We start from the raw sequence: 144179 nt of genomic DNA, 5'->3' as shown, positions 1-144179 counted from the left end.
TTAGGTACTGCAACTCCCTTTCCCTTTCCTCGAACATCCATCTGTGACAAGAATATCATTAACAATTATAAAATTACTCTAAAACACTCAAGAAAATAACATAATAATGTAACAGTTTGCTTCTATCTAATTTGTATAATTACAGTGAGGTTCACTTGCTCGGTAGAAGTGTTGCGACCTACATCCCTGTCTGTGCTATGTGATGGATCCATGTCGCCCTGTGACAAAGAAAAAATATTAAACGTTAGCGAAATGAAACCAATAGACTTAGAAAAAAAACTTCATAATAAAATGGTATATTGGAGTCATTAATTGGAGGTTAGTTAATTTAAATGGTATTTAGTACGTACCACCCCCATGATAGTAACTTTGTTTGTATCTATACGATTAAAATTGTAATCGATTAGCAACTCTTCCCCTGCACTTATTGATTTTATCGCACATACGAATACATGATTTCCCTCGCACGCCTCAAATATGCAATTGGGTTGTTTATTAGTTGACCTAGGTCACATACTATTTATAAAACCTGTAATATTCCCTGTTGCTTTTGACCTTCCATCAATGTATACAGCCACTCATTTACTTTGATCATTATCTTTCTATTGTATATAATTTGCTGACAGTGCATACCTACACATACTTTTTTTATATCAAACAATCTGCATCCAATTATTGTAATTGTAACAAGGTCCGACAAACTCCATGAATTCAACAACTTTGTTGTAATAGACCTTTTATCCGTCCATGGAAAATAGGCCCAAACCATGTAACGACGAAGGTGCTATGTGATATATCCTATTGTTAACACAAAAATCGGTGTTTATAGGAGGAAGTTCCTTGGGTACCCATTGTTTCTGTAGATGTTTGTACCTCAAGGGCACCTCAATGTTGCCTTTGGTCTCATCATCATAAGAACATGACCCCCCTTGAGCAAGGAAAAATTCCATGTGTTTATTGAATTTTATTCTAATATTTTGACCTCTAGTTGATCTCCTTATTGTAGACCTACTACATGTCTCACTTTTGTTTTCTATTCCTGCATTTTCCTCACTCAAGGAAGACACATCTAACAAATACCTATTTGGTGGTACCTGCACTCCATCAAATGAGAGAGTTAGTTGGTAATGAGAGTGATATTTTGCAAATGAGGGTAATGTTGATGAAGAAGTCGACCCTAAAGTTGATGTTGAGATTAAAATTTGAATAAGTCCAACTGGGGCCTCAAGTGTTGATAACTGTATTAGATTTGCTGCTAATGTCGAGGTTTGAAAAACTGAGTAAGTTTGTTTTCCAAGTAATTTTTTAAAAATAATCTGTTTCTATAGGGTGTATTGACTTATACCCGTCGATCCATGAGACTGTGCAAGATCCTCATCAAAGGGGTTGAAGTTCCTGCACATGTAATTCAATTATCTTATGTTAGCTAAAGATTACATAGTACACAATATGAACACCATGAACTTTGTAGACAAAAAGAGTATTAAATAAAAAAAATGTGTTATCATAATCATTGTAAATTTTTTAATTCCTTACCTTTACTTTATGTAGACTATGCAGGATCCTCAACTAAAGGGTTGACGATGTCTGTAGTCAATGACCCATTCCCACCAAGGGTGACAACATCACACAAAATGTATACATGAAATCAACACTATCAATTGAGCATCATAAGCATTACATTTGTAAGTTGATAAACAATAAATACATATGTATCATAAGCATCATAAGCATCACATATGTATCACCATATATGTAATTGAACATCATAAGCATCACATATGTGTCATCATAAACATGTAATCCATCACATATGTATCATAAATCACCATCCATCACATAGGTAATAAACAATCCACATTCTATAAATAAACATAAAGTTCAAAAAATGTCACATGTATCATCATAAACATGTAATCCATCACATATGTATTTTAAATCAACATCCATCACATAGCTAATAAACAATCCAAATTCCATAAATAAACATAGTTTAAAAAATGTCACATAAATAGTCACTCTCCCTATCTCTATCTCCTCGGGGTGGCATAGTTCTACTATTAGGACCTGCTGGAGGCGGAACATGAATTAAAAACATGAAAAGGTGCATCATGAATTAATTATGTAATGACATTAGAATTCAAAACATATTGAATTAATTATGTAGCCATATAAGTCAAATAGATTTCTATCAAGAAATCAATATTAAATAGATAATATACTAATCGCATACCTCATACATTTCATTCATGTCATTGATCTTCTTCTTCATCCAACTCATTATCATGACCATCATCATCATCATCATCATCACCACCACCACCACCATCATCGTCTTCGTCATCGTCATCACCACCATCACCATCATCATCACCATCACCATCACCATTAGCACCACCATCAGCATCAGCATCAGCATCAGCACCAGCACCACCAGCACCAGCACCACCACCACCATCATCATCATCATCATCATCACCTTTGTCTTCTTCATCATCATCGAGTAACTGTTGATCGTGATCATCATCTACATCATCTTCTACTTCTTCGGTATCTTCTTCTTCCATTACATTATACTTTATCGGCCTTCCTATTGGATCATATCTAACAACAAATGACCAACCCGATTTATGTGGAAGCTCTGAGTAAAATACCTGCTCACATTGGCTTGGAAGAACATAGGGCTCATCCCCAACTGGTTCAAATGACCTTGTATTAACCATTGTAAAACCATTATCATATTCAATAACAATTCCATCAAGATCATTTTTATTCAATCGTAGCGTGTACCATTTGATGACGAACAAAACTGATTTGAAGAAATTAAAGTCACACTCAAGTATATCATCCAAAATGCCATAGTATCAATTTTGAGATTCTTGAGGATGTATGTCGTTTCTCGATGAAACATTTGTCACCTCAAAGACTGCAGTTATCCTAGAATCACAAGTTTTCTTCATGTCATCCAACTTTTTGATGCGAAATTTATGACCATTGCAGCACATAATGTTGTGGTGTTTGACCTGCAATATGTCAAACATGTAAAAATTATTGCATCGTGAGTTGATAAACATATGAGTGATTAATAAATTTATAAGTACCTGTTTATCTCTTAAACCATATGCGAAATCAATTTTCCTTTGCGTAAATTGGAATCTCCATTACAATGAGCTTCTTTATCCAATGAAGCCTCACCTTCCCAAGTTAATGTGCAACCAAAATGTTGACAACGTTCAATCCATACCGCCATCCAATCAAGATTGTTTGCAATATACAAATGTAGTGCATCCCACTCTCGACCAATTGTACAATAAATAAATAGACGTCTTACAACCGATTTATTTTGGAGATTAAGAATTAATTAACTACAATAACATCTTATAATTACCTCTCACTTTCCTCAATCTACCTTTCCTCGTCAAGTACTCCCCTTCAAATTTGTTAATGGGGTTGGGATCCCAAATGCGATCCACGTGGATCTTTGCTGCAAACTTAGGAAGATATTCAGAAATGTACACCATAGTCTGGTATACCATATATCCCTCCAACATAGAATCCTCATGATGTGCTCTTTGTCGAAACAAAGCCTTCAAAACTTTCAAGTGCCTCTCAACCATCCACATTGACCTAGTGTGTATAGGTCCACACAATTCAATCTCCTCAACCTTGTGTATGAGGTAGTGTTATTGTGCATTGAAAAAAGCTGAAGGTAGACACTTTTGCATTTCACACATTAGATGAGGAATTTTTCTCTTCCAATATTTTATATCTTCTTTATGGATTTCTTTATATGACAACCACCTACAAGATATTCAAGACACAAAAATATATATTACATAACAAGTAAAACAAATCACAAATATAATATCTATACAACGAACTGAACAAATATCACTACTTACCTCATGTATTTTACAAGATCATAGATGAGTTGCTTAACATTATTGTCGAAGTAGTCTGGGAGAGATAGAGGTAGAACGTACTACAACAATTATAAAATTATCTTTTCATTTTTTTCTAACATAATACAATGAAAAGTACATGCACAATATATATAGTAAATACACACGAAGATGAATTACCTTAATGAAGGTATGACAATCATGCGTTTTCATCCCTTGCCCAAATTCACTTTTCTTTGATATATGATTGTTTATGTTCGCAGCAAATCCTGTTGGAAATCAAATTTTTTGTATGACTTATTTTATAGCATTTCTTTGCTGGTCCGTTAATAAGCAAGGAAGGTCACTTATATTAATCTGGTCTCCATGGCTATTTGATTGAATGACATTTTTCATTGCATGATTGGATTCCTGAATGTCACTACAAATTTTGATAATTTTTTCTTTGTCACGCCTTCCATCCAATATTTTCCATAATGTCTTTGTTATATACTTTCCAATATGCATAGTATCAAACAAATGCACAATTTATAACTGCTCGTAGTAGGGCAACCTACTAAATTGTCGAGGACAACTTTTTAGTCCCTTAGGAAGGTGGTCATTAATGCCTTGCCGACCTTCATGATCATCAATCACATCATCAGTAAACAAAACACAATAGAAAAGATATTTTATGACATAAACCATTAGATGAAATGACATTACCTTGACGATTAATTCTATTATATTCCAACTTCCACAGGTGAGGTGTCATTCTTCATGGCTTTGATGTATTCTCTTCTTTCCCATTGAAAATATGTTTTTCAGTATTTCGATACTTATGATTTTTGTGGAGAAAGTGCCTATACTCATCAAACACCCTCTTTCCTAAACTTTTTGAATGACGAGATTTCATCTTTGGACCACAAACTGGACATGCAAATTTTCCCTTTGTTTGAAGACCTACAAGATAATGTATAATTGGATTAAATATGTTAATTTTTTTAATTATAATTATCATGCACAACTTGAACACTATAATATACCACAAAAATGTGTTAGCCCTGGGGCATCGTGTATTGTCCATACAAGCATCACATGAAATTGAAATTGTCTTTGTCCTATTGGTCTAGAGACGTCATACATAGTGACACCATTCCATAACTCCAACAACTCGTCGATAAGAGGTTCAATATATACATTTATATATTTAACTTGGTACTTACCTAATCGAATGAACAAAAACATTACATAATTATTATGACCATTTTACTGCAATATTTATAATTAAATGTAGACGACTATTAAATGATAAAATACCTAGAACAATCATTGCCAACATTATTTGCTCCCTCTTTATTGACATCCATGGAGGAATGTTAATGTTGATAACACAAATAGGCCACACTGAGTAAACATATCTCATCTCTCCAAATGGATTGACACCATCTACTGCCAATGAAAGCCTAAGATTACGAGGTTCTTCTTTAAAGTGTGGCCACTTTTCCTCTATGTCCATAAATGCTGAACCATCCGCAGGCATTCAAATAATGTCATCTCGACTTCTATTGTGTGCATGGTAATCCATATATTGTGCCAAGCTAGTGCACTTGAATAATCGTTGCATACGTGGAATAATGAGAATATAACGAAGAACCTTGCGAGGCACCTTTTTTGTTATTTGATCTATTCGATATCTACTAATATGACATTTAGGGCATTTAGTTCAAAATTCATGTTGTTTGTGATATATAATATGATCATTGGGACAAGCATCTATTGCTTGATACTCCATTCCAATATCTTTCATAATGGCAGATAATTCTCAGTATGAGCGAGGTAGAATATTTGATGGTGGTAACAAAAACTCACCTATCAATCTACAACAAAAAAATATAATTTGTTAATATAAAGAATATTAATGGTACATGATTCACCATTTATTAACTTTAATGACATATATGACATACCTTAACATACGTGAGATTGTTATGTTAGATAAAGAATTCATAACCTTCAAGTTCACCAACAACAATACATCAGAGAGAAGAGTTGTCTGGGAGCCTTCATAAAGGGCCTCATATGCCTTCTCAAGTAGAGGCAAATCATGAACAACATCAAGGTCATCTTCATCATCATGATCAGTTGCGTTAGTACTAAATGTGTCATGGATCAATGCATTTGTACCATCATCTCAATTGTGTTTTGTGGCTCATGATCGTCATCTTCCATGGGATCATTATCTTTAGCTTGGATATTCACACCTCCATGTTCCTCTAGTTCAAAAACCATATTCTCCAGGTTGTGTTGATCCATATCATGTGCTCTAGGGTGCTTGACCTATATAAAAATGATAAACATAAATAAACCATGATCATGATCTCATCATCAAGTGATTTCTTATGTATATAAATTGATAAAACGATATAATGAAAAAATTACCAATGGATGATAATCATGTCCACCTTCAATGTGACCATGCAACCTACAATGTTTCTTAATTGTTTTGATTAGAAGTCTTCTTGTCTTTAACCCCTTACAAATTTTGCAGGGACAATAACATTTTCCATCACCTTTTGTTTTCAAGTTAGACCACAATCTAGCAATTGTCTCCTTATTTTGTTGTTCGTTGATATTGTTTGACATGGTCTTTCTTCACAGGCAAAAAAATCGGGCTATAGAACTAGTTATATAGAAGTTGAAATGTTAGATATGAAATCACGTTTCAGTATAATATACCAAATTAAATTACTTGAACATAAAAATAATGCAAATTGAACCAAAACCATTTAACTCTTCTTTTTCATCTCAAAACATATCTAATGGCTTTGTGGTGATTTAGAGAAGGTGATATGCTAATGGCTTTGTGGTATGCAATCCTTGTATCATATCTTAAGTTGACTAATGTCTAATTGGGATAATCCACGAGTGTCTAATGTGAATTCATTATAATGTTGTGAAGTCATCGAAAGTATGGTGATAGTCATCCTTATAGGATCCTCTCAATACTGTCCAAATCAGTCTAAAAGGAAAGTAACTATCCATTCCCATGCTCATGCATACTTACATGACTAATGCTGCCCTTGTGTATCCTAAACATTGGAGATACCTTATTTGACTTGCCTAATTAATGTGGTTGCCGTCCTAATATGAAATACTGAGTTCTACCCTTGCCTTTGCATCAAACTTCTCACATCAACTTTCTTCAACAAAACACACTATTCTGATCCCAGTCTTCCTCAATACCCTCAATGGAGGGGCATGTATAATGGTTTCAACATACAAAGTCAATGATCATACAGTCCATTCTTCTAGACACCCTTGGATACATTACTTGGCTTCTAGGCTTGGGAAAACTAATATGAACCGAGCCAACACCATGAGGATAGGGTCAAGTATCATGAAAACTAATCATAATACGTGAAGACGGGGTTCACACCTAAGTATTGTCTCTCAACAATGCCACACTTCCAAAATTGTTAGTCTTAAGAATTCTCTTAGTGGGTCAACACTCATTGATGGCCACAAGGCCAAATGAATGTATCTAGGCTTCAAACTCCTTACTCTAGGCTTGGAGGACCCTACACAAGGTCTATGAACACTCACTTGGTATTAAAATAGAAAGAGCCTTCCTCTAGAACTTTGCTTGCAATGCACACATCATTGGTAATCATTGTTATGATGGATGGTCTATTAGGACAGTAAATAAAATGCTTATTCTTTTTCCACCCTTTGAAACTACAACATGGTATTTGACTTGGCAGGGTCCCCACACATCACTTCAATCAACTTCTCAAGTTGTTGTTAAGTATTGATGCAGTCGTAAGAAATCTCATGACTCCATTACATGTCCACACTTGGGTTTACAAACACAACTCTGTCAAAACAAAAACAATATCACTAGTAAAACTATCACTGTGACAATTAATACCCTTAGGACAATCATATAAATTTAATATATTTCATTTGGTTGTGATCTACAAACCCTTCTGAAGGTTGCATAGGGTCCCCTCACCCCTCTATCTGTCATCGACCACTTAAAAATACCAATCGCTTGGTCTTCCCACCAAATTATTCACTCTTACTGCCTTTTACTGTCTGATACATAGAGATATCAGACTGTCATCATGCCCAAACACGTACCAAATCTAATTTGGAGCCCTGCACACATTATAATATGACACATATCATGAAAATAGGTCTTCCCACACATTTGGGTCAATTTATATGCTTGGGAGACCAAACTATACACTATTTACTCCTCTCGGTAAACACTAGGCAGGGTTTTGGCATTTTTTGGAAAAACTATGATATCTTCTTTAAAACACAATAAAATTCAATGCCACAAAAATAAAAAATGTAGTTAACTCACTTCTCTAACACATCCAATTGACTTCCCATCAAATTATGATGATTTTCATAATGAAAAGTGAAGAGAATTAGACCGAAATGTCTAAAAATGCACAAAAAACCCCAATTTCATTAAGAAAAACTCTTGGATGGAATGCCAAAGGCCTATTTATTCCCTTCCAAGTGGGTTACAACCTCAAACCACCATAAAATAACTTTCTAACCATATTTTTAAGAAGTTGCTACAAGAAATGCAAAAGTCATTGTGGCAAAATGACAACTTTTTTCCCATATGGACCTCAAACTTTCACAATTAGGTCCCAATACATGAATATTTGAATGGTATGACAACTTCCAAAGAGGGTAAATCATGAGGTATGGATGATGAGGATAATGAATACTTGAGATATTTTCTACATTGCAACACCACTTCCACTTTAAGCTATGGTATTTCAAGCTTCATGGTAAAGAGCAATTCAAAACAGTGAAAGAGTTTTTCTTCATGGCATACAATAGTGAGTAAATTGAGAGCATGATATGCAATGACCACTAGTTTCAAACAACAAATAGATAGTGTTAACATCCCTTTGACAATCATATAAAGCAAGTTAAAGCATCAAATAGCAGTTTAAGGCCACAAAGGATTGAGCATTCAAGATCAAACTAAGTCCAATAGAGAATATTAGAAACAATTCACAAAATGGCACAGTGACTGTCAGTACAATAAAATTTAAACAGTCTATAGTAGAGTATATAAACACCCATATACATATGCAAATGTGATAAGGCAACGTGCTTGGGATCACCCATACATGAAATTGAAAGAGCACAATCATTTCATTCATCATGAAATCAAGAATAAGGAGCGGTCTTTTCAAATTTTTACTGTCCAAGCAAGGACATTATAGCATCCATGTGCAGGTTTAGAGTTTGTATAGGCATTAAGGTGCAGGTACAGGGTCAAGAGTGCAGGTCTAAAAAAGAGTAGCTATTGGATAGTTATTTTGTAAGCAAAGTGCAGTCATGTTAGCAAGGCATAAGTCACATTGCATGGTATCAAGAACATGCATGATTAAAGGCATTATAACTACACCTAAGACAATGCATTTGTGACAAAATATTGATTTCTTTGAAGCCAACAGTAGTCAGGGATATAGTGGTAAGTACAGTGCAACCCTTGGAGGTTTACAATAGATGACATCCTGAACCATGGGCAAAAGTATACAAACAAATCCAAATACTATAAAATATCATGGGCATGTATATATCTCTCGATATTTTTGTATAGATCAAATCTCCTGAGACCTTCGAAAAAGATTCACCTAGGTCTATTTTTAGGGATTTGTTAGGAAATTTGGAAAATATAAGTTGTGACATTCGATGTTATCTACACACTTAAGAACTCAATCTCTTATACAATTTGATGCAAGCACATAAATATTCCTCTACCTAATAATAGTTATTAAAAATGTATAGATTCTTTGCACACAAATTGAACTGACATAACGATTACAATAAAATATTTATTCAAATATGCAATTAACAATCTCCATGCACATCAATCCTCTTCACATTTAATGTGTCTCCCTAGTATTTCAATTTTTTAGATAGTTATTGATTTGATCAAACACATGACAATTATATTTATGGTAGAGTTTCAAAAGCCTTTACGCTTTGATGGATATCATACCCTATTCTATGGCTCAACCTTGCATCTTTTCTATTCTTGTTTCTTGCATAGCCTGTCTCTATATTGTGCCACACACCATCTTTGCAGTCTTCCAAAGTAGTGTTATGTTTGTTCATTGCCCCTTTTACTAAACTCTATAAACTGCAATCTTGTATTTATTTTTAATCGATGCTTTCCTACATTCTTTGATCTGCCATCTTGTTAGAAATCTCCTCTCTATTATGCTTTGATGGATGTCGCATCCTGTTACAAACCTCACATTTTGGCACTGGCAGAAAGGATATTAGCAAAGGTTGTGGAATATGGATTCTACATCTACCAATTGTCATTCCATCTTGTGCATATGGATTTTACATGTAGAAGAAATATATTTGATAAATAGTTCATATGGTGGATGATAAGTGGAAGATGTAAGTAATAAAGGTGTGGCACTAGTGGCTTTGGTGCATGAAGGTGACTAGAGGTTGTGGAAGGAGAAATGGTGGAAGTTGGATCTATGGTAGAGGTGGGAGTAGATGTTATTTACGCATGAAAATGTTAATCATAAAATAGCTAGGAATCCAACTTAAGGCCTTCTATTTTTTAATAAATTTCTCTACCATTGAGCTACTACCCCCTTTCTTACCATTCCTTTGTTGGCTTGAGTGTAGATTATTTTCAACACCCATTATAAGACACATTATAGGTTCTTGGGGCTCCTAACCTAACCTAGCTTTTGATAACATTTTGAGCTACTACTCATGGACTGGTTAGGTTACCAAGTTATGACCTTCTATTTGTTGTTAGAATGCAATCTATGACTAAGCTTCTATCCCCTTTCTTGCTAGTCCATTTTTAGTCCAAGTGTTTCTTATTTCCAAAAATTAAAACCATTTGTAAATTTTTGGGTCATGTAGATTACCTTGAAGGTTGCAGATGAATTGGTTGATTACCTCAGAGGTTGCAGATCTGCAAATATACTAGTCACTACACTTTCATAGAAAGAGACAAGCCCGTTATAGGGTCGTAAACTAGTGTTCACTTCAGTCGTGAGGGGTCATCAAGTGTATGAATGAAAGCTTTGTGCACTAATACGTGCAATCAAGAAATAAAAATGCTATCTATTAGGTAGGGAGACAATTGTTCACATGTGCCCTGCATGGGCCCCCTAATTCCTAAACTCAAAATGTTTCTTGAGCAGTACGAGCTGCTCGAGAAAAACAATTAGGCCCAGGTACGACTAACCAAGCTCGGCCAATCGGATATACAAATTCAAGTGCTTCCTCGCTTTTGATTGCCAGGAGAAAGAAAAAGAAAGGTGGATAACCACAAGTGTTTTCCATTTACCAAGGTGCATTGACGAATAAGCATGCAGCTTTGTGAACATGTTTATATCGCTTCCATTCCCTATTCATTAGGGATTCAAGAGTGGAGGTATTGAAACTCGACCATAAACCATTATAGTATTTGTAGGTTCAAAGCAAGTTTTAGCAGGCATGCCATTACAAGTGAGGTGCAAAAGAAGGTGAAGATTCTACCTCAAATGGTGAGTGTGCAAAAGTATCTCGATGGTGAGTGTCGTTTGATCTTGCCAGGGGTTGCTAGAGGTCGACGCAGAAGCCTGCGCGAGATTGATTAAGCAAATGACTTGCCCTCTTTTTTTTTTTAAATTTTTTATTTATTTTAAAGTAATGCCCGTTGTCGTCAAAATTTTGACGAACGCGGGCACTTTTAAAATAAAAATAAAAATTCATTGCTAATGCCTTCTCCATCGAAATCAAATGTGAAATCATCGTCGAAATTCTAACGAATTCGAGCATTTAAAAAAAAATAAATCAAATTTGGTCACAATATACCTTCTCCGTCGGAAACCTCCATTGGAATTCTAGACCAAATGTATTAGTGTGATACTCCGCTCCAAACCCCACGCCGAACTAGGGCAGCTACTAGAAAAGCAGAGGAACAACATAAGAAAGTAGAAAAGGGGAAAGAAAAGGTTAGGGTTGAGACTCTTGAAACAACAAAACCTAGCCCTAGCCCTGGCAAATGAAAAATTGGAGACACTGTTCCTCTTGCAACAACATAAAATAGGAAAACCCTTGCAAAGAAGACAAAGCCAACTGCACCAGATGCTGGTAGGACACCAAGAAAAATACCTAGGCTTAAGAAAGTAGCTGGAAAGTGCCAACAACCTCTGAGGAAGAGATACATGATGAAGATGAGAGCACATTTGAAGAGCATGTATTTGAGGAACATGCATAAATGGGGTTAGATCGGCTTGTTGCCATTGCAGAGCAAGAAAAAGAAGAGGAAGTACCACATCAAGAGCAGGAAGAAATCTTTCAACAAGAATTCGAGCAACCACCAGTACTTCCATTGGAGCATGCTGCCATGATTTTTTTGGTAGGTACTCATAGACCCCCTACATTTTCATGGAATAGTGTAGTGTTGAAATTGTTGGACGAAATAGAAAAGAGGGATGGAGAAAACCTTAGATTGTAGAAACAAATTGAGAAAAAGGATAATGAAATTAGGGAGAAAGATGAGGAGATTGTTAAATTGAAGAAACAAGTGGATGATGTGGTAGAATTAGTGCCACATTTAATGGGATGCAAGATCCCTCCAAGTGTTTACACATTGCATTTAAAGGAGAGCTATCTTTCTTTTTTATTTTCTAGGCTAATTTCAGGATTAAACCCTTCCATCAAAATACCCGAGGAATTCTTTCAAGCCTACCAATAATCTCCAACAAAGATTAAGAATTTACTTTGTGACATGTACCTACATAATTATGCTGTCCTAAATGACCATCAATGGAACCCACTAATGTATATTGGAGATATCCATTTGAGGAATTTTATGTCCTGGATTCAGAATGAAAACTGTTGGGGTGTGTAGTTTAGAGCTTACAAAGAGAAGGAATTATGAGAACCATTGCCTCTTAGGGCTGAATCTTGTGAGCCTACTGTAGAGGAGGGGATTTGTCACCTCCAAGATGGTGAATCTCAGAGGACAAATTGATCTGCTATTACTTTACTCAAATTAGCACTAAGGTGAGCGAGGGGATAAAAATAACAGAGTTAAGCAACTAACCGCAATTCGAGGCTCTCAGACGACTTTGTCAAGCCTCTATTCAAAGGACGAGCATGCAGGTCTAAGACACCAACGCGGTGCGCTATCATCATGTACGGATAAGGGAAGAAAGTAAGCAAACAATAGGTCCATGCTATGAAGCCTCCAGACAAATAAATGTTCTCTAATGCAACCTACACAAGCTAGAAAGGAAAAATGTTTGGGGATTCCTGGGGACCTGCCTTCGTCAAATCCCTATTTTGGTGTTTCCACCTCCACAGACAGCCAGATAGATTGATAGAATAAAAGATAAATGAAAGATACGATAAATGATAAATGATAAATGATAGAAGAGGGATGTGATAAATCCCAAGATGCTCAAAGATAGGATGAATAGATAGATATTACCAAAGAGGCTTGAGAAAGCCAAGAGGGTTGCAAGAGATATTGTGAGATCTTGAGAGTGCTATAGCAAAATAGAGACTGTTGTAGCAAGCAAGAGAGATCCCAAAGAACAAGAGGGATTGTGTCTATAATCTAGAGAGCTTGAATGAAGAGAGAGGATATATTTAAAATGAGAGAAGAGGAGGGAAGAGAGGGCTGGCGAGCCATTTGAAATATTCAAGTCTGTTTCCACCGACATGCGCAAGTGACAAGTGAAAAGGCATGCTCTAAACTGACATTCGAATGTTGAGATGTCACGGGATGAATGCACGGTGCGCGGACGTGCGCGCGGTGCACTATTGTCCAAATGAATCACACTCGAAAACAACAAGAGACAAGGGAGACATGCGTATAACGAGAAACAAAAGATGAAGGATAGTTGCTGAAAGGGGGGAATCGAGGATCCTGAGAGGGAAAAGGTTGATGCAAGGGCTGAAGTGACCCTACTCATGTACTAGGGGAATGGACACCAAAGTGGTTACAAAAGATGTAGGTCGAATTACAAAGAGGGATACAATTTTCAACACTACAGCTGTGATAATGTTTTATGTATGGCACCAAGTTATATATAAGCAAGATATTAAGGATAGAGTGTTGCCTCTATAGGAAGAAGCCTATGAAGAATATGAACAAGTGGAGGATACTACAGGAAGAATAGTAGCTGGGTATCTTTCACAAAGATGGGATAGCTTGACTAAACATCTAAGGCAAGCCGAGCCACATTCACTGCATAATTATGCTGCAATAAAGAAAAGATGTACCAGATATATATAGCTTGAAAAAACACATAAACATTACTGGTTCCCATTAATATTCCAGCCACCCATCCTATTGTGGCAAGAGCCAGACTATAGATACTATCGGTATGATATAGCAGAAGAAAGGCCAAGGTGGAATAGGTTGGAACATAGGAACGGATTTTATTGGGATCCTAATTCAAAGGATGTAGACCATGTTGTAGGATAGTTAACAATTGGTGATATGAGAACCCTAACCCAACTAAGGAATAATGTTTCTCGAGGACCAACAAGACCTTAGGTTGGGGGGAATGATGAGACAAGTTTATAGTCCTGTTTTGTAAGGATTTATTATGTTTTTCATGATGATAATTTAGACTTTGATACTGTGATGCCACTATTTACTATGTTGTTTCCTTAGAAACTATTACCTTTTGGGCTTAAGTTTAACCTTGAAACAATTCATGATACTAATGCATGTGCTATGTAATTATCTATTAAATGTGCATGTGTTGAAAAGAATGTTGTTTCAAGATGATTTGGGAAATGTAGTTGTTTGTATGTGCTAATGTGTTTTGCAGGTTTGTACTAAGCAAGTGGTGTTATGATGAAGCTTGCAACAAGGAGCAGGACTCTTACTAGCTGGCTGGTTGTTGAAGAAGTCAAGAAGTAACCAACGTAGAGTAGCTTTCTCTACTTAATGTTGCAACTACCTTTTTCACTAATCATGTACAATTAGTTGATTCTATTTAGGGGCATGCTGCACTATATCTCTGTTGAGGAAGTCCTATTTTACTTGGCTAAGCACATGCATGAGCTTTCCTTTCCTCTTTTCATGCTTTCAATAAATGGTGCCCTCCTTATGTTGTGGAGCTGGTTGCCCAGTTAGTTAGGATTAGTTGGTAGTTTTTCTTTCTATAAATAATGTTCAGATGATCTCTTGTAGGAGGTTGAATATTCTGATGTTGTAAGTTTACTTTCAACTTTGAAATATAGTTTAAGAGCATGCTGTCATATCTTGTGTACTTCTATTTTGATGAATACAATTATATTCTGAGTATTGTTATGTGGAGCCTAATCAGACTCGGAGGTTAAATTTTCCCTACTTCTATCAACGCGGTTTCCCCCTATATTTTTCAATGGGGGTTTGGGGTAGCGCCCCCAAGTTGGGGTCAAGGGGCATCACCCCTTGCGGGGTCAAGGGGATGCGCCCCTTGCACGCTCCCTGTCGCGATACAGGGCAAGGTCGAGGGACAACGCCTCATGAGGCTAAAAATACTTTTAGTATTTTATAAAGGCATCGGGTCTTATTTTTCTATTGGCTAACATGTTGTAACCCTAATTTTGTAACTGACATAAGTCATGATAAAAAGGCTAAGGGTTAGGGTTTTCTATAGATAATTTGTAGCATTTTGCTGCGGTATTGAGTTGCAAGAAGATTGCTGGTTGTAATCGGTTTTGATTTACTGGATAATAAGATTAGACTCTCTGTTTGGTGGATGTAGCCTGAGATTGGGTGAACCACGTTAAATATTGTCTCTTCCCTGTGATTATTTTCTCTGTTTTCTCATTCCTATGTTTTACAATTATCTGCATATAATTGATACTTTCTGCATGTAATTCCTAACACTGAGTTTTCAACACTTGTGTTAATATTGGAAGTCTCACTCAAGGGGGCCCACTTGGTGAGAAATATGTTTAGTTAGCTTAGTAGTTATTCTTCATTTAGTAGTTAGTACCATTCCAATTGTTGACTGTTCTTGCAACCACAAAACTGTTCTATGTCTGTTCCTACAGCCAAAGCGGGCAGAGTAGTTTCCTGTCTATTTGTTTGGAATTTCAATCCTGTAGTTTGTGTTAGTTTAAGATTTGCATGTTTATATTAGTTTTTAATCTAAGTTCAATTTTCTTCATTAGTTATTTGCAACATTTCAATTCCAACATTGTTCTTTGCTTAAGTTATGATGGTCATAATAGAGTCTTAGTGCACATACAGTGCTGACCCATTTTAAGTTCACGTCCCTAGGTTGATAAGTTTAATGAACCTTCATAATGAGTTTGATAGCTACTTAGTATAGATGTGTAATCTCTGAGTTATAGCTTTAAGGGATTAGTTATTGAACCATTAAAGGAGGCCAACAATTGGTGCACATGATTAGGGCAAAGATTGAAAGATATAGAGGGTGGAGATTTTCTCTATTTTGATGGAGGGTGAGGATTAAAAAAGAGTGCTCTAAATTATTTCAAACTTGTTGGTCTAACATAATTGAACCAGAGAAAATTTGTTTCAGATGGTTGTTAATCTTACACAAACTTGTAATTAGTGTATCCTATTTCTTGTTTGTTATGTGGTTGTAAGGAAAATAGCGTTCATATATTTTTCTAGTGCAAATTTTCTTCTCCCATCTAGTCTTTATTCATGGGAAACATTGTGGGGTGGGATATTAAAGATAAAGTGTCTTGATTTAAAGTCTTAGCTAGTTATGTTAAAGTTCTTGACAAAAAGTAATATTGTTTTGTTGTCTTTACTAAATTTTTGTGTTTCTTGTGGGAAAAAGGGAATGGGCATGTATACCAAGGAAATGAAAGGATCCTTACTGAGTCTTAAACTAGACTCACTTCCTCGGTGATGATTGAACAGGCGACTCTAACCTTGAAGATGCTCGTAGATAGGTTCCTTAAGATTATTGAAGAAGGATCGTCACCACTATAAAAAGAAGACATCTAGGAAGAAGACTACTGGCTGCAAGATTTGAGGAAGGTGGGCAAGAAAATTCAAGAAGAATACATTGATTTTGAGAATCCCTACTATAAGGAGCATCAGTACTAGCTCAAGAAATATTTTGATGTAAGAGAGCTAGAGATGATTCATTAGAATTTCAAGTGTTCTAGGTGGAAGAGAGTCTCACCCCTATTGGAGCCTTTCCTAGAATAGATTCCTACTAGCATAATAGAGTCCAAGCAAATACAAAATATAAAGGCAAATAGAATTAGACTACTAAAGAACAAAACAAAGAAGAAAAGAATGAAGAAGAACAAAAACAACACTGATTGTGAATGATATTGCTATGTAATAAATCATACCGAACTATTTTATGTATGTGTCACTGAACTATTCAATATGTTCTTGTTTTTATATCTAGTGTATAGCGTGGTTGGGGCTTAGTTCATGTGACTATCTTGGTCACATAACTGTAACTAGACTATTATTTTTTTGTAATTGATCTTCAGTTAAAAAATTGTTAAACTAATGTCACTTATTTGAGGAAGACTTCTCATTTCTTATATTTCTTATCAAAATGATTCTTTATTACTCCATAGTGATTTATAGGGATGATTTCATAAACATTGTTGTTGTAGCTCAACTAGGTGATAGATGTTGTAGTGTCGTAAGTTCTATCTTTATTGAATTTCATACTCACTTAGGCCTCACTTTAGCGTTCTGCTCTTCCATGCTCTAATTATGCTTGATTATGCCCACAAAAACACCAAATCTACAATCCTCATTTTATTCCTTGCTATCTAGTCCTTTTTTTAGCCCTAATAGGCTGGACAAGGGCACCCAAAATGCCCTTATTCTTGGACAATGGTGCACCAAGCACCCTTGTCTAGGCTAATTGGGCCCAATTTTGGACCCTTCAAAGTTCAGAAAATGTAGGCAAGAATTTCTTTCCTGTATCGGCCTTCTTCATAAATTCAAACACATTTTATGAGGCGAGGTATAAAAGAAAGCCTTACCCCCTCATTTGAGATATCTCTCTATAAAGTTTTCCACTCAATTATTCAAATTCAAGTGCACAAGAAATCACATGTTTAGCAAGGCAATGAAGGAGAGGTCAAGTATTCAAATTTCAAGCATTCAAGATGGCATCTATGGTCAAGCTCTCATGAAGACATTTCTACATTCCTACATGACAAGATGAATCTTTTCATTAAGACTTCAAAGCAAGAATCATGAAGGTATAACATTCCAATTCAACATTTCAATTTTGGATCTAGCCTCTAACCTTTTAAGGCATGCTTTCCATTTTAATTTCAATTCAATTATAGGGTTAATTCCAAACTTGGGGTTTGACCTAGGCAAAACCCTATCAACCCACCTACAATTTTTCTTTTACTATGTGTAGGTGACAAATTTAGGACACAACAAATGCATATTAGAGAAGAGAAAACAAAGATGCACAAAACCACCTTTTACAGAGGCATACGTTGAAGGACAAGGTCACCCCAAACACCATTTCTGATGCTTTTCTGACAAAACTTTAGGGAAATACTTAGTTTAAAATTTCGATCCCAAAAATATCTTTCTGATTCGTATTCGAGGTCATGGACAAGGTTGCCCCATGCACCATTATCTGATATTTTCAAACCCATATTTTAGACACAAGTTTCTCTTTGATTCCTATTTCTAGATCTGTACTTTATGTTTGTATGTCTAATCTGAGACTATTTGTGCATGTTGATTATCGTCAATTTCACATCTCTAGCCTAAGATATTGCATTCAATTTACATTTCCATAGTTCATTTTCAACTCCAATTCAAGGAGTATCAAATTTACTTAAATGGATATTTACTATTTATTTGATTAATAAACCCACTAGCCAACAGTTAATTAAATTAAAATTTAATTAATTCATTCTCAAACATTCTCCTATTAATTAAATAAATTATTCAATTTATTTTAATTAATTCATTACACCAAATTCACAATCAATTAAATGAATAAATCCTATTTATTTAATTTAATCCCCTTTCCTCTTTTAATTAAATAATTAAAACATTTATTTAAATCATTAAATCCCCCCCACTTGCATTCTCCTACAAATGCAAGTTGCAACCACAAGTTGAAATAAATAAAGTTTATTTTAATTTAAAATCCTATTTTCCCTCACCCATCAAATCCACTTGCAATCCTAAAGCCCCTTCTAGACCCTTCTAATCACTTTCTAACCATTCCTAATTAGCCTAATCCATCCCCTAAATATTGTTACATTCCTAAGCAACTTGGAGTCACTTCTCAAAGACTCCAAAGTCTTTGAAAAGAATTTAATGCTTTATGTGCCCAACAAGCTAACCTCTAAAGTCTTCCAAACCACTTATGGCTCTTACATGACCATTAATGGTTAACTCAACTCACCCACATGGTTAGAGACTTTACCTCTAAACTCAACCCTCATTTAACCCATGTGTTTTCTCAAGCATTTATTGCTTTGACCATGGTTATCCTCACTAACTCTTGCACAAGAGTTCATCCATTCGATAAAGGCATTATTCTTTGAATAATGAATTTATTCACTCAACTCAACATTAACCCTACCTCCCAACTTAACCCTCGGGTCATGTCAAGCATTTAATGCTTATTCCCTCTCCTCTGAACCCATCTCTTGTTGACATTTGTCATCTTGGGATTGGGTTGAAAGCCCTCACATGGATCTTAAAACCCTTCAATCCCGACCCTTGTTGAGATTACTCAATCTCAACCATCCATTGCTCCATTTTACCTATAAATAGAGCTCATTTCTTCATAATCCAGATCCTAAAAACTTGTATGCATTTAACTTATAGTCAATTTTAAAGAGCATTTTAGCATAATAACTCATATTGTCATTTTGGACTAAAATTAGTCTTAGTTAATTTCATAATATCTCATAGTTTAGTTTGTTTTACACTTGCATAACATAGTTTAAAGCATTTGAATCTTAAATCCCCATAAGACATCCATAGTGCAAAAAGCTGCTGAGAGCTACACTCATTTGGAAACTTGGAGAGGAGAGGAACAAGGGAGGAGGAGCTACAAGCATGGTGGAAGGCATTTGGAGATGCCTTGTTACATTTGTTTTCTTTGTAAAATGCTCTATCTTGCTTATAGTGTCTCTCTTGATATGCATGTTTATAATAATGTTTGGTTGTTAACACTAAATTTTGTTTCTTGTGCTCTTGTATGTGTTGCCTTACCACAAGGTTTTCTAAATCATTTTTGCAGAGCATCATTTGGTGAACCCGATGTGAAATCCAAGAGAAACCATTTTGAAACTACTAACTTTTTTTTATGATTTGAATTGACACATAGGGCGCGCTTTAGCACATTTGTTCACGCTCTAGCGCCTTTGAAAGTTGGTACTTTAGTGCTATTGTCTCTCAACTGACACTATTGTCGGTCTTTTAGCGCTATTGACCATTGAATAACGCTATCATTCTTAGTTTTAGCGCTTTCGGCCCTCTGTTTGACAAGATTAATTTTGTCTAACATAGTTCTTTTAGCACTATTGGTTCTTCTTTTGGCGCGTTTGCGTTGCTTTTAGCACTTTCATGTGTTATTTAGCGCTTTCGTGTTAAATAGCGCTTCTGTTTCTACACAGAGTGGCACTATTGTAAAATAGAGTTGTAAAAAATACCTTGTAACTGAAAAAAAAGAAGAAGGCTTGTAGAAGCCCACCAAAGATGTGGACTTTACTAACTTGTTCTCTTTTGTGCAGGTTTTTGAGTAACCCCATTTTTTAAAGATTTTAGAAATTAAGCTTAGGAAGTCAATCAATTTATGTTGCTAACTTTATCTTTTAAAGTTAGGATAAATAAATTCACTTTCTTTTCTTAAAGTTAACAAATCAAACTTCAAACTTCATTTTTGGTGCTTAAAATCAACAAGACAAACTTTGCTTCTTTTTTTTTTTTTTGCAAGTTAGGAAACAAAACTTCATTTTGGTGCTTAAAAATCAAACTTCAAACTTCATTTTTGATGCTTAAAATCAACAAAACAAAATTTATTTTCTTGCATCAACTTAAAGAAATTTGCAATCAATGCTTTGTTTTGGGCAAACTAAAAAGAACAAGCCATTTTTCCTTCAAGTTAAAAAAAATGATTTTACTTCAAGCAAGACGTGTTTTCAATTCAGTTAACAAGGATTTCAAAGTTCCTAGTTTACAAAACATTTTGCCTTTGAAGTTAAAAAGAACACCATGATTGTTGGAGCAACATCTCCAAATAGTTAGATCACATTGCAATGAAAATCAGTTAAAAAGAACAAGTGTTTTTGGTGATTGGCACACTTATGCAAAGTTTGTCAAGTGGTCCTACTTCTAACACACACTATCCTCTCCCTTGGATTTCGTGGTCCTAGGTGCATGAGAAAAGTGTTAGTAACACTCAAATTTTATATTTTTAAGAGAGGCCTGGCAAGAGACACATCACTCTTGGGAACGACCTCGCGTGGTAAATTCTTCGAGCCGCTATAGAAATCAGGTGTGAGCGAAAGTTGTAGACTTGGGTATAGTTGTTCCTACAATGTAACTTGCTGAAAGGACAAATGGGCCCCACCACAAGTTACAAGGCTCTTAAGTGAGTCACTGTAGAATGAACTTATGTCCAAAAACATCAAAAATTACTAAACACCTTTTTATGTAGAACCCACCCGTTCTATTGATTGAGGATATTTGTGAGAAAATTCAATGCAAGAGCATAGATGGTTTTGCTCCCAAGATACTCACCATGCATATTTCCTTGAGTAGAAACATATCTTTTTGAAAGGCTACTTGTAGCCTAATAAAAGTGGTGACTCCCCCATCATAGGGATCATCTATTTGTTATGCTCATGCAAGACTTAGTATATCACATCCTTACCTACCACGACGAGATTCATAAGGTATGTAGTACCAAAGTTGAAGAAATATCAAGATGTGGGCTGAAATTATCGCAACTGGCCATTTGACCTTAGGGATAAAGTGTGTTTGAAGTGTCTTCGTTTTGTGTCAAGACCAGTGATAAACTTAGCTGACTTCAGGCTTTTTGGAAAAACATACTCAAAAACATTTTGTAAAAGGGGTCAAAGAGTTCAAAGATTGGGTTGATTTAGACCCACACCTATTTGTGCCTTTTGAGGTACCATTATTGTGTTTGTGTGCTTGCTCTGTTTTCTTGTCAAAGAAAATAAAAAATAAGTATTCATCCAACACAAATTTTCAAACACCAACATTTGGCAACAAACAAAAACAAAGTATCACACTATATGACCATCCTTCACATTTTGATAAGGAAGAATCTTCATCAACATATCAATTTGAAGAAAAGACCATTGAGCTCAAAGGCTTTTATCAAAAGAAGGAATTTTTTCTATCTCAATAGACAAATCTTTGTCTCACATAGAGCCTTCTTATGTCACATGTGTCTATATCTTCAAGAAAAATCTAACGAGTTTGATCAAGAGTCTTTGAACCTCAGAGCTTTTACTCAATATCGAGCTTTGAGTTATCATAAAAACAAGGGAGGCACAATCAACCCTGCTTTCTTTCCAGACATTTGCATCACATATAACATAGCTCGGGAAGAACCACCAACCCCCGAAAGAGAAGAGGAAGAATTTGTCCCATTTGTAACACAAAGTTTTTATTGAAGTTTAAGCATTCCATCCATTCTCACATTCATACTTCATCAATCCATTTCAAAATCTCAAAACATAAAAAGGTCTTGTCCTAAGTTCTTTTTAGTAATTGCTTGAATAAAAAACAAACACATCACTTTTTAGAGTGTCTACATCTAGGATAAACTCATCCTAAGAGACATTTCTATGCAGGTTAAAACTAGTCTATGATTGCATCCTCTCATTACTAGGTAGCTTGGTCTATAACACATCTCAAACCTCTCTATACCTTATCATATCAAACATTTTCAACAAACACAACAAGCAATTCATAGAAGGACTTTGGTAACATCAAACCTTTAGTGCTAGAGATCCATATCTAAAACACTTCACCAAACATTTATCTCTCATTTCATCATCAACTCATAATCATTTTCATCAAACTTCAACAACAACTTTCAAACAAAATGGCTCAAACCAAATCAAGGACTAGACAACAAGAAATCGAAGAGGAAGAAGAGGAAAATCTCAATGAGTTCCAAGAAGCCCTTGGAGGAAACACAAATGATGAAAATCCTAGTACTCCCACTCTTGAAGCAATCGAAAGGGCACAACATAAACCCCTCTTCAATTGACTTTTCGATGAGATCCTCAGGAACAATGTCGATGCTCACTTTTTAAGACTTGCCCAAGAGGGAGCCAAACTACCCTCTGATTTTGATACTGCATAATTATGGCAAGCATCAAAACACCAAAGTCGTAATGAGGGTCGAAGAGGTTGAGATAACTTCAGATATAAGTTTCATCAAGGAAATCCCCCACCTCCTCCTCCTCCTAATGACATTGACATGTTTAGGCAACAAGTCGAGAATCTAGCCAACAACTTCATAGTGGTGTGAAAACAACCCAGTTTTCACTTAATGATATTTGTCCCTATCCCTTTGATAGGAATCAACATATGCCACCTTTTCCATGAGGGTTTGAAAAACCTAAGTTTGAAAAGTATCAGAGAAAAGGAGACCCTCGAGATCATGTCAGGGAATTTCACTCCGCTTGCCTAGAAGTGGCATACGAAGACACATACCTAATGCGCCTCTTTCCTCAGAGTTTGGGAGGGACAATCACGCAATGGTTTTCCCGACTAACAGGCGGCATTAGGACATTTGAAGAATTGGTCCAGAAATTCATTGCACATTATTCCCATAACATAGAGCACGATGTCACCATGGTAGATCTGTGTAACACTACGCAAAAACCAGGGGAGCTATTTTCAGCTTTCTTGCAATGATGGCGACAAATGTCTAGCAGACGTTCTCTTCAGCTACCTGAAAGAGAGCTAGTGGAAATATTTATTTCCAACTTAAACGAAGAAATGGAATTCCATCTAGACATGAAAGGCACAAAATCCTTTAATGGGATGATCACACAGGGTTTAAAATGTGAATGGGCCCTCATCAAAAGGGGCTTTTATCAAAATATACAATGAACCAAAAGATGCCCCTCACCCGCGCTTCAACAGTGATAAACCTAACTTTTGGAATAAAAACAAAAACATCGTCAATGACGGGGTTGTAGATGCAAGGACTATCAAGAGTGCACAACTTGTGGTCCAATTTGCGGAGCAAAACCCCCTCCTAAGAACAACATGGTCGCTCCCCCACCAAATTAGGGGTGCAATGCGCCGCAAGAGGAACCAAGGGAAAGACAACCAAATTATAAACCAAAATGTACATACACTCCCTTAGGAGAACCTATTGAAACAGTGTTACATCAATTGGTCTCTTCAAATCAGGTGACCTTACCAAAAACATCTAATTATGAACCTAAGGTCAAACCCCCATGGTGGAGGGATAATGAACATTGTGAATTCCATCAAGGGAAAGGGCATAAAACAAGTAATTGTCATAGATTGAAGGATCTCGTTCAGGATCTTATTGACCGAGGAGAGATTGAAATTGAAAGACATGACCCAAAAAATACAAATAATGATCATCTTATGTTTAAAAATCCACTTCCATCACAAGATCAAAGGGGTCCTTCCACTTCAGGATGAAACATAGATACCAATGATTATATGCGAGTCGCTTATAATTACACTGTGAATCACCTATATGATGTCGATGAACAAATTGCAACCATGACCATCAAAGATCCAAGCTCTACCTACAATGTTGTTACACGTCGTAGCAAGATCACCATTAAAGCAGCTCCACAAGGCACACCCTCCATCCCAAAGTAGTATAAACTTGTGGAACAATTAGATACAATGCCTCACTTATATCCATCTTAGAGCTTTTGGGCCTATCCCCATCTCATAAAACAATCTTGGATTAAGCTCTCCAAGAGGCGTCAGTCCCTACCAATCTAAACACAGATCAATTTCAAGCTATGGTTGGTAGTCTGAGGTCATCACCATGTCTCACTTTCTCTGAAAGTGACAATACATCCTTCTAGTAACCTCATAACGCCTCACTCCATATCGAAGGATTTATCAACCAACATAGGATCAAGCGAGTCTTGATTGGCAATGGAGCAGGCCTAAATATTTGTACATTACAATTGGTCACAACATTGGGATATGCAGTTAAATCAGTGGATCCCTGCAAAAAGATAACAATAAAAGCCTATGATGATGCAGAGCGTTCTTCAAAAGGAGCAGTTGTGTTACCAATCTGAGTGGGCCCAGTGGTGAAGCACATCATATGTCAAGTTTTGGACCTTCCTCTGTCATATAATTTGTTGTTAGGAAGACCTTGGATACACGCCATGCAAGCCGTTCCATCCACCTAGCACCAGTGTATCAAGTTCCCTCATAACAGTATAGAAATTACAATCCCGGGTGATGAGAATCCCTTTGCATATTGTAACAATATCAATCATCAACCAGAGATTACCGTTCCTAACAACAGAGAAGCTATCCCATCCACATCATATGTAAGTCTAGCCTCTCTTTCCAGTTCAAACACCACTATACCCAAGCAAGAGAAGCTAAAGATGAAAATGGTAGAGGAAGGTCCTAGGGAGTACAATCTTAGCCAACTCTTTTGTGTTGGGCAACTACCCACTTCCCCTAGAACTCATGGTAAGCCTCAAAGGTTACTTCAAGCACCATTGGTCAAGCCAACATGCACTTTGATACCTTTTATCCTTGGAAAGAGTCAAGAAGAAGAGAACAGAGATGAGAGCTTAGCCGAATGGATCTATAAAGATCCTATCACCATGAAAATCCCACAAGCTACACTTCCCACAGATCAATATGGCAAAGGCCTTCTCATTATGCAAAGAATGGGCTATGATGGTCAGAGTTCTTTAGGACCTTGCAAGAAAGGACGACATGAGCCATTATAGCCTAAATTAAATCCTAAAGATAACATTGGATTAGGCTTTCAAAAGGAGACTCTTCCTAAGCTCAGATTCAAACGGAAAACCAACAAACCTCTATATCAGCCTCAAACTCTGAAGAGGTCACCTTTGCTTATATCAGCAGCACCAAGAACCATACCAACTGCCCCAATGAGGCTAAGGATCCCAACAATACCATCTAAATCACCAATCATCCCACCAATCAAACCAACAACTCCATCAACAACAACAACCACATCAACAACACCATTAGCAGTATCAGAACCCCCAACAATATCGACAACACTGACAATTCCATCAGAAGCAAAAGATTCAACAACGCCGATACTCCCAGTATCGGATTCACTAATACCAATAATCCTTCCTACAACACCAACCATTCCATCTCCGAAGGTACATAAGCAGATTACACCAACAATGTTTAACTCAAAGGATACCCCGGTTTGGTATAGTAATCGGATATTGGAAGCGACTCAGAAACCGACTCACATGAGTGGGAATTTGATTCCGTACAACTCAATACTTCAGATGAGGAAGATGCATCACCCCTCCACCTCGCAAAGAAATCCCTATTTACGGAGAAGCACAGATAAAAACCTCTTGGGTTCCTGAACTGGAAACACCTTCCGCAGGCCCTACGCCACATCCTACGCCCGATTCTGATAGGGAGAGTACCATCAACGACCTTCACCACAACCTCTTAACCCTCACTGACACATCTTATGAACTTAACCTGATCGATGAGGTAATGCCTATTATCCATCTTGAACTAAGCTAATGGAACCAATCTAATCCCCCATGTCTTGACCATTTCCAAAACGATGAGGCGATCATTGACTTTTTGGAACTACGGGATAATATGCCAAGTGGGGATCACAAAGCTGGATTCGCCATTGAACTTAATAGTGCAACATACTTTGGGGCGGATGCCAAACCTTTCAGTTGCAAAAATATAACAATAAAACATGGATCTTCCGGTGAAAACCACACTGTGGCATTGTTTGATCCCAAAAGGTAAAAAGAAAGAGCGTATCCAATGGTGAAAACCTCTCTGAGGCGCCTGAGGATGAAAGGTTTGACATCCTCCCTTCTAGTGCCCATCAGGAATGATCAACGATCGTTATTGAGGAAACAAAAGAATTCAATGTGGGGACTCCTGAAACTCCTCACCACATACATCTAGCATCTCTTTTAACTTCAGAGGAACAACCTAAGTTTGTCGAATTCTTTCAGAAGCGTTAGATCAATTTTGCATGGTCATATGGAGACATGCCTGGTCTTGATCCTGATTTAGTCATGCATCACTACACCATAGCAGAAGGAGCTAAGCCTGTCAAACAGAAGCTTCACAAGATGCACTCACAGATTGTGGTACTAGTCAAAACAGAACTTAAGAAACTTATAGATGTTGGTTTTATTAGACCAATTGATTATGCAGATTGGATCTCCAATATTGTACCCATTAGCAAACCAAATGGGGGCATCTGTATCTGTATTGACTTCAGAGATATAAACAAGGCATGTCTTAAGGATGACTTCCCCCTACCAAACATTGATATGATCATGGACCTAACAACAAGACATGCCATGCTTTCTCTCATGGATGAATTTTTAGGGTACAACCAGATAAAGACTGCACCAGAGGATCAACATAAGACAACCTTCACATGTCCATGGGGAACATACTATTGGAATGTAATGCCTTTTGGTCTCAAGAATGCCGAGGCGAAATATCAAAGAGCAATGACCACCATCTTTCATGATATGATGCATACCATAATGGAGGATTATGTTGATGACTTATTGGAAAAACCATTAACAAGAGAAGGTCATCTAGAAATATTAGAGAAAATATTTGACAGACTGGAACAATATCATGTTCGACTCAACCCAAAGAAATGTGTCTTTGGAGTAACCTCAGGGACGCTTCTAGGATACACTGTTTCAAGCAAAGGCATTAAGGTCGACCCAGCAAAGGTCAAAGCAATCATGGATATGCCACCTCCAAGGAACATCAATCAACTAAGGACATTACAAGGACGACTACAATCCATCCGAAGATTTAGTGCACAACTAGCAGATAAGTGTCATCCCTTTACACATCTGTTACACAAAAACATCTGCTTTCAATGGGATGCCAGATGCCAGCAAGCATTCCAGATGCTTAAAGATTATCTCATGAATATACCATTGCTGATCCCACTAGATCCAAGTAGACCTCTATTGCTCTATATTTCAGCAACAAATATGACATTGGGCGTACTACTGGCACAAATTAATGCAGAAGGGAAAGAGTGTGTTGTATACTACATTTCTCGCACACTGGTCGGCTATGAACTCAATTACACACCTATTGAGAAAGCTTGCCTAGCAGTAATCTTGGCAGCCACTAAACTAAGGCACTACCTATTAACACATAAAGCCCAACTCATTGCAAAGATCGATCCACTAAAGTACTTACTCAACAAAGCACCATTGACAGGCCGCTTGGCCAAATGGGTGATGATTCTAAGTGAATTTGACATTGAGTATGTGGACTGTAAGGCTATCAAGGGCCAAGTTATTGCAGATCAGTTGGTCGATGCACCTCTCATAGGCGATTATCCTCTCATTTCCAATTTTCTGGATGAAGAGATATTCATGATCACAACAACACAACCATGGAAACTATACTTTGATGGTTCATATACTAGGCATGGCTCGGGGGCAGGCATTCTGTTTATCACACCTCAAGGTGACAGCATCCCGAAGTCTTATAGGCTAACTTTTTCATGCACAAACAACATAGGTGAGTATGAGGCCTTGATCATAGGACTCTGACTAGCCGTACAATGGAAGTTAAAAGAGCTACAAGTATATGGCGAGTCCCATCTCGTTATTCGACAAGTCACAGCCGAATATTAGACCAAGGATGATAAACTCATGTCGTACAAGCAAATGGTGGACAATTTAAAGACATCATTTATGACTATCACCTTTGAGAAGATACCTAGAGATCAGAATCGAGCTGCTAACGCCATGGCTACCATTGCATCTCTCCTAGATCTTCCACAAAATTCAACATGCTATGAGTTCTTGGTAGAACAACTTTGGATTCCTTCTTATGATATCCGTGAATCCGAGATGATATGTCACCTTGTTGGTTCTGAATACCCATGGTACGATGAATTCTACTCCTACCTACGTAATCACACACTTCCTCCTAACCAATCGAATGACCAACACAAAACCTTCATTCGCCAAACCGCTCGATACACCATCATTTCTGAAACCCTATACTGACGTAGTCTTGATGGTACTCTCCTTCGATGTCTGGAACATGATGAGATAACAAAGGCCTTGGAAGAGGTATGTTAGAATATTTAATCTTTACTTAGCTTAGGTTTATTTTTATTTAGTTTAGGATATTCCTTTGGAATTCCTACATGCAATTTGTCCTCTAGTACATGTGTGAGGACAAGTCATTTCTTTTATTTTCCTTTATTAAGGAATATTAGATTTCCTCCATAAGAGGATGTGGACACATGGCACACACATTTTATGAATGGTGGCATTCATAGATTTGGGAGTTACTTTGTAACTCCTCTCCTCATCTCTATTTAAGAGATGCCTCCTCTCTCATTTCTTCTCAATGACAATATTGTAAAGAGCTTCTTGCTCTCTCTCTCTCTCTCTCTCTCTCTCTCTCTCTCTCTCTCATTTTTAGGCATTGCCTCATTCATAATATCACAAGGGGTTTTTCTTTGCTTTTCCCCTTTCAAAAGTTCTTGTGCCTCCTTCTTCACATTTGGGTGATGCTCCAAGTTTATTGCTTTTCTCTTGGTAACAATTAATTCATCATAAACTTTCTTGGATTAATTTTCCTTCCTTGCTCTTTTATTTCCTTTCATGGTATCAGAGCAGGTTTCTAATCCTTGTTTTAAGTTAACATTGATGAAGGTTACCATTCTGTGGAGTTCACCTTGTTGGAGGCATTCTTAAGAGGAGAAGAAGTTCTTTTCTAATATTTTCTATTGTGCAGGTTTTGGTTTCAGATTTTTAACTTTTTTTTTCAAACTTGTTAACAAGTTTGCCTGCAGGTTTAATCTTCTATTCTAGTTTTTTTATTAAAAAAGGGCTTTGGAAGGCTTGCCGCCAAAGTTCCTTCTTTCTAGTTTAAATTTAATTATTTTTAAAGTTTTGGAAGGCTTGCCGCCAAAACTCCGGTGCTAACTTCTTTTCCTGCATACTTTAGATTTCATATTCATTTGTTTTGGAAGGCTTGCCGCCAAAACAGTTTCATCATAAAGTTGTTTCTCTGATTCATATTGCGGGTTCTCACATTTTGTTTACTTGCAAGCTTTTTTGATTTTAAAAAAAGAAATTTCAGCTTCCTTGCAGGATTTTGTTATCAAATTTTCTCATTTTCTAACCTCATTCACAGAATACTAATTTTTTTAATATCTATTGCTCTATTTCAATCTTTGTTTGTGCTTATTTCAGCCTGGTTTACTTTACATAATAAATCTTACATTTTATTGAGAAAATGGGTTGTTATGCATTAGATTATCAGCTACAGTCCTAGCTTATTCATTTCAAGATAAGTTTGATAATCTAAAACTGTAGTTCATTCCTAAGATTCGGAAAAGATTGATTAGCTTTCCATTAGTTTTTTCAAATACGTTAAAAGAAGAGAGTGATTTTGCAGTCTAATTCAGAGTGACTTTACCTTGTAACTTGGGGTTTATACAAAGCTGTCATGTAAATAAAAGACAACTATAAAAATCCACATCATTTGGAACTTTGTAGCTCGTTCTATATTCCCACAGTACTGTTGAAGCCTCTCCTCCCAATGATTGCCTCACTTAGCACAGTACTTCTGTATTAACGAGACCAAGTCTTTCTTACGAGCCTTTGCTTGGTTAAAAACTTTCTTCTTCTTCCTAGACATTGTAAGTTGTTCGAAGCCTCTCTCTCTTTCATTTGGTCTTGAAAATCTTCTCTCCTGTTTACTTCAATTTTTTCTCCTCAACATTCTGCTCGTACAAATGCAGAAGAGCTGCAGCAGATAATGCAGCCAGAGTAATGCCCTGTGCGTGTATTCTAGCATGTATGAGTCTGAGGCTGGTTTTCATTGAGGGCCTTGCACAGTTATAAGCAAAGGAAGCTGCCAAAGTTGAACCCCACAGTGTCCCCACTATTGTGAGCTTGTTATCAGATACCCATTTCCTCACGAAAGCTGCCATTTCCATTGAACGCAAATGAGATGGATATAAACAAAAACTTGGAAATGATAACCAGAAAGAATAGATGTGAATGAATGCACTTGCATGTTTGTAACGTTGCTTCTCTGTAAGTCTTTCCAGAACTTCTGTGTATTCCCTGCAAATCATTATTACCTGCTTGCTTCATAATTTTTTTGTCATTTAACGTCTCTGCCGTCATCTGACAAGTTTAAAAGTTTTTTAAAACTTATTTTATTTAAATCAAGTTTAGTTTAATATTAAATTTTATTAAACTTGTGTTATTTCTTTAAAAAAAAAGTTTAAATAGTCTATATATAAAGATTAATAGACTTAAAAAAATTAGTTATCAAGTTTTTTTTACATTTAAAATAAATTAAAGTTTTTTTGAATAAAGTTTTTTTTAATAAAGCTTTTAAAATACAATAGTTTTATTTTGTTATTAAGACTTACAATTGTTTAAATCAAATTTTAAAAAAACAAAAAAAATCAATTTCAATTTGTTATTAAAATATAATTTTTTCTTTGATAAATATTTTTTTGTTTAAAAATTTGTTATTTAAGATTTGAATATAACATTTTTTTTACATAAATTTTGTTATAATTCTTACTTAAATCTGGTTTATTTTTAAAATCAAGGAGGTTAATTTTTATTTTTTTAATCAAAGGGGTAATTTTTTTTTACAAACTATTATTTTGCTATCATGTCTACATTAATTCCAGAAATTAAATTAAATAGTTCCAATTATCATTCTTGGAAAACACATATCTCGTTTATTTTTCGTTTCAAACACCTTTTGGATGTTGCGACTGATAAAACTTTTGAACCCGCTACATCTGCTCCTCAAGCCGACCTAGATAGATGGAAGGCTCAAAATGAGGAAGCACTTGGTTTAATTGGTATTTCAATGGTTCCTGATTTGTATGTTTTAATTGGAAATTGTACAAAAGCGCATGAAGCTTGGAAAATTTTAAAAACTACTTATGATAGCTCAAATGAATCCCGAAAAATTCAACTTCAAGATCAACTTGAAGATCTAAGGTATACGGACTTTAAAACTATGGATGAATTCTTATTAAAGTTTGATTCTGTTAATAGTCAATTAACTGGTTTAGGAGTTACTCTTGCTGATTTACGTTTAATTCATCTTATTCTTAAAAAATGTCTTCCTCGTCAATTTCAACAATTTATTACGAATATTCATGCTCAACTTGCTATTCCTAGCTTAGCTACTCAATTAACATATGATATTTTTCATAATTTATTGCGTCAAGAGGAAGCTAAATTAATTCAATTTGGTACTCTTAAAAATAGTGAACATGCTTTTATGTCTAAAAATCAAAATCATAATAATAACTTTAGATCCAATAATAATAAACATAATCATAATCATAATAATAATCATCGTAACAATCACAAATCTTCTAATTATCAATCTCATTCTAAATCCTATCATAATAATTCTCATAATAATAATCATAATAATACGTACAATAATCAAAGGAATAATTATCAAACAAGACCCCATTGCACATATTGTGGGAAAGATGGACATATTACTAATAATTGTTTTAAGAAACAAAATGGTAAAAAGCCCACGAATCAAAATAATCAAAATAATCAACATAAACCTCATTATAAGAAGGGTAATAATAATGGTAATTCATCTCGTCATGCATTTACATGTACTTATAATGTTTCTCAACCACTTGAGTGGATTATTGATTCTGGTGCATCTCAACATGTTACTTCTCATAAAGAATGTTTTGAATCTTTGCATCCCGATACTTCTAATATTCCTGTTCAATTAGCTAATAATCATAGTTGTAAAGTTGAAGCTATTGGTGATGTGAATGTTCCTAATGGGAAATTACATGATGTTCTTTATGTTCCTGAATTAAAATCAAATTTGATTTCAGTTCCTAAACTTTGTCAAGATTATAAGATTAACTTTTATAGGGGCGTATGTTATATCATTGATCCAAACACTAATCATGTTATTGCTACTGCTAAAATGGATAGTGATAACTTATTCAAGTTCTATGAATTTGCTCCTCCAAAGTATTCTTTGCTTACTACTGTTGATTTTACTATATGGCATGAAAGACTTGGCCATCTCAATTCTGATTATATTTCACTAATGCAAAAAGCAAATATGGTTGATGGATTGCCTACTATTGTTCCTTCTCAAATTGTTTGCAATGGTTGCATGAGTGGTAAGATGCATAGGGAACCCTTTCCTCATGGTCAATCTTGGAGGGCATACACTAAATTGCACCTCGTTCATAGTGATCTCTTGGGTCCCATGGAGAATCCCTCCATCCAAGGTTCAAGGTATGCACTTACCTTTGTTGATGATTTTTCAAGGAGAACATGGATATATTTCCTTCATAGTAAGCATCAAGTGCTTGATGTGTTTATTGAATTTCATATGTTTGTAGAAAGGCAATCTGGTTCTAAAATTAAGATTCTTCGTACTGACAATGGAAGAGAATATGTCAATAATGCATTTAATGCTTATTTGAAATCTTTTGGAATTAAACATGAGCTTACCGTTCCTTATACACCACAACAAAATGGTGTGGCAGAACGGAAGCATAGGACAATTGTTGAAATGGCTAGATGTTTATTGCATGCTAAAAATATGGATTACAAGTTTTGGGCTGAAGCTATGGCTTGTGTAACATATTTAATTAATAGAACACCTACCAAAGCCTTAAAGGATAAAACTCCTGAAGAAGCTTGGTCTGGTAGAAAGCCTAATTGGTAGAATTTAAGAATTTTTGGTTCCATAGCTTATGTTCACAAACCTAAGGAGAAAAGGAAAAAATTAGATGCTAAATCTTCTCCTTTTATTTTTGTTGGTTATGATGAAAATACTAAAGGTTATAGAGTTTACAATCCTATTACTAACAAGGTAAAAGTTGCAAGAGATGTTTGTATTGCAGAAAAAGGCATTCATGATTGTTCTAAAGTGGAGGATGATGAACTTGGTCAAACCAAAGTTGTGCTTGTGGAGGACCAACCTCCTTCTCTTAACCCTACTCCTAATGCATCTCTTTCTATTCCTTCTAGTGGTAGTGATGATGATAATAATAACTCTACTCCTCATGACTCTTCTTCTAGTGATGAATCCATTACTTCTAAAAGAAGACCTAAATGGTTTAAATCTTTAATTCAAGATAGTGATGAATACTTAGCTAGAATGGATAAACTTCAAGCTAGGAGAGTTAATTATTGTAATTATGCTTTAATGACTACTATTATAAATTCTAATGATCCTAAAACATTTGATCAAGCTAAAAATCAACCACATTGGCAAAAAGCAATGAAGGAAGAATATGATACACTAATTTCTAACCAAACTTGGGATTTAGTTCCCTTGCCTCATGGTAAAAGTCTTGTTTCTTGCAAGTGGCTTTATAAAACTAAATTGAATGCTAATAATCAAGTTAGTAAATTTAAAGCTAGATTAGTTGCTAGAGGTTTTTCTCAAATTGAAGGCTTAGATTATACTGAAACTTTTGCTCCTGTTGCTAAAATGCCTACAATTAAACTTGTGCTTGCTTTAGCTTCTAGAATGAATTGGCCTATTCACCAAATGGATGTTAAAAGTGCTTTTCTTAATGGTGATTTACATGAGGAAATTTATATGTCTCAACCTCCTGGTTTTATTAAAGAAGGTAATGCACACTTAGTTTGTAAATTAAAGAAATCAATTTATGGATTAAAGCAATCTTCTAGGGAGTGGTATTCAAAGATTAATGAATTCTTTCTTTCTCAAGGCTTTATTAGAAGTAAAAATGATCCTAACTTGTATATTAAACATAGTGAAGATGATATTATAATTATTATCTTGTATGTAGATGATTTGATTCTTACTTCAAGCTCCAATACTTTGATTTCTGATATTAAGTTTCAACTTAATCAAAAATTTCAAATGACTGATTTAGGTCCTTTACATTATTTCTTAGGAATGCAAATTTGGCAAACCTCTAAAGGAATTTTCTTATCTCAAAGTAAATATGCTCAAGATCTCATAGATAAGTTTAAAATGAATGATGCTCATCATGTTTCAATTCCTATTGAATTAGGCACTAAGCTAATGCTTGATATGCAAACTCCTCTTGTTGATCCTACCTTGTATAGACAATTAGTTGGAAGTTTGAACTATTTAACTCTTACTAGGCCAGATATTGCTTATAGTGTTGGTTTGGTTTCTAGATTCATGTCTAAACCTCAACAAACACACTTTAAAGTTGCTAAAAGAATTTTAAGATATATTAAAGGAACAATTAATGTAGGTTTGTTTTATGATGCAAATTCTGATTTTACTTTAAAAGGTTTTACTGATTCCGATCTAGGTGGAGATCCCAATGATGGGAAATCTACTTGTGGTTATTGTTTTTTTGTTGGTTCAGGAGCAATTTCTTGGAATAGTAAAAAGCAACAATCTACCTCTCTTGGATCCATTGAAGCTGAGTACAAAGGATGCACTAATGCTTCCAAAGAAGTCTTGTGGCTTAGAAGACTACTAGAAGATTTGGGTCTACCTCAACACGAACCAACTCCATTGTATTGTGACAACCAAAGTGCCATTGCCTTGGCTAAAAATCCAGTTTTCCATGCAAGGACAAAACACATTGCTCTCCAACACCACTTTATTAGAGAACAAATTGAAGACAAGCAAGTTTCACTCCTCTATTGCAAGGGGGAAGACCAAGTTGCAGATATTTTGACCAAGCCACTTTGTAAAGAAAAATTCCAATTTCATTGTAAAAATCTTGGATTACAACCCATTGAAGGGTTTGATGTAAGCTCCCCAAGTAAAGCTTAAGGGGGGGTGTTAGAATATTTAATCTTTACTTAGCTTAGGTTTATTTTTATTTAGTTTAGGATATTCCTTTGGAATTCCTACATGTAATTTGTCCTCTAGTACATGTGTGAGGACAAGTCATTTCTTTTATTTTCCTTTATTAAGGAATATTAGATTTCCTCCATAAGAGGATGTGGACACATGGCACACACATTTTATGAATGGTGGCATTCATAGATTTGGGAGTTACTTTGTAACTCCTCTCCTCATCTCTATTTAAGAGATGCCTCCTCTCTCATTTCTTCTCAATGACAATATTGTAAAGAGCTTCTTGCTCTCTCTCTCTCTCTCTCTCTCTCTCTCTCTCTCTCTCATTTTTAGGCATTGCCTCATTCATAATATCACAAGGGGTTTTTCTTTGCTTTTCCCCTTTCAAAAGTTCTTGTGCCTCCTTCTTCACATTTGGGTGATGCTCCAAGTTTATTGCTTTTCTCTTGGTAACAATTAATTCATCATAAACTTTCTTGGATTAATTTTCCTTCCTTGCTCTTTTATTTCCTTTCAAGGTACATGAAGGAATTTGTGGGACTTACTCAAGCGGTCCTTCACTAGCCAAGAAAATCATGTGAGCAAGATACTATTGGCCATCCATGGAGGAAGACTCCTACTATATTGTCAAAAAATGCAAAAAGTGCCAAGTTCATGGAGACTTGATACATGCGCCAGCACAAGAATTGCAACCAATCACAACACCATGGCACTTTTGTCAATGGGGACTTGACCTTGTAGGTAAAATTCATCCATCTTCATCCAATAGCCACAAATTCATCATTACCGCCACCAAATACTTCACAAAGTGGATCGAAGTTGTTCCACTGACCCAAGTTACCGGCAAGTAGATCTCCTCATTCATCCTTAATTACATCATCTGCCAGTATGGTGTACCCATGTCCATCATCACAGATAACGGGCTTCCTTTCAAAAAACAGGATGTCCGTGAGCTCTGTGAGAAGTTTCACATCCAGCACTGCTTTTCCACTCCCTATTATCCACAAGGCAATGGTCAGGCCAAAGCATCGAACAAGAACATATTTAGAATCCTCAAGAAGACAGTCAATGATGCCGACCGTGATTGGCATGTTCAATTAAATCCAGGACTATGGGCGTATCGAACTAGCATTTGAACCCCTACAGGCGCAACTCCCTACTCACTGGTCTATAGCGTCGAAGCCATCCTTCCTATCGAGGTCGAGATACCATCTCTACGGGTTTCCTTGCATAATCTCATAGATGATGAAGCATATAGAGTATCACGTCTTCAATACTTGGAGCTACTTGACAAAAGGAGACAAGCTGCATACAATCACCTCAAAGCCTATCAACAACGCATGAGTAGAAGCTATAATCATCGAGTTAGACCTCATGCATTTGAGGTGGGTGATCTTGTTCTTCGAGAGAATCCTCGTAACCAACCAAACAGAGAACATCAGGGAAAGTTTGAATCAAACTGGCTGGGTCCATATGTTATCACTGTTGTATTTGGGTCTGGGGCATATCAGTTGGCTACTTCAGAAGGAGAACCGCTAGCAGATCCGATAAAAAACATGCACCTCAAACGGTTTTATACATAAGTTGTACAGAGCATCAGGCTCCAATAAATATCGGAAAAACACCAAAAACATTCAGATAAATGTCTTGAATAAAATACAAAAAAAAATCAAAATAGTAAAGAAAAATCATGCATCCAAAGGTGAACAACCACTCCGGTGGCACCTTGGGTAAGTGCGATGGTGAAAACCTGGCAAACAAGTGCCACTTGTAAAGACTATGGCTCCATTGTCTTTTAGACTTGTTGCAATCACATTTCTTGCATCCATTCATCCATCAGTCAAACCATGGCTTGTTATTAATCTGCAATTTGGGTTAGTACTTCATGTATCCTACATCCTTCTTTTCATAGTCCTGTCTAAACTGGGGGCAATGCTCTTAAACCTACTAATGGAAGTGGATTCTACATTACTTGTGATTCATTGAGTTCTTCATTTAAAATTGTCTCACAAAATCCAAAAACATTCAAAATCCTGTCTCATAAATACCAAAACATTCAAAAAACATCAAAAATCAATCAGCAACATGGCAACATAACAAATCCTTTGTACATACACCATCAAAGACAAACACCAAGCAAACATTTTGAGTTACTCAAATGATGACCACTTATCAAATCAACCAAACAATCAACATCGACACACAACTATCTTAACAATGATGCATCCTTCCTTACCCAAAACAAAGACATGATAACCTTTTCTTTGACAAGAAAATTCTGTTTAAGATATCAAGTACTTGGTCGGTTTGATAAGTTATCTATTCATTTATATCAGGTTCCTACGCTACTTTGGGATATCCACAAGTGATTAGAGTAGCCAGGATGGTTCTTAAGCATTTTTTGTGTATCTTCTGCGAATTATTCCAATGAAGTTCTGGGGCATGTACTAATGGTGTCTACGTGGGAAGTTCACTAAGCTACATGATCTTATGCAAAATACAGTCATGGATCACTACGGCTTGCTGACTATAGCGTATACCTTGACCATATGAGCATGAACCATTATGGAGGGTCCATATTCTTTGTTTATTTATTTATGCTGCTTGCTTGCAGGTACAATGCTCCAAACTTGGTTCCTACTACCTCATCCAAGATTGATACTACCATGCTCAATGATGAAAAATAAAGCACTATGGATCATCATTTCATCTCATCTGTTTATATTGCATTCCGTTGCATATCACCCATCCATTTGATCATTCATTATTCATATTTATGGTTTTTTTCTGCAAGTGTGAACAAGTTTAAATATGAGAAATTATTTAAAAACGAATTGGTCTTGGATACAATCACGACGGAGTTCTCTGATACATCATTAGTGCATCTGCAAATTCTCACCAACCTTGCATTCATCTATCATGAACACATGACATCATCATTTCATTACATTTAGTTGCATTTTAAATGCATCTAGTGCATTATCATTTACTTACATATAGGTTCATTACATTCATTTTTAATATTTCATTATAGTGCATTTAATATCCTTTAGTTGCATTCATTATCATGTACTTAGATTCGCATCGTTAAAATCCTTCATCGTCATTTAAGTTTGTTTACAATACATTCATATAGATTCCTTTAGTTACATGCATTTATTTATCTATCCATTAGTTAAGTTCATTCGTATATCCATCTAGTATATTCTTATACTCATTCATTTTATCTTAAAAAGCTTTCATTTAGGTTTCATTAAAATGCATTCATTATCCTTTTAATTGCATTAAGGTGTAGTTATTCATTCCCCTCTTAGTTGCATTATCATTTCACTTAGTCATATTTTAAGTCATTTAGAATCATAACAATAAACATTTGTCTCAACATTTGTTTATACATTTTATATGTGCATTCATTTAGAAATCATCACATAAACATTTGTACTTTACATTTACATAACTCATTGGATTCATTGCATTTCGTTATATCAAACATAACTGCATATCATCATTTTATCAACATAAACACAAGTGCTATCTATTTCATAGTTAGCCTCATTTCATTATGCATACATCATCATCATGGCATTACTTACATAAAAGCATTACAACCAACACATCATACATATATTAACCTGCATCCACATATTAGCATCACATTCATAAACATCATAAAATCATCATCATCACATACATATAGAAATCATCTCATCAACATATACATCTAGCAAGTAAAAACATATCGCTAAGCATAAATCATAAACTCATCATCCTGCATAAATCCATACATATCATCAACATGCATATCATCACAAAATATGGGATCTCCTCATATATCACATCGTATATCATCTCGCAAAAACATACATGTATCAGAGTACAGTGATGTCAAAAATATTGGCTACCAAGAGCCATCCAAGTCACAGTTGTTAGAGTAATTGGGTCTTTACTTGATTAATTAAACATTATTTGTTTAATTCTTTAAGTTTCCAATTATCTTTTTACACTTAAGCTAACATTAGGTGCATATAATTAATTATTTTAATTAATTATTATGTGCAAACCTAGGGTTTTCCCTTTTTCGGGTTTCTTGACCTATTAGAGGTTACTTTTTCTTTTCATTGGATCATCTTTTCAATATACATTTTTCTGGTGAATTGGAGCTCTCTTTTTTGGAGAATATTTTTCCTGTGTTTTTCTTGTTCTTCAGATTTTGCTTCATTGCTTCTCCTTGTAACAGGTTATTCGGCTTGCAGAAGATCTTCAGGCTACTGTGGGGTTGTATTTCTTAACTCCTATATGGTATCAGAGCTCAGATCTGCAGCTACCTGTTCCTATTTTTTGAGAATTTTGCATTTGAAGCAGATCTGGGGTTTCAGACATTTTTTTGTGTGCTTAGGGTTAAGGTTTTTTTTTTTTTTTTTTTTTTTTTTTTTTTTTTTTTTTTTTTTTTTTCTGAGCACTTTGAGCCTAAACAGACCTCACCATCGTGCTCAGATGACCCAAAAACCCCTATAGTCATATAAATTTGTCCATTTTTGACCCCTGAGCATCTGGGTGATTTATTTTCTCTCCAAGCCAGGCTGTATGGCCTTGGCACACAAATCGAAAAAAAAAATTTGCCTTTTTATGGCATGTAGGCCGAATTGTTTTGATTTTTCAAAAAAAAAATTTCAAAAAAAAATCAAACAAATCAAAAAAAAAAAACGCATTTAAAAAAGGAGTTTTTTATAAACCCAAATTGTTGGGTACCGGACTTGACAGTCCGGCGCCGTACGGAGCTGTCAGGCCGGCCCCACCCGACGCTCCAGCAACAGCTCTCCCGCCGGCGTGTCTCTCCGGGCCACTTCCCTCGTCGACCGCTGCTCCAGCTCCGGCGCTGCTCCCGCCGCTCCGATCGCAGCTCTCCCGCTGGCGTGTCTCTCCGGGCCGCTTCCCTCACCGGCCGCTGCTCCAGCTCCGGCGCTGCTCCCGCCGCTCTGATCGCCGCTCCCGCCCCGCCAGCGAGCCACCACCGCCCGAGCTACGCCACTTCCACCTGGCCGCGCCACCTCCGCCCGGCCTGAGTGCTGCTCCCCCTCTGCGCCACTTGCGCCCGACCCGAGCGCCACCTCCGCCCGGCTCGAGCCCCACCTCCGCTCGGAGCACCACCAGCCCCTCCTCTATAGTCTTTTTGAGAGGGGGTTGGTTTTTTGGGCCTAGATCGTGCATCCGGAGTCGGATTTTAGCGAACGAATAGGCGTTGGAAAGCTCTCAGCATGCTCTATTTAGATTTGTGATCTTTTTTCTTAGAATTTTCACCAGGTACATGAGATATCAGTTTGAAGTTTTTTTGCTTATGCACTACTTCCTTCTCAGTACTATATACTAGGGTTTGGGTTTCTCCATTGTGGGGGGTGTTTTTTTTCTCGCTTTCTGTCATTTATCTCAGAAATCAGGAACACCTAAACTCTCAAAACAAACAAACCCTTCTGCATCTTTTGTCTATTCTAAAAGATCACATAATAAAAACAACCAACAAGCAGGTGCAGGTGCAAAGTTTTTTTCTTTGTTCTCATGGCAGATCCTTCAGTTGAGTTGTTGACTTCACACAACTATCACACCTAGAAGCCCCACATCACAAGGCTTCTCAGGTCATGAGGGTTGTGGGCTACATTGGATGAGGTTTAGCCAGACCTTCACCGTCCTTATGAGGTTCTTATGTACCGGAACAAGCTGGATGAGGCCATGGGTTTGATCGCTTTGCATGTCTCCGACAGTCTTCTGTTTCACTTTGATGAGTTGCTTACTCCTCGGGATATGTGGTTGAAGTTTGATTCTCTCTTCGGGAGGGTCAATGAGATTCGGACATTACAGATTGAGGCAGAGTTGACTTCATTGTTACCTGATACCTTTCCCACTATTGAGGATTTTTTGAACAAATTCAAGACTACCAGATCTGTTCTTCAGGGATGTGGAAAGAACAAGATCGATACAGAGTGCATTCATTTGATTCTTTCGAAGCTTTGGGGTCCCTTTCAGTTTTTTGCCTTTGCTTTCTACTCCACCATGGATGGTTTGGGTACTAATTTCACCATGCCAAGCTTTGATGTCTTTTGTGAGCACTTGTCTCGTGAGCAGTCTCATCTTTCTCAGTTGGATATGCTCTCAGGCTCCAAAAACAAAGCATTGGTTGCTCAGTCCTCTAAGGAGAAGGACAAACAGAAGCAGAAACCGAAGCAGAAAAAGCCTTCTGCAGGTAGTGAGAATTCCTCCAAGCCTGCTCCTAAGTCTGATTCAAAACCAGTTCCTCCCAAACAAGGGAAATCTTCACAGTCCGGTGAGTCTTCCTCCAAGACTAAGAAGAAATCATCAGACACTTGCAGTTTTTGTGGAAATGACGGACATCCAGTTTCCAGGTGTTGGAAATGATTAGAGGCTTTAGAGGAAGCCATGCAGCAACATCACATTTCCTCACCTCAGGCGTCTTCTCCTTCCATAGGGAAAGGTCATGCTCTCACTGCTAGAGCTTCGACCTCTGGGTCCACTTGGATTCTAGATTCTGGTGCTTCTCACCATATGACACACACTCAGCAGTTGGTTACTTCTCTTGCCTCTTGTGGTATTTCACAGATTGCAGTGGGTGACTTAGTTCAACTTTCCGTCTTGGGTTCAGGTTCTGTCTCTTTGGATGGGGGTACTCTACAGGATGTTATGGTTGCCCCTGACATCTCGATGAACCTCCTGTCCATTTATCAGATTTGCCACTCTGGCTCTGGTAAGACAGTTGAGTTCTCACCACATGATGTGGTTATTCAGGACCTCCATGACCCTGATTTGGTTGTGGCTTCTGGTAGTGTGGATTCTGCATCTCGTCTCTACAAATTTGATGAATTTGAGCCCTCTTCGGGTACAGGTTCATCTCTCATAGCACATGCAGATTCAGTGAGTAAGCTTTGGCATGAGCGATTGGGCCATGTCAATTACCGATATCTTCAGCAGATGAGTACACAGGCACTTGTTCTTGGGCTCCCACAGATTTCCTGCACTGATGGTGTTTGTCATGGTTGTGTTCTTGGCAAGCATCACAGAGATCCCTTTCCAAAAGGGAGAGCCTCTCGTGCTTTGGCACCCTTGGAGTTGATTCATAGTGATCTCATGTCATTTCCCACTCCTTCTTTTTCAGGGGCCAAGTATGTACTCACGTTTATTGATGACTTCTCCAGACGCACATGGGTGTACTTTCTTAAGTACAAGTCTGATGTCTTTGATTCATTTCGAATCTTCAAGACATTTGTCGAGAAGCAGTCTGGCTGTTCTATTCGGTGGATACGTACAGATAATGGGGGGGAGTATGTGAATCAGGCTTTCAGAGATTTTTGCACTGAGCATGGTTTGCAGCATTAGTTTACTGTTCCCTACACCCCTCAGCAGAATGGTGTCGCTGAACGCAAGAACAAAACTTTACGGGAGATGGCGAATTGTATGATTCAGTCCAGGTCCATGGATTCGTCTTTTTGGGCTCAGGCAATCAATTGTGCCAACTATATTCAGAATCGGATGCCTCACAAGGCTATTCGACATATGACTCCTAAGGAGGCTTAGTCTCATGACAAGCCTGATGTTTCCTTTTTTCGGGTATTTGGTAGTGAGGCATGGGCCTTTATTCCTGATGCTCAGAGGAAAGCCATGGAATGGAAGAGCCGACCACTCATTTTTGTTGGCTACTGTGAGGATGTTAAGGCGTACAAGTTGTTTGATCCTGATTCCAGAGAGGTCCTGTTTCGACGGGATGTTCAGTTTGATGAGGGTCTTCCCACAGTGGATACCCTGACTCCAGTGTCTACTCCTCTACCTACTCCGGCTACTGCACCACTTCAGGATCTTTTTGAGGATGATTCTGATGATGGTGTTGATGCTCCACCATCCCCACCTTCACCATCCCCACCTCCACCTGCTCCACCTCAGATGCCCAAGTGGGCTCGCCTTACTGTTGCAGCGGCAAGTCCTCTGGCTAGTGACCCTTCACATACTCGTTGCACTCGTTCTCACACAATGGGTTCTAGTCTTTTGAGTCATGCTATTTCAGATGATCCTCAAAAGTTTTTAGAGGCGACAGGTCACCCTGAGTGGGATTGTGCTATGGAGGAGGAGTATTCTTCTTTGATGAGGAATCATACATGGGATCTCTGTCCTCTTCCTAAGGGCATAAAGATGGTTAGGTGTCGTTGGTTGTATCGCACTAAATATGCTGCTGATGGTTCCATTGATAAGTACAAGGCATGTCTTGTTGCGAAGGGTTTTTCACAGGTTGAGGGTATTGATTACTCCGAGACACTTGCCCCTGTAGCCAAGATGAATTCCATTTGCTTTGTACTCTCTCTTGCAGCTTCTCGGCGTTGGCCTGTTTTTCAGATGGATGTGAAGAGTGCCTTCTTGCATGGGGATCTACAGGAGGAAATCTACATGGAACAACCTCAGGGATTTGTGCAAGATAGTTCTTTGGTTTGCAGAATTCGGTGTTCATTGTATGGTCTCAAACAGGGCCCTCGGGCTTGGTATGAGAAGATGGACTCTTTCTTGCTCTCCATTGGGTTCTCCCGCAGTCATTTTGATCACACCGTCTACATTCAGCTTCTTGAGGGTGACATTTTGGTTCTTGTGCTATATGTAGATGATCTTCTCATCACAGGTAGCTCATCCTCTATGATTCAGCATATTCAGCGTGCCTTGATGGATCAGTTTGAGATGACAGATCTCGGTCCCTTGCACTATTTCCTTGGTCTTCAGGTGATTCAGTCTTCTGATAGGATCTCTCTCTACTAGCAGAAGTATGCTCTTGACATGCTTCAGCGCTTCGGCATGCCTGATTGCAAGCCTGCTCCCACACCATTTCAGTCAGGGGTTGTTTTGACCACAGCTTGTCCCACTCCTTCAGTTGATTCTACACTTTACAGGCAGTTGGTTGGCAGTTTTTTGTACCTGACTCACACCCATCCTGATATTTCCTTTGCGGTTGGTCTTGTCTCTCGCTTCTCCCATGATCCTCATGAGAGTCATTGGCAAGATACCAAATGTATTTTGAGGTACATTCAGGGCACTAGTTCTCATGGCATTCATTATACATCAGGGGAACCACACATTGTTGGCTACACTGACTCAGATTGGGCTGGTGATGTCACTGATCGAAAGTCTACTTTCGGCTTTGTTTTCTGTCTTGGCTCTGGTCCTATCACATTGTCTTGCAAGAAGTAGACTGCTCATGCATTATCATCTACAGAGGCTGAGTACCGCTCTGCTGTGCTCGCTAGTCAGGAGATCCTATGGCTTCGACAGTTGATGACTGAGTTTGGTTTTCCTCCTGATAGTCCCACTATTCTTTGGTGTGACAATCAGAGTGCTATTCATATATCCCGCAACCCGGTAGAGCATCAGCAGACGAAGCACATTGAGCTTCACATGCATTTCATCCGTCAGTTGATTCAAGATGGTGTTCTCATTCTGGAGTACATTCCCACTTCTGAGCAGGTTGCAGACATCTTCACGAAACCTTTTGCATCACCGCGCTATCTTCGGTTGCGCTCTATGCTCGGGGTGAAGGAAGTTGTCCTTGGGGGGTCTTTATGAGGCCTTCCTTCCTTCTTCTTCTTTCAACATGTTCTTCTATCTCTTTTTGGAGAGGAGTTTTTTCCCACTGGGTTTTCTCCTTTGTCTCCGTTTCATAGAGATTTCATTGTATTTGGGTACTTGATCAGGCCTTGTTGCCGGCACCCATCTTTCATGCTTTTAGTAGTTGTTCTAGGTTTTAGCTTCTCCCTAAGTCTAGCTTAAGGGGGGGTGTTAGAGTAATTGGGTCTTTACTTGTTTAATTAAACATTATTTGTTTAATTCTTTAAGTTTCCAATTATCTTTTTACACTTAAGCTAACATTAGGTGCATATAATTAATTATTTTAATTAATTATTACGTGCAAACCTAGGGTTTTCCCTTTTTAGGGTTTCTTGACCTATTAGAGGTTACTTTTTCTTTTCATTGGATCATCTCTTCAATATACATTTTTCTGGTGAATTGGAGCTCTCTTTTTTGGAGAATATTTTTCCTGTGTTTTTCTTGTTCTTCAGATTTTGCTTCATTGCTTCTCCTTTTAACAGGTTATTCGGCTTGCAGAACATCTTTAGGCTACTGTGGGGTTGTATTTCTCAACTCCTATAACAGTCCAAACTGACAATGTAATAAAATACATACAACTCTCTCAAATGGCACCACCGTCACCACCTTCTCCCCCACTACCTCCTGCACCACCTGGACTACCTCGCCATGGAGGACCCATCACACCACCACTGCCTGAGCCCGTCCGAACTACCACATCACCTCCCTAGTAGGACCCTGTGCTCCTACCCCAACTCGTACTCTCTCCCGCAGCTCCGTCAATCTCTCCACCGCATCATCTCTCTCTCGCAACACTACACTCAACTCTGACTCCCGTGCAAATAGCTGAACATCTCTAGCTACAACCTCTACCTCCATATCCTCCAGCTGATTCTGCAAAAATAATATCATCTGATCCTGAAGATCTCCTCCTCCCATCCCTATCGGATCCTCTCCTCCACCTGTAGCTCCATCTCCTCCTCTAGTGGCTCCCTCTCCCATATCCATAGGTGCCTCTCCCTCCCCCATATCCCTGTTGCCTAATCCGACTCCTCCCTGCATCAAAGGCCCCTGTGATAGTCGCAACGGTTGCTCGCCTCTCCCTCTCCGCTGTAACCGTCCACCTCCACCACCTCCACCTCCAAACCCACACCACCTCCAAACCCACCACCCCCACCTCCTCCTCCTCCATCACCTCCTCCTCCATCCCCTCCTCCTCCACCACCTCCTCCTCCTCCATCATCTCCCCTACCTCATGCACCTACTACAAATCTTCGACCCGCTCTCCTCCTCTATCTCTGTCTCCTATCATCCTGAAATGCCGGAATCGGCTCTGCCGGATCTGATATTCGTGGAATGGGATGTGCTGTAATGTACTGTGTATACTCATCTGACACCCCTGCATCTACAATCCTCGACCTCATATGTCATGATCTCGCCTATAAAGTCCGAAACTCTGCTAAAGCCTGCTCATATGGTAACACTGACCCCCATTGGAATCTCTCCCATACCACCTGTGCATACTCCCCTGACCCACTTGGCGATCCCTGCCTCCGCCCAAATTGCCTCATCACTCTGCCAAGTACCTGTCTCTCCACATTGTAGGTTGTCCTACCAATCAAGTACCATGTTATAAATACATACGACAAGGCCTCTGCATCATCATCCCAGGGCTCACACTCAATATAGGGCCTCCAGATTACTATATCTAGATCATCTAATGCCTGCCACCACCACTCTAACTTCCCTAGATGGGGCTAATTGATCATACCATCGTACATATACACATAGGGCTGATCCACTACCCTAAATCTTAGACTCACAGGTCGTGTCACAGGTAAGTGCTCCCATGCCCAGATATGCAGTAGAGTGATCCCAACTCCTAGCGAGATCGTCTCTCGGTACACCACCTCATGCAGCTTCTGATATAGGTGTGACAGAATGCACGGTCCCCATGCAAAGCGGGTCCCCTCAGTCATCATCTGCTCTATAACCTGGACCCAACCCACGACTAGTCCATGTGATCGTCGATCTGAGCATAGCAGACCCCCAACAATTCCTGATAGTACAACTGGAAGTGGCTCATATAATGTAGCTATATCCTCCCAGGCTACTGAGCCATCCTGAATAAACACATCCTTATCAAAAATCCGCTGCACAGCTACAGTCCCCCATGCTCGATCATATGTCACCAGATCCCCTGGGATAGGGATGTGTAAGATCCACCACACATCCTCTAGTGTCACAGTCATCTCCCTCATAGCTAGGTGAAACATACAAGTCTCGCTGTGCCACTGCTATCATCAAGTCGTGATTCGTCCAAATCACTGGCATATACATCACATCATACAGGCATGTCGCTGCAATGCAGTCAATCTCGACCTCCGTCAGCCGATCTCTCAACTGTTGTGTGGCTGGATGCCTCTCCCGCATCTGTAAGACGGGAAGATCCTCCTACACATGCACATAAATCATCATCATCAGTTGTTTTATTTCAAACTTTCTTAAGTTTAAACCTAGTCTATCATAAGATACTATGATCAAGTATCTTCGGGTCTTAACAGGTAAACAATCAAGGAACACCTAGACTACAACATACATTTATCATAATGACCTAAGTCTCAATGGGGCTGTTATGGTTCAAAACAACTAACCTATCCATCCATCCACCATCGACATCAGGAGATTATTTTTCTGACACTAAGGCATCTATTTTTCAGACAATAGTGCTACTCTGCTAACAATCGCGCTAAAACAACTACACACTAGCGCTCAAACGCCAATAGCGCTAGAACAACTACTCAACAACGCTATTCCAGGGCAATAGCGCTACAAGACTGACTCGATCGTGCTAAAACTTCACTAGTGCTAAAACAACTCTACGAATGCACTAAACCTTGCACAAGCGCTAAAACTACTATGCGATAGCGCTATAACGACACAATAGCGCTAGTTAAACTGACAACAACGCTAAAACACAATTTTAGTGCTATTGTCTTGACTCAACTTGGACGCTTGAAAACATACATCAAAAATGCGTAAAAAGAAAAAATTCAAATTTGCGTACCACTGGTCCGTAGTCATCTGGCCGCTGGAATCGACAGACTTGTTCTAGCCGATGATCTGCTATAGGTACTATCATCCTGACTGTTGCTCGCTCTTTCACCAAAGTCAATATCAGAGCTCTGAATCACTGTGGAGATGGATGCAAATAACCTTGTTTTTACCCCTTCACCCCCATATATACCCTTTACCCTAACCCTAATTTTACCTCGTTCATCGCCATGGTCCCCGTGAACTTCCAGCGCCTCCCATTTCTTCGATTTCTTCTATTCTTTCACCATTATTGCTATTTTCTTCTCTTCTACCTCCCCGCCAATTCTCGTTCTTTTTCGAGAGATCGCCCGATTTTTTGAAATTTTTTGGCCCATCTCTTGCGGGGGCATACCACCCATTAAATTAACATTTATGGGGCATATTTCTTCACACCTATTTTTCTTTCTTTGAAACGACGCGATAAACTGCACCGTCTCAAAGAGGGGCAAATGTAGTCACATAAATTTGCCCATTTTAATTAAATGAATATTTACTATTTATTTGATTAATAAACCCACTAGCCAACAGTTAATTAAATTAAAATTTAATTAATTCATTCTCAAACATTCTCCTATTAATTAAATAAATTATTCAATTTATTTTAATTAATTCATTACACCAAATTCACAATCAATTAAATGAATAAATCTCATTTATTTAAGTTAATCCCCTTTCCTTTTTTAAATAAATAATTAAAACATTTATTTAAATCATTAAATCCCCCCCCACTTGCATTCTCCTACAAATGCAAGTTGCAACCACAAGTTGAAATAAATAAATTTTATTTTAATTTAAAATCCTATTTTCCCTCACCCATCAAATCCACTTGCAATTCTAAATTCCCTTCTAGACCCTTCTAATCACTTTCTAACCATTCCTAATTAGCCTAATCCATCCCCTAAATATTGTCATATTCCTAAGCAACTTGGAGTCACTTCTCAAAGACTCCAAAGTCTTTGAAAAGAATTTAATGCTTTATGTGCCCAACAAGCTAACCTCTAAAGTCTTTCAAACCACTTATGGCGCTTACATGACTATTAATGGTTAACTCAACTCACCCACATGGTTAGAGACTTTACCTCTAAACTCAACCCTCATTTAACCCATGTGTTTTCTCAAGCATTTATTGCTTTGACCATGGTTATCCTCACTAACTCTTGCACAAGAGTTTATCCATTGGATAAAGGCATTATTCTTTGAATAATGAATTTATTCACTCAACTCAACATTAACCCTACCTCCGAAGTTAACCCTCAGGTCATGTCAAGCATTTAATGATTATTCCCTCTCCTCTCAACCCATCTTTTGTTGACATTTGTCATCCTGGATTGGGTTGAAAGCCCTCACATGGATCTTAAAACCCTTCAATCCTGACCCTTGTTGAGATTACTCAATCTCAACCATCCATTGCTCTATTTTACCTATAAATAGAGCCCATTTCTTCATAATCCAGATCCTGAAAACTTGTATGCATTTAACTTATAGTCAATTTTAAAGAGCATTATAATATAATCACTCATATTGTCATTTTGGACTAAAATTAATCTTAGTTCATTTCATAATATCTCATAGTTTAGTTTGTTTTACACTTGCATAGCATAGTTTAAAGCATTTCAATCTTAAATCTCCATAAGACATCCATAGTGCAAAAAGCTGCTGAGAGCTACACTCATTTGGAAACTTGGAGAGGAGAGGAACAAGAGAGGAGGAGCTACAAGCATGGTGGAAGGCATTTGGAGATGCCTTGTTAAATTTGTTTTCTTTGTAAAATGCTCTATCTTTCTTATAGTGTGTCTCTTGATATGTTTGTTTAGAATAATCTTTGGTTGTTAACACTAACTTTTGTTTCTTGTGTTCTTGTATGTGTTGCCTTACCATAGGTTTTCTAAATCCTTTTGCAAAGCATCAAGTCTCACATGTGCAATAGACTATTTTATGTGTTTGCTTGCAATTGATGTGTTTCCCTAGTGATGTGCTTCTTGATATGTATTTATATTATGTTAGGATGTATTTGGATGACCCTTGTTTCTCCATTGACACAAGGCAACAAAGGACTGAACCTATTTTGACATTCTTCTATTTGTATCTCAATTCTTCTATATGTCATAAATGTGTTTTTGTTGTAAATGTGCTTTTGTGTCATCTACTTGGGGATGACGCAAAGCATTTAGATCTCCCTTTTTGGTCTCTTCAATTTTGACCCAAAAAGATTTTTGTTTATTTTACGTGCTATTCTTCCATTGTGATCGTAGTTCCACTATGTTTGGGGGATGAGTTTAATTCAATACAATCATACTTGATATATATGATTTATTAAATGCACATATTGACCCTAGTTAGTGGATTCCTTATGTGCTTTTCTCTTTTTGTCTTGTACTCCATTTCCATTGATCTATCTTTACTTGGGGGAAATATTATTGTGATGACATGCTTGTCTTTTGGATGCATGTATGCTACCTTAAAGAAATTTCTCCCAGTAAAGTGTACACAGTCACTTTTATGTGGGGGCATACACTATATTCTTTGTTACACTTTGTGCACAAACCATGAGATTTTGTTTATACACTTTGATCACACACCATGACATTTTTGGTGCATACTGCAACACCTATTTCGTAGTCAATTTATTATTCAGATTATTTTGCAAATTGAGCCTTTTTCTTTGTAATCTTTGCATTGATTTTTCAATTCATTTTTTTCTCTCTATATGACTCATAGTAAGCATAGCTTTACTAGGCCAACATAATCATTCTCTCCCTTCTCTTTTTATGTTCCTCCTTTCATTTTGATAATATATTGATAAGATCCTAAGTCCTTGAGGACTTGGTGTGTCTTGCCTCTTTAATATCTTGATGAAAGTTTTTCAATGCTATTTTGTACTTTACCAAGAGTATAAGTGTAGGATTATACTCTTTCTAAAGAAGGGGTTAAATTTAGTGTCGTAAATTGTATCCTTATAAAATTTCATACTCACTTAGGCCTCACTTTAACATTTTGAAGTTTCGTGCTCTGATTATGCTTGAGTTTGCTCACACAAACATCAAAACTGCGATCCTCATTTTCTACCTTGTTGTCTGATCCTTTGTTCAACTTTGATAGGCTGGATAAGGGAACCCAAAACACCCATGTCCTTGGCAATTGGTGTCCCAAGAGCCCTTGTCCTTGGACAATGGCTCCCCAAGCACACTTGTGTAGGCTAAAAGGGCCAAATTTTGGACCCTTCAATGGTAAAAAAATGTAGACAAAAATTTCTTTCCCATGTCAATCTACTTTGTAAATTCAAACTCATTTCATGTGGTGAGGTATAAAAGAAAGCCTTAACCCCTCATTTGAGATATCTTTGCATAAAGTTTTCCACTCAATTATTCAAATTCAAGTGAGCAAACAATCAAGCATTTATCAATGCAGTGAAGGAGGTCAAGTATTCAGATTTCAAGCATTCAAGATGGCATCCATGATCAAGTTCTCATGAAGAAATTTATACATTCTTACATGACAACATCAATCCTTTCATGAAGACTTGAAAGCAAGACTTATGAAGGTATAACATTCCAATTCAACATTTCAATTTTAGATCCAGCTTTGGCCTTTTAAGGCATGCTTTCCATTTCAACTTTAATTCAATTATAGGGTTAATTCCAAACCCAAGGCTTGACCTAGGCAAGCCCCTATCAACCCAACAAAATTTTTCCCTTTGCCATGTGCAGGTGACAAATTCAGGAGACAACAAATACAAATTCGTCAAGAGCAGCTAGAGATGAACATAACTAACTTTTACTGAGGCGGGAATTGGAGGACAAGGTCGCCCTAAGCACCATTGATTGACACTTTTCAATGAAACTTCAAGGAAACACTTAGAGAAACATCTTTATCCCAAAAATATCTTTGTGGTCTGTATCTGAGGTTGGGACAAGGTCACCCCAAGCACCATTGTCTCGCATTTCGAGCCTAGATTTCAGACTCTTCCTATTTTCAGATTTGTACTTCATGTCTGCATGTCTGATTTGAGATTGTTGGTGCATGCTAATTATTGTCAAGTTCACATCTCTAGCTTTATATCTTGTATTCAATTTACATTTACATAGTTCATTTTCAACTCCAATTCAAGGAGTATTGAATTCACCTTGTGCTCAGTCCTTTTTAATCTAATTCAAGATTAAGCCAAGGGGATCCATTCTCCTTCTAAATGTAATCGTTGGATATAGGTTTAATTCCTAGTTTGCATGCATAAACTTGTGAACCCTATTTTCCATCATTACAAATGCAATAGTTTAAAATGTGGCAACATTATTTGTAAACATGAACCAGAAACATTGTTAATGTTGAACATTGTGAATAGTTTTAATTTTCAATCTGATTTAATGTTTATTAACTATAAAATATAGAAACAAATGCTAATTACTTATGTATAATAAAATATTAAAATTACATATTAAACTGAAAACATATCAATGTATTTAAAATCTTTTGTGCGATTGTTCAACAATTATCAAATAAATGATATCCAAAAGAAAATCAAACAATTTCTATGATTTGGTGGTAAAGGAAAAAAGATAAAACACTCATTTAAATGGAATTGGTATTGTTTAAATAAGGCTGAAGGAGGTGTAGTTTTAAATGACCTAGAAAAACATGACATAGCCTTAAGTGTCAAATGGATTCTCAAAGCATTGAACGGAAATGAGCCTTGGAAGATCCAAGTAAGGAATAATCATTAGTTAGCTACACTCAGACAAGCTAAAGCTTGGAAATTTCTTCCCCTATGTAAGTTTTTTTTTGGCAATTTCCCTATCTCCCTTGTTGGATCTAATGTATTTAAAACTTGAGAAAAGTTTGAGAGAAAATAAGAATTATGATAAAAAGAAATGGTGACCTTAAAGAAAAATTGCAGGAACAAAATCTACCCCTCTAGATCATTATGGTAGAATCTATCTCATAAAGGTAAACCCCTTAATTTTTTAGAAGGGTTTTCAACAAAATCCTGGCTTAAGAAAGGAATCAGATGCTCCTGTGACATTCTATGTAGTGATCAAATGAGATCACGAGCCTCCTTAAGTTTTGAGATTGAATTACTTCCATTACATTGAAGGACATACTCTATACTAAGAGAATCATGTAAAATCCTCTAGTTCCCTATATAGTGTGCTTTTGATAGTGAAATTATTGACACTTTCAAATAAATTGACGGATCTGATTTGCATAGAGTAAACATCGAACTTGTTTATAATTCCTTGATTGATGCCCTGAGCATTACCAAATATTTTAATAAGAGCTAGAATCTTAATATTTCTAATAGAGAGTGGTGCAAGATATTTAATTTTTTGTGGTCTAATGTGCTTGAGCCTGAGAAGGCATGTTTCAAATGGCTACTTATATTGCAAAAGCTATCATGTTCTTTTACCTCCACTAGTATGAATGATTTCACTATTTGCAAGAAACCTGAAACTATTATTAGGCATATCTTCTTTGATTGTTTTTATGTTAAAGAGGTATGGAATATCTTTTGTGATGAAATGGGGAGTTGGGCAACAAAGGTGGAGTTAAAGGATAGGAATTTTATTTTTTTGGGCCTTGTGAATGAAATGGGTAAATCTTTACATTTTTTTTTGGTTTCTTTTATTTACTAAAATACAATGTTCTTTTTTTATGGAAAATGAGAAACGAGGAATGGTTCCAAGGTAGTAGGAAAGCACTTATTGAGTCTATTAGAAGACTCATCTTTCATGATATTGCTATACAAGTGACTATGGCCATGGAGATTTCTTAAGAAAAGTTTGTCAAGTCGCTGAAGATTGATACAATGAAGGCCAACAAAATGGAAATAAAATATGCAAGACATTGTAAATTTAACAAATTAGAAAATTCTATTCTTGAGAGGCTAGAAAGATTTAAAAAAATATATATAATAAGAAATATCTGAGATGTAGAAGATTTGGGGCTACAATAAGGAGCAAAATATAATAGAAACCAAAGGGAGTTCATATTAGAGAAAGTGATATCCAATCAAGACTTAACTGATATTGATCCACCTCTTGGGTGGAATGACATGTACCAATGCAATGAAAGCATGAATTTTTGATTGACAGATTTTTGTTTAAAAAAATATTTTAATTTTTATATCAACTACAATATACTCTAAAGATCTTGTACAATCTTATCACTTATTGTATAGGGCTTGCATGACCAACTATAATAGATCAATATTCCTTTTTAGCATTATTTTTTTGTGACCATGCGTGGTCTATATACATTAGGTAGGATTATCTCTGCGATATAGATGAGGTCATAAATGGGGGAGAACTAAGACTCAAATCTGTGACGATCACAATGACTCAAAAAGAGTTTGAACCTTCGTGATCACAACATCACCACCACCACTTAACCAACATACTATAGAAAGAACCCAACAAAATAATGATTAATATTAATAAATATATTTTTCATTAATCTATTAATAATATAAAATAAAATTAATCTAATAACTTAAAATATTATTTTATAATTAAAAAAGCTAAATATTTTAATCACATAGAATCTTTAGTTTCTAGTTTTAATTCATTTATTCATAGAGTAACTATATTAATCATTAATTTTATTCAATTTTTATCATTAATAAATTACATTATCCTATACAAAAGAAATTTAATTATAAATTGTAATAATTATTATTTTATTATAATATAACTATAAGGATAAGAATACATATAATATAACATAGTGTAGTGTAGTGTAGCATAGCATTAGTATGTTAGGGGTAAAGTTTAGGTAGGGTTAAAATTGCTTTTACAATTAGTATACTTGTTCAACTAAGGTTAGGGTTCTATTATCATTACAATTTAGATTGTTAATTTAGAATAATAATAGCATAATAAAGCATTCTGTTAATTTTGGTATCTTTTACAAAACAAAATTTAAATATAAATATGCTATTATATATATCATTGTATAATTTTTTATAAGAATATTTTAAAAAGTTTAAAATAATAACCAAAACTATATATGTGTGTGATATCTCTATAATTTTCAATTTTCAATTTTCAAATTTCAAATTTTGATTTAATTTATTAATAAATAAATTTTGTTTAATATTAATTAAACTATTACATTAATAGACAATTGAAAACTTAAACTTAAAAACATTTATATTATTAGAGCCCAAATATTCAATTTTAAATTAAATTTCCTATAAAATAATCCATGCTATATTAATTTCAAAGATATTTTATCTTACTTTATTTTGTTTATTTATTTTGAATAATCAAAATAATGTTAATATTATTATTTTATATTTCAAGCTTTAAATAAAGATAATTAAAAAAATACACTAAATATTAGAAAAGAGAAACTATCTTTAATAATATTCTCATGTTCTCATGGGAAATAAAAGTTTAAAAAATAAAATAAATAAATAATATAAAGTAATTTTCACTTAAAATAATAAATCTAATATCAATTTTATTGGAGATGACCCCACAACGCAACAGTTAAGTGCAAGCCTCCTACATGGGAGGTCTTGGGTTCGAACATGTTTGAACCCCTGTTGTTTGGTAGGCATGTGCGCAAGTGACGTACAATAGTGGTGGTGTCTGAGAGATAAGGTGTCAAGGCGGATTGGAGGAATAAGGTTTGAGCCTCTGTTGGAGAGATAAGGAGTCAGCGGAATTTCAGCCTCTTACCAAGCAAAAAAAATAAAATCAATTTTATCTAATAATAAAATCTTTATTTAAAAAACTTATTTTATTCTTTCTTTTCTTTTCTTTTATTATTTAAGATTTTTTTTTGAATAAAAATGACAAAGTTTAGATATTATGATTATGATTATCATTTTTACCATTCATGGTTAAGACTTGCACCCTCATGACTACATAGGGATAATAACAAGTCGCATGAACATAATCTCCATAAAATGCAACAAAAGAAATTATTTAATTTTATTAAACACCACAATGAAGAATCAATGTTACATGGATCACTCAACGAAATAAAAGAATGTTACATTGATCATTCAACAAAATGAGGCAAACTTTCAAATAGAATCCGTTTTCTTCTTCAAGACTGCTCTACCAGATGTGTCTTTCTCAAAAAGTCTATCAATGAGTTCATCCCAATTTGTCTTTCTCGTAGCAATGTGTTCATTTGAGGCAGGTTCCCCAGCTGATGCTAAATTCTCCTCTTCATCCAAAACAATTTCATCCTTTCTTTTAATTTCTCTGTCATCAGATGATGAGAAAGCATGGGGTATTTGTAGGGTAGCAGCCCTCTCAAGCGCATTCTTGTGTTCTTCCTTGTGTTCTTTCACCATTGACTCTTTTCTTTCCATCTTTTGTCTGGAAGGAACCTCCATAGGTTGCTCTTTTTCCTTCATGAGCTGCGAGATAAATTGCAAAACTCTGTACTTAGAAGCAAGAATTAAAAACAAATCAAACCATTCCATATGATTAGGATCATCTCATAATTACCAATATGTTCTACAACATTCAAATGGAGATTATGACAAAGCATGATTGTTAAGTCACATGAATGTTATGCCACCATTCTTTAGCTAAGCACAACTTTATACACATGGAAGTGCTGTACTGAGCTATTTGGATATAAATACCATATTTGAATACTTTAGTCATCGAATGATTTCATAGTCATCGAATTTGACAAGGACACTTCCTCTGCTAGTGGATACTGAGTTCAATGTACCAAAATGTAGCTTACAATCTTGAAGAGCATGCAACCCTTAGAATGTGCTAATTAGTGACAGAAGGTGGATATCACTCCTACTGTAATACCATCATTTGAACATTTGAATATTGTATTGGTTTTTATGTTTTGGATAATGCCCATATATGAGATTTGTTTTTTCAACACAAAAGGGGTAAAAATTTATTAAACACAAAAGAGAGTTATAATGAAAGAATGACCAACAGCCCAACAAAGAACAATCAATTACACATTCTTATACTCCACAACTAATTGCTCTAATATATGAGATAAATTCAAAGTCAAATGTCCCCTATCCACAACATTTCAACCTTGCATTCGATCAGATGCCCATTTGGCCAGGCAATCCCCTACTCTATTCCACTCCCTAGGAATATGAGAAAAGGTATCAGATTCTAATGATCTACTCAAACTTAGAATCTATCTAATAACCACAGCTAATTCAACATATTTGTAAATGTTATTCAATTCTCAATTCAAAATGCAAGTTATATTCTAGTTTATCTTTACTTTTATCTATGTATTATCTATTTAATATGATAAATCTGATTATCTTCTTTTATATTGCAGGTGAGAGGAGCATTTATTGATTTTGATGTCCTTCTCACAAATGCCGATTGATATGTATATGCAAGCAGGGAGGATCAAGCAATGCCTTGACCGGTCATGTCTTTTAGACATGACCGATCAAGACATTACTTGATCGCACCCTTTGACTCATCGTTACAATTACCAATCGGTGTATACTTAATTAACAGCCCAATACCGGTGTATACTTAACTTGCTACCCGATACCAATCGGTGTACACTTAACTAATCATCCGATACCAATCGGTGTATGCTTAATTTGCCACCCGATAACAATCAGTGTATACTAGTTAATCCCAATAACCATTATTGTTCACTGTTAATATATCAACCGATATAAATCGGAATACATTGGTTAGCCCGATAATAATCGGTGATCACAGTTATAATGTAAACCGATATTAATCGGTATTCTATGCTATGATATGATTATCGATAGTTTAAGCATTGATCGAACTAAGTAGATTGAACATATACAAATGAAGAATGATCATCAAATGAAGGAACAATAGCTTGACGTTTTTCATCATAGTTTATCGATAGGATAAATGATTGAATAAGAGACTTCATTTATCTCTCATTCAATCATTTATCTTACCGAAACTATAATGCATTAACAATATTCACCACCACTTGTCAGTGAATGAGATTGTTGACCCTTTTTATCACCTATTTTCATATCAATATCTATTTGAAGAAGTATTTTCTCCATTAATTTTCTGGATTCGCAGGTGCAATCCTTTAGTTTTTGGGTGTTCAGGTGCCTCCATTGAATCCTTCTTATGAATTAACTGTCTGACAAGGTTGCAGGCATGCTACAGGTGGCATCAAAGCTAGCTTCTAATCTACAAGGCAGGAAAAGGATTATGTATTGCAGAGGGCATAGCCTTTTTACTAGAGTGCTCAACTGAAATTTAACATTGCTTCTTTAGAATGTAGACTTTAGGCCACATCTCATAAGTGCTTAGCCATATATTTTGTAGCACTGAGCTAGACGCAAATGTCACAAGTTCTAATTCCTCCTAAAAAATGCATCAACTTCTCGTATCCTCTCGTTCATCAAGGAAACTTCACACCCAAGTATTTTATCATTAAGCGTTCAAATGAACAGTTTTCCATTATTTTTTTATTAAGTAACAATAGAGAATGAAGCTCTCCATGTTGACCTTTTCTCAGCATCAACACCGTATCTTACATAATAAAGTACATAGTTAACCCTAAACTATTGTTTTATATTTTAACTTTCCTATCCCTAATGGTTAACCCTAAATTAATGTTTTGGTTTAGCCTTAGGGTTTCATTTTATTTTTTCAATGTTCCTTGAGGATGTGACCTTGAGGTTTCTTTTACCTATTTCGAGAATAGGGATGTCCTATAGATGTAACATCCCCTATCGTTCTTGTCGACGCCAGCTATAGGAGCGGCCCTTCATCCCCAAAACAGCTAAGGGAGCCTGCAAATCACCAACAAAGCATTTTTATATCGCAATTAAGCCCTAAAAAAATTATGTTCATAAATGCTTGCATGTCTCTAAGTCCTTAATAAGCAGTCCAATGCAAGGGGCTTTATGATCTATAATAATAGAGTGATAAGTCCCATGCAATGAGGAAAAGGCTGCTACAAGATAAATTGGAATCTTAACCTCAAAAGTAGAAGCACCTACTTTTTAGCACCCAATTTTTAGTGTCTACCTATGGGATTTTTATCCATGTGACATCATTTTTTCCTTAATGTTATCAGATTTCCACAATCCATATTATAATTCTTTTAGAGCTTCTGTATTAGATGTTAAAAAATTTGGCACACAATCTAATCCAGAAGCTCTAAAGAATTAGATATTTTTCTTTTTCACATTTACGATGTTAGGATGCATTATTAGATTTTTTAAACAATCATGAGATCATCAGCTTTCTAAAGATTCTCAACTAAAGTATTTACGATTAGCTACTCTTATAAAATTCATGGGACCACCAGATTATAAAAAGCTTCTAAATTTTCTGAGCACCTCTCCATGGGACCATATCCTCATTGCTAGTTCTTAGAAGCACACAAAAGAAAAACAGAACACAAAATAAATAAAAAGAATGACAATGTTTTCTTCAACTACACAGCCCTCATCTTCTACACACTATCCCCTTCCTTATTTCTTCTTTGAAAAAGAGAAACAATCTTTAGTATCAACATAAATTATATTTGATGTCAATATACTAAACAAATTATTTAACTAAATTACTGGTCCGGACCCCTGCAACCCTGGATTTTAGTTTAATTTTCTCTCGATACAAGTTTGGGGTTCGATTTGCTATGGGTACATTTTTGCATTTGCAGCCTAGATTTGCCTGAGTACATCCATGTTCAAATGTAGAACCCAAAACATACCCACAAAGAATCCATGGGTTTTTTCTATTTAGTAACTGCATTTTCCATTTCAAGGTGTCTTTTTCTATTCATATATTCTGGATGATATATATGTCAGCTATCATAGCTTTGCTGACTAACAATGGGTATGTAACGTATGTTATATCTTGTAGTTTCTTCTTATGATTAAGACTAGTATTTAAGGCAACGCCCCAAGGATTCTATGATTACAATGCTATGCCTTACATGAGTCATGTTTTACAAAAAGATAAATTATAGTTTGCTTTTGACTAAGTGATATTTCAACAATGGATGTTGAGTAATGCCCCGTGAATTCTAAAATAGATTATATCAAATGTAATGTTTTAAGAGAGGTTTAATTTAGACTAATGATTTAAAAATCATTGGTTATCCAGAATAACAATTTCGGGTAAAAGCTTTTAGATTAATGTTTTCAAATTGATTAATCTTAGATTAAATATTTCAAACTAATGTTCATTAAAAGAATTATTTAGTATTATGATTTCTTGAATCTCATGAAAAAACAATATGAATCGGTCTAAGTGCATAGGCAATTGCTACCAAGGACCAGGCCAAACCATGTGTAGTATGAAACAAACCAATGATTGATGGAGAAAAAGGCAAGCGTATCGAGAAATGTCAACTAAGAGATGGAATGGTCAGCTCAAACAAACCACCAAACAGAGAGCCAACCAAAAGAAGCCAAGAATTTTGCATGATTTGAAAAGTCCAAGGAATGTTACAACTCCCCTAACAAAGGAAATCCCAAACATAAATTTTAAGGAATCAGTGTGCCACATTGATAGGCCATTGAAGTCCAATAGGAAATAATTCGAGAAATTGTATAAATCAGTGCTACAAGACTCACCCAAACTTGATGAGTCCCATGATGAGCCAAGCCAAAAGAGTCCCAGGGACATGTTGTGACCTTTTCACACATCGCCCCATTGAAAACGGGACCCCCTCTTTTTTTGCTTTCCGCATTGGTTAGGTTAGGGTTTTGGCAACTTAGTGGGCAATTTTGAGTTTGCCGTGCCCGAGTCTCAGAATTTTGATCATGCCTATTGTCGTTTAGGGTTTTTGAAGTATAGGATCAAGCACGTAAAGTTGAGATTTTAAATAATTCTAATTTTGTCTAAGTGTAGACCTTTTGAGCGTTAACGTGTTTTTGAACGTCCTCGCCGGTGATTTTAAAGTGCTAAGGTGTTTTAAGACCTTTTGGAGTTGTTTTCTCGCTCCTAGGAAGTTATTCAAGTTAATTTTGCACTTTATCCCGATAGGAATCCTTTTGTTTCGCTCAAATTTTGGGTGAATTTGCCTAGGTCCAGATGAGTTTTATTGAGTTTTGAAGTTTCCTAGTGATTTTGAGTGGAAAAATCATCATTTTCCGGATGAAAATCCATATTCTAAGGGTTAAAATGTCAAAATTCCACACTAGAGGTGCTTTTCCCCTCATATTCCTGACTGCCCATGATTTTACCCCACTCAAAATCCAGATTGGACATGGATTTCCCTTGGAATCTAGACATGCTCCATTTCTCCACCATTGAGAATCCATACTAGAGTCGATTTTCCCCAGGGTGCTTTAATTTTGACTAAGTGTTGGGATTTTATCCTGACTACCTTCGTTTTTCCTTTGGGAGTATGGATAAGGTTGCAGATGACGTTTGTGATGATTCCATACCTGGATTGATTTTCCACCAGGCCCTTTTGTGACAAGATTTTGTGGATTTTTGTGCGGATATTCATTCCAGGTCTTAGACGATTTTCCACTGAGAGTGATTTTGATGATTTTGTGTCCGGATGAATGTCCAAACTAGGGTCGATTTTCCCCCAGGAGCATTTTTATGCTAAGTGATGAAGTTTTAATTGGAATTTTCATTCCAGACTCAAATTGATTTTCCCCTGGACCCATTTTTGTGCAAGTTGATAAAATTTTGATAGGGATTTTCCCTTAAGGGGGTATTTTAATGATTTTATTGGGATTATTATCCCAAGTTAAATCAATTTTCCCCCATTGGCCAATTTTTATTTAAATTTTGAAATATTTTAATAAATGAGCCTCATTTAATTGTTTTTTAATGAAAAACAACGATTATTTAAAAAAAAAAAAACAATTAATAAATGATTTGCAATGAGCATTAAATGAATTTTACCTTCTAGAAGCAAATCGATTTTTGCCAGGCAAGTATAAGAACAAGTTTTTTATCCCACATTGCTTGTGTGGTGAAAGTTGATGGTGAAAGCAAGTTCAAAAGGAGAGATCCTAGCATTACTATATTTGCCAATTGTATGCTTGCAAAGGCAATTTTTTCCTCCAGCTGGTGAATTTGGGTGAAATGTCAAGTTGACACCATTGAGCTGCAAGTTGATTTTATTATTTTTCTTCCTCCATTCCCAGCTGGGCGATTTGTTTTGGCTGCCATTTGAGTGCCATTAAAGCTCCATTTTCAGATTTTCGATTTTTTGGAGGGCGATTTTTTATTTTTGGAGGATTTTCACCTCCATTTTTGGTGATTCCCTTCACCATTTGTGACGCCATTTTGGGAGACTGCTGATAATTGTTTTCAGATCTGATATTTCGCCATTGTTGAGCTTGTGTGACCTCCATTGTTGGCTGGTAATTAATTTTCAGACTTCAATTTTCATTGCCCAGCCAATTCCAACTTAGGGGATTTGCATTTGGAGGTGTTTTGTGGAGTTTTAGTACATTTTTCAGACCATTTCATTGCTGTTGCAGGTCTTAAAACTCCATGGTAGGCGGTTGTCCTTAGAAATATTCATTTCCAGCCACCTACCCACTTTGGCGATTTTGCTTGGAGCTCATTCCTTAGTTATTTTTCGATCATTTTCACAGATTTTCACTACTTTGCAAGGTGCTGGTAAGTCTGAAGTAATTAATTTTCAGACTTGTCCTCAGAAAACTTTTTTTTTACCAGCCATACTTACATTCCTGGATATGATTGCTTTCATCATTAAGGGTGATTTTCATCAAGTTTGTGCACATTTTGGGTGATTGCAACATGTTTTTTAGAGATTAATTTGTGAAGTTGCAGGTTGTCTTCAAATTTGCTAGCAGCCATTGTTGACTTCGGAAGGTGTCTTCAAACTTAGTTTTGTGTGAAAACACAACCTTTCACACCTTTCCTTAGTCATTGTTGATCTGGTATACTCCTTTGCACTCTAATTTGAACATAATTTCTAAGTATAAGGAGGTGTTTTCAGACTTTGGTCTGAAAATTATTGATTTTAATGAATTTCACAAGGGTTTTATACCCTACCTTAACCTTGTCACATTTTTGAATTCAATTGTTGAAATCTATTTGAGAATGTGGATTATTTTCCTGATTTCCATACCCAAATTAGTTTAAATCATTAGGAAATCAAAATTTTTGTCAGGATTATTTTCTAAAGTTCTAACTTCTAGCTTCGTACGGGTATGATGTCGAAGTCCAAACTCAAGGAAAGGAGAGAACAACAGAGGATAGTTGAGACTGGATTCTATCCAGAATCCAAGATGTCATCCAGATGGAAGGAGATTACAGACACGAACATGCATTTCCTGAACATGAACTAGATGCGACAACGTATGTTCGGAATTGGAAGCCAGATTCCTTCCCCAGCCTATGTGAACATTATGAAGAGTCGCATTTATCAGGCCGCTGGATTTCCGCAATCCATACAGTGCAGTGAGCTTATCCTGGAGTGCGCTCGATGTTATGATCCTCGCTCCCGAATGATCAAGACTCCTAAGGGTGCCATCATTGCTTACCTTGTTGAGAATGCGATTGCTGAGGTGTTTGGAATTCCACGAGGAGCAGACATGAAAGATGTAACCAAGGATGAACACGAAGACCGATATAAGAAGAAGATGGATGCGTGCAAGACCATAGTAAACAAGGAGTGGATGATCAAGCCTAGGCCTCATCATTCCAAGGCTCCCAAGACACTCACGTGCACAGACTTCAAAGAGGAATATACTGATTTAGTATTCCTGATTAACTGAGTGATGGGGATGCCACAGGGTGCAATATACGATGGATGGATGTTCTATTTCATCCAGGATTGTCTAAAAGGAACATTAACAAATTGGTCTAGAATCATAAGTGACAATCTGGACTTTCAGCTGAGGAATGTGGAGTGGTCTAGGTCATTGCCATGACTTCCTATTTGGTGTACCTACTTGCACGATTTGTTACTTACAAGGGATTGATATGCAAAGGTGAAGTTGGGAATGGACAAGGACAATTTAGGAGTTATGAGTGCTATCCACAGCTGAACATGTATCAAATTGAAGATTATAAGAGAGTGAATGATGTATTCACAATGTACATAACGCGAATGTTGCAAGGTGGAGTCCATAGGAGGTTGTCCAAGGAGGCAACGAAGCTGATAGAGAAATATGGATCGTGGTATATACATTTTCCCACTTTCACATACCTTAGGATTAATGGATTTCAATCTGAACCCTACAGGCTTCCTAGGTATCCTTCTGATAGAGTGATCTTGTTGGAAGTGGTGAGATAGCTTCTGGAGTTTGATTCTATCCAAAAGGAAAAGCACAGAATGGGCATGTCATTTCCTATTTCAGTTGGGAAGACATTGGAGGTTTGCCAGTCCGCCTTAGCAGCTAGCACAGCAAGTGAGGAGCTTGCATTCTATCGATTTGCACCGTACAAGAAAAGAGAAAGATTTGATCCAGATAAGAAAGTTGGAAGGATCAGGGGAGAAAAGTTCATCCACAAGGTAGACATAGAAGATTATTGGGCCAACCTGATGGACGAGCAGGCAGTAAAGAGAAGAATGTGGTCCAAAATGTCAGTGGATTTCATGAGGAAGTGTGGACTTTTTCTCATTCCTGACCAAGTGTTAGATGACAGGGATCATATGCATCCACAATATGAAAATGAAATGAAGAAGGCGATTCTATTGCCTAATTGGTCAAAATCAGAAGAAATAGATTTGAATGTATTGATGAGAGAGGTCGTGAGTTTTTCCCGAGCATGGGTGGATATTCAGATGAACAAGTTAGTTGATGTGGGTGTCACCTTCACTTATGAAAAGATGAAACAGGAGGAATCCGCTTCCGAAGATGATCAGAGGACTATCAGTGATATCGGGATTCATGTGGACCAAGAGAGTCAAGCTCCTAAGAGAAGGAAGGACACACCAGGAGAAGTCAAGGCTAGAGAGAACAAGATTGAGGAGGTCAAGAAGAAGAAACAAAAGACTACTATTCCTTCGCCTATCATTCCTTCACCACCTCTTAGTGTCTCATCAATTAAGGAAGTTGAAATGCCAGAACAAAACAGGGAGTTCGAGCAATGTTCCAACACAGTGATATTACCAGAGAATATTCAAGATTTACATGCCACAGCGACATCTGCTCCACCTAATGAGGATAATGATCAGCCGGGATCCCCTATTGTCCTTTTGGAGGTTAGTTTGGGAAAGAATGTATGTGATTTGACTAGGAATAACCCTGATGATGATGATGTTATCTCGACATTGAGAGAGCTTGATCGAGATATGTGTCTTGATGATGGTGTGGAGTGGCCACTATTCCTGATTGGCTGATGAGTATGGAGAAAAGTAAGAAAATGATAGAAGCAGAGCCTATTGATGACATTGATGACTACTTAGCTAGGAGCAATAAGGAAAAAGAGCCTAAGAGAGCTGAGATTTTGTCACACATAGCTAGAGATGAGACAGGAATGCGGATTGCACAGGTGGTTGTTCCCATTGCAGGTGTGACGACAGGCATTGCTACTCCCATGGATTTCTAGATCACTTCAGTTGCCCTTGGCCGTACTACAAGAGAGCAGGAATTTCAGGAGGTTGGTGATAACCTTAAGGCAATCCGTACGAGATTGGATAGAGAGGTTGAAGAAAAGGAGAAGTACAAAGAAGAGAATATCAAACTTAGAGAGTACATTGCAGGGATAAGGCGTGAGAATCCGACCCTTATTTCCCCTATTGCAATTGATCGTGGACTACATTCACATTATGAGGCAGCGAGAGATACACTCTCGGAGGTGGAGAAATGGATTGAGAATACAAAGAGACAGACAGATGATTTCCTTACTCAGTTTGTCTAGGCATTTGACAGGACAACATGGCTCATGTTCAAAATACAGTATTTTGGAGAAGTTTGGGAAGAATTCAGACCTATTCAGGAGAAGACTATTCCATGCCTAAGAGCTTTGAAGAAGATTCCTACGTCCACATTAGTTAGGGAGAATGTTGTGCACAGTGGAGATAGATAGGATTTCCATGGCTGGTATTGTTCATTCGCCATGAAGAAATCAACTTATGAGAGTGCACAACTGAGTTGTATAGAGATGGAAGGATCAATTCATGATATTCAATTGAAGATCCTTGCCTCAATTGAGGAGTTATTGGGAGTTGATGTCAGTGAGGCTAGTGGTTTACACTTAGGAGAATTAAGAAACAATGAAATTCATGTATTTTAATCAGTTGGACTCTTTGAAGAAGAGTCAAATAGATGATTTGGTCTCTTTGTTGATTCATGTTCATAGTTTGCAGAAGCTCGTGCCAGATTGGGAGAACACTTTGGATGCTTGCTCGGATGCATTGGACGTGATTGATTTACAATAGGATACCTTACCCATCATTTCCATGGAGGAGTTAGATTTTGTATTGGCTAGATTCTTGGAGTATGCTAGGAGAGAGAGAGATGCAGGGAGGAATCTTCTAGAAGATTCCCTATTTGATGACTAGGTATCTTTCTATTGGGCCATATGTTAGTGGCTCCATTTTTATGTAAACCCTAATTAGGGCAATTCTAAGGTTTTGTTGGCATGATCTTGGCCCTTGATTTAGTTTTAATCTTGGCCATCCATTTTGTATGAGACTCTATATATACCTCATTGTCTCTCATTTGTAAGAGAGTTTTTGTAGAATTGTTGGTATATGCTGCTGTGATTTTGTCTTTCAAATGTTGTTTTGCATTCAAGGTTCTCAATTCCTCCAAGTTAGATTAGAATTTTAGATTTAGAATTTGCTTTTATGTTTGTTAGATTGAGTGAAAGATTTGTTGAATATATTTGTGTGGAATCCTTAATCCATACCACTAGCCTCTTGCTGATTGTAAGTGTGTCGTGCGTGGTCAACTGGAAATTTATGCAAGCTTAACTTCAATTATTATGCGTCCATTGATACACATCAACTTGGGTGGTGTCAACGTTTGATGGTGATAATTTGAAAATCTATAAGTATACCTTAGATGATTGCACTAAGCTTGTGTCAAAATCTGTTCGACTTGATGGTGAGACCCTGCCTACTTTGATTCCACTAAATTTGTTCATCATTTCCTACATTCCTAGGCTTAGAATAGATTTCCTGAACCCTATTCTTTTTGCCCTTTTTTTAGTAAGTCTTGTTTGAATTGAGTCCAGAACTACATTGCCATATCCTAAGTTATCAACACACCCATTCCATATCCATGATCTATGAAGTTAATTCGAACATTTGTGTAAGTCCCCAAGTGAAAACAACAATTCACATCGACCATTAAGTTACCCACTCGTCAAGACTTGACATGTAGAAACCTTGGAATCATTTTAGTTGATCTTACCCTTAGCATCTGAGGTGATTTTGTTCAAGAGAGGGTAAAGTGCTTTGGTATTTTATTCTGAATGTTATGCACCTAAAACACACATCAACAGGACACAAGACTTGGGTCTGAGGCGAGTTTGCAAGACTCACTAGACCCAGTGAGTCCCGCTGGCAAGACTGAATCGTGGCAGCTTACTGATATCCCCATGTGTTTACTCCCTACGGTGTGGGTTCTTAGACTATCAGAAGTAAATAGAAAGTAACAAGTACATGAACAGTAACAACATATGAAATTCATAGAGACAATTATGGTAGAAAGATATAACTTTTATTCCAGCATGTAATGGATACAACAACAGTGATCCCATTCCCGATACAATATGACATATATATACTACTCAACGATTGGCTGAGATACCAACTAACCCCCACGAGAACATTACATTGCCATTTATTAACTAAACATAACAAAGTATTATTCATATGTCGGCAATTTACCGCCAACATCAGCCCCCCCCCCCCCCCCCGAAAAAAAAAAAAAAAGTCGTCTTCCAAACGACAAAACAAAATGGGCCTAAACACTACTAAATTACTGTGAAGGGATGTGAGAGGACTGCCTGGAGTGGTGGATGACGTCGGCCCAAGTGCATTCTGAGAGGTAGGAAGCTGTTGTCGAAGGTACTGCACCTACTTCGTCCGGATTCGAAGGTCCCTCTCAACCACTCACTGGCAGTCCTTAGCCACCTTCACCAACTATACTACCTATAGGAGATCCTTCCGCGTAGTGTCCAATTGACATGACATCTCCTGAAGTTGCATATCCCTCGCCACCAGCAGGGCCTGCTGCTGCTCTAATTCTTCCTCCAGGCCCATACGCTGCTCTTTCTCAGCTATGGTGAGGGGCTCTTGTTGTGCCAATTCCTCCATTGCAGTGAGTCTTACTGCCTTCGACTCCTGTGTCGAGTGTGTAACTTTCTAGAGCTCGTAAAAAGTAGTCCGAAATGCACTGTCTATATCTCGTAGAGTGCCTAACACTCCATTGGGCCTCTCACCACTATATGGGTGACTCTAAAATTCCACCATCTTAGGGGTCTCTGTATCCGACCACCCCTGAGCTCTAAAGTGTCATGTGAACTCCTACTTGCATCCACCACTCATAAAGTGGAGGAGCTTGTTAGCTTCCGTTGGGACTAGGCCTATGTCAACTCCCCTCGCCAGCTTTGCCACCTCCCGAGTCATTGCATAAATCCTCTCCATCTCTGTGAGGTACCTTTGGATGGCATATGGCGTCCCGAGGGTCAGGTTTGGACACCATGAAACTGAATACCCCACAATGAGGGTGGTTGGGTGGAAAAGTTGGCCTAATACTTAGGTTGGTCGTCGAGCAAGTTCTTCATACCTGAGTAATAACTTGGTGCTATCTGATCCTATGTTTTAGAAATTATAAATAATCATGAATAAGATTGTGAAACTTTTTAGTAACTTAAGATATAACAATTCTATTTGTGATTAGTACTAACTTGTCTTGATAAATCCCTAATTGATGTTGCCTAGTGTATTTGCAAATAGAAGGAATAGAAGGTGCCCAAGGCTACATAGGATTCTTTAGGATGGCACAACTACAAGCAACAAGACCTTTGACAATTGAAGGATGATCTTTAGGTCCTTGATTAAAGATCAAGATAGTAATTATGGAAGGTAACCTAGAGAGTTGAACTAGTAAACTAGAAGAATGCCTAATGTTTGTTATCATAGTTACATTGTATTCTTCTTCTTAACAACTTGTATGGGATTTAGCAACTAATCCTGGTGTCAATCTATAATGTAATAAGTGAAGGTAGATAAATGTCGAAGTGTCTCTAATCTAATTTGCATGGACCAATTGATCCAACTTCTATATATTCACTCTTAAGGACTTCAAGTCTAAACTTAGTTGTTGGAATTCATGTTCTAACAAATCATATTGGCAAAGTCAATTCCTAAAGTATTTAAGAATTTGTAATATCTTGTGGGGTAAATAAGTACTTTACATTGTTTATCTTGTAGAAGCAAACTATATCCCCTAATAATCCCTTGGAGACAAGAACAATTCATCATTAAAAAATTTATATCTATATATAAGATTGTAATTATATTGATCCAATTGATAGAATTTGAAAGAGAAGCTAGATGTTAAGGTCCTAGTGAGATTGTTGTGAAGCCCAAAACTTAGCCCGATAGATTCTAGTTATTAATGGGCTCTAATGGTGAAAGATCCCCAATCCGATTTTCACCCAATCTGATCCAAACTAGGAGGTTATGTGCAATGCTTATTTTCTGATAAGTCTTTGGCTAGCGTATATTTGGATGGGGTTTGACTGGTTTTTTGTTTTTGTTTTGATTGGTTTTGGAGTTTTATGCAAGATTCTTGAATATTATGTAAGAGATTGCTGATTTAATATAACAAGATGCATACCACATAAGGAATATAATCAAGAAACTTTCATTTGCTTAAAAGAGCAATGTACATACCATTGACATGAACTCATAAGTATGAAGTAAATTTCCAGCCAATAGAAATATAGAAATCAGCTCCAATTAATGTTAAAACCCTAAATACACTCTAAGGTTTGAAATCCTTCTTCCCAAAATGGAGCGGCTGACTGAAATAGAGTTGGAAATAGATGGGAATGACCTCTAGAAGGTCTGACCTGCAACCAATTGTAGAAAACCTGCCCTCAAACTGATAGATCTGCTCAAAAATCTCCAAAGAAGGCTGCCATATGCACACTAAAGCTGAATTTTGATTGAAATTGACACCCGGAGAGATGGGTTTTCGTCCAAATCCCCCAATTCTTCCAGAAGTTGGCGTTCCTGGAAGCCCAAAGTTGCTGAAACCCTCATGCAAGCTGCTGATATGAAAATGGAGATGTAAGAATGAGAGCAAATGATATGAAAATTGCTTTTTATGAGCTCCCAAGAAGTTCACCTTATTTTGGCCTTTTAAAACTTAAAATAATCTTGAGGGTCTATTTCCTCATTGAAAATTTGGCCCCCTTTTAGAAACAACTTGAATTGCTAGGATGGGGTGCACTTTCCACTATTCATCTTTATGTTTTTCAATTACTATTCACTTTTCACTATTCACATAAGGTCAACATTAGAATTTCAATTGAAGCACTCAAACTGAATCCCACAAACCCGGGTTGGGTCCCAAACCACCCTGTTGACCTACGGAACCCCAATAGTAGGTCAACCTCCACCAAAAATCTGAGAGGCCTAATGAAGGGACATTACAGTCCTCCCTTCCCAGGATTGCTTGCCCTCAAGCAAACACCAAACAACCCGCTGCTCCACTCTGATTAAAATGTTCAAGCACCACAAACCATGAAGCGACATATTGGAATCCTTGTGGAATAATGTACCAAGCAAATCAATACCTGGATCCCATATCAAAAAGAAAAATCTACTGTAGAAGATGAAGTAGGGGAATGTCAAATGATCACCATGAAGTAACCATACAAGCATGTAAAATATCAAAACAATGTGAAAGCGAACCGCCACATGCCAATGAACCAACATAAAGGGCTACCCAACTTTGTTATAACTCTAATCAGCAATATATGTGATATCAAACATGTCAACAAACCAATGCCAATCAACGAAAAATCACTCCACACTCCAACTCTATCCAAAAGGTATACCTCCAAACACTCCCATATCGTTGGGAAACTGATGTAGACAATGAAAAGACTGGATATGCCATATGATTCCGACTAGGACAGCCACTAGTCCATAGGGAATCGAAGAATATGAAGTCACCAATCAACAAAGATATCGCTGCCATATCAAGTGAAATAGGTGACAAACTCAGGAATGAAGTATCTATGCCATCACTACTCCACACAGACAACTCTCGAGTGGCTGGCCCACTAAGAAAGTCATCAACCAAATCACTATCATCACTGAGAGAATAATCAAATACCTCAACTGGAAATTCTGAATTACGCAATTCATGTCTCTCATCATCAAATGAATGGTGAACATCACGAACATGTTGAAGATTGATCTTGGCTTGCCTTGCCCTTTCTAGCCAATCATCATTCATCATTTGGGACTGAGTTATATCAGCTGCTCGAAAGTGTCTAACCCCAATCCTAAAATGAGATATACCATGTGACTTATCATGACCAAAGCATGCTTCATGAGTACCCACCATAATAGAATTATCATGACTTGTATCCCAATGATTAGAAACACCAATGTCATGAAAAGGAGAGGATGAATCACTGCTGTTATAAGTCAGAGAATGAGGACTGAATTGTTCCCTTGTATTCATACCTTTGGAGTCATCAAGCATATTGGATACATCAAGGGCTGGTTTTAAAGATGTACCCACTAAAGTTACCAAATGATGATGCAATTCCTTTGCTACCAGTGAATTTTCTGAATGTATACCTTTATTAAGTCCCATTGCCAAGAATGAAGTATCATCACATGGAGATATTATATCGCCGCTAGCACCATGTACCAAGGTTGCCATGTCATGAGTATAAGGAGATATGTTGCTGCTGTCATAAAGGGAATAATCTGATTTATCCCTATACCTCCAATTGGTATTATCATCATCAAAGTATGCTTGCATACGCTTGGCTGCCACAATTTTTGGGTTATCATTATTGGTAGCCTTCAACACAATTTGTTTACCTCCATGGGTAAACTCAAGCTCCATATTGTCTTCTTCCCTAACCAAATATGCCTTTCAAGTGTGATCAAGGAATGATATTGTTATGAAACAAAGGCACAATGTCGAACCTTGCATGCAATGGGGTTCTTTAATTCTTATCACATGCTCTTGCATAATAAGATGAATGAAACCATGTAAAAATGGGAGATGGTTAATTATCAACATGAGACTCACCTTTATTTTGTACCTTCCATGTTTGCTTTCATAGCCTGCTGTCCAAAGGTGTGCGACATACTGAAAACTCCCCTCACGAGCTGTCAAATTTATCACCTCAAGGCTGCTGTTATAAATTAGACCAACAACTACTAAAGTGACGTCAATGATGTCCATATACCCATGCATAAGAAAAAAACCCATCTCATACACCTTATCTATCGAGTAAATGTGTCTCCACACACTCCAATCCAACCCATAAAATGATGTAGATACAAACAATTCTGAAAATATAGTGAACAGCCATGTAGTACAACCACTTGTCACTAAATAACCCATGTCATTTGGCTCTAATGCCAACCAATAAGCAGTTATACAGTCATAAGAATTAGGTGCCAACATTGAATTTGCAATGTAGATGTCTTCCTTAACACCCAAAAGTAATTCATGAGTGGCTGATCCACTAAGAGTAACACCCATAAAATCACTATGCTCATTCATATCGTTGTCAACATCAACTATAAACTCAAAATCAAAGAAGTCTCAAAACAATGATGATATTAGATACACCCTCAATGAGAAGTCTCAAATCCTTCTTCCCAAAATGGAGCGGCTGACTGAAATAGAGCTGGAAATAGATGGGAATGACCTCTAGAAGGTCTGACCTACAAGCAATTGTAGAAAACCTGCCCTCAAACTGATAAATCTGCTTAAAAATCCCCAAAAAAGGCTGCCATATGCACACTGAAGCTGAATTCTAATGGAAACTGACACTCGAAGAGATGGATTTTCGTCCAAATCCCCCAATTCTTCCAGAAGTTGGCATTCCTGGAAGCTCAAAGTTGCTGAAACTCTCATGCAAGCTGCTGATCTGAAAATGGAGATGTAAGAATGAGAGCAAATGATATGAAAATTGTTTTTTATGAGCTCCCAAGAAGTTCACCCTATTTGGGAGTTGTTGAAGTGTAGCATCAGTCAGTAATCTAATATGACTGAGTCATCCAAATAACTCAGTTTAATAATTAATATGCATTATCGTCTATTATAGGATTCAGTCTTTTTGATAATTAACATGTATCGATTAATATATTATTCGATTCTATGTAATGCATATTACACAGGAATCGATTCATATATTAATCAATTCTATGTTATATCAAAGTACGAATCACGTATTACTATTAATCCATATTAATTAATTTGCCTTTGACGTGTTAACTAATGAATGACTTTTAACTTGTTTGTTAACTTGCTGTTAATACATGTTTTGGTTAAACGACTTTGGGAGAGTCGTGTTGGTTGAATAGATATGATGCTACGTATATCTATTCAATCTCTCCCTGCACTTGGAATATCGATCAACACAACAGTTAGACATATTATCTACCGTCCCCCATTTATCATATCGGATTCATACAAAACAACAGTAGATTGATCTCGTTGTTTTGCAAATTATATATTCCCTTTCAATCTGCATTTCATCAGTTACAGATAGAACAAATTCTATCACTGTGACATGATCTATCTATTCAGCAGATTACCATTAATAAAGCATATTGAATCTAGGTGTTAAACCAAGTTGATTCTTCTTTCAGAGGTGATTCTACAGAATCATCAGATAATTTTTGAAAATATAAATCTGATCACCAAATTTAACATGGTATTAGAGCAGGATTGAGCAAAGATCAAGATCAGATTGATATAAGCAAGATTATCTTCTATTATTGTCTTCAAGTTCATCTATTTCCATCAAACGTCAAGATGGTGAATGGAATTAGAGTTGAGGATAGACTTGAAGGAGCATTAAACTTTGTATCTTGGAAGTTTAGAGTTATGCTTGCCTTGGGGGAAAATGAATTACGCAAATTTGAAAAGATGTCGTACCGGAACCAAAAGAAGAGGATGAGAAGCTTCAATGGAAGAGAAAGAACAACAAAGCAATGAAAATGTTGGTTGATTCTGTGAAAGATCACATTGTGCCAATCATCTCCAAGTTGACGAAGGCATGTGACATGTTCAAGACATTAGAGGAGATGTATGAGATCAACAACACAAGTCGAGCTCTCGCACTAAAACAACAACTTAACCACATCAAGATGAAGAAAGGAGAATCCATTATGTCTTACTTCATAAGGATTACTGAATTGAGAGATCAACTCTCTACCATTGGACACACTATCAATGGCAAAGAATTAACCATGTTGGCTCTTAATGGTCTTCCTTCATCATGGGAGTCATTTATTCAAGGGATAAGCGCAAGATCAAAACTCCCTAAGTTTGATCGATTGAAGACAGACTGCATTCAAGAAGAGTCAAGATTGGCTACAAGAGGTATTGGCCAAAGCTCCACAAATGAAGATATTCATGTTCTTGCCGCGCACTCCTCAAAGAAGAAAGATAAGAAGGGACACTCCAAAAGAAACAAAGATGAGGAATCAAATGGTGCTCCTACACACAAAAGAAGGAAAGACATTTCAGAAATCTAATGCTTTAGATGTGACAAATATGGTCACTACACAATGAAATGTCCAACCAGGACTATGCCTCAAGCCTCCATTGCGGATGTTGGTGAGACTATTGCACAAAAGGATTCATATTCTGATTTGAAAGAGATAAGTTTTCTTTTTGGTTGAATAAGGTTCATGAATTTAATATGTAGTTTTTTTGTTAATTCATGCATTTACATTATGCGTGTTATTTGTGAAACAACTTTGTCAGTAGATGGTCGCTTACGACAAGCTGCATTTGGATAAATTTGTCCCTTACATTTAGGACATCTTTAGAATCACAGTCTGTTGCTTTTTAGGCTATAGAGTTTTGAAATTCTATTTGTGATGAAGAGATTAAAATCCAGGAGGAATATGTAGAGGACTTTAGTGGAGATTCTGAGATTTTGCATTTCCATTTTTTATAAAACAAATATCTACCTGCAAAGGTGCAACAGTTCACTTGTGAAAGCCATAGAGGCACTTATTCTAGTAATGATAGCATCTAGGGTTACAAAGGCAGGACTGAGACAAGAGGGCTCTCTCAGTGAGAGGGAGCATACTGAAAGGGGATTTTGTTCTAAATCTCAAGATGATCATATTCCTACCTAGGGCTTGATCTTACGAGAGTAGATCCATGGTGGTTTTGGATCTAGCACTTCCAATTGTATGAGGATCATACCAGATGATGAGAGTCCCCTAAAGCAAGATATCTTCCATGATTGGGACCATGTGAGCATGGGATGCTTCCGTGATAAAGGGAGCAGCTAAGAGGATGTGCTTCTATTGATATCCAAGGATCTTAGTTATATTGGTTCAGAGGGAGTGGACCATGTCAAGATGGTTTCTCTAGTGATCAATCAAAGGACTATGATTCATGAGATGGAGTCCCATTTATGTAGGCTGGAAGGCCTTTATGCTGACTTCTAGGTCATGATATTCCTGGATAGATGAATACTTGGTGAGCTTGGAATACACCAAGAGTGATGCAAACTCCAACCTTGTATTTCATGAAAGGTCAAAGCATGTGGAGATCAAGTATCACTATGTTAGAGACATGGTGGAAAGGTATGCTATTCACGAATGTATTCATCTTTTCAAAAAATGTTTTAAAGTGTAAACTCTTGTGATTGCATTTCTCTTTGAGAGATACTTAAGGTGAAAGCCCTTATCTACACCCTTTGATATGGTTCATGGTGGATGTCATGCTTGTGACGCCATGACAAACATCACCTGAGAGTCCGTGATGATTTTCTTGTACTTGTGTGTTTAACCTCTGGATGAGCCATGGTGAATATCATTGTGAGGCGACGATCTCACAATGATGAACACTTGTACATCTCACCATTATTGTGAGGTGACGATCTCACAATAATGGTTGATATCACGTGAGGTGATATCCATGAATAAACCATAATGGTGGATGTCATATGAGGTGATATCTATGGATATGTCATAATGGTTGATATCACGTGAGGTGATATCTATGAATAAACCGTACTGGTGGATGTCACATGAGGTGATATCTATGGATATGCCATAATGGTTGATATCACATGGGGTGATATCTATAGACAAATCATAATGGTGGATATCACATGAAGTGATATATATGGATATGCCATAATGATTGATATCTCATGAGGTGATGTCTATGGATATGCCATAATGGTGGATATCATGTGAATTGATATCTATAGATAAGCCATAATGGTGGATATTACTTGAGGAGATTTCTATGGTGGATATCATGTGAGGTGATATCTGTGGATAAGCCATAATGGTGGACATCACTTGAGGTGATGTCTATGTCATGCCATACTGTTTGTTATCATAGTGAGGTGATACCTTTGTGACTCAGATCTTGAGCAGATTACCTCCCTAGCTAAGAGGGAGTGTTGAAGTGTAGCATCAGCCAGAAATCTAATCTGACTGAGTCATCCAAATAACTCAGTTTAATAATTAATATGCATTATCGTCTATTATAGGATTCAGTCTTTTTGATAATTAACATGTATCGATTAATATATTAATCGATTCTATGCAATGCATATTACACACGAATCGATTCATATATTAATCAATTCTATGTTATATCAAAGTATGAATCACGTATTAATCCATATTAATTAATTTGCCTTTGACGTGTTAACTAATGAATGACTTTTAACTTGTTTGTTAAGTTGTTGTTAATACGTGTTTTGGTTAAATGACTTTGGGAGAGTCGTGATTGTAAGGGAGAGTCGTGATTGTTGAATAGATATGATGCTACGTATATCTAATCAATCTCTCCCTGCACTTGGAATATCGATCAACACAACAGTTAAACATATTATCTACCGTCCCTCATTCATCATATCGAATTCATACAAAACAACAACAAATCGATCTCAATGTTCTGCAAATTATATATTCCCTTTCAATTTGCAATTCATCAATTAAAGATAGAACAAATTCTATCACTGTGACATGATTTATCTATTCAACAGATTACCATTAATAAAGCATATTGAATCTAGGTGTTAAACCAAGTTGATTCTTCTTTTAGAGGTGATTCTAGACAATCATCAGATAATTTTTGAAATTATAAATCTGATCACTAAACTTAACAGGAGTTACTATTTGGCCTTTTAAAACTTAAAATAACCTTGAGGGTCTATTTCCTCATTGAAAATTTGGCCCCCTTTTATAAACAACTTGAATTGCTAGGATGGGGTGCACTTTCCACTATTAATCTTTATGTTTTTCAGTTAGCATTCACTTTTCACTATTCACATAAGGCCAACATTAGAATTTCAATTATAATCATAGATATAACTCCCAAATACCAAACTGGAAGACCTGTGAAGCTCCTAAACTAAATCCCACAAACCCGGGTTGGGTCCCAAACCACCCTGTTGACCTACGGGACCCCAATAGTAGGTCAACCTCCACCAAAAATCTGAGAGGCCTAAGGAAGGGACATTATAAGTGGCTTGTCTATATTTTTATGTCTATCTGGATGATTTGAAGTGAAGCATTGTCTATTCTTGTCTACATTGCTAAGTTAAAAAATCTCCTATGTGGAGCCAAGAACATCAAGCTTTCCCTTGAGAATAATTTTATTTGAATCTCAGAATAGTTTGAATCCCCATTTGATTTTGTTAATAGTCATATGCCCAAAGAAATCCCTTACCATCGAATTAAATCCAAGCTATTGATTTCAAAGGGTCATTCCCTAATCATCATGTGTTAAAAAAGGATACAAAATCCAAACGTTATCCTTGTTTCCAGTCAAAATTAAAATTGCTAAGGTCAATTATTTCCCATCAACTACAAAACCACCATTTGCCTAACAACAAAAGATTATTTAACACTTGTCGGTGTTGGAAATAAGCCACACCCAGACCGATGATGGACTGGTCCAAGAGGGGCCAGTAGCTCAGTGGTAGAGCACTCCAGCAGCGTATGGAAGGTCCTAGGTTCGAGTCCTAGCTGGTCCATGTCTCAACATGGTATCAGAGCCAGGTTTCCTTCTATAAAGCCTAACCGCCTGAAGGAAGATCCGATTAAGATCAGATTGATATCTCCTTGACAGTTTGTATTTTAAAATCACATTATCCTTAAATATAGTTTGGATCAGATTTATATGATTAGGTAATTTTATAAATCTGATCCAAAATTAACAACACTAACATTTATCAATATAGTTTTATTTGCAACACATGTTATATCACAACAAACTAACATGACATGAAAACAAAAACACTTTTGGATCGCAAGGACCAGAAAAGCCAACAAGTAAATATAACACTCACTATATTAACTTGTTGGTAGTTGAACTACTTGCCAAAAGCAAAAACTCGTCAAGGCCCAAAAAAAAACTCGACAAAAACTCAACAACTTAAAAAATTGCTTAAATTTAATTAAAAATGCATTTTTTTTGCAAAATTCAACGAGGAGATGCATCCAATGAGTCAATAAATGAGTATACAAATGAAACAAGTTGAGTCTAGATATATTTGATTGATTTAAATGCATATTGGGTACAAAATGGCATCCTTTTGTGGAATGTCGATGGTTGATAGACTGAAAAACAAAATGAAATAGCAAATTGTTCTTGTAAAACTAAAAGTAAATACTACATCAAAACATTTGAAATCTTCCTCTTCCCAGCTCTAGTGAAAACCAGGGGAGAGATAGAACTAGAGGGTCTGGTCGTAGGAGTCCAATATGGCTTCTCCAGCTTGCCAAAATTAGGTTGAGGGTAGTACCACTCGTGGGGGTCTGAGGGTGAGAGAGAGAGGGGTAGAGAGATAGGTCTAGATCTTGGGGGAGAGAGGAGAGAGTGAGATAGAGTGGTAGAGAGAGGGGGTAAAGGAAGAGAGATAGGGAGATAGATAGGTCTAAAATTTGGGGCAGATAAAGTGAGTGAGGTAGAGAGAGCGAGAGAATGTTGATAGGAGTCTATTGATTACTGAAATTTGACCATGTTTGAAAATTTAAAAGATCTAAAACCTAGAATTTGCATTATAACTCCTAGAGATGTGACTTATACTTAAATGTTATATTTCATGTATATATCCCGATGAAGAGAATGAGATTGACTTGAAACAAAAAATTAGATAATTTTTTGACATTTTTGGGCCTCTTTTTTTTAATGCAGCCGAGTTTTTGCTGAAAACTCGCCGAGTTTTTGCTGTTTGGGCCTCTTTTTTTTAATGCAGCCGAGTTTTTGCTGAAAACTCGCCGAGTTTTTGCTGAAAACTCGCCGAGTTTTTGTGAAAAACTTGCCAAAAACTCGGCGAGTTTCTTCTGTGAGTCACTGGTACAAATACTCGTTGAGCCAAAAAAATCGCGAGTTTTTCAAAACTCTATGAGTATTCCATCTATGGTGAGTGTTATTTTGGCTACTTTTTATTCCCTGAAAATGTTTCCTAGGTTAAAATATCTTCTTATACTATGAGTATGCCATAATTTCCTTTTGTTGCATTTCAGATAGTTCCATCTGATTTAGTAGGTCTTGCTTCATCAATGGGCCTTTATAGAGATCAAGCAATGACTGCCTCTTAGGCATCCCCACCATGCACATATATGGATAGACCTGTATTTAGGCCATCATTACCTTGAGGGCATATGATTGTCTTCGCGTCACTGTATCAATCTCCTATTTTGACCATGTCTTAGACAGTACAAATTGTAGTGTTACAATCTAAACCAACACACATATATATGGTTATGTGCATATGCATGGTATACCGTATTACTATATGCACATGCATGTGTGTGTATATATACACACACACAGCTGTTCATGAGTCCAAGATTAGGAAAAAGACTCAAGACAATGATCAATGCAAAAAATCAAGGTAACTTAGCATACTGCAAAGATTACTACACTGCCAGATTTTTTGTGCCCCCTCTCAATCTGATTTGAAACTCCCTCCCTTCAGCATAATATATTCAATAAGAACTAACTGGTATTCAAGTTAAACAAAAGAAAAAGAAGGATTATAACAATATTTCACTTTTCCACATCAACTAAAAGGAGATATGCTACCTGTTGAAGGTCTAAAAGTTGAGAAAAAAATTGACATATTCTACTTACATCCAAAGCTTTTTTTGCCTCCCTCTCAATCCAAATAATGGCATGATCTGATGTAGCATTGCATGAAAGGACAATGTGTTCGAACCTCCCATCAACAGGGATAGCAGTTTTAACCATCGGCGGATATCTTCCACATCTATGTGACATTAGATCTTAATTAGCCACTGTCTCCAGTGCAGATAGCATTCATATTGATGCATAATAATAATCCAACAAAGAAAGTAAGCAGCATATATACAGACAAGATAAAGAGTGAGCTAAACAATAAAAACAATGTTGATTTACCTTATAAATTTTAACCATAATTATCATACTAATATTAGCTTCTGCCAAGTCCTCATGTCATACTTATGGTTATTGACTACCTGGTAAATACTTGTCATAATTGCAATACTTAACCATACACAGGAGATATATACATAATATTGATAAGTATATAGAAATATATATCTATGTGAATAAACACACACACATACATGAGACTATGGCAAATATAACATGAAAGCATAATTTCCAAGAGAACACTTTAGAAGTGTCTTGACATTTTTTAAACATCATTTTAAACTGAATTGGAGGCGAAGAGAGGTTGCCAAACATTGACAAAGTAGAAAACATCATTTTTTGACTCTAAATAGAAGGAAAAAAAATATTATTCTATGTATGTACAGGCTTTTCCAGAAACTAGAAATGCCGAAATTCAGGGAATTCAATTAATGTTGTGATCAGATATTAATCACTTTGAAATTGATAGAAGGGTTATTCAAGTGTTTATAGCTGTTGAAAATATTTTATGAGTGTAAAAACCCATCCACAGAAAAGTGATTTGTATTTTTTCCCAGATTATAACTAACTGTGGGTACTGTAAGATTGAGACAGACTACATGTTTTTAAAATGGTTTTAATTCTTCACCACTACAATCACAATATGTGAGCTAAAACAATCTCATTTTCATTTTTTCTAGACTATCATGTTTCCTTTTTTAGTTGTGGATTAATCTGAAATACATTAGTTAAAAAGAAACAAAAAAAAGGTGTCCATTGAAGACTAAGGAAGAAGGATTGATCCAAGTAGCAGTTCAACAAAAAAGCCTCTTCAGCACCCATAAGACATCATTCTTTGCCCATCTCTTCCCTCAATCCCTCCAACTTTGAAGAAACAAATGCAGACTTTGAAGGTTTTTTAAAGGAAAGGTAGCTTCGCAGCCAAAGGTTTTTAGAAAAAAATTACTCACTGACTTACCTATCCATAATTCACTCTTTGCCCATCTTTCCCCTCACTTCCTCCAACTCTGAAGAAACAAATGCCGACTTTGAAGATTTTTGAAAGGAAAGGTAGTGAATTATGTTTCATAATTCATAGAAATTTAAGTGCAATAAACCGAATATCAAGAACCATGTCCATCATTCAATTTTGGTCAGGTTAACAATCTTGATCATAGAAACTTTAATTAAGCCACCAACTGGGATACCCTATCAATATCATTCGGCAGAGGGAAAGACAAGAAGATAACCAACAGAAAAGGTCCACCTTCTGTCCACAGAAAAAGAACCATTTTGAAGGTTGCAGATCCACCAAGAAGCAGAGAATACCGCTGAAGCAATTTCTGAAACTGAAGAATCATATTGTGCTTGTCTCTGAGTAGACATATATCTTAATAAATCTATCATAAAATATTCCAAATGGAATAAAAGCTGTTGTAATTTTTTATCTGTAGAGTTTTCTACCTCAAGGTCATTTCTCCACATTAAATATTTGTGTCATCTAGGTGGATGCATGCATTTTATACTTCTCTTAGATATTTTTTGTATTATCTTTCCTACATAAAAAGTTCAGTTCTGTAATCACTATTCTATTCTGCTTTTTAATTATAAAATATCTGTTGATGAGTGTTTATTCTGGAACAGGCAAGGGAATTTGATTTAACTAAAGTAAATCAAATCCATCTCACTTTAGGTATTCTGAAGAACACCAATGCCTGAGTTGCACGCTGTCTGGATGAGGCTTCTTAACTTACACACAAAACTTCCTAAAACCAAAAAATATAACCTATGGAAATCAATCAAACTGAAAAAACAAAAACAAAACAATATTTACAGATTAGTAAATTTTTTCAAGAAGAAAATCTGAAAAAGAGAGAAATTAAAGAAATTTTCCAAAAACATGAAAGCAACTCAAAGTATCATAATTGGACAAGTAGCCAAATATCTACAAAAATAATCAAATTTAAATGATGATAGCTTAGGTCAGGACCATTTAAATTGGTGTTTACAAGATTTCATATTCTTGATGCTCAAATTTAAATCTAGCATTGCAAACACCAAATTTTGTCCAAACTCAAAACCACTTCAGAATCATATGTACAAATGCCAAAAAGACTTGCTCGAATCAACACTCATCACACAATTCATTTCACAAAACTATTAGTTCCTTCCCAAAAGGTACTTAGATTACCCAAAATGCTGACAAACTGTTGATTTAGAAAAAGTCGTTTTCCAGTCTCTCTGCCAAAAAAAAGGCTTCTTTTTATGCATTTTATACCCTTCCCAGAGGTGCATTCAACTGCCGAATTTGGTTACAATATTGATTACATATTTTGTATATCTTGATTAACTGTTGGTGTCTTTTGATGTTCTCATGGCTCCTCAATTTCCTGTTTTTTATTTGGTTGCTCTTAATTTCTTGGAACCATTTACTTTTAAACTAGGGCTTGACCTTTACTTTCCCAAGAGCTTTTGCTTTTTATTCTGTCTGACAGTAAACTGGTTTATGCTTGATGTGGATGCAACAAGTATATTTAACTAGGCTTGTTAAGTTCTTGCATTCAAAACCTTCTCGCTCATCAAAGTCTTCTCTCACAACAATTCTGGATGCACTATAATGACATAACCAAGTTTAATAACAATGTCAGGTCTGGCCTTGTTCAATGCCTGCCTTTGTGCCATCATTTAGTCCCTTATGCCACGTGATCTCTTCTTGCATTACCTGACTCTGAATCCTCATGCTACACTTCTGCATCTCACAGCACCTGGTTCTTCAGCATTACTCTCATGTGGCTTTTCTAGATGCAAGAAGTGATTAAGACCAAATCAAATCTGTTATCATGCACATAGCTTCATCAGGCCCCAACGTTACATATTTCCACTACAAGGGCACCAGAAAGTAAACCCTGAGATAAAATAGGTGAAACTCAAGTTGGATTTCAGTTAGGCATCCAAAGAAATGCATGCATCAAAGTATTAGGAACAAAATCAGATTTGAAAACTCCCTTGCATCAACATAGTTAATGCATCCAAGTGTGTTGATTTCTTATGTGATAATCATGAGATATATAGCTTGGTCATGAACAACAAGTTCTACCTTGGTTACACATAAACAAATACAAACACAATTTAAAGGTAAATCTCAAAACTGTTGCTTTATTGTGTCTACAAACTCTTTAAGTTCCCTGCAACAGTGTGACAAATTCTAACCCTGTAATAAACCAGGTCTAAAACTCGCATTAGAATTGAATCTGATTAATGTCAGCACAGTGATTAATTTTTAAAATTCTGACTTTAAACTGCAATAGTGTGACAAATTGTAACCCTGTAATAATCCAGGTCTAAAACTCGTATTAGAATTGAATCTGGCTAAGGAATTCCCTCAGGTCTTTAAGGCTTATCAGGTGCAAAAAAAATTAAGGAGAATAAAATTACCCAAGGAGGAACCTGGACACAATGAAACAATAAATAGAAATGAAATCCAAATCTCGGGTCCATGGGCCTACTGTGAAGAAATAGACAATCAGGGAGGCAAAACTAATCCAAGAAAAAATCTGGATGGGAGAAACTTACAAAACTTTACCTAAACCAATTTAAAACCCAGATATAGTGTACAAAGAGCTATTGTAAGGAACCAGACCCAATGGAAAATCATACAGATTTAAAAACTTGTATTTGGCCCTATAGGTCTATCAGAAGCAAAGAGGCTTCTTATCAGGGAGATAAAGTGAAACCCAGATGCAATGAAACAGTTGAAACCAATTAAAATCCAGACATCATGGGACCAAGCCCATTGCACTATTGCAGCCATCAGGATTAAAACTGGAAAAGGTTAAGAAAGGCTGAAGGAGCACACCTAGACACAATAAGAAAATAGATATCAGTTTAAAGCAACATAAACCCAAGTTTTAAAACAAAAAATTTCTTGGCTCTACTCAGAATTATGCAAATATGAATGGACAGCTTCAACCCAAGAACCAATAGAAAATAACGATGAACCAAGTGGAGAGAGCTATAAATGTAAACTGAGATATTCATAGGGTCAAACAAAACCAAAACCAAAAGGACACAAGGTAAGTTAATAAAAGAAACAGGGGTGCCAAGCCTAAACCAGATTTGGGTTTACAGAAATCAAACCAGAAAAGAAATGATTGAACATTAGTGGAAGTGCAATAGAAAACCTGGGCAAAAACATCAGGCCTGATTTCAATAAAATTGGGATGTTGGGTGCACCAGTATTTGTTTGATGAAGTGTGTTTATTTATAGAATTGCTGGTCATAAATTTTCAATATAATTAAATTTGGGTAAATCCCTGACTTTCCAAATTCCAACATCATGAGGATTGGCTAAGTTTGGAGCGAAAACATGTTGGAATTGGCCACGAACAGAAAGCAAAAACCAAGATGAATTTTCACAGGCTACAAGCACACAAAATAAGCTGAAATGACATTATCAAAGAGTTGAATCTACAAATAAGCCAATTATCAAAAGTGGAGGTAGGACGGTAGAATACAATGACTGACTTCATCTCCAAAGATGCAACACTTGTGAGCTCACTTGACAATTGTGTGAGCAAGTGGCAAGTATGCATGCTTTCCAAAAATAAATTGCATATATAGGCTAAGTTACCGGTTCCGGTTCGGATTCAGGTTCGGATTCGGGTATGGATTCGCGGATTCGGCAATTTTTTATTTTTTTTGGGGGTACAGGTACGGGTTCGTCCATACACACACACACACACACACACAATCACACATATATATATATATATATATATATATATATATATATATTAGTTTTTTTTAATATATATATGTTCAAACTTCAAACATCAAAATTATATATGTTCACAGTTCAAACATACAAATATGAAACATACAATGTAACTTTCCCATACAATGATACATAAATGATAATAGATAAATCATAAATCATAAATCCATAATTGCCAATGCCAATAAATATTCTGATATTGATATATCGTAAATCATAAATGTAATATCATATTCATAATTTGCAAAAAAGATAATATTCAAGTTTCAAGTTTCAACTGATTCAAGTTTCAAAATGTTAAAATAAGATTAAAAAATTTGTTTTTTAATTGTTTTTCTTTGTTTTCTAACCTGTGGGCCCCGTTTTTGGGAACCCATGGGCTTGGGTTCACCCGGGTCCCCCTTGGTTCAACCTGGGTCCCACCCGGGTCCTACCCAGGTAGCTCGGTTCCCTGTGGGTCCTGCCAAGCAGGACCCACAGGGAACCCAGCTGCCTGGGTAGGACCCAGGTGGGACCTAGGTCGAACCAGGCTCGGACCAGGACCAGGCATGAACCAAGACCAGGACCCGGCCATTTTTGGCAAGAACCGGTAACTGAGTATATAAGCAAGGTAGTGGATGTAGGACGGTAGGATACGATGACTGACTTCCTCTCCAAAGATGCAACACTTGTGAGCTCCCTTGACAAGTGTGTGAGCAAGTGGCAAGTATGCATGCTCTAGGTGTCTCTCAAAGTAAGGACACATGTCTCAACCACGAGGTCAGACAAAACTCTAAAAGTACCTAAATGGAAACTAGAAAGTGAGATTAACTAACTATTTATGTAATGACCCTATTTACACTAACAAAATAAACTCTTTTCTTCCTTTGAATTTTCATTTCTTATTGAATTATTTTTTTTATTTTTTTAAACAATTAAGTTTCACCAAAGCTGTCCTCTTTACCCCTAGAGTTAGACAACAGCTGGCCATTTGGCAAGAAGGCAGCCAGCTTCCATAGAAACAATACAATAAGAGATATTCTAGAAAAGCTTTGGTTTTAATATCATGTTGCAGCACTTTAAAAGAATAATATGGCATTATGGCCAAAAAAGACACTGGAAATGATAATGATCGTGTTGGAGTTATTTGTTGAACCCCACAAGCCCAAAAATCACCTGCAAGCAAAACACCTATCAAATTTGAAGAGAAGCCATGATTGATGCTACGCAACCTTGAGAGAGATTGATCCAAAGAAGAATCTGATATAGATATTACCCTATGATGAAATTGGATAGATTACAATAAATGAATGACTTGCTTTATAGAAAGCAAGAGAAATCTAATTTTAAATTAGGAAACTAAAATTAGCTCAAAGAACGAAAGGTTAGCTCAACTAAGTGAACTTAATCTATTATTAGCCTAATCTGATAAAAGGTAAAAAGCACCTAAGTTTAGCTTCAATGAATAAAGTAATTAAAGGATCTAATTATAGAATTAATTAAATAATGTCCTAATTACTCTAACACCCCCCCTTAAGATTAACATAGGGATAAGCTAAAGAGCTAATGAATGCACGAGTGCAAGCATGAATGGATGGGTCTCAGCAACAAAGGCTTGATTAGTTACCCATGTACAAACCAATGCAATCTCTCATAACCAGAAAAAAGGAGAAAACTCCCTTCGAAAAGAGAGAAAAAAGAAATGAGAAAATAGTACACGTGACTAAGCATGAAGGACTTCACATGTCCCCCCATGTACTAAATTGGTCACAAAAGTATAATTAATATCCCCTCCATACAAGAGAGAGAATGAGGATATGAATCCCCCCAATAAAGAAGCATCTCTTATGCCAATGATGAATGCCTGAAGGCAAAACACAATCCATTGCCTACAAACAACATGTCTCCCCTTAGAAAGAAACAAATCTACTAGAGATATGAGAAGCCACTCCCATCAATTGGAATAAGTAAGAATCCAAATCCAAACTATGTGTACCTTTGAAAACTGCTCATATGTCATTGTGTCGATGAAGGATGACGATGCCACAAACTAATCAAGTACATGCCCAATCAATGTAGAAGGTGACAATCCAGGAATCTCAGAAAAACTAATGTAGAACAATCTCCATGGGCAATGAAAATAAGATAACACTAATGTAGATATCAATAAATAGGAGATGATTGAGATGGTATCTCAATGTGAGAAGTAGGAACTAGAAGACAAATCTTTGATCCATCGAAACATGCAAGATCTGTGATATACTCAAGCTCCTCTAAAGTATCATTATCAAAAGGCATACAATCTGCATGTGCAAGGCAAATAAGACAATCTATTGTAAGATCTTCTAGGAATGGAAAGGTATGAGGGTCTCCATGCATCTTCCAAAGTCTATTCCAAATTGTGTGGGGATAATCAATGTACGATATAGCCCACATAGTGTCATGATCAACACTAGACAAAATAACTCCTACAACATGGTCTATGATAACAACCCAAGCTACGCTACCTCCTAATGTGGCTGGTTTAGGTATGAGTTCATACAAATAAGACAAAAGATCTACCCACCTCAGATGTGTCAAGATGTCATTTTGCCAAGACTCATAATTACCCTTTGTTAGGATAACAAAAGAATGAACAAGAAAAACCCATGATACCTCCTCAAAGGAAATAATCGGACCCCAAAAACCTCAACACACATAAAGCAGATCAAATAAAGATTTCTCGCACAAATAGCTCCATTCCAAGTGCCAAAACATCCAAATAATTTACTAGATGGTGAAAATACAAAATTCTGAATAAAATGTACTTGGTGCAAAATATGGAAAATATGGATGACTAGATTTGAAGAGCTTTGAATCACCTTTCCAATGCCGCAAGAATCACGAAAATCGAATATACTCGTAAAAAGATATGAGCTTAGAAGATAAAACTAAAGATTTGACTTTGAGTGTGTATAACAAAAATTTGAAGTTGAATCTAAAAATGAAACCACCACCACTTGAAAGTGCTCACAAATACCTTTCCAACGACATCTCATTTTCCCAATTTTGACACCATATACAGAAGTTATGGCAAAAGAAGAATAGGCTAAATTTAGCCAGCTAATAACCAATAGACACCCTCCTGATTCGATTTCTATAAAATCTGCTCATTACATGTAAAATCTAACAAATACCCATATGGCCTTTCGGAGCCAAGAGTAGAGCCCAAAAATATCTTTTCTCAAAAGTCTATAGAGAAAATGATATGACCGAATCTTGATTTTTTCCTTTTTTTGTGCTATTTTTAGCCCATTTTTTTTTTTTTTTTCACACAAAATTTGATGAATTTTGAGAAATTAAGAGCAACCTAGATGACTTTTATGGCTGTGAAGAAAATTCAAATTGTTTTTTCTCCAAGATAAGCCAATGTTTCTTCTCAAGCTGGATCTCTTAGAAAATGGACAAGAACTTTGCAGATCTGGTGCTTTGATACCATGTTGGAGTTATTTGTTCAGCCCCACAAGCCAAAGAATTGCTAGAAAGCAAAACACCTATCACATCTAAAGAGAAGCCATGATTAATGCTATGCAACCTTGAGAGAGATTGATCCAAAGAGGAATTTGATATTGAGATCAACTTGTAATGAAATTGGATAGATAACAATGAATGAATGACTTGTTTTATAGAAAACAAGAGAAATCTAATCTAAAATTAGGAAACTAAAAATTAGTTCAAAGAACTAAATATGAGCTCAACTAAGTGAACTTAATCTATTATTAGCCCAATCTAATAAAAGGTGAAAAGCACCTAAGTTTAACTTTAGTGAATAAAGTAATTAGAGGACCTAATTATAGAATTAATTAGATAATGTCCTAATTAATCCAACAAATCGTTCATGAAAATATGAAAAAAATTGAAAGATAAGTGAATGTAAGAAAATGCTAGAATCAATTTTGGGAGATACCTTAGGAGTGTCACGGGTGCCTAAGAGTAGATAATGGCTGATCCATGTATCCATGGACAAGAGAATTAAGAATCCATTAATTCCATTTGTCACTACCTCCAGAAAGAAAATCTTGATATTTTGGACAAAAAAGATTCACTTGGTTTATATCAGAGTTCCCAGACTTGCCGTGAGTCAGGCGAGTACGGCAAGTTCGCTGAGTTGGCGAGTCGAGCAAAGTTCGACGAGTTTTGCCAACTCGGGACTCGGACTTGGTGAGTTTTGCCCATAACTCGCCGAGTCCGAGCTCCAGGACTCGCGCTGCCGCATGTGCAAATTTCGACTTGCAAAAACAAAAAATATAAAAGCTTTTTGACATGTTTTTTTTTTTTAATTTCTTTTCATTTAACCCTAAAAGGTCTTATAATTGCTAGCTGTGAGAAAAAGAGAGGAAAAGTGAGAGAGAGGAAGGAAAACAAGAGGCCATAGGTTTGCAACCAGCAGGGAAGAAGAGCATCAAGGAGACCACAAATCACATTGGGGAGACCATAGGCTTGCATTGAGAGCATCAAGGAGTCCATAGCAAGACTTTGCAACTCATTTGAAAGAGGTGAGAGTTAAACTTTGTAGATTTTGTTGGTTTTTTTAGGTATGTTAATGGATTTTTTCATTTGTTTGTTAAATTTTTTCAGTTTAACAGTTAACTTTCCAAATCTTGAATGTTTTTATTTTTTTAGTTTAACTTCAATGAGAGAAGTAGAATAATAGCAAAGTGCAAACCCTACATTTTTTAGAAAAAAATTGTAAACATGTATTTACAATTTTTTTTTTTTTAAAAGTAGGGTTTGCTATTTTTTTCTATTAGTTTATAACTTCATAAAATATTCTTATTGCAGCAACCTTCACGGTTTAAAAACATTCATTTTACACAATGCCTAAAAAGGATGAGGCTTGGAAATATACCGAAGAGTTTCTTGGTAGACAAAAAAATCAAACAAAATGTTTTTTTTGTAACGAAATTAATTTTGGTGGCATCAATAGATTTAAATACCATATTGTCGGCATACCTGGCCATGATATTGAGGTATGAAAATTACAAACTGCTGAGGCAAAACGTTTCTGTTATGTCCAATTAGAAACACATGAACAAGAAAAGTTAACTAAGAAGAGGCAATTGGAAGAGTTAAGTGCTATTGGCTCCCATGCACCCGCATCTGCATTTGCATCCGCATCCGCATCCGCAGGCTGTGTTGGAGAGGGTTCTTCCATGCCTCCCTTTCATCCTAGTGCTTTTGCTAGTGCTAGTGCTTCTACTTCTAGTCCTCCTAGTGGCACTATTACCTTTGGCCCTAGAATTTGGAAATCCAAGTTGGATAGTTATTTTGTGCCACGCAGTACTCCTGGTGCACAACCCTCGCTTGAGAGCATGGGTTGGAACAAGGAGGTTCATGATGCTGCAAGAAAACAAATTTGCAAGTTTTGGTACTTTTGCAACATTCCATTTATTGCAGCCAGGTAATTCTTTTTTATTTGATTGCTTTAAGTTTAAAAGTAAATTTATAGTTTGAAGTTGAACTCTACTTTGTCTAATCATAATCTATTTGTGACAGGTCTCCTTATTGGCAAGGCATGGTAGATGCCATAACCATTTGTGGTGCGGGGTTTAAAGCCCCTACACATGCTGAGTTAAGTGGCCCCCTCTTGTTAGAAATGGTTGAGGATATGAAAGTTGAGCTAGAGGACCACCGACAGTCTTGGAGCCAAAAGGGTTGCACCATCATGACAGATGGTTGGACGGATAGGAGAAAAAGAACACTCCTAAATTTTCTTGTTTCCTGCGGAAGTGATTGATCATTCTAATTTGTACTTCCCTAAATGCATTGAATAAATTAAATTTTGATTTGTTGAACCTTGATTGATACATGATAATTGATAATTATTTTGCTCTATTTTCAGGATCCACCATGTTCTTGAAGTCTATTGATGCTTCCTCACATGTGAAAAATGCCACATACTTATGTGAGGCTATTGAGGAAGTCATACAAGAGGTGGGGGAAGAAAATGTGGTGCAGGTGGTGACAGATAATGCAGCAAGTTATGTTGTTGCAGGTAAACTTTGAACTTTTCAAGTCTTGATGGAGAGGCATCTATGATTATTTAAAATTTTCTTAACACATTAAAATTTCTAATTAATTTAAAATTGTTGTAGGTAAACTTTTGATGGAGAAGCACCCAATAAAATTTTGGTCTCCATGTGCGGCCCATTGCCTTGACCTCATGTTGGAGGATATTGGTAAGCTTGACTAGGTGAAATCAATAGTTGAAAGGGCCAAAAATACCAGTAAGTTTATCTACAATCATGCATTGGTCCTTAGCATTATGAGGCAATACACGGGGCAAAAGGAGTTGGCTTGTCCTAGTATCACGAGGGTTGTCTCAAACTTCCTCACACTGAAATCCTTGATGAAATCAAAGGCGGCTTTGAGGCGTATGTTTGTTGGTGAGTAGTGGACTTCCTCATCCTATGCTACGACCACTGCAGGGATAGATGTGGTAAATTGCATTTTTGATGAGCCAGGTTTTTGGACCCCTTGTGGAGAAATCGTGCAGGTAAATTTATTACACTTTAACATTTAGTATCTACTATTTAGTAATTTACTTTTAATTTATTAACAATTTAACTTTGCAATTTTGTTTTTTTTTATTTAATTTGTGACGTAGTTGTTTTTGTTTAACATTATGTGTAGGTCACTAAGCCCCTTGTAGTTCTCCTACGAGTTGTTGATGGGGAGAAGCCCTCTATAGGCTATATATATGAGGGTATGGATAGGGCCAAGGAGGCCATTAGGTCCATATATGCAGGAGATGAGGATAAGTATAGCCCCATTTGGGAGATTATTGATAGGAGATGGCAGAACCAGCTTCACAAGCCCACCCATGCAGCAGCCTATTACCTCAATCCGACATTTCGATTTCGTGATGACTTCAAGGCGGATGAGGAGGTTCTTAGTGGCCTGTATACAATGGTACAAAAGTTGTGTACTGATGGCACAACCTCAAGTACAACGCTCCAGCTGGATAAATATAATAATCAAGAAGGGGCAATCTTCGCAAACAACATGTGCATAGAGGCTCGGACACAGTTGCAGCCAAGTAGAAATATATGTAAACTTAAGATTCTTAAGTTTATGGCTTATGCATTTTAATTTTTGATTTTATAATCTAGCCTTAAAATTGGAAATGAGATTGATTTTTTTTTCTTTTCGTTATTTCAGATAGATGGTGGCAAATGTTTGGGCCCTCAACCCCAAACCTTCAAAAAATTGCCATCCGTATTTTGAGTCAGCCATGCAGCGCTTCCGGGATGTGAGCACAATTGGTCCATGTTCGAGCACATCCACTCAAAGAGGCGTAATAAATTGTCTGTGCAGAGGTTGAATGATCTTGTTTTTGTTCATTACAACCTCCGCCTTAGGACCACACAAATTTTGGACACCGACTCCTCTCCAATCACTTTAGTGGAGATCGATCCAAAGTCTGAGTGGATCACTGAGTCTACCGATCCCGTCTTCACTGAGGAGGACCATGAGTGGGTTGACCAGGCAGACAGAGAGGCTGAGGCTGTGGCTATGGCAGAGGATAGAGCACGACCTGACATAGGCACAATTGATGTTGATCATTGTGGCACCTCACAGGTGGAGACTATGGCTACTCAGTCATCCAGGACCTACCTTAGACGCATTTGTAAGAGGCAGACAGACTACTCTGAGGTTGAGGCTGAGGATGAGCTAAAGCCTAAGCCATAGACTTGTTTTTGTTTACAGTTAGATATATGTTTGGGAACATTTGATGTCAAGGATTTTATATACATTTGACAACATTTATAACTCTATATATCTATGTTTTCTATTTCCTTCAGCTACAATTTACATTTCTACGCATGTGATGGATGTATGTTTGTGTATGTGATCAAATTAGCTTCTATTTGATGATGTTATAGTGTCTTTAAGCTTTATTCAATAATGGGTGCATGAAACAAGTTTTAAATCGTTAAAAATCTCTAAATTTCAAGGGTTTTTTTAATTTTGCTGAGTCGATGCCAAGTCATAGCCGAGTCACGAGTCGAGTCGAGTCGGGTCGGCCTTCCCGAGTCTGAGCCGAGTCTAAGTCTGGGAACTTTGGTTTATATAGTCATTTTCGTCAATTGGTTTACAGATTTTGCTAGTCTCAAAATCATTTCCACTGGATGACTCATAGGTCTATATTTACCGGTCAAACAATGGAATTCATCAATGAAGCTTAGTGGGTAACTTGGGGAAAGTGTCTAACTGTGATATAGTGATTTTCATGTTAGTTTGATATCATATTGTGGAGTTATATCTTCTGCGCTGAGGTTGTTTGTTATATGCTACACATTTGTATCACTGTTTGTCATTTGTCACTGTTGGTGAGTCAAAAACCTATTAGTACTTCTCATATTTTCCTCAAACCTCTGGAAGTGATTCAGACATGCATTCTTGGTCCTTGTTCACTTAAAAAAAAATATAAAGAGGTTAAGGGATCATTGGATGCTGTATGTTAGAGTGTTAAAGATAGGTTGTAATAAAGGTCATGGGAACTAAGCCATTTGTAATCTTCAGAGTTTGTGCATAATAAATTAAAAAGATACATCGTGTCCTCCTAAGGCTTAAGTGCTCTTGTATGTGATGTGATTTTTAGTATTGATCCAGTTATTTTATAGAGTATATGTACTAACTTGATTACCAGTACAGCCTACCACCCCTAATTACATTCGCAGTTGTATCGTGAATTTTACAGTATATGCTAGAGTATGCAATTAATTACTAATTTTATTACCAGTACAGCTTACCGCCCTGAATCACATTAGCAATGATACCATAAGTTTGACAGTATCTAGGTATCATGTGCTAGAGTATGAAAATGTAACTGAAAAAAAAGCATACAAGACAAAGCAGTAGCAAACAATAATTTAACTGTTCACTTGGAAGCTGCAGCAGGTTAGTAGCTGCTACAAATATAGCTCATGAATGAAAGGAAAATGGACAATCATAATCTCATTGATGAGAGTAAATGTATACCAAAGAGTTCCTTTAAACCTGCATGCCTTCATACATGAACTCAAGGGCTAGTTCAGAGTAAAATTTAAAAGTTTTGAACTATATTGTCACAGGAATGTGAATGCCTTTGACATTGGCAAACATGATTTTGTGAGAGATTTTTAAATGGCCCTAATGGTCGTCCAGATTAAGTATCCTTTTTCACTTTCAAATTTCATTTTGTAAATTATCTCCAGCATTCTACAGCTGTTTTGAAGGACTCTGCTTTATGAGAGGATTTCATCTGTTTCCAGTCACCTCGGAAATCTATCAAATTGCTTTATAACAAATAAAACTTGTTAAATGGTCACTAAGACATCTTGCAAGTAAGTAGTAGAGATTATTTCAATTGAAATAAAAATTTATGGCAATAACAAGAGTCACTATAGAAACAAATATATACTTGAGCTCAAATAACTGACATAGCCATACTTGAATATCACAATTTGTGGCATTTGAATGCAAATATTTAATAACATGGTTCCTACAAATCAAAGGCAATTTCTTCCAACTAATGTCTGGTCCTAACTGCAACCAATATTTGTGTATTCTGACTGCTGATAAAAGACTCACATTCTTACCCGCAGAATTTTCTCTCCACAATGTGATAAAGCCGTCCTGGAGCATAGAGCCTCCTTGGATCTTTGAGCTTCTTCTCATCAGATGTAAATGTATCTCTCATGCATCTGACGCATAATAAACAAGGCAAGCTGTCCCAATGCATTCGCACTCTTAATCTTTCAATTAGATATCAATTGAGCAATATAAGACAAACTATCAAAGACAAGCAGTAGCTATGAGCAATTACTATACATGAAAAGCATCATTCTAAAAGATAGTCAAGTGAATTTATAAATAACACTCGCTCAATTAAGGAACTTCAGAATCGATATAATGCAGTTAACAGTGACAGGGTAATCGAGAAAGATAATTCTACCAGTGTGTAAGAAACCATCAGTGCAAGTATTTTCATACCAGAAAACTGACTTAAAAATGTCTTCCAATGGAGTAGCAGTCCTTGGCAAGAAATCATCCTGCAGGAATTTGCACGAACACAACACAACAAATTCACAACATGCACTGACTATCAACAAAGTAACAATTTTCTTAAGTCAAGATGAAATAACATCTGTCAATGTTACATGTTAACCCTGGATTGAGAGAGAAAGAGAGAGAGAGAGAGAGAGAGAGATTAATGCCAATGTGACAAAAAGGTACAACCAACAGTGGTAGCTGTATAAAGTGTCACGAAAGAAAGAACAGTAAAGACAGCTGCACAAGACAATGGAATCACTGAAACAAAAGTATACCTAAAAGGACAAATTGCACCAGCAGTATATTCCTAGAACTCCCACGGATATAGTAATGCCAAGTGATCTACCCCCAAAGAAGAGAGAGAATTGGACTAGCTATACCCTCGTTATCATCAATTTGTGACAGAGAATCATCAACAACCATGTAATTCCACTAGTAGACCTGAAGGTGTCATTTAGAATATGACTCAAAAGAAGAGTATAAAGGGCAAACCAACAAGGAATAAGAGATGATGCTGTTCTAACATCCAAGGCCATAGATCTGCTAAAATTAGTAAAGAAATTAGAAGCACAGTCCCAGCCATGAGCTCTTATCCAATTACAGAATAGAAATCAAAATGCAGAAAATAGAAAGATCTTTACCTAAAAACCAGGAGCAGAGGCTGCTTAGGAAATTATTTTGCAGAGATCAAAGGGTTAAGGGCTCAGGATTTGTAGCAACTGCAAAAAGTATTTAGGCACAAAGCATAATTACAGCCAATCAAAATCAGTTTACAAATATTTTTCAATGTTTATCGGTATCCTCATACACATCCTCTAGATTTTTTCTGCAGTTAAAATTCTATCATTCATGAGAGCATGTCATTGTAAATGTGCCCCATAATTATCTCAGCAGTACTCACTGATTTTTTCAGGAATGCATCTGCATGAGGCCATTAGGTATATATACATACTATGATCATATGACCCAGATTTGTCAATGGTCTGAAAAGTGGGATTTGACTTGGCACATGGCATTTTTGGCAATAACTTGACAAAGAGTTGACTAAATGCCATCTTAAACAACCCAACTCAAATTGGATATGAATTTATTTATTTTGATCAGTAATATAGGTATTTTATTAATATTTAATCAAAAAGATTACATTGCTGGAGTACATACTATTATCGGACTCTGTAAGAGAAAAATAACAGAGTCAAGTCTGAGAAATCAAACCCTAACCACCATACTTGCAACCAAAAAATTGCTACAGCCCGATTCCAACCAGGGCAATTTCCAACAAAAACTACCACCATACCATCCGACACCTCCATGTTGACAACAAAACTGAGATAGTCACACGAGGGACATCCATAGACACATTGAAAGACTTTCCAACTGTGAAGACACAACTGAAATAACACCATTAACCCTAACCACCATTAACAATGTACAGACCCAACCTGACTGTAATATCATTGAGAAATACAAAAAAATCTGTAACCCTACACATATAATGCAAATTTTCCAACCGTAAACAACAAGAAACCATTAACCAAAGCATTATACAAAAAAACATTTTTCACATTCACAGGGGGCCAATAACCAGAACCACCACCAAACCACCATCCATGCATCATACCAATTTAGTGACCTCGAGCTTGCCTGCCACGATGCCTACCCCTTCGTCTATTCGCATTTCCACCACCCGCATTGGCCATCGGAACCACCACTCCGCCACCCATGACCATCCTCTGTCGCAAGAGGTTTTTCAATGAGTCCCACACAAACCGCCTCCGCACACTGCTTGTCTCTGTTATACCCGGTTGGCCATCTCATGAAGGGAACAAGTTCATGGAGGTCCACCATCCTCTGGTCCACAAAGCACTCACTCACATCAAACCCCACGCCTACAATAGCCCATTCCAGAACTGAGTCCAGACCCACCAACCACTCATCGTCCAGAATTGACCTCACCACCCATAGGACATTCTCTGTGGAGTCCCCCAATTCAAGACCCCAAGCCACCACCATGGTCACCACATCCATATTCGACCGGAATCTGTGCCTCGCATCCAGGAAAACCTCACCAAACAGCAACTCCATTAGATGGATGAATTCATCATCCTTCACCTTGAAAAGCCGCTTCATTCTCAGTGGCATAATGAGCCCAAAAAAGGCAGAATGCGGTCTGTCAGTTTATAGAGGGAAATTCGCTTCCATATCCACCTACCACCTCAAATTGTTGCAAGAAGAAATGAAATTGACAGTGACACGATAGCCGCTGACCGCCAATTTATTGTCCCACATACATGCGATGTCCCATCATGCATTAACTTCCCTTACCACTTCATCAATATTTCATCATGAAAGCAAACACCAGCTTAAAAATCATCAAAAACCAAGGTAAGCAAATCTTCAAAACGTACATCTCCAATCTCATCAAACCCAACCGCCCACTTTGACAGGGTGTCAGCTACGTCATTTGTTGACCTCCGAACATGACCCACCTGAAAGCTTCGAACTATTGCCAACTCATCCCTAATTGCTGATATAATCTTGCTCAGATGCCATGCGTGACATTCGCCTACTATTATCACATTTATGATGATTAGTGAGTCGCCTTCCACATGAAGCTTGGAAAAGCCCAAATGCTTCGCAAAACGAATTGCCATTAATGCTGCCATTGCCTCCGCTATATTATTAGTCCCGTTATCAATACGTTTTGAACCAAATGCCCATATATTACCTTGCCAATCCAGAGCCACAAACCCAATCCCCGACGGTCTTGGATTACCCCTTGAAGCTCCGTCAAAGTTTATTTTGATCCATCCCTCCTCTGGTTTACACCAACTCTTCCTTTTTTTGATTATCAATACTTGGATTCACTCGACAAAGCCCATTCACAGGCCAATTGGTTATGAAATTTTATAATTAGCTTGAAATGTGATAAAAAAATTGGCTAAGAGTTAACTCTGCCCATTTTCTTAGAGAGCAAATTGAAACTCTAGAGAACTCAAAGACTCACAAAAAGTATTATGAATCTTTGAATTATATGTGTATGTATGTTAACCTTACATGAAACTTTACGCATGGTCCTTAGCTTTAGCCTCACTTAAGTATCTTATCTTTCCATTTTGGAGCACATGCAACCCCATTTAAGGCAAAGTTTCTTGTTTTGTTTAAATTATTTTATTTTTTTCACTCAACTCAATCTTTGCATGCAAAATGCATGCTTCCTCAACTTTTGTGTATCCTGCTAGATTTATTTGTGGAGAGAGCATTAGCCATTTGAGTGCTGTTACACTCCCGATTAAGTCTGCAAATTGTACCTAGCCAATAGTCCTCTTCCTTTGCACGCTCAGAGTACACTCAAAATTTTGAAAGACAGAATATCACTGGAGACTCAATGCTAGAATGGTGATGGCAAATGCTACAGAATCTTATGGGAATTCAGAATGATTCGTGACCTTAAGAAATATAACAGTTTTTTCTGATTAAGGTACATGCAGTTTATTTTACCGTATATATCTGTTGTGACGTATTCACACATCGTCCCATTGCAAATGGGGACCCCTACTTTCTACTTTCTAGGGTTTGTTTTTTAGGTCTTTTGGGTTCTCGTCTATTAGCCTTTGCACTTTGAGAGTTGTGAGAGGGATCATTAAGATAGCAGGCAATGCTTGAGCTAGGGTGAGTCAGTAGATTGTCCAGGTCAGGGATTCTTTGAAAGCCTTCCCCAGGTCAAGTTTTGCTCTTATTTCTAAGTGTGACTAGCCTGAGTTTGAAGAGGTCAGTGAAGTTTTGTGAGTGAGTGCCATCTTTGAGAGTTTAAGATTGGTCCAATAGGTGAAAGATGAAGCCCTAGGCATGATTTGGTGTGAAGATGACTTATTTATCCTCTGGGAATGCCTTGTGCAAGGCCAGATTTGGTGAGATGAGTGGAAAAGGTCAAGAAACTTGAGCTAATCATGAAATTCGCTCCTGACCCTTCCAAAGGGTCCAGAGCGAAATTTCACAAAGGACCTAAGTTTGACCTAAGAAAGTGAGGGGTTGAGCGAATTTGCAAAGTTATGGAAGAAAATGCATCAAGGGGTGAGTCTAAGGCAAAGTCAAGTCAAATTCAAGGTAATTTGAGCCTAGAATAGGAATTTCGCTCCTGACTCTTCCAAAGGGTCTAGAGCGAATTCCTCTATAAGACACCCCACCTTGACCCAAACTAGGAACTAGCTCATCCCCAAGCATTAGTGAAGGCAAAACACTTGTTTGAAAGAAGAAATGTGGGAAATGAAGTCAGGATTTGAGCCCAAGGAAGAATTTCGCTCCTGACCCTTCCAAAGGGTCTGGAGCGAAATTCATATAAGACCCTATTTTCTTCACAAAATCTTGAAGTGAATGCCAATTGAAGTTGGATGATGATAGGGGGAGGCCTAAGAAGTTATATCCAAGCCAAGGAAGGGAGAAGAAGGGTAAGAAATGAGCTCAAAGAAGAATTTCGCTCCTGACCCTTCCAAAGGGTCCAGAGCGAAATTCACATAACCTTTATTTTCTTCCTTGTTATGGCCAAGTTTTGGATTTCTAAGCCATGTTTGTGAGGCTTTGATGTGTTCTAGCCTTTGAAAGGAGGTTTGAGGCGATGAAATGGTGAAAATCAACCCAAAATAGGAATTTCGCTCCTGACCCTTCCAAAGGGTCCAGAGCGAAATCCTCAATTTGACCCCCTATTTTGCCTAAGACATTGAAAAGACCTTGTTTTGAGCTAAGTGGATGGTAAATGGACTTGATTGTGGTGAGGAGAGGTGAGTTTGATCAAATTTGAAGGTAAATTGAATGGAAGAAGTGAGAAATCAACCTAGAATGGAAATTTCGCTCCTGACCCTTCCAAAGGGTCTAGAGCGAAATCCCCCATAAACACTATTTTCTTCCTTGTTTAGACTAAAAGCCTTGTTCCTTGGACAAATTGGGGATAAATGGACATGTTCTTGCCTTAGGAAGTGAATGAAAGCATTGAAAAGTGAGGTTTTTGTCCAAGATTGGGAATTTCGCTCCTGACCCTTCCAAAGAGTCCAGAGCGAAATTCTCCATAAACCTCATTTTCTTCCTTGTTTAGACCAACATCTTAGTTCCTTGGGCATATTTGGAAGTGGATTGACATGTTTTTGCCTTAGGAAGTGATTAGAAGTGAAGGAGTGAACGATTTTTTCCTAAATCATGAATTTCGCTCCTGACCCTTCCAAAGGGTCCAGAGCGAAATTCTTGAAAACACCTATTTTCCCTTTAGATGAGGTCAAATCCTTGGTTTCTATGGCATGGTTGAAGGTGTATTGGTTTATATTAGCTTTGCAATGGAGATTGGAGTTGAAAAGACGAAGAAATGAGCTCAAAATCATGAATTTCGCTCCTGACCCTTCCAAAGGGTGTTGATACATGATAGCTTTGGTAAGATAAATGAAGTCTCTCATTCAATCATCTATCTCATCGATAGACTATAATAGACTTCACTTATTATTCCTTTGTTCTATCATTTGATATTACTATTATAATTGCTCTCCTTACATATATGGTGCATTATCGGTTTTACCGATTATAATCATACAAACTGATGTTAAATTTACAATAATGCTAGGATCGTATTTCACAATCTGTGTTAATATATAAACATTGCAATCTAACAATAAACAGTAACCTTGATATCTCGATTGTTATCGGGCTTCATTGTTAATGCCACCGATTAGTTATCGGACTTCATTGTTACGCATTGACACCGATTAATATTGGCATTAGATTGGTTACGTATTGCAAATGAAAAGGCACGATCAAGTGCCATCTTGATCGGCCATGTCTAATAGACATATCCGATCAAGGTGTCACTTGATCGTCCCTATTTTTTTATATATACCGATCAATGATAAATGGAGAAGACATCGAAATTATTAATGCTCTATCTCCACCTACAATACACAGAATATAATTAATCACCAGAACAATTATATTGTGATAAACATTTACATTGAAATACAACAACATTATATATATACCTTGATCATTGAATTGGAATTTGAAAAACATTTACAAAGGGTCCAGAGCGAAATTCCCAAAATCTCTTTTTTCTTCCAATTTTGTGTCAAGATAAACATTGACCAAGGTGAAATGAGCTTGGAGATACCCCTAGGCATGCCTTTGAATGGCTTGTGACCACCAAAAATGAAGGTTTTTGAGCTAAATCTTGAATTTCGCTCCTGACCCTTCCAAAGGGTCCAGAGCGAAATCCTAAATAGGTCCTGTCCCTCGCCATGGTTTTGAGCGAATTTCTCCTTTCAAGCCATTTTGAGGTCAAACAAGTGTTGTCTTCGTGAGAGGGGGATCCAAAGTTGAGAGTCAAAGGAAAGCAAGGTATGAAGAATGAATCTAGGTGAAGGAAAACAAGTAAATCTTGGATTTCGCTCCTGACCCTTCCAGAGGGTCCAGAGCGAAATTCTCAAAATCACCTAATTTGCTCATGATGAAGGCCAAAATGTGAATTCCTAAGCATTGGTGGAGCAAAGATTAATGTATACTTACCTTGAGAAGCAATTTGGAGCAAGGAAGGGATGGAATTGTGTCTTAATCATGAATTTCGCTCCTGACCCTTCCAGAGGGTCCAGAGTGAAATCCTTTGAAACTCCTATTTTTCACCTTGTTTGAGCTAGGCAAAGGGCTAATTTTGAGATCATGATGAGAAGAGGTTTGAAGGCTAGGCCTAAGATTATGAAATGATGAAATGAGGTCTAAATTGAGCAAAATAGCCAAAATCGCTACTGACCCTTCCAAAGGGTCTAGAGCGAAATTCCTATAGGGCCTATCCCTAGAGAGGATCTTGAGCGAATTTCACTATAGGGCTTGACCTTGGAGAGGATCTTGAGCGAATTTCACTATAGGGCTTGACCTTGGAGAGGATCTTGAGCGAATTTCATTCTAATGCCTTCTTGTTGATGATTTAAGGTAAGAAAAGCTATGTTAGAATGAATATATTATGTGTACTTAATCATCTTTTGGTTTGTTTTGCAGATGGAAGAAAATCAGGCCAGGACAAGGACAACCTATTCTAAGCCCATCATCATTAAGGACATTCCAAATGCATAAAGGAGGACTCAAGGTGTTTTGAAGCGTTGGAAGACTTCAAGTGTTCGTGGAGTTGCAAGCTAGCCTCAAGATCTCATTCTACCACACAAAGGAACCACTTAATGACAGAGGAGGACCTTACAAGCTCTTCAAAGCAATATGAGCTACCAGAGGAGAAAGAAAACTTGACCGTGAGGAGGCCTCATCAAGTACATGTAAGTCAAAGAGGTACATCATTCATCGCATCATCAAATTGAGACAAAAAAGAGATCAACCAAGACACAGACGTCAGACAAGGTGGCATCCCAGTCATTCTTTCCTCCAGTCGGATTGGTCCAGCTCAGCATGTCCAGATTCAATGTACCTAATTTATCGGGGACGGCACTAACTTCGGTGTACCTACCCCTGCTTCCTATTGGTCCTCACTCCTTGAATGTAATTTTCTCATTGGCTAAGGAAGTTTGTTATAACAAACCCTAATTAGGGTTTCTGTCTTGAAATCCTAGCCATTGATTCTAAGTAAATCAGAGCCATCAATTTGTAAAGGGCTCTCTATATAAAGCCCTGGCTCTTCATTTGTAAAGGTTAACAGTCGGTGAATAGCTAGAGGTAGTCAATAGTCACTAGTGGTAGTTCAAGAGTAATTAGTTTTTAGGGTAGAGTAGAAAGAGAAGGCAAAGCTTGTTGTCAAGACATTGTTGCAGAAGACATGTAAACTTCATTGAAGAAATGGTGAATTCTATGTGTTAATTCAACAATTTGCATGGTCTATACTTCTCAAATTTAATTTCATGTTATTAGATGAATGGAAGGAATTTGTATGATCAATGGTGAAATTTGTATATCCATACTACTAGCGGTTTGTTGATTGCAAACTTGCCTTACGTAGTCAACTAGAATCATTCAGCTTAAGCTTAACTTCAATTATCGCTTATTCATCGATATGCATCAACTTGACAGTGTCTATGCTTGTAGCGGTGATTTGAACATCATAAAGCTATCCTTAGAAGATCGCACTAGCCTTGTGGAGATGATCATAGCATGTCAAAGCAAGACTTAGTTAGAGTTTCATCAAAGGTTATCCATTGCTCCTACATTCCTAGTGTTAGAATTAGATCCCTCTCCAACCCTTATCCTATTTTCCTTTTTTAAAAATAGGACCAGTAAAGTCTCACGTTCCAGTGATATCCAAAGCAAATCAGATGCTCAGGCGTTCGGATGTAAGTCCCTTTGTGATTCCAGCAAATCACATCATACCGCAAGAGCTTATCCACAAGTAGAGAACCTACATATAAGAACCTTGGAGTTGCCTCGATTGATCCTTTGGCGAAATCTTCAGCATTCGGGGAAACTTTGTTCAAGAGAGGATAAGATACCTTGGTATTTTATTTTGTGTTCGCATGTGCATGAAAAATACATCAACAACATCCAGCATGGGGCAAGCAAGCAGTAAAGTGTTCACATGGAATTTTTTTGGTGATCTTTCCACAAAACTTGCATTCATGAGATAAGTAGTAGAACTTATTTTGAGTAATTTCATTTTTCCATTTTCCTTAGGAAAATTGATTATATTTGGTGTCCCTATGCTTCAAAAATAGTGTTCAAATATATGTAATGTCCCCATTTTGAAATAGGATTTAATAATAAATAATAATAGACATAAAATAATTAAAATGTAATTAAGTTAATCAATGGTAATTAATAATAAATAATGACATAAAATAATAAAAATATAATTAAAATGTAATTAAATTAATGAATGGTCAAAAGGCATGGAATGAAGAGTTGTGACTCTTTCAAACATGAGATATAAGAGAGAGAAGAGATCATTTGAAAAGGGATAAGGAGGAGGGAAGAAAAGAATGAAGCATGAGAATCAAGGAAGGCTTAATGCAGGAAGAAAGGAATGGGAAGTAGATAAGGTTGTGTCTCTTTGAAAGGGCAAAAATTATGAAGATTTGTACTATTTCAAAGGGTTCTAGTTGTGACTCTCTCAAACATGAGATATAAGAGAGAAGAGAACATTTGAAAAGGGATAAGGAGGAGGGAAGAAATGAGTGAAGCATGGGAATCAAGGAAGGATTAATGAAGGAAGAAAGGAATGGGAAGTAGATAAAGGTTGTCTCTTTCAAAGAGCAACAATTATGAAGGGTCGTACTATTTCAAAGGGTTCTAATTGTGAAAAGTTTTGTCTTTTTCCAAGGGGCAAGCATGATGAAGAGATGTGACCTCTCCCTCACATGGGAAGATATAAAGGGAAGAAGGTTCATTTGAGGAAGAGATGGAAGGGAGATCACTTTGGAAAATAATATATTATTCTCAAAAGATGTAATGAAAAGTGGTGACTCAATTGTTATGAAAGGTGGTGCCTCAATTCCTATGAAAGGTGGTGACTCTTCCACCAATAAAGTATAAAGGAGAGATCATTCCAAGCATTCAAGGATCATGGAATGAAATCAGATTGAATATTAATAATCAAACATACAGCAGTTTGAATATGTTTGGGGATTTGGGTATGAGTTCTTTATGCACAGCATGATGAATATTATTTGCTCATTGATGATTAGTAATATGCTGTTGTTTATAACTGTTTGTAATATATATGACTGCTAAATATACAGCAGTTTGAATATATGACTGTTGTTTATAACTGTTTGTGATACATAATATATATGACTGTTTATAATAAATATCTGACTGTTTATGACTGCTTAGGATTCATTATATATCCTGCTTGATTGTTATATTCAGTCATGATAGGGGCAATGAGGGATTACAAGGAGGGGAACAGCGATGGGGTACTCTTCTAGGTACGCCACCTCATGGTGGTGACCGAATGGTCCCATGAGGCCAAGGGAGTACAAGGGGTACTGCCTTTGGGCTTATAAGGGATGGACTTCCGGGCACCCTATCATAAATACACCTCAACCCTCTATCATGGTAGATCAATCATCAACATACTAAGGAGTCCAATCATAGGAAGTGGAATTGGATGACATGATGAAGGGGAACGGTTATAGGACCTCACAAGGTAAACCACCTCATATGGATGGCACGGGCCACATGAGGCCAAGAGGGATGATATATCCACTCTTGGGCCTAGGGTAGAGGATCTCTAGGGCACCCTATCAAGTCACCTTATTCTAGCTTCCCTATTGTTGAATTTCTCCAATAAATTAGAGATATCTTATGATTAGGTTAATGTTACTAAACCTAGTAGAATTTTAGGGCAAAAACTAGGGCATTTGTTAAAGGGCACATTACAATATATCATAACATGTTTAATAATTGTAAAAAATGGACATTGTTTTGATAATAGAAACTACAGAACAAAGCTCCTTTTGAAAGGTAGCTCAAAAATGTTCAATAGGATGCTTAACTCAACAGGTTTTTATCTTTATCTTGTATAATATGTTTAGCACTTGGGCTTGCATGTAGTCTAGTCTAGTAGGCCTCTCCAATCAAACTTTTAACTTGTTTTTTGCAAATCAACACAAAACAAAATAGTAGAAGCATTCTTCAAAGACAAGAAGATTGTTAAGACTTTACTAAACTTGTAATGTCCCCATTTTCGTGAGCATTAGAGTTCGAGGGATTAGCCTATTATTTGGACTCTCGTAGGCTAATATGTTTGGATAGAGAGTCTCTGTGGCAATTGATGGAGATCGTTGTCACTCCATATCTTCAATTCAGTCTCAGGTTCAGTTTCAGGCCTTTGTATATCAATGTTTGAGCTTAGTTGAGGAACTTAGTATTTATAGTAAGTCAATATGGCAATGAAGCTATTTTTAGTTAGGGCACCTGGACACATGGGGGTTATACAGTGTTGACCCTAGCTTTTGACAACACGTCAAAAGACTGAATATTGACGGAGATATTACTATTTTAGTGTTTAAGGTATTTAATTAACTTATATGATTATGAAAATTAAAAAGCCACTTAAAATATTATAAAGTGATTTTAAAATCACTTAAATCATAAAGTTCGCCCAGATTTGATTTAAACTATGGAAAGTAAGTTAAAATACATTTAAATGTATTTAAAATTGCAATTGGGCGTACCTTTTTGGAATTCGTGCCATTTGAGGATTATAAGAGGCAAAAGCAAGTCAACCTCAATTCATTATTGATTATTTGACATTGCTTGGTTTTTGCTTTGTGGATTTTCTGAGACAAGGGTTTCAAAGGGTTTGCTATTGAAGAACAACAACTCTTCATGGATCGATGATTTTGAGGCTATGAAAGATCAGTTGAATTATTGCAATTGTGAGGGCTTCATCTAGGAGTCTTACTGTGCTTCATCAGAAAATATTTCCTTCAGTTATTTGCAGATTTTTGAATAAGGGAAGGGGCATTTAGGTTTAGACGCCCCAATTTGCAGCATTTTTTCAATCCAATAAGTCAGTCGTACCATCTCTCTTGCTGGCCGTACATATTCCAGCTTGGCATGTGGGGTCTAAAATAGGGACGTTTTGTTTTGGAGGGCTGAAACGTCTTCCTTCTTGCATTCTGGTTGCACCATTCCCAACGCCTATCACATACAGGTTATTCCATCTCTTTCCTGGCTTGGAGAAATTGCATTCTAGACTTGTGCACCTTGTTTTGTCAGTTTCACAATTTTGGCTGGCAAGTTCCAGAATTTTCTTATTTAAATAATCTGAGGACCTTTGGGTATGTTTTATGTATTTGTTTCAATTGTAGCAGTTACCTAATACTTAATATAGTTGCATTTGCTCTCTACTTCTTGTCAATTCAGTTTTATGTGCATTTCTTGCCTGACGCGCTTGTTATTTTTTCCTTAAAATTCTTCAAAACCTTGAAAAACACAAAAACAATTCAGTAATAGCATCACAAGAGTGTTAGAACCAGCAGGGTTCTTACATTGGTATAAGAGCTTTGATCCTACCTTCCTAGAGGGTTAGAAGTTCTTATGCAGCAGCATCAGTTTGGGCCTCATAGGTTTTACACACGTAGGAGGCTGGTTTACAGTGAAACCGGGATCAATTTGAAGAGATACCATTGGGAATCATTGAGCTCACACGGTTGACATTTGAGTGACCAGCACGCTTGCATTGTTTCAGTATGGGTAAAATGAAGTCTATACAGGAACTCATGACAAAGCTCATGCAAGACTTTCAAAACTATGATAGGAATTTAACAAGGTTTTTACAACATCCAGAGATATTGGATCTTTTGTTTGCAAAACAAAGGAAAACACATGCTGATGCAAATGATTTTACCGATACAAAAGATGCATTAGGGAAGGAGGAAGTCCTTGGAGATGTTGAAAACATGACACAAAGGTATGACAATAATTCTGATTTTTGCAACTGCAGCCAAACTATTGAACCTAATCATGATGTAGATGTGATGGTACATGAGGAAAATGACGAGGAAGGATCTACAAATATTGGCACACAAATTGGAAGTGTCAAAGTTGAAGAATGTGCAGAAAATATAAGTCCTAATAATTCTGATTTTATGAACAGCAGTCCATTACCTTCACAAAATCATAAGGTGACAAATAAATCACATGAAGATGACCATGCTATGGAGTCTCCTAACATTAGAATTGAAGTTTTGCATGTTGAACGCGAAGGTTGTATTGTGGATTCAAGCCACAAACAATCTGATGTTGTATATCAGACCTTAGAAAACGAGCTAGAAGGTTCATATGTTGACATGGAAATAGAAGTGTGTGAAGATACTGTCATATCAGCAGCTTCTACCTTGACAGTTAAGCCATCCGATGAGGTTCTTAGCAGCAGTACCTTGGATGTTGATGTGTGCACTAATGATAGCACACAAGTTGCTGCTAATCATGAGGTGAGTGATGTGGATACAACTTCATATCACAGTGTAGATTTTGGGTCAGAACACTTGCATGGGAGTCATTGGTTTTAGAGGCCTCATCATTTGGTTGGGCAACTTAAGGTTAATGATGGCATGATTGCCACAGCCTTAGAGCACTTTGATGTTGCTCGTCAGATGTTGGCTACATTTGGTTGGGTTACTCCTCTGTCAGATGAGCACAGTGATAGTGGTCTTTCCCTTGTAGAGTTCCATTCACTACGAGAAGCCATTGGGATAATGAAACATAATTACTTGCAGCTACTTGCTGATGGGGACTTTCTTCTCGAGTGAGATTGTATTTGCTATGATGCACTGAGGGGAAGGAAGAGGAGGTTGCCGAGCTCACTCATGAGCTTGAGGTGACTACGGACTCATTGGAGAGCACCTAGTTGGCCCTTTAGGAGTCACAGTTGTTAAATTTATATGATCAGATTATATAGATAGAAAATTCACACAAAATGCACAGTGAATATCCTAGGAAAACCTTCCTCTCGAAGGTGAAAAACCCAGCAATAATGTTCCTTATTGTATTATCAATATAATAGATGTCTTTACAATGAACTGGCTTCACTCTTGAAGCTGTATATGAATGATAACAATCTACAATCTGCTATAAGACTCTATCTTCCTTGATTAATTCACCAACTGTTGTAGATGAATATTAATGGACTGTTGAGTTAACTGTTGTAGAATGAATGCACTTCGATCTGCAAGAGAAGGAGCACGATCTACAAAAGTGAATTGCTGAAGATGGAGAACAGTCAGATTACTATGATGATGATTCAATATGTCTTTGGAGGAGAAGAAGAACTGAACTATATTCCCGCACATTTGGATATGTCAACCAACACGTCTTCCTTCAAGAGTCGGCTCCTTATTAACAATCATATCTTTTCGCATATATTTAATTAACACGACTTTTTGTTAGGGAAAGTTTATATCTCAATACGTCTTATAATCCAAGGGTGGTGGATTAGACGTAACACACATAATTGACACATTAGCAAATTGTTGAGACTAAATTGTCTAAGGCCGATAGGCCAATTAGATAATTTAGTTCTCTATGTCGGCCAAAAGGATATTGAACGACGCTATTACATTAACACTCCCTCTTAGCTAGAGAGGAATCTTTCTCAATGTCTGAGTCACATAGTGACATTCACCATGACTGCTATGTATGGAAATGTAAGTGAACACAAGTGCTTTATCACTCAACATGATATGGTCATCTCAATATGACATTCACCATGGCATAAATACCAAGTCATGGAGTCTCTCACATGACATCCACCATACCTACTCGCAGAGGGTGGAACAAGGGCTGGAACCTCAAACTTCTCTCACAGAGAAGAATGCACAACAAGGGCTGATACCTCAAACTTCTCTCACAGAGAAGAATGCACAACAAGGGCTGATACCTCAAATTTTTGTCACAGAGAAGAATGCACAACAAGGGCTTGCACCTCAAACTTCTTTCTCAGAGAAGAATGCATTATAATACATATCATGTAATTACTGTTGCTGAGACTCCCTCTCAGCAAGGGCTTCATTCTCCACAACTCCAAGCTTGTCTCGAAAATGCACAAACGTCACTTTCGCAAGAGGCTTAGTGAGAATGTCAGCCGTATGTTCCTCAGTACAAATGTATCTCAAGTGAACAACATTCCTCTATACCATGTCTTTGATATAGTGGTACTGAATCTCAACATGCTTTGTTCTGTCATGGAATACTGGATTGACTGACAGCTTCACACAACTTTGGTTATCACAATGAATGGTAGTAGGCCCCAATGATTGTCCAAACAATCCTGCAAGGAGCTTACGAAGCCACACTGCTTCGCGAGTAGCCACACATGTTGCAAAGTATTCTCCCTCTGCAATGCTCAGAGCTACAAAAGACAGCTTCCTGCTACACCAAGAAATCATAGCAGATCCCAAGCTGAAGCAGCAACCAAAGGTGCTCTTCCAATCAGTAACACTCCCTGCCCAATTAGAATCAGAATATCCTTCAAGTATCAGGTCCACACTGGAAGAGTATTTCAAGCCATATCCAACTGTGCCACGCAAGTATCTCAAGATATGCTTGGCTGCAACTAGATGTATCTGTCTAGGTTCACTCATGAACTAGCTAAGTGCACTCACGGCATAACAAATATCTGGTCTAGTGTTAACTAGATACATCAAGGACCCAATCAACTGCCTGTACATAGTAGGGTCCACAAGATCTGAACTAGCTACAACTTCCCTCAATTTCTTCAAGTTTGTTTCCATTGGTGTAGACATAGATTTGCAATCTGACATTACAAATCTCTTCAAGATATCGATGGTGTATTTTCCTTGACTTAGGATAATCTCATTGGGCCTCTGCCAAACTTCCAACCCTAGAAAGAAGTGCATGAGTCCTAAGTCCTGCATCTCGAATTCTGAAGTCAACTCCTTCTTGCACCTATTAATGAGATGATCTTCTCCTGTGACAAATAGGTCATCAACATAAAGTACCAAGATCAACATATCACCATTGAATACCTTGAAGTAAAGGTTTGGATCAGCATCATTTTTTGCAGAAACCATAACCCACTAAGTATTTGTCAATTCTTTCATACCAAGCCCGAGGAGCCTGTTTAAGACCATATTGGGATTTCTTCAATTTACACACATGAGACTCTTTCCCATGAATCACGAACTCCTCAGGTTGCTCATGTAGACCTCTTCTTCAATCACACCATTGAGAAAAGCAGTCTTCACATCCATTTGATGCAACTTCCATCCTTGAGTTGCTGCAATGGCAATGATGGTTCTAATGGAAGTGTAGCGAGCAACAGGAGCAAATGTTTCTTCATAGTTTATTCCATCTTGTTGAGAGAAGCCACGAGCCACAAATCTAGCCTTGTACTTTTCAATGCTACCATTAGTTGCATGCTTAATCTTGTACAACCACTTGGAAGATACAACAGACTTCCCTTTCGGTCTAGGCACAATATCCCACACATCATTCTTGAGAATGGATTGATATTCCTCATCCATTGCATCTTTCCAAACCTGTTGTTTTGAGGCTTCCTCTACGTTGGAAGGTTCAAACTCAATAAGATTACACATCAATGCAACATAATTAGAGAATCTTTGTGGTCTTTTACTTTCTCTGAAAGTGCCTCTAGGAGCGGCAAACGGTCCTACTTCCCGCATAGTGTTTCTTGCCCAAAGAGGTCTCTTTCAAGACACAACAATATCTCTAGGCCCATCACTGGGATCTAAAGGTTCAATTGGATCATCATTCATATCAAGTTCTGTAGACTCCCTCTGAATCTCAGGAGCATGATCAACATCCATGTCTTGAGGAGTCTCGTCATCTATCTTCATGCATGAAACCTTTGATTTCATGAATGCAACATCTTCCTCAAATGTGACATCCCTGCTTATGTAAATATGGTAGGCTTTGGAGGTTTCACTGTAGCCCACAAATATCCCTCTCTTGCCAGAAGGTTCTAACTTGGTCCTTTTGTCCTTGGGAATATGAACATACACAGGACAACCAAAGATTCTTAGGTGACTGATATCAGGCTTGACCCCTGAAAAGGCTTCTTCAGGAGTCATATTTTGTAATATCCGATGAGGACATTTGTTCTGAACATACACTGTTGTTCTAGAGGCTTCTGCCCATAGAAAAGTCTGAAGGTCTTGATCATGAATCATAGCTTTTGCAGCTTCAACAATAGATTTGTTCTTCCTTTCTACAACCCCATTTTGTTGAGGGTTGTAAGGGACACAAAACTCCCTCTTGATCCCTACCTCAATACAGAAATTACGAAAGCTACCTGAGGTGTACTCACCTCCATTGTCAGACCTTAAAGTTTTAATTTTCTTCCCAGATAAATTTTCTACAAGAGCTTTAAACTCTTTAAACCTGCCTAGGACTTCATCAAACTCTTTAGACCTTAAGAAATTAATCTAAGTCTTCCTAGAGTAGTCATCTATGAAAGTTACATAATACAAACATCCACTTAGGGATGGAATTGACATTGGACCACATAAATCTGAATGTACAAGATCTAGTATTTCTTTAGACCTACTTTCACTGCTATGAAAAGGACTCTTAAAATTTTTACCCATAGCACAACCTTTACAAGTACCATCATGTGCATGATTAAGTTTAGGAATTCCTTTTACCATCTTCTCCAATGATGGAAGAGCCTTGAAGTGAAGATGTCCAAGTCTTTTGTGCCACAGTTCACTGGAACTGGAAGAATCATGAAGAAGAGCTTGCACTGGAGGAGTGGAGAGTTTATACCAGAGTTCCCAGACTCGCCACGAGTCAGGCGAGTTTGCCGAGTTGGCGAGTCGAGCCAAGCTCGGCAAGTTTTGACAACTCGTGACTCGGACTCTGCGAGTTTTTCTCATAACTCGCCTGACTCGCGAGTTACGCGAGTTATGGAAAAACTTGCCGAGTCCAAGCTCTAGGACTCGCGCCACAGCAGGTCAATGTTTTGACTTGCAAAAAACAAAAAAAACATGAAGTTGTTTGACAAGTTAGTCTCTTCGTCAGGATTCATATATGGAATATAACATTTAAGTATAAGTGGCATTTCCTTATGTCTTTTCTCTTTCCTATACTTTAAGTTATATGCCATATATATTGTCAAGATGTTTGAGAGTGGTTTCGGACCTCCATGAGTTATAATGCAAAATCTAGTTTTTGGAGGATCCTTCAAATTTCCAGACAGTCAAATTTCAAGCCATTTCAAGATCAGGATGACATTCCAGACTTCTAAGGCGAGTTCGCTCTGACCTTGATGTAAGGGACGGGACCTAGGAGGACACTATGCATTCAACCAAGGTTTGATTTAGCAACTTGAAGCGTGACCGGATAGTACACAAAAACCCTAGGAATGATCTAAATAACCCCTAATCACTCAACTGACCTGACTTCCTTCACTCCACCTTGAGGAGATCCACCTGACTTGATGACCTTTGAGAAACTCAATCCCTTCAATGCAAAGGCTAAGACACTAAAACGACCAACAACAAAACTAAAAGAGCTAACCCTAGAAAGCAAAAAGTGGGGGTCCCCATTTGCAATGGGGCGATGTGTGAGTGCCTCACAACAGGCATGTTTCTTAAATTTTTGAAAAAAGGGGGTGAGTTGGGGGCATTTCCTACCTGTCCCCACATCCCAAAAAATCCCCCTATGGGGCACAAGGTTATTTTTGGCAAGGGACATGTCTCTGAAGAGCATATTTTCAAACCCTTCTAGCCTCACAATTCCCCCTTCCATCCAACATATATATAGCCCAAAAAATAAGAGGTCCAAGAAAGACCAAGGTTAACTATAGTCTCAAGGTAAAACCTAAGTTCAACAAGCACACTATTTAATGTTACCATACACAAGCACTCCTTAAAGTTTCCAAGTGAAGATGTTCATGATGTCTCATGTTGGTGCTCCCGGAATTTCAATTTGGCCAAAGAAAATACTAAACAGAAGCCTGTTGATGTGTCTTTTATACACAATCAAACACAGAATAAAATACCCAAAGGTACCTTATCCTCTCTTGAACAAAGCTTCCCCGAATGTTGAAGATTTCACCTAAGGATCAATCGAGGCAACTCCAAGGTTCTAATATGTAGGTTCTCTACGTGTAGATAAGCACCAGTGTTCGTTGTGTTTGTTGTTTCATCAAGGGGCCTTACGTACTTTCTATGAAAGCTGGTTCTTGCAACTACTTAACCAATGAGGAATTGGAATTTCCTAATACTAACCAATGTTTCAAAAAAGGACAAAAGATAAGGGATTAGAGAGGGCTATGCTACTAAGCCTATGACTGACTAAATGGAGGGCAATCTTAGTGAAACTCTACCAATCTTAGTATTGCCATAGAACAACAACTCTACAGGGATCGGTGCAATATTCTAAGGGAATTTAAAGATTTTCAAATCGTTTATGAACATAGATACTATCAATATGATACATATCAATATTCAAGTAACGATTGAACCCTGAACAATTTCAATATCTCCAGTTAACCACACAAGGCACACTTACAATCAGTAAGAGGCTAGTAGTTTGGACTATGAGCTTCACTAAAAGATCAAGCACAACATTTATCATTCAATCTAACTCTAACATCTAAATACTATCTTCAATAAGAGTGATTCAAGAAGATAAACAACCATGTAAGAAGCCACAAAGATTGCAATAAAACACCATAACTTCAATGTTTCATTAATCTCATAGCAAAATATAACAACAATCGTTCAACTTTCTCTCTTCACCAAATTTGTATTCTCTATGATTAACTACTCTTCTTCTCTGCTCCTAATAAACTTATTCTTAACCCCCTAAAATGAAATGAGTGAGAGCTTATATAGCATTCTCAAATACAATGAATGGCCCAGATTTAAAGAAGATTAAAGGCTAAGAATTTGACACCTAAACCCTGATTAGGGTTTGTTACAAAAATAACCCTATTTAGATAAGCATTATCATAACATAGCCAATAGAAATTGGCACGAATAACGAGGAAGCATCCTCCAATAGGGATTGAATCGCCACATCATCTCATAACAACTTTTCATCTAGAGTTTTGTTCCCTTTTCCTTGTTCCTTTCTAGCATATTCAATGAATCTGGACGTAATCCCTTCAATCTCTGCAATGGGAATCTCAGGCAGGTTCTTCATTCGTTCCTCCAAGTGAAGGACCTCATCAAAGGCCGCAAGAAGAGTCATCTCCCATCCGTGCTCCAGCTCTTTTGTTTTCTCAATCAGGAACATAGTAGTATGCATCTGATCTCGCTGCTTTTCTGTGATTATGCTATCTTCTCTACAAAAGATGACCTTGATCCTGTCCTCCAACTCTTGGATATCCACATCTGTTTCAATCTCTATCCTTCTATCAAGGATTGCACATAGTACATCAAACACCTTATCCTGAATAGGATGGATGGTGTCCTCAACTCGGCTGCACCTATTATTGATTTCCTTGAATAGAACCTCCTTCATTTGGAGCAAGGTTAACCATTGTAGGAGATTATGGGTTCCACCATCAATTATCCTTTCTTATGCTAAAACCTGTCTTGATGTCTTCCTTACCACTTGCAATACTAGGATGGTTACATCTCTAGTGTGAGTGAATGCATCGACAGTTACCACTAGATTATGAATGATCTCAAGGACTTGGATGGCCTTGTAGACTGTTTTCATCATTCTTCCAACAAATTCCGTGGCTTCCATGTAAGATCTATCAATCCATGTATCCATGAGTCGGGCTGAGTTCTTCATCTTTTCTGCCTGATTTATTGACTCAAGAGGGAGTGCCTGCAAGGGTGAGACTACTGGATCCTGTCGCCCTAATGGCTCATTAAGCTGGCTAAAATAATTCCTCCAAGCATTAATCTCCCTTTCCAACATTTTATTCTTTTCTAGCTCCTCTTTTAGCTTCTCATTGACTGCCCTCACTGAATCAGTCGCATCTTCCATGGCTTGCTCGGAGGTAAGTGGACCAAGATCAAATGTCTCCAAATCATATTCTTCTGCCATGATCTCATCATCATACTTGTCCACCGCTAGTGTAGCTATCTGTATCTTTCTGGAGCCTGTATCATCTCTGATCACCTTAGATATCTTTGTAGCTTTCTTCTTTTCAATCCCCTCTTGAAACTTGCTTAGAAGACTTTCCAAATCGAATACTTGCTCCTCTTCTTCAACTGCAACTTCCCTTGTAAGCCTCTCTCTAAGCCAATCTGAAATGGAAGATTTTCTTTCTTTTACCTGCACTTCCTCAGGCAATAGCCGCTCGCCCCTAAAAGGAGATGTCGCTTCATCATCATTTCTTTCTTCTTGCTGATCATTATCACAAACTTGGAGAGGAAGAGACTGACTTGATGATTGTTGAAGTGTTTTTCCTTTGCCTTGTTTATCATTTTGTACTATGGACTCCATAGACTCATCTATCTCATACACCTTCTCTCTTTGATCCTCTCCTTGACTTATCTCCTTTTCATGTCTAGAAGAAGCACTAGAGGGATGATCAGGATTTACTCTTTGTTTCTTCTTGGACGATTCTCTCTTTTCAAGTCCCTCCTTTCTCTTCGACCCCTTAGAATGAGAAGTGTTCTCACTTGCACTCGCCTCTCCTTCTTCCATTCTTGTTTCTAAGCTGAATGTCATAGCTATGTTTTGTTCCTTCAATTTTTGATGTTGGACATCCACCCATCTGCGATTACAACTCAAGACTGGGTCCATCAATGCTCTCAAGTCCGCGACCTCTTGCTCATCCCCATCGATCTTCACTTCTTTGTCTTCTTTCTAATAGGAAGATTGAAGATATCTGCCACTGTCTTGTGCTTGATCCGCTACTCTATAAACTTTGCATCTCTTGATAAGATCCAAGGGCAATCGAGAGTGCATCCTCTTCTTTATTTCCAAATCATCTTGAGCATTTATCCAAAAATCCTCTACTTGGGACACATGCTTGTGTTTCTTCCCGACTGTTTCTTCCATATGACCACTAGGATCAAAATTATCTCTCGAAGCAAAAGATGTGAATGAGTAGAGAGATAGCTCCTTTTCTGCATCTTCAGCTGCTTGAGAATTAGGACAAACTTCAATTGAATTTCCAAGCAAAATGGGTATAGGGATACCATTCCCATGCTTATGTCTTGATGCCTTGGCACAAGCTGCCAACTGTCTAGTCACCTCAAGTAGTACTATCCTATCCATAGGATACCTTGGCAACATATAAGGAGGTGAAGGACATCCATGAATTCTAATGTAGGTGAATTTAGAAAATTGAATGAACCACGCACCATGTTTCTTCACGAGCTCTTGAGCTTCTAGAGACAGTCGTTGGTGAATTCCTCCTTGTAGTGTCCTGGTGATATGCATTGTGAAAGTATCGTTGAATAGCTTGTAGTAATTCTTAGGTGGATGATGCAATTGGGCATAAGAATCACATATTCTTATCTCTTTGAGCCCTCTCCCAACAACTTCTCTATGTGGTAGTCCCGCATACTCAAAACATCTGGCTAGAGAATATATAACATGTGAGCTCATGTGGAATGACTTAGTAGGGACTAAGCTTCTCAACTGCACATCTAGGTTGTTACTGATAATCCTGGTCCAATTGAACATCCCTTTCCCTTGAACGATTACTTGTATAAAGAAGAACATCCACCTGTCAAAAAAGAATGCTTGAGAGGCACCTACAATTCGATTAAGCATGGTTATCAAGTCTCTGAATTCTTCTTGGAAATCAATTCTGTGAGGTGCATTGGTTATCTTATTTAGGCGAGGCCTACTCTTGAGCAACCAATTCTTATTGACGAAATTCAGGCAAGTATCAGGATCATCTTCGTAGATAGACTTGGCTCCTTCTAGGCTCTTGTAGATCATATCCCTCTGCTCTGGAAGATGAAAAGCTTCACTTATAGCTCCCTCTGAGAGATAGACGAGGATAGTCCCATCTTTGGCTACAATTGTCCTCGCATGCGAATCATAGTGCCTGGCACATTCGATCATTAGCTCATGACATCTGACTGCGGGAGGGAAACCTGCCGCCTTGATGATTCCACTCTCAATTATCTTCTTGGCTATGGGTGATAGCTTGCCGATGTAGGGTGCTTCTCGAAACTTCTTCACATTGAAGTTTCCTAAGTTGGTGTCTCCAACATTGCTCCACTTGGACGTGATCCTCGTCTCCAAGTCGTCACTCCTTTGATCTTCCTTAATGAGGGCTTGACGAGTAGAGGATCCGCTTGCCCTGGGGTTTGCCATTTATCACCTATATAGATACCTTAAGTTAGGGTTTTAGGTATAGTCACAAAGATAGGCGATTCAAGACCTTAAAAAGAACAATTGAACTTCAATTTGAAAATAAATGAATCAGCATTGAAATTTACAAATTGAAATTACAAATGAATCAATCTAAATAAGAAGACTTATCTTTACAAAAATAATCTTTATTGAAGTAAATCAGATCTTCATCTAAATTTAGACATTGAACATACCTCAATCTTGATCTTTGAGCTTTGAAAGGAATGAACCTCAAAAGAGGGGTAAATAATGTCTTGCTATTGAATTTACCTCCTTCCTAAATGCTGTTCAAAGAAGTTCGCTCTGCTAAAAGTTTCAGGTCTGCACCTTAAGTAAATCAAATTCACCCTCGGAGGATTGCTGATCTTCTAGTTCATCCTTGAGAAGATCAGGCCTGAGATTAAAAGTGTTGAATCTGCCTGGACCTGCCTTTATATGATATGTCTTTTGCCTTCTCAATCACCAATCCACTCAATAAAATCTGCCTTCGAAATTTGTCTTGATGAGTTCAACTACTGCTATTCGCTCTCCCTTTTGATTTCGCCCCTTGGAGATTCAAACCTGAAATTTGCTTCCTAATTGCTAGAATTCGCTTCTTCAAGTCTGCTCCTCAAATTCGCTCGAAGGAAGAAATCGTTTGATTGAATGATTAATGCTTTTAGGATCCACTCTCTTTATAGGCGCCTTCGCCCCTCTTCTAAAAAGGCTGACTTTGCTATAAAAAACAATTATTATTACACCTTCTTGAGCTGGCCGACTTTGTATTAAAATTTAAAAAAAGCTTTGGCGCCTATTTGAAATTTTGAATTTAGTAAGTGTTTAATTTAGGCGAACTTGCCTCCTTAATTGCTCATGTTAACTTGTCCTCGATTTTGTTCAAAATGATATTCTCTCAATGTTTTAGGCGAAGTGGAACCTATCCAAGAAGTTCGCTTGAGTACCCTTGGAAGGACAGGACCTATTGAGAGAATTTCGCTCTGGACCCTTTGAAAGGGTCAGGAGCGAATTTGCTCTTTGGGCTCAAACTCTCCCTATTTCCTTCTACTTTGCTCTTAGGCCTAGCTTCTTGGTCTTCCCTCCATCTCTATCAAGCTCATCTGCCTTCAAAATGATGTCTACTCAATCAATGCTTTTGGTGGAAATTAGGCTATCCTAAGGATTTCGCTCTGGACCCTTTGGAAGGGTCAGGAGCGATTTTGCTCTTTTAGACCCAAATCCTTCACCTTTTCACCCCTCAATTGTTTCCAAGGCATGATAACATCCTAGCTAAGGCTCCAAGGCATAAAATTAGTCCAAATTTGAAGCAAAAGGGAGGATCCTATGAAAATTCGCTCTGGACCCTTTGGAAGGGTCAGGAGCGATTTTTGTCTTTTAGCCTCAAATCCATCATTGCCTTCACTTCAATTCACTTCTTAAGGCAAGTATACATCAATCTTTCTTCAACTATGCCATAGGAACAAAGATCTTGGTCTCAAACAAGGAGCAAAATAGAGGTTTAGGAAATTTTGCTCTGGACCCTTTGGAAGGGTCAGGAGAGAAATTTGCTTTTTGACACCATTCATCTTCCATTCATCATCATTATGCCTTGAACTTGACTTATCAAACCTCCTCCTATCATGATCAAGTCAATTTTCCATCAAGTTAGCTTAAAACAAGGTTCTTTTAGTGCATTAGGCAAAATAGAGAGTCTTTCTAGGAATTTCGCTCTGGACCCTTTGGAAGGGTCAGGAGCGAAATTTGCATTTCTAGACTCTATCCACACTGAACTTGCCTAGGACTTGTCCTTTCCACCCTTATCTTATCATACTCAAGCCAACTTGCTCTTAAAGTGATGTCTACTCAATGCTTTTGGTGAGGAATTAAGTCTTTCCAAGGATTTCGCTCTGGACCCTTTGGAAGGGTTAGGAGCGAAATTTGCATTTGAGGCTTAATTCACATCCCTTTTCACTTGACTTTATCTTAAACTTGATTTTTGAATCCTTTCCTTGCCATGCATGACCACCATTCAAAGCTTCTAGTGAGGAATTAGGTCATTTAGGGAATTTCGCTCTAGACACTTTGGAAGGGTCGAGAGCTTGGAAAAATTTCGCTTTGGACCCTTTGAGAGGGTCAGGAGCGAAATTTGCACTTATGCTCAAATTCCTTACTTTTCATCACTTCACTTTGTTGTACACATCAATTCTCTCTTCATAACGTCATAAGGACAAGGTATATGATGCAAATTAGGACCAGGAAGGGAGATATAAGGAAATTCGCTTTGGAACCTTTGGAAGGGTCAGGAGCGAATTTGAGGAATTAGTCATAGATATCATCCAAACACTCAAACTTCACCCTCATTCATATTGTTCTCACCTCACGACATGCTAACAAACCACCTTAAGGAAGTGCCTAGCTCAAAATGTTGGATTACAAGTACATCTTAACCATTTCGCCCAGGCACCTTTGGAAGGACAAGACCTAAAGAGGAATTTCGCTATAGACCCTTTGGAAGGGTCGGGAGCGAAATTTGCTTCTTTGCACAAATTCTTCACTTTTTCTTATAACACTTGCTTGCAACTCACTTCCAAAGGCATGAATAGATCATTCTTCATTCAATTGAAGCTTGGAAGCAAGGATTATAACCCAAGTTAGGACCAAGAGATGCTCTTAGGAGAATTCGCTTTGGACCCTTTGGAAGGGTTAGGAGCGAAATTCTTCTTTAAGCTCAAATCCTTAACTCTCTCAAATTTTCAAGTCCATTTCTCATTATTACATCCCTCCAAACTTGCCCTCGCTAGCCCTTGTCGTTCATGCCCACACTTCGATTATTTGCTTCATCACACCAACTCAGACTCCACAGAAGACAAGACTCTGGCCTAACAACTCACAACCCTGACTCATCTAGACTTAAACCCCTCAAGACTTCCTTTATAAAATATACATTCTCCAACCTCCTAAGGCAAGATCTTGTTAAAATTCACATCAGGGTTTAAGGTAGAGAATAATGACTTCCCCAAGCTTAGGTCAGACTTGGCCCTAAAAGGAAACCTAGGCAAGCTCTACGAAGGAAACCCTAACTTACCTAACCTAGGCCATCACTAACTCACTCAAAACACCAAACAAGCAGAGAAAAGCTAAGCAAAGAGAAAGCAAGATCCAAAAAAGAGAGGGGGTCCCCATTTTGATGGGGCGATGTATGAAATGGTCACAACAAAGCCCCAAACAAGTAGATACTCTACCGGCATGCCTTTAATGGCATAACAAGCTAGCACACATTATAATTGGGCTTTATTCAATAATGGGTGCATGAAACAAGTTTTAAATAGTTAAAAATCTCTTAATTTCAAGGGTTTGTTTATTTTGCCGAGTCATAGCCGAGTCACGAGTCAAGTCGGCCTTGCCGAGTCCGAGTCTGGGAACTTTGGTTTATACAAACTCTCATGTCAATTTCCGATTACACGAGCAGTCTTGATGTTGGAATTCTTAGGCCAAGCAAGAACTCTTCCTTCAAAAAATGCAATTTGATATCCTTTATCCTCCAAGGCTAAAATAGACACAAGGTTTCTCTTGATCCCCAACACAAACAACACGTCACTTAGGTGTAGAGAAACTCCAGATTCAAGGTTTAGAGATGTAGCACCAAATCCTCTTACTGAATAGCGTGCATCATCTCCAATGATAACTTGAAGATTTGACTCTTTCTCCACTAAATCATAGAGGTGCTCCCGATAACCGGTGATATGTCGAGAGGCTCCACTATCAATTAACCAGGTATCACTGTCTGTAGGAACATTGCTTGATAATGCTAATATGAAAAGAAAACCATTGGAGTTATCTTCAACCTCCTTCTGAGATGAGACTTCATTGATGTTGGCTCCTTGATGATTAGGTCTGGTCAAACAATCCTTTGCAAAGTGACCAAACTTGTCACACCTAAAACACTGGATGCCAAAGAGATCTTTCTTCCTCTTCCTAGAATTAGGTGTAGAATCTGATTTCAAATCTCTATTCCTTTTGAAGTTGCCCTTCTTCCAATTCTTACGTTTCTTGGTAGATTGAGTGGCAAGAACATGTGTATCTTCATTTTGAGAGCTCTTGATAATTCCTCTAGCGGTCAATCTTGATTCTTCTTGAATACAATCTGCACGGAGTCAATAAGTGGCTCCCATGAATGAGGCAGACCATTCAAGGCTAGCATGACAAGGTCTTTATCAATCACTTGATCCCCAATTGCGCTTAGTCGATCTCTCAATTCTGAAATTTTCATGAAGTAGGTGATGACTGAATCTCCCTTTGCCATCTTCACTTGGTGGAGTTGCTGCCTCAAGGCAAGAGCCCTACTTATGTTGTTAATTTCATATAAATCTTCCAAGGTTTTGAACATATCTCTCGCATTTGTCATCTTGGAGATGAGAGGCACCAAGTGGTCCCTCACAGAGTCAATTAATATCTTCTTTGATTTGATGGCATTTTCTTGAATTGAAGCTTATCCTCATGATCTTCAGGTTCAGATAAATCCTTTTCCTCCACAAATTGAAGAAGATCATTTTCTTCAAGTGCAATGAGCACTCTAAACTTTCATGAGGTGAAGTTAGATGCGCCTTCAAGCCTATCTTCAACTTTAAGACCGTTCACCATTTTCGAGACTTAGAGATACTACTCGACGGAGAGAGAGAGGAGAGAATACTTAGATGTTGTAGAGAATCTGATCAAGATCTTCTTTCACCGTGGCTCTGATACCATGTTAAATTTATATGATCAGATTATATAGATAGAAAATTCACACAAAATGCACAGTGAACATCCTGGGAAAACCTTCCTCTCGAAGGTGAAAAACCCAGCAATAATGTTCCTTATTGTATTATCAATATAATAGATGTCTTTACAATGAACTGGCTTCACTCTTGAAGCTGTATATGAATGATAACAATCTACAATCTGCTATAAGACTCGATCTTCCTTGATTAATTCACCAACTGCTATAGATGAATATTAATGGACTGTTGAGTTAACTGTTGTAGAATGAATGCACTTCGATCTGCAAGGAAAGGAGCATGATCTGCAGAAATGAATCGCTGAAGATGGAGAACACTCGGATTGCTATGATGATGATTCAATATGTCTTTGGAGGAGAAGAAGAACCGAACTATATACCCGCATAGTTGGATATGTCAACCAACACGTCTTCCTTCAAGAGTCGGCTCCTTATTAACAATCATATCTTTTCGCATATATTTAATTAACACAACTGTTTGTTAGGGAAAGTTTATATCTCAATACGTCTTATAATCTAAGGGTGGCGTATTAGACGTAACACACATAATTGACACATTAGCAAATTGTTATGACTAAATTGTCTAAGGCCGATAGGCCAATTAGATAATTTAGTTCTCTATGTCAGCCAGAAGGATACTAAACGACGCTATTACATTAACAATAGTCACGGTTAGAGGAGTTTACCGTGGAGTTGAGCTGAACGTAGTCTTCACCATCTACAGTTACAGTACAGTTTCCTACAGTGGCAGTTGGTGATGATTTGATATCCACGGGTTGTAGTGGGGATGTGGCTACATCCATCGCCGATATAGGTGCAGTAGTCTCGGATGGGGTGAGTATTTTGGTTGAGAGCAGCGGAGAACCACATGTTGCATCAGGTTCTCCCGAGGTTAGTACTATGACAGATGATGTTGGTCAGATTGTTGATAGCTCTCGTGTGGCAGTGGTGGATTCTCTTGAGAGTTGTGTGTTAGTTCACGATGTTACTCCATCATCTTCACAGGGGATTCGCAGAGTGTCATCTGGTTGGGAGTATGGTTCTCATGTAGATTTGTTTCCCTCTCTTGGAAGCAAATCTGTTACTTCATCCCATTCAGCTAATTATGAACGCCAGCTTGTTATGTCGCAGAGTCGGTGTGATCAACTTAAGGTTACAAAAGAAAAGGTTGATTCAGCGTCATATTGTTTTTATTGCACGGATTCGTTTATTGAGTACTTGCTTGAGAGTCCAGAGTTTCAGGAGGGACCGTTTGGAGTCACTAAGGATACTCTCATCTAAGGTTCATGCGGCATTCAACATTTGGTGGGAGCGATTGTAGATACTCTGGCTACAATACTTCCTCATAGAGATTTTGTTGTTGGGATTGCAGAGAGGGTTACCAGAGCCCCTACCCAATCAGCTATTCGGGATCAGAGATTGGAGCCATCTCCTGATTCCAGAGTTGTCAGTGATGAGCCATTGACAGAGGTTGGAGCTTTCTACCGTAACTACACAATGAGGAGTGCTCATCGTTTTTCTTTTGATCCACATGTGGAGGACTTGATGATGCATCCGTGTGGATTGGCTCTGAGATTATACCATCCTTGGTGGGATGGGTATTCACCATCTTCAGTACAAGGAATCAGCAGCTGCAAGTTGGTGGGGGACTACTTGCAAAGTCAGCACATCCATGGCAGTTTAGCAGAGGATGGAGATAGTGGTTATGATACAGACACCTTTAGGAGTTCTTATCTCCATAGTACGGATGGATGTGAGTCTTGGTTGCATTGGGACACAGGTGGCGACAGGGTTAGCATTGCAGTTTAGGTGGGTCCTATTGGTTGGCTTCACCACTTCTGGTATGGTGAAGTTGGGATCAGTGTTGAGCAACAGAAGTCTGGGGATGTTCATTTTGGCAATCTTCTATTCAGGATTTGGGATCCTGGCATTCAGCCGAGCATTGATTATAGAGTTTGGGATTCTTTGGGTACATCAGGATTCTAAATAGGGTTTACAATTGAGCATTGCAGCATATTAAGTGTATTGAGAGTATAACAGTTCATCCTTGGCCTTCTTGAGCATGTTTTGATGGCGATGCATTATTCTTGTGCACAGGGGTTGGGTAGTCGGCATGATGTTTGTCCTTGCGCAGTTGTGTTTATGGTTGTGCTATAGGGGTCGGTTGGAGATATGTGGGACATTTCATAGTTCATCTTTTGGACCTTTGGTGGAGTGGAGTTGCTTCGCAGGAGAGATTGCTTGAGGACAAGCAATTTCAAGGAGGGCGGAATGAAATGTCCCCATTTTCGTGAGCATTAGAGTTTGAGAGATTAGCATATTATTTGGACTCTCGTAGGCTAATATGTTTGGATAGAGAGTCTTTGTGGCAGTTAATGGAGATTGTTGTCACTCCATATCTTCAATTCAGTCTCAGGTTCAGTTCCAGGGCTTTGTATATCAATGTTTGAGCTTAGTTGAGGAACTTACTATTTATAGTCAATCTGGCAATGAAGCTATTTTTAGTCAGGGCACCTGGACACATGGGGGTTATACAGTGTTGACCCCAGCTTCTGACGACACGTCAAAATACTAAATATTGAGGGAGATATTAATATTTTAGTGGTTAAGTTATTTAATTAACTTATATGAATATTATAAAGTCATAAAGTGACTTTATGAAAATTAAAAAGCCACTTAAAATGTTATAAAGTGATTTTAAAATTGTTGATTTTCCCAAGTTTTATTGGATGTATTTTAATGTATATATATCTGATTCAATCTGATACTTGCATTCTTGGAATTCTATGTGTTCTTAAATTGAATAACATTATACTATATATATTCCTTTGGAGAGGCATGTCCTTGAACGGACATGTCTCTCCTTTAATTATAATAATTTAATCAATATTATAATGTTTCATCAATCAATTATTAATTTAGAATAATATAATAGATTAATATTGAATATTAAATTTTATATGATTAATAATAATATAATAATATAACATAATAATATATTATTATTAATCAACATATATTATATGTATTCTAAATGATCATTCGACTGAAGCTACAAACATTAACACTCCCTCTTAGCTAGGGAAGATAAAATCAATGCAAATGCATTAAGTCTAGATTAATTATGGAATAGAGAAAATATTATCTCACTATGATGTCAGGAAGTATGGTATAAACAAGAATATCAAGGCACATGATATTCACCATAACTCAAAAAATATCATCTCATGATATTGGGAGTATTTGCATCAACCATATGATGCTCATCACAGGGAACCATAGTCTCAAGGTGTGAATTTGCCTCCGTCGGCGATTCTATTCACAAGCTCTTGCGTGGATTGCCTCTGTCGGCGATTCTATCCATAAGCTCTGGTGTGGATTGCCTCAATCGGCGATTCTATCCATGAGCTCTCATATGGATTGCCTCAGTCGGCGATTCTATCCATGAGCACGCCTCAGTCGATGATTCTATCCATGAGCTCTCACGTGGATCGCCTCAGTCGGCGATTCTATCCACAAGCTCTTATGTGGATTGCCTCAGTCAGCGATTCTATCCATGAGCTCTCACGTGGATTGCCTCAGTCGGCGATTCTATCCACAAGCTCTTAAGTGGATTGCCTCAGTCGGCGATTCTATCCATGAGCTCTCACTTGGATTGCCTCAGTCGGCGATTCTATCCACAAGCTCTTACGTGGATTGCCTCAGTCGACAGTTCTATCCACGAGCTCTCATGTGGATTGCCTCTGTCGGCGATTCTATCCACAAGCTCAAGTTATTGTAAGATCATCACCTTCCAATAACCTCAAAAATACAAGTGGAAATCATTTGGAAGTCGTCACTTCCTTATGATTTACACAGGGCCCATAAGGCATTAAATGATTTCATTAGTATAATAATCAATTGAATCAAGTTTTACCTCATAAGTGTTTCACCTTCAATAGTGAAAATCCCTCTCAATCACTATGATCGAAATTGTCACAAGTTGACTGAACCATCTGCTCCCTCTGAAGCTCAAGTTCTTGTCTCAACCTCTTGTCTTCTTTTGAAATGTCAGACTCCCTTTGCATCTGGTCTCAATCATCAATTCGTTTATAAGCATCAATTTATTTCTCCCTTTAATTTAATTTTATTGTTCTTTCGTCCTGAAGGTATGTCAGAGAGAGATTACAAATAGCTCATAAACTAAATTATCTCGAACAAAAATACCAATGATAGAAGCATACAAGATTTTACTAGCCAATATTATAGCATAAATTACAAACTCAATAATTCATGTGCCTTAATAAAACATGGAATACTTATCTTAAGTTTAAAACATTTCCTTTCATAAGGTGAGCCCATATAAGAAATATCACGCATGAATCATCTCTCATCATAATTCCCTTTGAATGATGTAGAACATTTTCATAATTTTGATCAACACTTTCATTATGATCTGCCACACACAGTCGTTAATAACTTTTGCTATTTACCAAATTTATCCAATCTCTTTGGTGAGATGTTAGAAAATCTAATTACAAACATTTCCTCCAAATTATAGCCAGATCCAACGGTTAAAACAAAAGTTATGACATTTTTCCCAAAACTGCTAACCCTAGGTAGGGTTTCAAGTGACCTGCACCAAAGTCGTCATATCTTGCACAAAACTGAATCAAATTTGATGAGATAAACATATTTGAAAACTAGAAACACGGATCTTTCCATCCATATATTATAGTCCTCATTTTGAGGCCAACCAAGGGCCGTACAATGGCATATTTCAAACTGAAAATTCTAGAAAAAACTGAATTCTCCAACCCTCTCCAACCTCCAAATTAAACTTCACAGGCCTGAGCTCTGATACCATGTTGATTTTCCTAGGTTTTATTGGATGTATTTTAATGTATATATCTAATTCAATCTGATACTTGCATTCTTGGAATTCTATGTGTTCTCAAATTGAATAACATTATACTATATATATTCCTTTGGAGAGGCATGTCCTTGAACGGACATGTCTCTCCTTTAATTATAATAATTTAATCAATATTATAATGTTTCATCAATCAATTATTAATTTGGAATAAAATAATAGATTAATATTGAATATTAAATTTTATATGATTAATAATAATATAATAATATAACAAAATAATATATTATTATTAATCAACATATATTATATGTATTCTAAATGATCATTCGACTGAAGCTACAAACATTAACAAAAATCACTTAAATCATAAAGTTCGCCCAAATTTGATTTAAACTATGGAAAGTTAAATACATTTAAATGTATTTAAAATTGCAATTGGGCGTACCTTTTTGGAATCCGTGCCATTTGGGGATTATAAGAGGCAATAGCAAGTCAACCTCAATTCATTATTGATTATTTGACATTGCTTGGTTTTTGCTTTGTGGATTTTCTGAGACAAGGGTTTCAGAGGGTTTGCAATTGAAGAACGATAACTCTTCATGGATCAGTGATTTTGAGGCTGTGAAAGATAAGCTGAATTATTGCAATTGTGAGGGCTTCATCCAGAAGTCTTACTGTGCTACATCAAAAGGTATTTCCTTTAGTTATTTGCGATTTTTGAATAAGGGAAGGGGCATTCAGGTTTAGATGCCCCAATTTGCAGCATTTTTTCAATCCAATAAGTCAGTCGTACCATCTCTCTTGCTGGCCGTACATTTTCCAGCTTGGTACGTGGGGTCCATAATAGGGACGTTTTGTTCTGGAGGGCTGAAACGTCTTCCTTCTTGCATTCTAGTTGCACCCTTCCCAACGCCTAGCACATACAGGTTATTCCATCTCTTTCCTGGCTTGGAGAAATTGCATTCTAGACTTGTGCACCTTGTTTTGTCAGTTTCACAGTTTTGGCTGGCAAGTTCCATAATTTTCTTATTTAAATAATCTGAGGACCTCCGGGTATGTTTTATGTATTAGTTTCAATTGTAGCAGTTACCTGATACTTAATATAGTTCCATTTGCTCTCTACTTCTTGTCAATTCAGTTTTATGTGCATTTCTTGTCTAACGCACTTGTTATTTTTTGCTTAAAATTCTTCAAAACCTAGAAAAACACAAAAACAATTCAGTAATAGCATCACAAGAGAGTTAGAACCAGCAGGGTTCTTACAAAACCTAAACCTACTGTAAACTGACCCTAGACAAACTATAGGCAAAATAAACAGATATCAAGATTCAACACTATATGATAACTTCTTGGGTGGGCGGATTAAATTAATGACTACTTGCCTATGTTTTTGCCTTAGATTACAGGCACTAGATATGTCTTGCAAGTGGGATTTTAGGATTCAACAAATGAAAGCAACCTATATAAACACACAAACGACACCTTCCAACTAGCTAAAACAAAGACCAACTATTCAATGCAAACAAGATTCTGAAAGGAAAGATAACACATGGATGATGCATAATTCCAAGAATTAAAAAATTAAGTTCTATGCAAAACCACAACCAAGGTAGATAGGTGACCTCATTACAAAGCTTGATGGTAAAATCTACTTTCAACTCAACCGATGAAATTACACAGTAAACCAACTGAATAAAAACTTCTATAGCGTAAGCATAGCTTCCACTAATATTGCAATAGCTTCAACTCAAAGCACTCATTTAGAGGTTACAAACTGATTTTTGGGACTGCAGATTAAAGCAGCTGTTATTTACTTGATGTAATGGTATCCCCTCAACTCATCAACTCCCACAGAAAAGACGACTCATTAGAAGATTCTTGAGCCTAAACACATGGTCCCTCTCTTCTGCTATAAAGGAGCATTATGAATTGTTCTAGCTAGTAAAAACCTCAGGCAACCTTTTGCTGTAATTGGTAGAGTGTTATCAATTCAGGTTTCCAGTAGATGTAGTCTCTACAATTCTTCTTAAAAATAATATATATTTGAGTTATAATTCTAATCAATACCTCTCTTAAACTTGCTTGTTTAATCTACATTCCTGTTTTAAAGTTTATTTTCAATACTGAAAATCAATCCAGATTCTATACATTCTGAGTTACATTAGCCAAGGTCATTCTCCAACAGATATCAACAGATCCCATACGGACCCTTTTGTGGCAATTGATAAGGATGCATACCGTTTGTTCTGGTCTCAGATGTAGATTCCAGCCAATCTTCGTCTCCATTAGCTCGTCACTGTTGGCCCGTTTGAGAATGTAGACCCTTTAATCTGGAATTTGGTGCAGATTAGAGTCAGTCTTGGTCTCCATTGGCTCCCCACTCTTGGACGCATTGGCTGTGTTTTTGGCATGGGGCCTTCTTTAACATTGTCATTTATATGGTATGACTGTCTTTTCTGACTTATCTAGGGCTATCCTGTTTCGGATTTGGGTTCAGCCCCTGTAATAATGACCTATTATTATTTTACTTCTGTTTTTTTCGCTCTGTTTGAGTTCCTTATAACACCCCAACTTCCTCGTACTTTCAAGATACGTTTACCTACTTATATCACCCTGATTTGAAACAAAATAGGGGAGAGGACCCAGTAGTTGTGCACCCTAACTTCGCGCTTCTCGAAATCCTACGTGGAAATTTCAAATCACTCCCAATTTTTTACAGCAGCTTACTCGGCAAACCCCCTGCTTATAACTAAGGTTTCAGGGCCACGCCATCAAATATGATGCCACATCAACAAGCTTTTTGCCAAGGTGTCCAAAACAGCCCCAAAAAGAAGGTGAGACCAATAGGCGTGCAAAAGGTTTCCCAATACTTGTGCAGCTGATGTGGCATCACATGATTGGTTGCTTTTTACAACAAAGGGTATATTTCATTCAATTATTGGTACTCATCATCAGTAATAACAACTTTAAAGTCACAACTATTGGTGCAATGTTGTACCAAAATTGAACATTAATTCTGCAAGTATAGGATATGAAATCAACAACTTCTCACACAACAATTGGAACGCGCTCAACTATTGGGTACTCTCCCCTAATGTACCTCCAACCAGATAGTTTCATGGTCACCCACATCCTAAAAAATGATCCAAAATGCTATTGGCCGCAGGTTATGAACGCAAATTTTGGAATGTACTTTTTTCATAGTTCACGTTTGTTGGATTTACCAGTTGAGGAATCTACGTTCATGGAAGGACTTGCGAGAGAGCCCCTACATTCCAAGGAAGGGCTCAAAGGACTCAAACAAATCCAGCAACATGACAACAAAAAACATTAAAACCACCATGTACTAGCAAAAATTAACCTGGAATTATAGATTTTTAATGTACTGGCAAAAATTATCAAACTGGATCTATGCTAATTCATATTGTTTAAGTCTTTGAGATGACCGAGTGAATTTTTAATAGTGGGCTGATGTTGGCAAAAGTCTAATATGTCTTTACTAATTCGCATTGTTTGAGGCGACAAAATGAGTTTCTCATAGTCGATAAGAATGCGAAGATTCAAAAGAAAAAAATTACACGTAAGAGCTCGCAAAGAGTAAGTTTATCTTAAATTGTTCCATTCAGGGGAGAATCTGAGTAATTTCCAATACAAAGTAAACTGCAAAATAGACATACCTGCAGTATAATAGAATTGATAATATCTGCATATCTTACTGCCAAGTTAAGAGACATGCACCGAGCAGGAGCAATTGCATAGCACCGAATTTGACTTCTTGGGATATTTGCCAACCGTTCCTTTGCATTTGCTACAATTACAGTAAGAAGGGCAGCAACTCCTGACCCAAGCGAGTGCCCTGCAAAAGTAAGTGTGTAGGAAGGATTTTTCTCAATCAAATCTTTCAATGTCTCAGACTCGGCCTTAAGCAGCCATCGAGCTGAATTAAGTAGCCCATTATGTACATAACCTCCGTCAAACTTTCTTTGTCCCAATTTATTGTCAAGCAGTACAGCATAATCACTCTCCTTGGCCAAATTAAGCCCTCTAATGGCCAAAACAATGTCATGGTTCTCATTATCTTCATAAATTAGGTATGGAGGAGCGTTTCCTTGAGTAGTTTCATAACCAACTTTTTTCACCACTTTACCAGGATCAATTCCGTAGCCTCCAGGGGGTGCCCATTTGGGATTTCTTAGATCCTCCTCATAGACTGCAAGTATTATCCTGCAAATCCTTGGAACAGGCTCAAAGGCCTCAATGCTGGCAAGCGTCCATTTTTCACTGTCGTAGGCTCCTACGTATGTACACCTTTTCCATGCCCACCTGGAACATGCCAAGCAAGACACGCATTCTAATATTGGCACGCCAAAAGCAATAGACATCTTTACCTCACTATTCTTCACTCATTAAAAAACCCAACTGAGAATGTCTAAATGCAATAGGGCAGCGGAGAATTCAGAACCCAAAGATACTCACAGGTATGATTGGTGAAAATTCCGTGTTCTGTATTGAGAACAATGACAAATGAATTCAAGCCCAGATTATATAGAAATATGCAAAATTCAGCAACAAATAATGCAACCGATATGCTTCGGTAGATTTCAATGGAAATAAACGGTTCCTTGGGCATGCGGGTTTTCTTGTGTTACCATCTAAATGTTGGGCCTAGCCAACCCATATGCGGTGGGAGGATAGTAGTCTGGATGCGTGGTGAATTTTGAATAGGTAGCCTAACAGGAATAATCGTATTTCTTGGTAATTAACTAGTTCGGAAAAACTGGTTGAGAATCCTTAAAAAATGGTAATCTTGAATTGTAATGTTCTGGTTCCATGGGGCCAATGGAACCTTGGAACCTGCGCAACAATTTTTTTTTCCAGTGAAAACGATGGAAGGCCTTTAAAGAAAAATATTTTATAGTTTGGTGAAATCATGCCAGTTTTTTAGGTGGGGCAGCGCATGTTAGGTGTTTCAATTATTGTTTTGTTTATTATTATGTTTTAATATTATATTATTGTCAATGGGTTTTTATTTGTTGGTGATGTTGAAAGGTTCTTATTGAGACCATCAGGAATCAAATCTTGTTGACTGCAAGGTTCGGACATTAAAAAGGAATGAGGCGGAAGGTTCTTAATGAGCCCATGAGGGATCAAGTTTTGCCGAGTGCAAGGCTTCAACATAAAAAAAAGATGAGGTTGAGATCAACTATCTTGTAGCGAGTAGCGAACACAAATTTGTGGACAACCCTCCCAAAAAAAATATTGATTATTATTTCATTTATCAATAAAATATAATTAATAATAAAAAATAAGATAAAAATTTAATCATTGTATACATGACATATAAAAAAATTAAAATTTTAGGATAGTTAATAATTATATACATCACATATCAATTGTCATATCAAATAAGCAAAATGTGTTTCTAATATCAAGGTGACCAAACATCTTTTCAATAATATATGTACATCATATGTTCATAAAATCCTACAATCATTGAAATAGGCCTAATTATGTAAGGTCCACCAATCATACAATCAAAATCATGTAAAATGTTTAAAACAACAAAACCAAATAAATGCATTTATTGCCACTAAATTTTGAGCATATTCAAATCAATTAAGGTGTCATTTCTATGTAAAGAATTGTTTCTTAATTTTGCAATAAGCAATTTCATAGAATGTGATAAATTTGATGTAGTACAAAATGAACAAAACAATTTCATATTAACACATAACATGTCATTTTATTTAATGCTTGGGAGTCCACCTATTGATTATGATATACATAATTTTTTAAACAACAAAATAAATCTTCAACAATTATTTGAAAATGTGCACTCCAACATCCATTACTATTGATGGAATACAAGACGATCAATCTAACCTCTACTCTTAGCAATCTAGCACCTTAGTTAATCTTCTATTCTAGCATTATTGTAAACTATCAATCTCAAGTTATACACCATTTTTTGTATGTGTATTCATGTATTCGCCTAGGGTAATCTTATGTTGTATCATACTATGAAACATCAAACTAAAGTTATAAACTATTATTCAAATTTGTAGTCACATATGAGTGTGTTTGACAAATAATGGTTCTAATTTTTTTATAATCCTTACTAATGTCACATGGCATACATTTGATGGTTGTAAAGTGAATCCAAATATATAAATTGAAGTTAGAAACTTTTTTGTATTAGTTGAAGAATAATCAAAAGTTTGATTATTTGTTAAGGATAATGTAAAGTTGGTTTTGGTTGTGATTATCTTGAAATCCTTGATAATGGTTGTTATATCGTTGAGTTGAATGTGTAAGACCATTGATAGAGTTTCATTAGCCCTAGGATGATTACATGACTATCACTTTAGTTACTATGTAAAGAGGCGGAGTTTTATTAGCTCTTAGTTGAATACATGATTATCTCCTTAGCGTCTATGTAAAAATAGAATGTATACTAGTGTGTCAAATATGTGTCATACACCTATGAATTAATGACTTGATGTTTAAAATGTACCTACATCTTGGAAGGTTTCATTCATAATGACACTTGAACATAATATTTAAATTGTTCATATCCTTGTGTACATGAAAATATAATTTTTTAGTGCCAACATGGCATATAGGTGACCATGCCATCCCCTGACATTAGGGATTTCCACTATGGAACCCTCTCCCCTAATCAAAACTTCAATTTTTTGTCATAATCATAATTAAATTGGATTCGTGTTTGATTGTCTTGAAATCCAATTGAATGGTTGCTACACTATCTAGTTGAATTCTTCAAAATCTTTGTCTTTGATCTCCTTTCATTAGATCTTATATTAAAAACATTCTACCATGTTCTAAAACTACCATTACATTTATTTTTATCTAACATTTTTAAAGATTTTATGTTTCCAATAGTCAATGCTTTTAAAATGATTCCATAACTATTTTGATCACTTAAATTACAAACATTAAATGTAAGTCTCACCAATCAAACATTCAAAGAATGCATGAAAGGCATAAAATAATAGGAATAGCTAATAGCAAATCAAATTTAGATGTTCTGGTGGCCAAAACATCTATTGTATCTATAGACGCCTAATTCTGGTTAGGCCATTAATTTTCATCATGCGTCCTAAAACAATAATAAATTAATTATTTGCCCCTTATTCTAATATTTCCTCTCAATAATTAAATAAATTTAATTTATTTGATTAACTAATTCTTAAATATGAATAGTAAAGTAATAAATTTAATTTATTAATTTATCATATTTATATTCTCATATGCAGATAATTAATAAATTTTAATTATTAATTATCCCATATTTATCTTTTCAACCTGGCAATTTGGCAAAATTTGAGGAGAATCAATATATTTATTTATTAAATCCCCATATCATCTTCCTCGATTTGACTACGGATTTCTTCTGCTTTTTTTTTTGTCTCCTAATGGAAACTCTGCTATGTGTTTGATCCTAGCAGCTGATTCTTCCTATCTTTAGATTAATCTCGTCTGTTGATTCAAAATCCTCTTTTCTATAAATTGATCTCTCGTTGCTCATTTTCAACAACCACGCTTCAAGTAATCTTATGTTGTTGCTTTCAAATCGCTTTCTTGCAATCATCTCGCTTGCTATTCACTTGCATTTGTAGGAGACACCCATACAATTTGAAGGTGAAAGGAGAACAATGGAGGTCAACAAAGGGAGACATTGGTGATGGTTTGCCTTTTATTTGAATGTCTTGTCTTTTGTTCTTTCATTGAATGTATTAGGATTCATATTCATTGCTTGTTAGTTTTCGTCATTACCTAATTTTTGCTTTGATGATTTATTCCAAATTTCCTAACTTTACATTTTCTAGTGAACCCGACATGAAGCGCATCTAATTTAATGGTTTTTGTAATATTTTTTATCAGATACAGGTTCCAAAAGACCAAATTTCTTGGTTTTCGTGCTTGTCACTGTTTCTGTGCAGGTTTTAGAAGAGAAAATGTGCCTATTGCGGGGATTAATCAATCAAAGGCTTAAAATTGAAGAAACAACTTGCACTTAGTTCCTAATTAGGATTGGATTAATATTTCCTTTCATGCTTCAAATTTCACTTAGTTCCTAATTAAGATTGGATTAATATTTCCTTTCATGCTTCAAATTTCACTTAGTTCCTAATTAGGTGTTGGATTAATCTTTCATTTCATGCAACAAATTGCATATAGATCTAATTAGGAAGTTAATTAAGTTTCATTTCAGTTGACAAATTGCACATAGTATAATTAGGCAATTAATTCATAAAGCAACCTTTTGATTTGCATGTTGTGTTTTTTATTTGCATGTATCTTTTTTTTCATTGCATGTCGCTTTTCTTCGCTTGCATGTTATTTTTTTATTTGTGTGTAGCTTTTTTTTCATTGCATGTCACTTTTTTAGTTGTATGTTTCTTTTTTCATATTATTTTTCGCTTGCATGTTACTTTTTGCATGTTGCTTTTTAGTTGCATGTTGTTTTTTTAATTACATGTTTCTTTTTTGTTTTTTTCTTGCATGCTTTTTTTTTTTTTTCTTATTGCTCTTTTTTAGTTGCATGTTTTTATTTTGCTTTTTGCTTGCATGTTGTTTTTTTTGCATATTGTTTTTTCTACTCAACTTAGAGGTTTTGTGTATTACTAATTATTTGTGCAATACCTTGGCATTCGTTGGGAGAAGAATAAAAAATCAAATCTACTAATTCATTTGGTGCAGGATGCGGTCAAAGGATTACATTTGAAACACTTGATTGTGTTTTGTAGCTTAGAGCACATTTTAATTTTTAAAGGTTAAAGAACCAGTGTTTGTCATGTCTTCTCTTAGATGTTACACATGTTTTAACCTTTAGAGGGCCTGCCTCCCCAGAAGCCTATAAGGTCAGGTGAGAGGGAACGACCCAAGTGCCAATGGGCTAAAGCCAAGCTCTTTCGAGTCACTATAAACAAATGCATTTGTGATGAAATTTGCAAGCGATGAGTGTTATATGCTTCCATAACGATGTTATGTCTTCCTTAGTGCCTACGTGGCACATAAAAACCTATAGAGTGTAACCTATGTAGGTTGGGAGGCCTCCTTTAATGGAGTGTAAAACGCTGCTGAGTATGGCCACTCAAACGGATGTCTTGACTACAACCCCTTATGTTAAGAGGCTCAAAACCTTCTATTTTCTAGCGCGAAGAGGTCAGACCTCCGAAGTCATCCCATACTTTCATGGCTCATGGTAGAGATAGTAGTTCCTTGGGAAGTGATGACCTAAGGACTTCAAAACTTGGTATGCTCAAAGAAGTGAGTGTCATGGAGGGGAGTCAATGCTACCAAGTTCCTAGGCTATTCACTATGTGTAGGCATGGCTGAGAATAATCTCAAGTGGGAACCCATCAAATATTGTCCTGGCCTGCCATATGATTTGTTGTTGAATGTGCATGAGTGTATTCTTTCAAAATCAAATTGCCATCATGTCTTCTTATTTGTTAACATAGCAACTTTTCAAAAACAAGATTACCAAACAATAACAATCTTTCAAAGCAACAAAAATTCCAAAAAAGACAAACGTTCACATTGAAAGCAGTCATAAACAACCTTGGTTATCAAAAGCAATCAAAGTTTCCAAAGTTCACAACAAGTTTCATATTAAAGAAAGTTCAAACAAAGGTCAAAATTTTGTCCCAAAGTATTCCAAGTATTCATCCAACATTTGAGAACATTCTATGAACATGGCTTGTCATAACATTGGGTATCCTTGTTTCAAAATTCATGTCACTTAGGGTTAGATTTTGCATAGTTCAAACTTAGATCTATGTCATATAGTCATTACCCTTCATTTTAGTCCATTTCATTGTAAGCATCCTCATTTTGCACTTAGGTTTAAGGTCATCTTCCTAGGTCAATATCATTCATTTTCATTCATTATCATACCAAAACTAGGTATTGACTTAGGTTGCATTTTGCATTTCCTAAAGTCATTGATCCTTGCATATATCCTTGTTTCATTAGGTATTGCCTTAGGTTGATATTGTCATACATTTGTACTCATAACCTTGGTCCTTAGGTCATTTCATATCCTTAGATCATTTTCATATCATATCACATCCTTAGTTTGTTCATATCATATCCTTAGTTCATATCATTAGGTCATGTATCATATCATTAGGTCCTATCATATCATAGCATTAAGTCATATCATAACTCTAGATCATATCATTGCAGGATACCTTTGGGTCATTTCATATCCCTATATCATAGCATATAACTTGAAGATCATTTCATATCTTGAGTTCATACCTTAGGCATTGGTAATTAATGATTGTACCCTTTGCATTTAGTCTCAAAATTAGGTTTTTCAAACTCCAAAAATCAAAACTTTAGATAAAAACCCTAAGTTGTTGTTAGGAAGTCTTGACCTTGTCCAAAATTTGTCCTTTTATCAATATCATTTGCCAAACGTATCTTAGTATCCAAGTGTATAGGTGAGATATTGTCACTTTGTCATTTGTCCTGTTTGTCCTTCTAAGGCCTTGACTTCATTTCAATTTCCTAAGGTTGGGTCTTTAGCTTTGCATTCCAAAAGCTTGTCCAAATATTGAAAACAACAAAAACATAGGTTGCACTCTTTCCCTAGATTGCATCATCTTTTTCTAAGGTTGCACTTACTTGCATTTCATTGTCACTCCAAAAATTTAAAAGGTCCAAAAACATTTAGTTGCATTGTCAATCACCTAGGTTGCATTAGTTGCATACATCATCCTTAAAATCAAAAATACCAAAAACATTGCATAGTGACATGCCTATTGAAACAAAGTTCCAAGCTCCTACGATGCAACAAAGTTTGATATATCAACTGATGATTGGACCAATGAATAACACAATGCATTCAAGTTTTAATCCAAGGAAATCATAATTCTATCCAACCCAATAACAAGACAATATTGGTCAAACATTTTATGATGAAACAGGTATCCAAATACGAAAACTAGATCAGAAACTAGCTTGAGAAAAAGAGATCTTGGAACAAAAAGTGAAAAGATTGAGAAGAATAGATCACAAATGTCCAAATGTTTCAAAAAATTCAAGTCCAAATCCAAATATTGATCCAATTGATGTAAAATATCTCATTGGATGATCAAACATACCAACTCTCATCTCTCAAATAGAGATGATGAAACAATTTCAAGCAACAAACACAAATTTCAACCAAGTCCCAAATCAGACTTCATTTGATCAATTTTCATTCAATCAAATCTCAAATCAACAACCAATTATACAACATATCCAACCAACACAAACAATGGTGCAATTTCAATAATAGGCTCAACCAAATACATAATTTCAACAATTTGTTCAACCAATTGTCAAGTACCAACAACAACAATATCATTCATCAACTCAATATCAACAACTACAAACACAAACTCAAAAACAAAAGTTGCAGCACACACCAAGCCAAATTTCAAACATTTCAGACCAATTCAACCAAAACTCAATTCAAAATAAAAATATAACATCAAACCAAAACCAAATCCCTTTCAAACAAATCCAAAATCAAAACCTAACCATGTCAAAACCTCACAAGGATTCAAATGCATCTCCAAAGAAAGGTAGCTCTATTACAAATCTCTTAAAGAGATTCCTAAGTGATTTTTCTGAGAGAAATATCAAAACCATATGCTCATGTCTAGAAATGGTTCATCTCCTCATAAATATATGGAATCTCTAGTGGCCTCTATTCCTACACCTTTTGAAGCCTCGCAACACCCTTCCATATCATCCTCATCAAATGATACACCTTAGGGTAAAATATCCCAAGGGATATCCACAATTGATTGCCAAGATAATCCAATTCATGATGAAAGTCCATTCCATACTTAAAAAATACTAGATCTAGTGCCACCAGATGCTTCTCCTTCAGAGAATCTCATACAAAGTCCATCCACCTCATGTCAAAGTATTGATTCCTTGTCAAAATCCCCTGTGTATATCCAAAGTCCAACCTCATAACAAGAGGATAATTTAGAGCGCAAACAAATGAGTCCTAATGAAAATCAAGATCAAGATCCTGAAACCTTATCATTGTATCCAATTTTTTACCAATATCTCATCTTCTTGGACAATTATGATGATCCCCCTATCCTTGTCCATCCTATCCAAAATCTTTTTAACACTCTTCTCCCTAAGCAAAGCAAGGTCAAGATATCTCAGTCCGTCCTATCCTAAATGATCCCCTTCCATTTAATGAACAAAACGTCCTTCTAAATGTTATTGACATTCCACTCCCTGAGCAAGGTCAAGATATCCCTTCCATTCTTCCTAATGATCCCATTGAAATTCAAGAGTAGAGAACCTTTAAGAGGAATCCAGTGATCTTCCTCCTTGTCAAGATCAAAGTGTCCTTTCAAATTCATGTCCACCACAAGACCCTATCATCCCTTTAAATCCTCCACAAAATTCCTTTGTTCCTCCATCTCTATGTCCTAATCCTCCATATACACTCCAAGATCTTATTTCATTGACGGTCCCATATTCCTCCCATTCCATCTCATAAAGAGCCTATCATTGATCCTAATCCCCCATATGATCCTTACCCCCTCATGATTCTAAAATGTTGGTGCAAGATGTTCAGGAACCCCCTACATGCACTATGGGTTCCTCTAATTTGGTCCAATCGGATTCACTTCATCATCTCATTATTTCTCTCATATCATATCCACCTCATTATGGACTCATGTCTTCTTCCCAAAGCAAAGAGTATCCTACAAGTCAAGATATTCATAAAGGCAAAGGGGTAGACCTTCACAATCAAGAACCCCTCAATATCAAACAAAATCTTACTGGTCGTGCCTACATAGCCCACTCTTAAGACGCTGGTACCCCTGCTAAATCCCACATCCCTCCAAAATCCAAACATATACCTAGCCCTTCATCCCTTCCATCCATCTTAGGTCCTTACATCCCTTCATCCCTTATGCAAGGTTAGCAAAGGAACACATCCTTGAGAACCTTCCATCCATCCAAAAGACCTCCATTTCATTCTTATCCATCCATGAATCCATCAATTTGGATGCCAACCATAAAATTCATAAGTCCAATAATCCACATGTATTCAAGGATCAACATGTCCCATCTAATCGACATGTCAAAACAAAGAAAAATTTGATCCAAAAAGAAAAAGAAGTATCCAAAAGGCCACAAAGGCACATTGCTCAAAAAGAAAATTTAAAGGCTCTATGGGTTCCTAAATCACTTGTGCAAGCAATGCATTCTAATGAACCACAAAAGCATGAAAAATCAAAACAATGTGGATTCCCACATGGCTCATAGCAGCACAAAAAGAAAAATCCAACTTGGCATCCAAAATTGCTATTCCTCCATCCAAACCTTTCAAATCTATTCCTCCATCACCTCCTTCACCCATTTTGGGTCCTTATGTCCCAAATCCCTAGCCTTTCCTCCATCCAAATCTCAAAATCTGAGATCCATTTTTCCTCCATCAGTCCATCACCCCTCAAGGTGTTTGCCAATGTTAATCTTGCCCACCTTTCCATCTACTCAAGCCCAATTTTTCCAATACCCTATCCATTATCCAATGCATATTTTCCATCCTTCTGTTTGTTTGATATAATCTTTTGCATAATGCCTTACCTTAGTTCCATCTCATTTCCATGTCATGATCCTACCAACATCTTTGAGCATACTTTTAATAGTCGTGGTCTATTTTCAAGGTTACTCTCTGAACAACAAGATGCTTGAGTCCTTATTCCATCCCCTATCATGTGTCCATTTTCTACTAAAAAGTCTAACTACAAAAAAAAGCAAAAAAAAAAAAAAGAAAAATATAAAAAAATGAAAAAAAAGAGAAAAATAAAAATAAAAATAAAAATAATTTGTCCTCTGGTGAAAACCTAGCAAATGGGCGCCTTGGGCATGTACCATGATGAAAACTTGGCAAATAGGCATCATGTGTAATCCATGAACTTTTTGCATACCATACATGGGGGCAGGTTCCATATATGCTATCCTATTGTATCCTATTATGTGAGGGAAAATCGTGCTCAAATGTAGAAGATTGAAATACCTATGATGACAATCAAGCAAACACAATTAGCTCAAACACCTCAAGATTAGGATGTTGAAAAGAAAGCAAATAAACTATAAAAACATAAACAAAAGAAAGAAAACTCCATTTTTGATCTTTGATTTGATTATCCCACAGTAAGATGTGTTCTCTTTGATGCAAAAACTGCTCGATATAGCTCCATGATGTGATTATGGTGATTGGATTCGAGATATGAGGATTGGATGGTATGAAGTGTGGATGAAATTGGGCATTATGAGAATATGGATGTACTAATGGTGGATGAAATTCTGCATTCTAATGATGTATTGTATGAAAGGTGGATGATTTGAATGAAAATGAGAGGGGATTAAATAGAAGAAGGGAGGAAAGGAAAGGATTGGGAAAATGCAACACTTGTCCTCAAGGAGGACAAGTGGCAATCCCAAGAATGACAAGTGGAATAAGATTCCACACTTGTCCTCAAAGTGGCTCAAAAGGGAAAGACAAGTGTCCTTAAGAAAGACACATGTCAAAAGATGTTTGACATGTGTCCTCAAGGACACATGTCTCCTTTGGGAGGAAGCCAACCAAAAAAAGAAGCAAATTTCCTAATATTAAGGAAATTAGGGGAATATGTGTGCACACACATGTGAGGGGAGGCTAGGATAAGGTTAGTTTGGGGAGATAGGGTTAGTTAAAACCTTAGGGTTAGATTGAAGGTTAGGTTGGAAGGGAGTTAATTAGGTACTTGAAAGTTAGGAGACATGTGACATTTAAATAATTATTTAATTATTTAAATGAGGTGAGGGAAATTAATTAATTAAAGGGATTGGAGAGGAACATTAATTAATTAGAAATTAATTAATTCAAAGATTGGAAAGGGGGGAATTAATTAATTGGATTAATTGATTCGAGGGGTGGGCTTAATTAATTAATATATTTAATTAATTAAATGGCTAAAGGGAATAAATTTGACTAAATTAATTAGCCAAATTTAAGCGTCTACATTTTGCCCATCTTCGCAGTGGTGCTAGAATATCGTCGGTGCGAAGACAATAAGACACTTGTGAGAGAAGAAAAAAGGAAGGGGGAACGAGAAAATGCCCCAAGCGGATGAAGGAATGGGTACGAATGCCCCCTCGAGAGGGTGCACTGGGAGAAAGGATCGGACAATGTCTCGAAAGAAACATTGCCCTAGGAGACTAGATGGAAAGCAAGAAGAACGGAAAGAGGAGATAATGTGAATGCAATGGAGATGAAGATGGAAACATCATGGAGCACGAGCACCTGCAAAACAAGACGTCATGTAGCACTTATTTTGATTTAGTAGTGTCTATGTGTCACCAAGGTATAAGGAACTGGGGTAGAATTTCACAGGCAATGCATGGACTGACACAATATAAACAAACACACAGGCTAATCTAGCACCACACAGAGTTACAGAGACCCTGCAAGCAGTAGTGCTAGAAGAACCCCAAGCAGAAGATATGCCCCAGTGTAACATGAGATAACAAATACCTCATGAGGGTAAAACAAGGAGCACATCCAAAAGACACGCCAAGCAAAAAGCAAAAGCAACTAAATCACATCTTGAGCCATGTTATTCCTAGTGCACCACGATATAAAGGATAATGATGACCAAGAGGAAACAGGACCCAAGGAGCTTTAAAAAGATAAACAAAGATAAAAAATAATCAAAGCCAACACGAGGGCCTCAAATATCTTTTGTCAAAGGATTTGATGATGTCTCGTTTTAGGAAGGATACATCCTGTATAAGACTAAGATAGATCAAAACGTTT

At 37.0% G+C, this 144179-nt stretch overlaps 1 protein-coding gene across 1 annotated transcript; it reads right to left on the bottom strand.

Annotated features, from left to right (window-relative positions):
* Positions 1-56585: 56585 nt before the first annotated feature.
* LOC131041590 (uncharacterized) lies at positions 56586-133212 on the bottom strand. The gene is made up of 5 exons (XM_057974724.2): positions 131998-133212; positions 95919-95977; positions 95525-95653; positions 80888-81023; positions 56586-57046 (listed from the first exon to the last, which is right to left on the bottom strand). Exons 1-5 carry the CDS (start codon positions 132700-132702, stop codon positions 56705-56707), a joined length of 1371 nt encoding a protein of 456 aa, XP_057830707.2. The 5' UTR covers positions 132703-133212; the 3' UTR covers positions 56586-56704.
* Between the last annotated feature and the right edge of the window lie 10967 nt (positions 133213-144179).

This window comes from Cryptomeria japonica, chromosome 8 (genome assembly GCF_030272615.1).
Source record: "Cryptomeria japonica chromosome 8, Sugi_1.0, whole genome shotgun sequence".
Lineage (NCBI taxonomy): Eukaryota > Viridiplantae > Streptophyta > Pinopsida > Cupressales > Cupressaceae > Cryptomeria > Cryptomeria japonica.
Note: the sequence above shows the minus strand (reverse complement) of the source record. Positions and strands in the feature narration are given on the sequence as shown.

Excerpts from the sequence above, each read along its gene's own strand:
- LOC131041590 (XM_057974724.2), bottom strand. The coding sequence starts at position 132,702 with ATGTCTATTGCTTTTGGCGTGCCAATATTAGAATGCGTGTCTTGCTTG. Across the intron at positions 95,654-95,918 it reads ATTTTTAAGTCAGTTTTCTG|CTTGCCTTGTTTATTATGCG; the intron begins GTATGAAAATAC and ends GCATTGGGACAG. Across the intron at positions 81,024-95,524 it reads GTGGAGAGAAAATTCTGCGG|ATGTGGAAGATATCCGCCGA; the intron begins GTAAGAATGTGA and ends AATGTCACATAG.